General features: G+C 39.3%; 1 protein-coding gene across 4 annotated transcripts; it reads left to right on the top strand.

The window, feature by feature from the left end:
• The first annotated feature begins 33,590 nt into the window (after positions 1–33,590).
• On the top strand, positions 33,591–119,730 carry CHRM2 (cholinergic receptor muscarinic 2). 4 transcript variants are annotated; one of them, XM_056482360.1, is made up of 3 exons: positions 33,591–33,905; positions 92,618–92,884; positions 114,556–119,730. In XM_056482360.1, exon 3 carries the CDS (start codon positions 114,595–114,597, stop codon positions 115,990–115,992), a length of 1,398 nt encoding a protein of 465 aa, XP_056338335.1. In that variant the 5' UTR covers positions 33,591–33,905; positions 92,618–92,884; positions 114,556–114,594; the 3' UTR covers positions 115,993–119,730. The 4 variants fall into 4 exon arrangements, with proteins under 4 accessions (XP_056338335.1, XP_056338330.1, XP_056338331.1 ...); XM_056482356.1 differs by lacking the exon at positions 92,618–92,884 and adding an exon at positions 35,179–35,410 and having other exon boundaries at positions 33,795–33,905; positions 114,556–116,228; XM_056482355.1 differs by lacking the exon at positions 92,618–92,884 and having other exon boundaries at positions 114,556–116,228.
• The last annotated feature ends 24,449 nt before the right edge of the window (positions 119,731–144,179 follow it).

The following is a 144,179-nucleotide window of genomic DNA, read 5'->3' as shown; positions in this document are numbered from 1 at the left end:
CTTGTGTTTTCTGTATAGTGAAGTATCTTAACTGTGGAGCCAGACCTCTTAATCTTCAGACCAAGAGGTAATCTGTTCAAGTGAGCTGAAAAAATAGAAGCCTAAGTCATGTTAGACAGAGAGTGACTGGTTGAAATAAATGCAAGCATATAAATGCCATATCAAACAAAGCAAAATGCACAAGTACAGAAAGGCACAGTTATATTAATTTGGAAATACTGAGGCTTGAAAGAGACATCATAGGCTTGAATGTTACCTCAGTCTACTGGATAAGGAAACTCTGCTTTGACAGGATTCTGGTAACAACTCCTGCATCTGCTTTGGACAACACTGCAGAGACAGGGCAGCTGCAAGATCCTATTGTATGCTGCTAAAGGGAATGCCTAATGAGGGTCCTGAAGAAGCCTTCCTAGTTCCAATTGGGGATGTTTAAAAAAAAACATAAATAAAAAGAAAAAAAAAAAATAGAAGAAAAAGAAAAAAAATATTAACCTATTCTGTAAGTAAGAAAAAAGAAAAAACCAAACAAAAACCAAAAAGAAAACCAAAAGAAAAATCAAACACAGGACTGAAAACTTTTAAACCTCTTATGATGAACTGTCAAAAAACAGTTTCTCAAGGGGTCTGCTTCATCTGTTACCTAGTTCAGCTTTCTAAGTACCGGTTCTATTGTAAGAGTCAATCTATGTTGTTGGTGGAAGGAAAAAAACAACACTGTTATTACCAATTCTTGATAACCAATTGCTGGAAATTTCCTTCTTGCAGTAAGTTGTATCTAGTCTTATTCAAAAAGAAGCTAAGATTTAGATGTAACAGGGTATCACTTAAGAGCACCATGTGCTGCTCTTGTGTTATTATTCCACAGACAAAGGTGTAATTTTCTGACTCATCTTTGAAAAAGCTTCCTCCACCTCCATATACATTACACCAATGCCTGCCTACCCACAGAGATCCTAAAATATAGTTTCAAAGGGAATTGTTTGGTCCTGTCACCTCAAAGGCAGTTCATCCCTCAGGCTATCCCCCATCTCACATCAGTAGAGAGCTCAATGTGGGGCATTGAGTTGAGAAAGGACAACCAGCTCCCCAGTCAGAATTTCTGGGATTTCCCTTCCTGCCAGTGTGCTTCTCTAACAAGAAAAAGAATGGAAAGGTCTCCAGCTATGATTTGGATTATCACAAAATCATTCAGATTGAAAAAACCTTTAAGATCCTGAAGTCCACCTGTAGTGCTGCAGGGGTTGTTGAGGTCACAGTGCAGCACCCAGAACCTCATCTGTCCTAGATCTGATCCTAATATGGCCAGATTTCATCTACTTCCAGTACAGTAGAACTGCATAACCTTACAATGAGGCACCACAGTTTCAGGACTAAACAGCCATCTGAGAATACAGCTGCTGAACAAGGACTGGAGAAGCCAAAGAGAAGGCAAAATAACACCCTGCAGATGTGTTCATCATCCTGCTTGCCTCTCTCAAGATCCCCTTCTGAACACATGTGCTCATGTAGTCAGGCAGATTAATTTTTCATTAGTCATAGACCTAGTGCTTTAATAAAAGACAATATTCATTATGTGAGTGTTATAAACTTGGAGGATGCTTCATTTTTTGCTCGCCTTCAAAACAGGCAATCAGCCTGTCTCAGGTGGCTCTGTGCCAGGCCCAGCAGGTCGTTGGATTTATTACCCACAATCACCACTTTTGTCCAGATTTGTCACATCTCACTGTGACCATTAGCACCCTTGATTACCTCTTCATCTTCATGGTTTTGAATCACGACTTTGATGTATAATAACTCCTCAAGCAAGGACATTTCCCCTTCAACAGCAATTCTGAATGAACACAAACAACTGAAAATATCCCATTAGCCTTTTCAGGTACAGAGAGTTTGCTACAAGCTTTTATTTTTAAGAATATCAGAGATCTTTTTTTTTTTCTGATGATTATTCCATTCCATCTAGTAGTCATTGTGGTATGCCTGTGTAATCCAGATCCAGGACAATCATCTTAAGTAATAAACACTAAAGGGAGTTGAAACTTGTCTGGAAATCACAGGAACTCCTAATTGATTCTTCAGACAAAAATCTCCTTCCTTATGATCACCTGTGCTTCATCAGACCTACCTGGAAATAGCTGCAAACTTTCCTGCAAATGTCTATTATCTTTCAAGTGGCCAACAGGACAAAACAAACTGACTCTGGCATACTGGTCAGTTTTTTCCACTGATACAAGGCTGTTGCAGTTTTCCCTTGTTCTTCTTTTTCATCCTAAATTCAGCTTTTGTCTCTTGCTGCAGGCTACAAAACTGCTTGGAGCAGGGATTAGGTGGGCTTGCCCTATACTTAGAAAACTTCCATTAATAATTCATGCTAGACCACAGTTTTGAATCTAATGATAGTGGTACAATGAAAATTCCTCTAAAGTGTACTTCAGAAATAAAGATTTTTTTTTTGCGGAGTTTGTTTTCTCCCCCAGGTGAAGCATATTTTTAAAGTAGGTAGCAAACTTCATGGGAAAGACTGAGGGATGAAGTGCTCCTACTTCTGTCTGGCATTGATGACCAGTAAGGTGTTTAGTAGCAGGCTTTGTGTTTGAGTATATCTCTCCTTGAGAGATGTGAGTCATAGCAATTTTGCCCAGGAAAAAGCAATTATGGACAATTATGACTGTTCTTGCTTCTTGGGCCCAGAGTACAGGGGCAACAAGTGAACTCAATCACATTTCCGCAAAAGGCTTATCCACCTGCCTGGCACATCAAAACTCCCCAAACCTGTGCTTGCTGACCTGGCTGTGGGCACAGCGACATGCAGGCACAGTGCTCGCAGCAGTGAGGCTCTGCAGATGTCACATTTCCCACCACAGAATGCAGTGCTAACGCAGTGGGTATGAGTCCAGCAAATTCACCTCTGACAAGAAGTAAAACTGTAAGAAATATCACAGTATGGCATCGAATGGATTTCCTTCCCTCTGCCAACTTTAACTACCTACTCTTCTTTTTGAGCTGTAGAATTCCCTGCCTCTTTGCTGCATTAGTGGGGCCCACAGGTTAAAAAATTCTACACTTTATCTCCAGCATCTCAAATAATTTGTCATTCTAAACACCTCTTCTGCTTTCGTTCCATTCCTTCTTTCCTAGCCTGGCAAATACTTAAGGATGTGTCTTCTGGATTACTAGAAACAGCCTCACAGAGGAAATCTGTAATGGCAACTGCCCTGTCAGATGGAACAAATATTAAAATCGATGGATAAGGAAGAGGTTCAAACAAAAATTGTAGTAATGAGTCTACCCAGTAGCCTGCATTTTTAGTTCCCTTTCTACTTGGATCCTAACAGCCACCAGACCATCTGTTTTCTGTCACTGCAACTCAGCTGTTGTTCACAAATTTCAAATATTTGTGCCAGTAATTAAATTGTGCCAACAAACCACTATTAAATTTAGTTATTGCAGAAAGGACCTAAAATAATTTATCAGATCTGAGTGGATCATCAATTTGCTTTTGAATTTAATGAAAATGAGAATTGGGTCAGCATGAGGAAGAGGAGACATCTATTAAAAAATATATCTACACTGGAGTCTCAAAAGTCATTAACATTGATTTCAATCCAGGACACAGGACCTGGCTTGCAAAAAGCATTGAAGAAAAATTAAAGAGGCTTTTTTTTTTTTTTTTTTTTCCTGTGGCTAGAGCACAATAACAGAGCTTCAAGAAGTGGAAGTAAATAGGATGTAATCACTCTAGAGAGCTAAAAAGGGCTATGAGAAACTTTAATGCTAGTGCTTTTTTTGGTCTCCCTTCATCTTTATTTTCTTTTTAAATGTTGAATATTTGCTTTTAATGGACAGGAATGTGGGACTGGAACTGGAATTCTTTCTGCTCCTTCAAGCTGTTCTTGTCACAGGCTCATCACTGAGCTGAAGCATTGTGAGAGCTGCTGCTGCTGAAGGTGATACAGTCAGACAGATTCCTCACAACTGAATCCTGTTCAGGTAGGGGTGGTAGCACAGAATGACTTGGTTTAACTGTATTTTGATGTTTGTAGTATCCCCACCATAAATAAAGTAACTATTCCATTCTTGAGTCAAAAATGTGTCACTTCTGAGTCAGCCAAATCATGGGAAGACTATGGATGACTTATGAACTTTCCTCTTCCTTCTCTTTATTTTCAGGCCAATATGGTCTACTCTGAATGACCCAAGCAGGATTGACTTTTTATTAAAAAGTAAATCATAGAGCTGGTATATGGCCATAAGAACTTTGTTGCAGACTGGATCCAAGAAGATCTTTGGGTCTGCTAGCAACAACTCTTCTGCATCTGTCCTTGAAGTATTTTCAATACTGCAGCTACACAACTACCATGGTCAGTGTTTTTTTCAGTGAGGTTTATGAATAAGAGAAGCTACATGATAAAGAATTAAACTAAAATTCAACACCCATAAAAATGGAAAACTATTATGTCTTCTCCTCTCATTTATTCTTGAATAGATGGCTATAATACTGTGTTAGCATCTCTGGTAGACCTTTTTCATCTAATTCAACCCACAAATCCTGCAGAAAATTTTCCAGGCTCAAATGTTTTTCTTGTCAGTTTGCAAGGGTTTTTCTCTTTCTTCAGGTAATGAGTTGACCACTCACACAGTGGTGCAATAAGTGCCAAGCTTCCTTAAAGTGAGAAATGGGGAAGAGAAGCAGAACAATCTAGAGGCTGGAGTAATCCCTAAGAAATAGCATATGAATCACCTGTTTTGTTTGTACTCTACTTTAAGAGCCATTAATTGATATTTCTAGACTGTCATTCACAAGGAAGGAAGGTAGGTTTGTATTCTTCTTAAACTTAATGCTCTCAGGCTGGAAGAATTCTGTATGGGCTTGGTTGGTATATTATTAGCCCCAATTCCACTAATTAGTGGAAAACAGCTGTTCAAAGGTTGAGTACTCTGTTCTTTGCACCAGACAATACTTGAAAACCTTCCAGTGCTATAGCAGGCACACAGGTTAGCTCGTTTATGTGTGCCAAATCAACTACCAGAACCCCAATAGCTTTCTTTTCTGAAAAACATGATTTACTTCATTCAGACACAAATGTATTTTAATTAATGTATATTTATGTTTGAAATATATCAGAAAACTGACAACATCTTGATCAGAAATCTTGTTGGTCTAAAACTTCAGAGTTTTACTTTACTTTACTTTCTCCAATTGACTGTGACAAACCAAGCCAAATGGTATGGAATCCTGAAAAACTCATAACTCTTGCCAGGTTACTGTCTGCAGGTATGAAAATTTGAGCTTCTTGTTATCTGGAGTCACTGTCCCTGGAAGTGTTTAAGTAAAGACTGGCTGTGGCACTCAGTGCCATGGTCTGGTTGACAAGGCAGTGTTAGACCATAGGTTGGGCTCGATGATCTCAAAGGTATTTCCCAACCTAGTTAATTCTGTGATTCTGTGATTTATGTGACTAATTATTTCGTATGAGCAGTGTAGCTAAAAAGTACGCATATCCTGAGATGTACATTCAAGTCATTAAAAAAAAAACCAACAATTGAAGCAGTTGAAGTTTTGCAAACATTCTCTGACATCTGTCTGTTGGATACATTTGCACCTTTAGAGTAAATAAAAAGTTTCCCTGTACATGAAGGAATTCTGTATCAGATGACCACTCTATCAAGTTGCCTTAAAAAAAAAATTGAAAAAAGTCACCTAAGCTATTAGGTATCTTTTCAGATATTTTTTCTTTTTTTCTTACATAAAATCAATTGATATCACTACTGTCTTCATTAAATTGCAGCTCAGTCAGTGACACATTACATGTAACTTTTAGATATTTTGGGAAACAAAATTGATTGCCCAAAGTATGGACAATGGTAGCATGAACAGAGGAAGGTGGAAGATAGGGCTACAGACCTTGAAGAAAATGTTACACTTTGGCCATAATTTCAAAAATTTATTTTACTGGAGTATGACTACAATTGTTAGCAAAATTACTTGACAAATAGACAGCTCAGCAATTCCTGTTTTATGTTTTTAGCTAAAATCTCATTAAAATTAACTTCTCTTGGAAAAAAAGAAGTATTTTTGGGCAGATTATCTCTACCTAATATCATGGGTGCTTCTGCACATCTGTTGGAATTCAGCTTCTTTTGTTTACTTGCATCTGCTTTCAGCACATTTTGGCACAATTCCTTATCTTGCATTTACTTGTGTCTGAGGACACAAGTGATCTCTGAAACCTCTGGAGGAAAACAAATATGTTGATTAGTTAGTCTTGTTTTGTTTTGCTGTCTGAAATTTTGGGAAGATCAAAGGAGTGTTTTATTAACAATTTCCAAGGTCTTTAATAGATTTTTTTCTCCTTTGAGCAAAATCAGAGGCTTAGAGCCAGTTGGTTAAATATTAATGATGTTTATAGAGCATCAAACTGGTTCACAAAACAGCTGTTGGAGAAGTCATTCTATTTCTGAAAATATTTGGTTAGATAAATAAATTAACTTTTTAACTCTTCTCAAGTTGTTTTTTTTTTTTTTTTTTTTGCACAAAAATGACATCATATGGAATTTGGGAGTAATTCCAGAATGAAGGAAGTGACATAGAAATATTTGCCTTTCACTACTTCTGGAAAAAAAAAACCTCATAAGGCCTCGGGCTCAAAGGTATACCTTTTGATCACAGCAGTAAAATATCCTTCAGTTTTCAGATATAACCCCATTGTGACCTTTAGAACCATGGTCAAAATCAAATGTCCAACAGCCAGTGTTAGAAGACAAAACATAGTTTTAGGGATTATGGGTAGTCAGGGATGGAAAATAAAACTGCAAAACTCCTAATATTCCCTAATTTTACAAAGAGAGAACCTAACACTGAACAAATTTTTAAGGATCCCAATCATATTTGTGACCACAAGTCTCAAGTGCGCAGCTAAATTTGTATGTTTAGCATGTTTGTGCTTAAAAATGCAGATGTTAAAATGGAGCCATTTCTAGAACATTTCCATAATATCAAATTTGTTGTTGCCTAGCGAGGATGTTCTCATAGAGAAACCATTGGTAGAGGTAGATCAGAGGCACAGCCAGTGTAGCAAGCGAATTTGAAAAGCCTCCTCTGGGTGGGCTTCTAGATCTGAGGGAAATTTATTATCACTTGTCCCCCTTCCCTATGTAAACCGCACTTGGACTTAATAAATAAATTATATCTGAAGACAGACTATTTTAATTTATTCTTCCCCACCACCTTTTTTCTTCTTTAAAGAAACTGTAAAATTCCAAGTTTCTTTGCCTTGATGACACAGCCTGTCCCAGGCTTTTTTTTTTTTTGCATCTTGGCAGCAAGCAAAATACTGTCCACTATCGTGTAGTTGCCATATCAAAACCAGCAGTTCATAACCCCTCCATTTCCAAGGAAATGCCTGAGCATCCCATTCATCTCAGGCACTGGCTGCAAAATGCCTGCCCTGTTAGTGCACTTCCAGGCCTTTCATTTGTCAATCCTCCTTCTTCCTCCACTGGTTTAACTCCAGATTCCTCTGGCCCTCTGCACAGTCTCTTGCCATCTGCAACAGCCTTCCAGTATCTCTCTGCCTCATCAACTCTCCATCCATTATCAGATCTCTTCTGAAAACCTCTCCTCATTTCCCTGTCTGCACCTCTTAATTTTTTCCACTCTCTTCTGTCTGTTATTGGCCTTTGTCTCTCTTTAATATGCTCTACAGGCAGTGCCTTTCTGCCTCTGTTGGTCTGTAATTTATACAGTGTAATATGAATGGTCTTGTATTATTTATTTTGCAAAGCATTTTAGGAGAAGAGTTCACCTGAAAGGAGCAATGAAAACTAAGCTTACATTGAATAATTGACAGTCTGTTAAGATGAGCTTGTACTATTGTAATCTCTTTTGTTATTTTTTTCTTTCTGTCTTTTCACTTCCCTTCCCAAAAAGCCCCAGAAATTTTATTTAAGTCTGAAGTATGCACCTCTTGCTAACTGAACAGTGATAACTTCACAGAGTTAAATGTGGTGATTGGCAGGGTCTGGAAGCAATGCTGTCCAGGACACCTCAAAGAAAGAATGAAACTTTGAAACAGAGTCCACCAAAAGAAAATTGAAAAAATATTTAATGTAATTCTCCGGGTTTTATGGACTTTATGGATAATCAATGTGCATAGTCACACTCCTGGAGACAGAGAAAGAAAAAAGCAGCAGGAGACTCTGCAGTGAGATCTGTTAACCTGCAGATACACCAGCATCACAGACCTAATAAGTACTGAGGAAATATGAGGAGCGCAAATCTCTTCCATCTTTCTAAGACCATGTTCGAGGAGCATGGTGGAGGTGTAGTGTCTCCAGAACACAAAAACCACCTAGCAGATTTTATGTCCAGAGTATTAGCTAAAAATTGTGGACTACCATTATTGGCCACAGCAGTGTCAGGCCTTTAATATTCTGGCAAAAGGTTTTACAGAAAGGAAGGAGGTGCCAAGTGGGAATGAAACTTGGGAATGAATCTTGTCATTCTGGTCAACTGAACAACCCAGCTGGATAATTACAAAGCAACAGCAAAGGTAGTCAGGCAGAATAACTTTTATACATATCTTAAATTTATTCTTTAAACTTCCTTTTCAATTCTTTTTTCATGAATCACGGAGATATGAATATCAGTCATCAGTTAAAGTAGATCTTGAAAGTTTTCATAAAATTATTTCTCAAAGTTTCCATTTTCATTTTTGCCTTATTTATATGTTCAATATATTATTTACTTTACAATTACAGGTACATTCTCACACTCTGGTAATTATCTCTGGAGCAGGATATGACTGGAGTTCTCTCCTTTCCCTGAGAAATAACAAAGTGTTGGGGGTTGGGTTTTTTTCCCTTTTTCTCTCTGTAGAATTTTCCCCATTGTGATGCTAAGAAAACTTGTTGGCTACACCCTAGCTCACCGACGGCTAGCGACCAAGTGGAGGAAAAACACCGTGAGACTGCTGCCTTCCCCCTCCAGCCTGCTACCTATGAGCATCCAGCCAGGCGCCGCAACCCGCACGATGAGCAGGAGAGTTCCTCCTCCATCCCTTCTCCCACCTGCCACGCTGTCAACATCATCCCAGCCCTCCGCAGCTGCGCGGGACCTGCTCTACCCCCACCACCGGTACTGAGTGCAGGAAAACGGTGTCTGCAGCCGAAAAGGACTGGAACTGAGTTACTGTTCTCTTTTGTTGGTAATTGTCATAGCTGTTGTTTTTGTTTGTCTGGTTGGATATATTAGTAAGGAGCTGTTATTCCTATCCCCATATCTCTGCCTGAGAGCCCCTGATTCCAATCAAGAGGAAAGGGGATCTGCATTCTCCATCTCAGTGAGAAGCTCCTGCAAATACCTGTCTTTCAAACCAAGACACAAAGTTTTACTCAAAGATTCACAATAAAAGGAGGAAGGTCATCTTAGTCTATGGCCTAGTTGTTGTTGTAGGTTATAATTCAGGTCCTTAGCTGAGGCAAGTCATTGCAACTTTGGGTTACTGGAAGAGAATGAAAGTGTCTGAAGCTCTGCTCCCTATTTCTTATGTACTGCCTTTCCTGCACTTAACATTGCAGAACATTTTATGGCCAATTATTTTTCTGCAGGTAAATGGGATGTTATGAGATGCTCAGGGAAAGAAAAAACTAAAAAAGAAAATAAAATAATTCTCTCATCAAGGTAACATTTCTAGAAAGGAGAGTGTAGGAGTAAAACATGAAAAGATTAAATTGCAGCCAAAGAGAGTATCTGAGCAAAACATGCTCTGAGATTTATTGTATTAATGTAAAGTTGGTTAAGAGCTACCCACTATGAAATTTGTGCCTACAGCCAAGGGGTGGAGAAAACAGCCCCATTAACTATATCTGGTGCTGTTAGGGAGGCAGCAGGTAGTGAAATAGAAGGGAAAGGAAGACTGATGTAAAGGAATTTAGGACTTTTAGGTCAAATACAAGATCAGCCAAAGTAAGTGAGAGACATACCAATGTCTTAGCCAGTTCTGAATTCTGGTGTGGCTGAGCTGCCCCATTTGTTACAGGTGACAGGTGTCCTCACTCTACTCAGTGCTGGACTGCTGCAAAGGAGGAGCTAAATTCAATTTAATTTTAGGAGAACTGCCTTCAATAATATCTGGTGGGATTTCTTTCACCAATGGGTTAATAGATGTAATTTATAAAAGAGCAGTAAGGGCACTGATTTGCATAAAATAAATCAAGATATTTCCTTGCCTTTATCTCCAAACAAGGCACAGCCTAATCAGCACTACATCTTCGAAATTTGCATTTGAGGACAAAGATTAAAGATTTTTTTAACAGTTATGTAGCAGAAATTGTGATGCAACAGATTAGAAATAGGGCTACACAATGGCCTATTAGAGATGAACTGTTGTGAGGACAAATTATTAGATGACATTTAACCTATGCTGGCATTTTTGTCTGCCCTTAGAACGTCACCTAATTAAATGTGGATTTATTCTGGCAAGCCAGATGGTCCTCTGGTTACTGCAAGGAGTCATGATATGCCAGATCTATTCCTGGCTCTGCCACTTATCTGTCCTGTGACCTTTGCAAATCACTTAACCTCTTTACACCTCCAAATTCCATTTATGATTCCAAAAGAAAAATGTGATTTTTTTACTGTGTAAAGGCATAGCATAGTCCAGTGAATTAAGATCACTAGCTGTTCCACTGTTAATGAGAGGACAACAGATTTAAGTTTTTGGAGCTACATGATGAGCTGACATTAACTGCTCTGTCTCCCCTGACTTGAATGGACTCTGACTAATTCCTGTTCTCTCAAAATTTGCCTCATTTTGTGTTCTCATTTAATTTGCAATCAGGATATTTCATTTGCTGTATTTTACCATTAAGGTCCCATTCTCTTATATTGTATTTAATAAGCTATTAAACTTATTCAAGGGTAATAAATCCTAATGAAGTCATACAAATCAATGACTTGCTCTTATTGTTGTTAATAGGTACCTAGAATTTCAGCCATGTGTGCTTCCAAGATGTTTTATTAAAAGTAGTTATTGCTATGTCAATTTAAATTTTTAAATTAGGAGTAATTTTAATCTCTTCTCAGAATTCAGGTTTTTTAGGAAATACTTCTATGCCTTTGAAACTTAAGAGGTTCTTTTCCCTTCAAATTGGGACATTTATCAAAACCAAGAAAACATCAAAACCTACTCTTACACTTTTCTCAGGCTTTCCAAGAAATACCAAAGTTATTAAAAAAATATGACTGCTTTGCAGAAAGGAAATCTGGAGAAAAAGGTGTAGTTGTCACAAAACAGAGAGAGCATTTGATTTAAAGATTCTCTCTATTCCTTCATACTTTGCTTTCCCTGAAAATTTGAGCTCAGTGATGCTCGTTTGTATTGGACTAAATAGTACAAGTGTTTCGAAAGGAGCTGATAGTTGTGTCCTTCCTCACTCTTCTTATCTTTACCTACTAGTTTTCTAAAATTTTTACACACTTAGCATTTTCATGTGCATTTACAGAAGACTTTTTTGATACACAGCATCACTCAGCAGTAAAGAATATGTTAATTTTCAAAGTATGTTAATTTCTTTGCAGCCCTTCCAGTAAAGCTGCATAGACTGCAAAGCAGAGACAATTACCTTTTTCCCCCTGTTTTGCTTAAGCTGGAACTTTGATTTTTCAGTTTTAAACTAATAATTTGCATATTCAATTATTTCCTTCTATAAATTCAACTTTCAATGCCGTTGTGCCTACATTTGGAATATGAGGCCTCTGAGGCATGTGATTAATTACTAACAGATTTCTCTTAAACATTTTTTCTGTTGACTCATTTACTTGTTAAAAGATGAAGGTGATATGGATGTGTCTTTTGTATACCAAATAGCAATAGTAAAGCTGACTAGTTCTGCAAACGCTTTCTGCCTTCCTGATGCCATGGATCCTTGCTTCAACCTCTTCAATAACAGAGGCAATTTTAAAAAATAAAGTGTGAGAAAAATGCATTATGGCAACACTGATGTGTCTAAGATACCTGCAAGAATGTGATTCATTGGATTGTAACTGGTTAGAGGAACTTAAACTAGATAGAAACTGGCAGGATCAGTACTAGATGAGATGTTTCTATCAGAAATCTCAGTGATTCATCAAGTAGACCTATGGTTATATTTCTTCAGGAGCCCAAGATGTATAATGGAGTTTTAGTAATATCCCCAAGAATCCAGTTTTAACAGCTCTTGGTAGGGAGCATTTCCATTGGAACTACTGGGCTTTCAGCCAGTATGCTCATACCTCCAGAAAGCCTTCATTTACCCTGGACATGCTACTAGTGAGTCACCACTACATCTCTGGCACTGAGCCCAGACAGGAGCATTTGGCTCTAGAACCAAATTTGCCTTAGGATGATGGACATGTAGATCTGGGGTTTTGACTCGGACTCCTACTTGAAATAGTATTCCTTCTTAGCTCTCATCTTAGATTTAAAATCATTAAAATATGGAAATCCCATGGCCTTCATTAACTATGTGATAGCACACGATTCCAACAACACTCAGGTACTCCTTGCATGTGACTTCTCTAAGCTGACCCTCAAAAGGACTCTCCCATCAATTCAGCAGTATTGGTGTTATTCCACCTTAAAATTTTCCACAGCATTTTCCTGGCCTCTCAAAAACATTTCTCAGTGTCTTGGATGCTGCTTCATTAAAATGACCATGTGCTTCTCTTCCCCCCCAACAGTGGCAACAAACACACTTTTCCCATGGAAAGCTCTGATACTTGTGAAAAGGATGTGCTTTAAGTGACCCCAGTTTCAACAAGCACAGAATGGAATGCTCTTTCTAGAGCTCTCAGCTCAGTTTTGCTATTCTGTGCAGCTGTGTGTTATAACTGGCTGTAGGCTGTCTAATCAACATCCAAATTATTCAAACAATTTATTAGAAATAAAGTGTTCAGTCATGTTTGCCCATCTTGTCCTTGGTGCATTTCATGTTGACACTTAAGGCCCAGTTGTGCATCACTTAAATACCCATCTTTTGGGGATTGGGTTTTGTTTTACTGTCCCAGTTTAAAGAATTGTTCCCATTATTATGCTAAGGGAGCGTGCCGGATTATGCCCAGGCTCTTTTCAGGACTCTAGACGAAGGGGTAGGCAGGGGCTGGCTTCCGGGGGGCGACTCGCTCGCCGGCGAGCCCGGAGGGGAAGGACTGCCCCTGTCTCCAGCCCACGCGGTCCGAGCGCGGGGGAGCGAGGTTCTCTGCAGTCGGACTGCCCTGCATCTGCTCCGCTCCAGCCTCCTGCCTCTAAGACCAGAGCTGAGCACCAGGACTCAGACGGTGAGCGGGGAGCTGCCCCTCCACCCTGAGACACAGTGCGGCCGCTGCCGCCTCCTCCGCTCCGCTCCCGCCTGCCACCTCCGCAGCTGTGCGGGCCCTGCCCCGCCTGCACCACCGGTACCGAGCACAGGCAGAGTGTCTGTGGCTGAAGAAAGGACTGGAACTGAGTTATTTGCTCTGTTTTGTTGTTAATTTTCATAGCTGCTGTTGTTTCTGTTTGTCCGGTTAGATATATTAGTAAAGAGCTGTTATTCCTACCCCCCAAAATCTCTGCCTGAGAGTTCCTAATTCAAAAATTATAATACTCAGGAGAGAGGGGGCTTACATTCTCAATTTCAAAGAGGAGCTTCTGCCTTTATTGGCAGTCACCTGTCCTTCAAACCAGGACACCATCTAAACAGGAGAACTGACATCTTTCTGTGCAAACAAAAGCATTCACCCTCTAATTTCTGATATACTTCACGTTATTTTCTGCGTATAAAATGTCCACTAATTCAACTGGGGATCAGAAACCTTATCGTGTGATGTAACTATTCAGCCCCTGTGAGCAACAAAAAATATGTAAAGGCAACTATGTGCAGAGCTGCCATATGCTGAAGTTTACTGCTAGAAACCATGCGATGAGAGCTGTGACTAGCAGACACTTGCTGTTTGTCTCCCAGACAGATCCAGGGGTTACATCTGTGCAATGAATATTAGTGACCAGTTTTTCTCAGAATATGCATGAGTGTAAAATAATATTTTCTATGGAAAGTCTCTCTTGAAATCTCAACTATGATTTAAAGTAAAAAATTCTAAGTCCCAGCATGATGCTATCTTTTGTATTCAGCTACTTTTCTGGGTAGGTTTATTGCTCTGAAAATATCAGTAAAATTCCATGAAAAGTTTGCATTTTTTTGGATAAAGACTGAACACAGGGAAACTTTCTGAAACTTTCTGAACATACTTACCATGTGTTTGGAGCAAAAACTGAAAGTAATCCTTTCCTGCAAACCTTTCAAAAACTCAAGTGTCTGTTCCATGACACTCTTTGAGAATAAGACTCTATATAAATCAATTATTGTAAAATTGTACTTTTGCAAGTCACATTGACAGAGGCAGGACTTGGCCCTCTGACCACAGAGTCATGAAAAGTTATTACAAGCTTGTCATATTATTGCTGTATGGTAAATTTCCTGCTTACCTGCAAAACACAAACATAGAGAAAGGAGACAAGGGTAAAAAATATTATTTTTAGTTACCTTTTGCCAAAGCATGTTTTCTTTTTTTGCCTTTTTTTCTCTGAATAGAATACACCATTTCTTCAGATAAATTTTTGGGTATGTTTTGAAGCGAGCAGGAACCACTTCTTTTGCAAATGACTTTCTGCACTGTGTGAAACATACAAAGTAATGATATTTGATCAAGTACAAGTAGGAGTTTGTCCTCTGTTCCCTGGCACAGTGCAAATATCTCTACCTGATAACATTTGAAGATGATACTGGAATATCTTCATCTGTATATGTATTTTCATTTTTAAATAAATCTTTAAACATCTGTTCTTCTGAGTTTTAATTACTTTGAAGTCTGCATGATCGTTATTTTCATGAGCCCTCATAAAGGTATTTGGGTTTGCAAAAAAATCTTCTTGCAAATTGAAGTAACCAGAATGAGTTAAGAAAAAGCTAAAATGGAACCAGATGTAGCTTGAGAATTTGTTTGAACCTACACAAAATATTGTCTTTGGGAAATATTCAGTGTTTAATTGCAATCTTCTCAGACCACAGGCCATGGTTATCCTTATATTTATATCAGTACTAAATGAGAATAATTACCTAGAAATACATGTTGTCCTGGCACAAAGCTAGTGTAATTGGCAGAGAAATCATGCTTCATAGATTTATGTTCATTCCCTTATAATAAAATTGCTTGATCTTATTTTAATTCTGATTCTGTTTTCAAAGGTAGAAGAAAATGAACCAAAGTGTTTTCTCAGACATACAGCTACAAGCTTCTTAAACTGACCTTTACTTCAGCACAAGCTGCAGAAGCATCACATTCACTCAGTAGAGAATTCCCAATGAGGCCTTGGGAACATTTAGTATCTGCTTCCAACAAATTAATCCCTCAGGAGATAAGTATCCAACATCTTAGAAGGAATGAAAACCTTTTGCAAGTGAATGCTTTTATTGTCTATTACAGTCCTCATATGAGTTTACTCAACATAGTTGCCAAGAGACCACTGACAATTTGCATTTTCTGCAGGTCCTTATGTGTTTTCTGGAATACACAGGAAACTGCTGTGAATTTATAGAACTTTTTTTTTCTGGTGCATCCTAGTCACAGTTGTGTGCATTCATGTCATGAATAATTAGGCTCATTTTAACAAACAGCCTCTTTTCAAATTCCCTCCTGTTGTTTCCTCAAGAGGTGGCATGGAAATTTCTGCTAGCCCATCTAATTAAGTAAAGCAGAGATTAGTTAAGACCCCTCTAACTCCATGAAATTTAAATACATTGTCCTAGTTTGAAGGACAGGTGTCTGCAATAAAGGCAGAAGCTTCTCTTTGAAATAGAGAATTTAAACTCCCTTTCTCCAAATTATTATTATAATTTTGAAATTAAGGGGCTCTCAGGCAAAGATAGGGAATTAGGGATAACAATTCTTTACTAGGAAAATTAAAATAGAAATAGAGTATCACAAAAAAAAAAACAATTTCAATCTTGACAGAGTCAGAATACAACCTGACACCCCGTCAGTCAGGGTGTTGGTAGCAGTCTCATTAAATGGTGGCTGCAGTCCTCCTGCAGTGGCAGGTGTGGTTCAGCTGAAGCAGTGCTCCTGTAGAAAGGTGCACTTTTCCTCCGAAGGTCCACAGATGATGTGGAAAGGTCCGGTGTTCCTCTGGAATCCAGTGGAAAGATGGATAACTTGCTGTCCAAAATCTCAGTTTTTTTATCTAAGTAGGAAAGGCTTGGCTCCTCCCCCTGGCTGGAGCATCTCTCACTGGGATGATGTAATTTTATCAGTCATACAGTGGGACTTAATGGCTCACCGGCAGATGATATCTTCCTGGAGGGAGAATGGGTTGTGGAAAAGATAAAGATGATTGCCCCATCTTGTCTTAAAGATGGACCATTAGCATTTAGCATGTGCCACGGAGATAAGGAATCACTGCCCCACTAAGCTTTCAACAGATGGTGATAGAATAAATACACATTTCTGGCCACATCAACCCAACACACACATTCCTCCTAGGAAAGAGACCATAGTAAGTTTTTCTGCAACGGGTCATGATGCAACTCCTGAGTCCTAGAAAGCTCCTGAGAGCCTCTGGTCTGTGTGTGCAAAAGAAAAAAGTGCTGGACTGGTGTGAGCTGGTGAGGGTCAAACCCTCATATTGTGTTTCTTGATACAATTTTCTCAAGTACTGCCAAAAAAGGGTTTAACAGCATGGGTTTCAGGTGTATACTAGCTGGAGCCCTCACTTTTCAAACCAAGTCTGTTGTACCTACTCCAAGGCCTACGGGATCATTCTTCTCTTAGCAAATTAGAACCCATTCACCCTTGCCAGTGGCAGTCCATCCACCCAGATATGCAGTGGGAGCTGCAGTCCTCCAAAACTTGTAGCTGATTAAAGACCAGGTCTCTGAACCTCAGAAATCACTGTTCATAATTCAGCATTTCTAAAGCACCTGCTAAAAGAGAGGAAGAAGGCAGTAGATCAAGCTGCTCTGTTTTAATGTCACATTTTCAGCTTTAGCAGAGGAAGAGAAATGAAAGCAAAGAGGATACCTGAGATGTGGAAACACTTTCTTCTTCTGTAACCCAATGCTTGATGATTTTTGGCTCAGAGATCAAAACCTTTTGTTTTTAGCTAGAAGCGAGAAAAGAGTTAGTACTTACTAGATACAAGCAAGCACTCTTTTGGCCTAGACACTCAAGAATGAGTGTTCCATAGAATATGATTTTTTTCCTTTTTTTTTCTTCTCTTACTTCTTTGCAGTCAATGAGAGATAAGCAATAAGTAATCTAAAGCAATCCAAATCCATAACCATTCCAATGAGTGAGGTCTTTCTACCAGATAAAGATGGGTTTCCCTAGGTACTTCTGAGCTGCCTAATAACATCAGTGGGGAGGACCCTGCTGGCAGATGAAGGAACAATATTGTTAGGAATGGATTTTAATCTCTCTCCTTCACTCACCCAAGTTGTCACAGTAACTGAAGTGTAAAGCAGTAAGTTTTTAGCATATTTGAATATAACACAAAGAAAATTAATCTGGAAGGATCTAGCACACCTGGAGTGATGGTTACAGGCAGGGAGAGCTACTGGTTTATATGAAAAAGACTATAGAGAACCTGAGGACATAAAATTAATTTATTATTACAACCCAAAACAACCTATCCTTTCTCACACAGACAACTAAACATAAATATGTATGTGCATATATAGAGATCCCACAAGGATTTCATCTAAGGAGCCCTTAATGCATACATTTGCCTTTCTAAAGACAATATTTTAAAAGCCTGAAATTATTTATCTAAATTTTATTACAGGTATAAACAAAAATTGAGTCTGTATAAAAATCTATTTTTTAAATTTCTACTGAGTTTTAGATATATTAAGTCTTTAAGTCTGAACTCTCTCTGAAAAAACCAATGTGATACTTTTTATATTCAGACATATGCTGAAATAGGAACAATAAGCACAGTCTTTTCCGTAAATCTATTCCACCATGGCAAAAAGGCATTTTCTGAGGGTGGCATAATTATTGAATTATTTCTCAGCTACTATTGTCACTGATATTCTATTGAGTAATGTAAATTTGAAATATATAAATGAAAAAATATTATATGCAATATTGATCAACCGGTGCTGATCTTAAAACCATTTAAAACACTGTGCACTTATTTGTGCAACATCCACTGCATATTCTGAACAAATAATTAAAAAGGACAGTATAGTTTTGCTAAAAGAGCTGAGTCTCAAGGCTACCCTGTGCTCTTCATATAAAGAAGAATTTGGTATATTGTTATTATATATTGTCTACCTTGGGACACTGAAATCTACTTCTGCCAGATTAAAAAAGACCTGTTATATTTCTTTATCTTAAAATACTGTGTCTCTCTCCTTTTGTTGTCTGTCAGAGTTCATCAACTCTCTCCCACTGATTATGTCTTGCTAGCACATTGCTACATCCATGCTGTAGAGGAGCTTTTTTTTCAAACCCCAAAACTCTGCAAGGAACACCTGAAATTTTGCTTGACTCTAACCTCAAGGAACACGAAACTCACCTTTTATATCTCTGTTTTCCAGTGGTTTGTCTACAACCCCCTGGAGGTACTTTGGCTGTTTCTAGTGAAGACAGGAAATATAGCTAACAAAAATAAATCTGTACTCACTAGTCTTATATTTGCTGCTCCATTAGGATTTTTTTTTCAGGATACTTTTGTTCTAGGATCTTACAGTCTAGACATTAGGCACCCAACAGTATATGGAAAAAAGACAAGTAACAAGGAAACTGGGGGAAAAGGATGCAACAGAAATTTACAGAAAGTGTAGACAGGGAAGAATTATTATTAATATTATTGTTTTGTTGTTTTTACTATTGCTCTTGATGTTGTTATTAATAACCTAAAAAGCAAACTGTAACACTCGAGCATAAAAGCAACAGTGCAGGGGAAATGTTCCATATGCCTGTGGATAAATAGATCTGGTAGACAACATAACAATAGCTCTGCTGCAGCTCTCTCAGAGCTGTGTTGAACCTGATAAAAACAACGGGTGATTGTTTCTTGCTGCTTTCCCTGTAGATGAGAGGGAGCCATTGTATGGGACTGCCTATTAGCGAGGATGTAACTCAGTGAGGCAAACAGTAATTATACAACAGGAACAACAGGCTGGATAAGTTTGACATGTCCTCAAATTGGATGTCTCTGTTAGAAAGCAGTGGCAAGTTCTGCCTCTGCCCCCTAAACATCTACAAGAAAGAACAAACTGCTTAATCACTGCAAGTGTTGCCCTGTGCTGTGGGTTAATCCCAGAATAATCAGTTTCCGTGAGTCGTGTCTGCAGGAAACACATAGAGCCACAGAATCACAGACAGTCTGCATTGGAAGGGACCTGAAAGGTCATCTAAATCCAATTCCCCTGTCATGGGCAGGGATACCTTCCACTAGGCCAATGTGCTCAAAGTCCCACTCAGCCTGGCCTGGGACATTTACAGAGATGAAGCATCTTCAGATTCACTGGGAAACCTATACCAGAGACTCACAACGCTCACAGGGAATAATTTCCGTCTGATATCTAATATAAACCTACCTCTGTTGGTTTGAAGCCATCAATCCCTATCCTATCACTACATGACTTTGCAAAACATCCCTCTCCTGCTTCCCTTTAGGGCCCCTTTATGTGTTGTAAGGTACTCTAAGATCTCCCTGGACCCCTCCCTTCTCCAGGTTGCACAATCCCAGCTGTCAGCCTGCCAGCATAGGAGAGGTGCTTCAGCTTTCTGACCATCTTCATGGCTCTTCTCTGGACTCCAACAGGTCCACATGCTTCTGATGTTGGGGGCATCCCACATCCCTGCTCACCACACAGTATAAGAGGAGCTGAACCTGTTCCGTGATGTGAGAACCAAAATAACTCAAAAGACACGAATAAGCAGATCACTGTAAAATAAAGAAGGCAACTGCACTTTACATTCAGTTTGAGTAGTGGGTATTTTCTTTAGGAAAGAAATTATATCAAGATAGAAACTGCTCTTTAGCTTTTTGTTGTATATTTTTCCTTCTCCTTTGTCTGTGTGTGTCTGTGTTTTGGGCATTCATTTCCTATATCCTAGGAGTCATTAGCAAAGATATATATATTCATTTGTGGTAGTGAATTTGATTACAACATTCAAGGGAACATGCAATGGGCAGTATTGTATGATTTAGTGAAGACAAATATTTGTCTTCCGCAGGGGTGTTATGGCTAAGCAGATCACACTTCATTACAAAAGTCACATCTGGGAACACCATCTTGATTTATTGTCTGTGGCAGAATTGGAGTGCCAGCTCTGACCTACACTTTCTTACATGTCAAATTCTGAAGTACTAATACATCTAATTCTTTTTCATATATCTGAGGGTAGATAATGATAATAATTATTAAAACTCATCAGTTCTTCAACCTTTATTTGCAATCTTCTTATTATTAATTGACAGAATCTACCATTTAGATGTAATGGAAATGTTGTAGGAAGAATATTTCTTTTTCTATTTTATTGAAACATTGTATTGAATTTTATTTGTTGGTGTTGGTTGTTTTATTTGAGGTAGATTGTTTTGGCAATAGAAATCTCCTTGTTTGTACCACATTAACTTGCAGACTCCAGAGCTTGGACCTAGGCCCTTGAGTCTTCCTGTAGAAGTTTAAGACTTTGGATTCGTACAAGATAGTTCAGTCAGCAGGCAAGTGCAGCAACTGACTAGTAAGAGTCCAGGCAAAGAATGACCCTTGGTGCTCAATCTTTCTGCTTCTCTATATACCACTAGATTAAGTTTCATCCTCTGTGTGTGTCTGTGGGCAAGGAGATTTGGGATTTCTTGCTGACCAGTTTCTGCCCACATAAACATGATATTAGTAGCCACTAATTATGAAGAAAAACCGTTCCCCTGCCCTCCTCCTCTAAGGCTGACTTCATAGAGTCACAACCTAATGTTCTGACACTTCTCTCAGAATAAAAATCTTTTTCCAGTGTTCTCCTCTTCATAGGGAAGAGCAACAACAAATTGTGAAACATTGATGGTTATCACAAAATAAAATTGACCTTCTCCAGCCAGTTGCAACTTCCACAGTAAAAGCACACACAACTTCCTTAGTCCTGTGTGAATTCTTCTACCTGAGGCTCCCTATGTAGCCATTATTCCATGAGCTGCAATACACAGTTAGGGCAATCTCAAATGGTATCTATTATATATACATTCAAACATTTTCTCAAAGGAAGTAAAAACCTGTAGTCCACATTACTTTTTAAATCAGAAATCTTGGATGAGCACCATATCTTATAATAAACTTAGTTTTGCCAGATTTTAGAAAAAAACTCTATTAAAAAAAAAAAAGGAAAAAGAAAAAAAGTCAACAAATGTGAATTTTTGAATGCAGCACATTTCCTCTTAATTGTCCCTTCTATTGAAAAATAAATAAAACAATTGTCCAAAGTCTAGACAATCTGAGCTCCGTGGTCTAAAATGCATTTGTAGACACCTAGAGCTTGGGATTTCTGCATCACATTGTGAAAACTATGGTTGGCCAGTGCTGTGATTTTATCCTGGCAGTCAGTTTAGCGCCACAGAGCCACTACCTCCTTCTTCCCAACCAACAAAAAACGAAACCAAACCAAACCAAACCAAAAAAAAACAAAAAAAAAACAAAAAAAAAAAAAAAAAAAAACAAAAAACCAAAACAAAACAAAAACAACCAGCCAAACTTAACACTATAAGCAACTGGTACAAAAAACTCCAATTGCTTACCACCAGCCACTACGTGTTCAGTCTGGCCCCAGGCAATGTCAATACTGGCAAACTTCCTCTGCCACTGTATTTTATTACTCTGCACACCACCACATAATATGGAATATCTTTTATTAATTGGGGTCCACTGTCCAGGCTGTGTTCTCTCCCAAATTCTTGCTTAGAAATAAAAGAGTAGAAAAGACCTGGAAGCTCTGTCAGGACTGCTCAGCAATAACTAAATCATTCACTTGTTATCAACGCTGCTGCCATCACAAATCCAGAACACAGCGCTATACAATCTACTATAAAGGAAAACCAGCTTTATCACAGACAAAGCCAATACAACTGGCTGCCAATATTATGATTATGTGAGCAGAAACTGGTCAGCAAGAAGTCCCAAATCTCCTTGCCAGACACACACAGAGGATGAAACTTAATCTAGTGGTATATAGAGAGGCAGAAAGATTGAGCACCAAGGGTCATTCTTTGCCTGGACTCTTACTAGTCAGTTGCTGCACTTGCCTGCTGACTGAACTATCTTGTACGAATCCAAAGTCTTAAACTTCTACAGGAAGACTCAAGGGCCTAGGTCCAAGCTCTGGAGCCTGCAAGTTAATGTTGTACAAGCTAGTTTATTTTGCAGCAGTCGATCTAGTTGCTTATGCTTCAGAGACCCAGAGGATGGTTTGGGATGATGAAAGAGAGTTTTTGTACTGTTTCCCTGTATATTAGTATTACCTGGAACTGAAAAGATTTTTGGTCCTTGTTCTCCAGAGTGCTTTGCTTGGTCTCAGCTCAGGTAACAACTTGTACAAAAAAAACTGGGGTTGATATAGGGAATTTTTTTCTGGTAGTGCCATTTTCTTTCTATAAAGTCATGCTCACTGTAGATCAGAGGTGGAAATCTCTGACAGAAAGGACATAACAACAGGCATTCTGTAAAATATGTTGAAAAAAAATGAATAAAAGAATCCCAAACTACCATAGTTAACAGATTAAAAAAAAAAAAAAAGACATTTTATGATGCATTTATCTTTCATTTTAAAGAACTATATAAACCACATGATCTATTTCTGCTTACTGCTTCAGTGAATGGATCCTGCATCAATGAAACAGCTTGACAGATGTGATGTTAATTGTGAACATGAATCTCATGCTATTTTATGAGTATTTGGGCATGTAAATTTTAACTTTGTTGAACCATAGCCATGAGTAAGAGGAAGGAATAAGCCACCTATTACACAAAATACATATGTGCCTCTCTGCTCCTCTTTTAATAATTTGTGGTGCAGCATCTTTGCCACGTGTCCTTTTCCACATGTGAAAAACTTCAGTTAGAAATGCCTCACAACACTCCTTTGAGGGGGATAATCACTGTAATGAATTCTCAAATGAGAAAAGAAGTCCAAGACAGATTGTAGCCTCTATTTTTACTAAGTTCTTCAGTTTTAAACAACTAACTTGACAAAGCAAAGATTTTCAGTAACAGCTGCTCTGCTCAGATACAGTAGATATTCACAGTTCTGTCTGAACAGCCTTGTGTTTGGAGCACAAGTGCTGTATAACCTGCACTTAAAGGAACTGTTTTGAAAACTGGCATGCAAGTGAGTATTAAAGTAAAAACTCTGACTCCTGAGCTTGTTCTTTACTCCCTGAGGTCTAGGTGAGAACATAACATCCGCATTCAGGTCCTTTTAACCAACACTTTTGTGCTGAACACTTACTTAGGCATTCTCATAAACTATTTTCATGAACTATCAGGATAATAATTCTGATTACACCATTTTACAAAATATATTAATATCTAAGTTTATCTTTCATATGGAAATAGGCATGAAAAAGTCTCTCTAATGATTTACAGAGGTAGTCTTTTTGCTTGGGCCAGTTTCTGTGCACAAATGTAGCTGTAATGCTAACTATCTTAAAAAATACACTACACTGAGTTTGGCAGTTCAGGTACTCAGGAATATCTTTCCTTGAAGAGACATATCAGGAACAGAATATTAACAGTCTCAGCAGCTTATTAAGTTTGCACCAGAGAGTGACTTCTTCTAAAGGTTCTAAAAAACACTGGCATGCTAATATTCCAAGTAGCAACTAACTTTACTCAGTATGTTTGTCATTAATGTTAAAAAGTGTCTATTTACTCTGAAAGACAACATACTTTCTTCTTCTTGAAAGGCATATACAGAGTTTTCCTACATCACCTGTTGTCTCTGCAAGTGATGCAAGAAGGAACTTGCACTTAATAAATGCTATTCAGATGATGAAATGTGTGGTACAGTGAGGAAGAGGAAAAATTAAAATAATTTGGTACTTCTGGTAGAAAAGATTGTTTGATTCAAGTCCTGTTTGCTTAAATAGTCTTTGACCTAGCAGAATTCCACACTTGGATAACTTGGAATGTGAAAAATGCATATGAAAGAAAGAGGATTTTTAGCTGTTTCTCATTCTAAGGATTCACAAGGGAATCAGACAGCCATGGATACAAATCTCTGTTTCTGTGTAAGATTGTCAAATGCTGTGATCTACAGTCTTGCTGGATCACCTAACATTAAAATAAACCTTCTAAAAAAGCTCCAAAACTACTTTAGTTTGCTAGTTGAACTTGACCCCACAAGATTCATTGCTCTTAATAATCACTGCAGCAATGTAGAACTTCATCTGAGAGCTTTCTCCTTCTAATTTAAAAGCTTATTAGAAAGGCTGCTTATACTTGGTTTAACACCAGCTTGAGCTACAAAACTATTGTCATGTCTTTCCTCATAGAGTCTTTTCCTTCTAATGCAAATAAATTCAACCAAAAACTTAAAGCAGAGGAATGTGAAAACAGGTAATTTTAAGCAATACAGAGGGTCTATAAATGTTATATTTTTTGAGTCAAACTGAATCAGAAAATTTTGTTACTGTTTTTATTAGTATTGTCGCAATTAAATATATCCTATTGACAAGAAATAACCTAAAATCATAGAAAAAGGCAAAGAATGTCTTCTTATTGTCATGTTTCATATGCACATTTCACCCTTTCTAGGTGGAAGAAGTTTTCAGCCAAATACACAAGTAAATTCTCCAGGATGCTTAGGAATACAGTGAAGTTCTTTCTGTGTTGATAATGAAGGTGAGGAGATAAAAAACATGGTAGGATTTTAAACTTTTATGGAAAGATAATATTGGCTACAGTTCAAAGTTGCACAAGAGAAAAAAGTATTTAAGAGTAAAGAATTATGGTATATGCGATGGTAACTGTTACCAATCTTATCTTGACTTGCAAGCTGAAGGTTGAGGAGCTGTAGGTACACAGATAATGGTGAATCAATACAACTTCAGTGCAACTGCTAGAAGTAGAAAGGAGGGGAAGTCTAAGCAACTCCATTTGGTGAAGTTTTATTCTCTTTCAAAGAATAAGCAGATAAGATAGGAATGATGTAATAAAGGAAGGAAGAGCAGGAATTTAGCACTCAAACATTAGTAATAAATGAGTTTGCAAATTGGTTCTGACAAACAGACTCCTGTAGCAGTTCAGAAGAGTGCAGTGAATTCAGAAAGGGTTTTGTACAGGGCTGGAAGTAATAGGAAAAAGTGAAGAAAATTGAATGTATTTTAAAAATGTGGTGGCTGAACGACAGCACAGTTAACAAAGTTCCATGTTGAGAAATACAAAGCAGTAAGTGCTGAAGAAGAAAAAAATATGTGCTGTGTATTTTGTTGACGTTTTTCTGTAAAACATACCAGTGACACAAGTATAAATCAGAACAGATTAGTAAAGATGTGTTCAGGGCTTAACTAAATAAATAAGGCAAAAGGATGTTAAGCAACAAGGTTTATGCTGATTTATAAAATAATATTGGGCAATCATTTTAGAACATTATACAGATGTTATATGGATCATCTAAGTGGTATGGTTTCATCTAGAATAGTATCTGCAATAAAATAAACTTGTCTCAAGAAAGATGCTGTAAAAGGAAAGCAGAAAGGGGGAAAATAATTGTCATGAAGAAAGAAAAAACAAAGACACTTGGCAGAACAGAGGATGAAGAAAAAATATTGAATTCTTACCCTTTGAGAGTAGGAGCATAAGAAAAAATATAGAAAAAGTAAAGATACAATGAATAATTCCAATATGGGCATTTGCTTTTACAATGTGGGAAATCACTGATTTTGCCACTTCAGACAAAACCAAAACATCGTGGAAACATCAGTTGAGTTACTAGGTATCAACTTCAAAACTCCTATCAAAAATACTTTTTTTCACAGACTTTTGAAGTGTAGAACATATTCTCAAAGACAAGGATGACTTTAGGTCTGAAAACTTCCCAAGGTTCAAAGAACAGGGCATTTCTAGACATATCAGCAATATCCTAAATTACAGAATTCAGTGCTAAGATAAGCAGGAGAAGAGATAACAAAAAACATGTGGGAGAATTTATGCAATCATAATTCTCCATGATTCAGAGGAGCCTTCTAGGAGAAGGCAGATTTTGTTATGTTTAAGGGTTAAACTGCTTGGCTCTTTCTACAGAAATACCTGAATCTGGCCATCTCTGAAGAAAGGCTACTAAATTTGTCAGCCTACAGATTGGAAATTCTTTCCTTTCCTCGTACTGTGAGCCTGAGACAAAGATAAAAACCTTCAAGAGAAATTCAAGCTGTGAAGCAGAAGAAATGAAAAATGTAGAAAAAAATGAACCTCAAGATCAGGTTAAAGAGTAAAGTAAGCCAATGAAAGATGTATTTTAAAGACTATATCTACAGAGGACACTGGAGTGTAATGGTTCAAAAAACAGAGTATGTACAACAACATGGAGCTTTATCTGAGCCCATAAGCCCTGATCCATAGAAGAGATACTTAAAAAATACTGTGCCTCATTGCAGAAACACCTCTGACACCTCAGGACTCCTGGCACTGTGTGGTGCAATCCCTTTGGTGAGTGTGTCACTCTCATCACTACCAGTGGGAGAAAGGAAAAGGATAAAATGTTGTCCTATTATTCCTGAGCATGATGAGTGATGTCTGCTCCATAACACAGTACAAATAGAACTAGTTTCACTCAGATTCAAATCAGCAACTCACTGGAATTAAGGAGAAGGCGCTATCCAGCACTGTTCATAAAATATTGTTGTTAATGCTTGGTGTTAATGAAGTGGCTGTTGGTTTTGCTATTATTGCCTACATTCTCATCCTAGTTGAGTCTGTGTCACCCATATGAGGTTAAACCATTTAATCAGGCAATGTGTTTCTTCTGCAAGCATCAGTGCTCCAGTAAGTGACAAAAGGCACAAAACACAGCATTTACAGGAGAAGAAAACAAGAATCTCATAGAAAAATATTCTCCTGGAGCCTAGAAGGTATAGTTTCCTGTAGGCTGCTAGGGGGATCCGTGGAGGAGCTCCAATGTTTCCAGTGCTCTGACCTGGAAAGCCTTCAACCTTCCCAGAGGGAGGGTTCCAGAAGGGACTGCCTGTTAAGGGGGTCTTCTGGCAGGTCTCCTAGCCGCCGGATAAACCTCAGCAATCTGTGACCTATGGCCACATGTGATAAGCTCTCAGTGAGATCAGCTCAGTGATTTCAGCTCTGCTTGTGAGGGTATCCCAGGCTGAGTCAGGGACAGAGAGAAAGAAGTGTCGTATGGCAGTTCCACAGAGATTCCTTTATTATCCAGCAGATCTGTGAAGGGGGCCAGGGATGACATCTCCATGGAGAACTGGGGAAAAAACAGGGGTTTTTATGGGGGAAAACAAGGGTGGTACCAAGGGGGAAAGACCAATGGGTTACAAATGGGTTACCATGGGTACTAAGGCATGGTGGGATCACTGAAGCCTTTTGGGAATAGCTCACCATGATAAGGGAAGGTGTGCCAACTTAAGGAGCATCTTTCCAGGAGGGTTGAGATAAGCTAATCACAGCCCATTCAAGGGACATCCCTCCAGGGCAGGGCTACAGGCAGAGCTGTGGCAGGCCCATCAGCCTCCACAGTTTCCAACACTCTCTCCCTGAAAGAAACTGAATTTGTTTTCCTCTCTGTATTTCTTTTTTAGGATGGATCTAAACTGCTTGCTGAAGTAGCTTACTAAAAGACTTCTCAGGACCTCCTATTCCGAGAATTTTGTTTCTGGATTTATGTGCTTCATATAGGCTTCAGGTAACCATTCATTCCTTGTGTGTGCTTGGGTGAGCAGTATCAGTATCAGATTTTGCATAAACCCTGTGGCGGAGTCAAAAATTCAAAGGGGATGTATCTCCAGAGTTACACTGCAGGAGAGTTTTGTATGCGAGCTTGGGTGCTTAAAGAGCAGACAGAACCCTTGATCTCATGCCCAAGGAAGATGAACTATTGAGTCTGTTTGTAAAGTAATATTTGGGGGAAAATATTTTCCCCTGAACCATGACCTTCTTTAAATCTTTTCGTCAAACAAACAGTCCTTGGTGCCTCTATGGAGCACATAAGGCTGCCAACAGTCTGGCTGCTCTGAGAAAAAAATGTTTTTGAAACACCTCTCGGTCTTTTTCCCAGCTAATTAAAATTAAAAGAAGTGTGTGACCTGCCTGACACCTGCTTTCCCATGTCCACACATCATCCTTGTGTACAACATGAGTGAAGTGGGCAGGTTTCCAGTAATTGAGGCTCTCTGCACTAAAATTCCTCTTTTGTAATAGCACAACTTCCTACTTAAGCCTGTACTGAAAGGAGTTTTCCTAGTGCTGAGTTTCAGGCTACTGTGTTCTTGTCTGCGTTTAAACATCTTCTCTTGAAATATTCAGAAACCATCTGAATGCAATCCTGACTAACGTGCTGGGGCACTGGGAAGTTGGACTAGGTGTCCTCTGGTGGTTCCTTCCAACCCTCCCCATCCCAAATTCCTTCCAGAATTCTGTGATTCTTTGACACTCTCAATGGTACAATGAATTCTTCGTCATTTCTAGCCACTGACTTCAGCTCATGGGTGTGTGAAATGCACAGAAACACCCTTCTCCAGCTTCCTGCAGGGAGTCATCTTCCAAGCAGTGTGGGATCCATAATTGGAGACGTGACTTCAAGGGACGTGTAGCTGATTGTTGGCTTGTTGGCCTTAACAGCTGCGAGGACAAATACGAACAAGAGGCATGTGTGCAAAGGGGGATGTGTCTGTGTGTGTCTGTATCTCTGTGTATGCGCAGGCACACAGAATCAGGGACATAGGGAATCAGAGCACGGCTGCGGGCATGCTGCTCTCCAGGGTGCTGCAGGCGGAGGCTCCGAACTCCGACGACTACTCCGTCCATTTCAGGATTTTCCCATTTTCTCCCCAGGAGCGACACTTCAGGATATGAACACCTGAGATTCAGGTCGGGGGGGGGGGTCTATTGTTCTGTGGTCAGCTTCAAGTAAAGCTTTTGCAGGGCAGATAATCCACTCCAAACACCTGTACACAATTTAGAGAGAATTTTGTTTAACTCTTTGCCCTTTAAGAGCTTTGTGTCACAGCTGTAAAACATACCATGTTAAATACAAAACCATATCCCTGTTTGTTCCCTCGTTAATGTTTTTTAACTCCTATATCACATGAATTGAGGCAAAATACTTCTTCCTTGTTTTCTTTTTCCTGAAACAAACTCTTCTGTCTGTACTCTGAAGTATGTCTGACAACCTTGAACATATGCTATATGGTGATTACCAGTCACTGTCTACCCAAATCTGGACAAAGCTGACACTGTATTCTCAGTGGATGTATTTTGCAGATTGTACTGCAACTCATTTTAGATCTTCCCACCTGGGACATTGCAGCATTTGCAAGGAATAATTATTCTTACAGAAAACAAACAAGAAAACAACAAACAAAACCCCCCACCAAACCAACAAAAACTGCAGTGAAGATCTGCGGTTGATAGAGGCTTATTGCTAGGATGATAACTACATGCATTCTTACATTAAAAAGTGCTCCATCAGTTTTGCTGTGCCTAGCAGAGTGCTCTCCAGATACTGTGCTTATCCTTAATAAAACAGTAGATTTGATTTTCAGTTCGCCACCTAGCTGCTCCATAAGAGAGAGGATCAGTTTGGCTCTTAGAATTAGATCCTGAGCCCCATCTAAGCCTGGAGGCAATTTCCATTGCACCCATTTTCATCTGATTTGAATAATTCCCAGTATATTGGGCTTTGAGACTCAAAGGGGATACAAAAAATGAGTATGAGTGGTAGGTGGGCATGAGAACCTCTGGCAGTAAGAGGGAAGTCACAGCCTGCCTGTGGCTCCGGCAGCTACACATGCCCTTTCCCCATTCCCTTCTAACACTAATCCTGTGGCAATAGGATGAAGCAGGAGTGGAGGGACTCTGAGACAGGGGAAATAAGAGCCGTGGGAGTATGGGGACCATCCGCCCAGCCCCTTGGCAGCCTTGAGGAACTTTGAGTTTCTGCAGATATCTCTGTGACCCCCAGGTGCAGATGAGAGCTGAATTCGAAAGGGAGCTCACTCTTATGAAGTGGCTCCAAGAGACCGTTCCTTCCTCTCCACCCAATAAATCCACGGGGACAGGGGACTTGTCCTGCCGGAGCAAATCCCAACGAGGCAGCTCCACGCCGAGAGAAGGAGCCATTTAGGAGATGTGTAGCCAAAAACAAGGGGAGCCCCCAGCAAAGTCTCACTAGAGATCACTCGGCATCTCTGGATGGGGAGGCGGTTTTCTTAAGTAATAGCCTCACTGAAAGTTGCTGTCTTCGCCTGCGCTCCCCGGGGAGCGACTCCCCGTCCCTCTGAAGGAGGGGAAGTTCAGCATGAGCAAACACTCGCTTCCTCACAAGCCTCTTTTTTTTTTTTTGCTCCCGGCCAAGGGCTCCCTCACCCTCCCTCTTTTTGGACGAGGAGAGTTGGGGGGTCGGAGCGGGGACCGGGGTGGTGGAGGTGTTTTAAATGTTTTAAACTCAGAAGGGGCATTTTTTTTCCCCCTTAGGAGGCGTGTCAAGCACGTAGATCTATAAAGAGGAGAGCCGGTAATGACGGATGCTCTGTCAAACTTAAAAGGCGCCAATTACCACCTTCCACCGGGTGCCATCAAGATATATCTGCCGAGATTGATTAAGAGCTGGGCTCAGGAAGGCAGCGCTGCTCACTCGCGTGTCCGTGGGGGGATCTCTGCTCTCCCCGGGCAGGCTGCAGACGAGGCACGGAGGAGGTGAGGGTCACACCAGGTGTTTTCGGGAGCAGGCTTTTTTTTATGGGAGATCACGACGGGGAGGCAGCGCTTGAGGGAAAGTGAGATGCTCCACGCTTGGGCGAGGTTGGCACGGCGGAGGATGTCCCTCCAGCGGTCCGTGACCACCACAAGGCGCTGAGCAGCGTGGCACTGGGGAGCCCCCTGCAGCTCGGAGCTACCTCCTGCCTCCACTCCAGCCGTGCTGCTGGAAGCGATCCCTGGATCTCTGCAGACCTTTCTGCAATGGAGGGAGGGAGGCTGGGGAGTCCCCAAGACTGCCATGTGCTGCCGGGGTCATCCCAGGGCAGGGACGCCACCCACTCCCTGCTCGCCGCTGTGGGAAGGGCTGACTCATGCTCGCAGTGACCGAACTCTAATTAAATCTCCATAAATCAACGTGCACAATCAAACCCTCGCTGGGAGGGAAAAAATAACAATAATGATGATAATAATAAGGGGAAGAAGAGGCAAGCGTTGTGACTTTTGAGGCTGCTTGATCTTCCTGATTAGTGAATGTGTGAAGTACCAAGGTCTGAGAGACAACCCGTGAGAGGTGCCGAGGGCAGCCAGGGCTGAGGATTTGTCTGGCAAAGGAAGTGGCACTCAGACTGTGGGGGTGGATGTCTCCTGCCCTGGCACTTGAGGTGGAACAGTCCCGTGGGTCTGCAGTGTGCTTATGGCATGCTTCCAACCTCCCGGTACCAAATACCATCTGAGTTGCCTGGATAGCTGTCTTCCAACTCTGCTGTGAAGTCCAGGCAAAATTTTATGTGAAAGCTGAGATACCAAGAGGCAGAAGTCAGGTCCCAGGTACCTTGATGCTCCTGAAGAGCTACAAATATTCTGGCCCTTAAATAATGTGGAAATGCTTTCAGGTAGAGAAATACAGCTGTGTATAACACTGAAGGACAAGAACCTCCAAAATTCAGTCCCCATCTCCAAATTAGCCAGTAGTAAGGAACATAAAAGATCATTCAATTCCAACCCCAATGCCATGGGCAGGGACGTCTTCTACTAGATGAGGTTGCTCAAAGCCTCATCCAGCCTGGCCTTGAGCCCTTCCAGGCAGCAGCCTCACCCTGAAGGTACACCACCCTTTGGGGTAAATCCACCCCTAAGACCCTTCCAGGAGCAACAGCTATATGGATGTGAGTAGTGCAGACAGCTTTCTTCCTGGAGCAATCTCAGGCCAAGAAATACTTGGACGAGTAGTGGTTGAAGTGGAGAGGAGTGGAGTGGTTGGGCTGTGGCTGCGGCTCCTTCAGCCTTTCAAGACAAGAGATGGGGCAGGGGAGCCAGCAGCCAAAAGCTTGGATTGCCATCATAAAGTCCAGTTCTCTTCTCTGCACTTACCACTTTCCCCCTGCTATTCTTTGGACAATAGATGAGATGAGTTCCGCTGACTGCTTTGCACTCCAACAGCCCCTATCCCAAGGGGATAAAAGCAAACTTCAGACCACAAATCAGTTCTGGTCCAGGAGAGAGGTAAATAAGAACAAAGAAAACTTGGAGATTTTTATATCTATATTATGTCCAATAGAACTAGCAGGTTTGCTTAAGTAAATTAGACACTTCTTAGCCTAATGACTATTAGTTAAAGAGGAATTCTTTACACCCTATGAGAACTAACTCTTATTCTCAGAATGCATCTATTTTCCCTAATTTAATTGTCATCGTGTGAAGGAAGCCTCTCCCCATGAAATTTTCGAAACAATAATCAGTTTAAGAAACTGACCTGGATTTAGTGCAACAACATTTTTCCACAATGTATGGAGTCTCCGATGACTGCAATAAACTAAAAGCAAGATCTCTTGCTTTCTCCTCCCATACACTGCTTTAGACTTATAGTTTTCAAGGAGCCGCAAAAAAAAAAAAAACCCACAAAACAAAAAAACAAACAAACAAAAAAAAAACAGAAGTAATGAAGACAGTATTGCAGGGAAAGATGGGGACGAGGTAATTGAAAAAAAAACAAAGAAAAAAATGTGGTTCTGATGTGAAAATTGTAGATAAAGACTTGTGATGAGAAAGAAGGGAGTGCCTGGTAAGGAAGACGTGAGAGTGTGTTGAGAGATAACAAGAACAAGTAATTTCTATTCAGCAAAGCCACCAAATCAGAGAGCAGTGCGATCTTATTGGAGGAAAGCCTTCAACAGCAACTAATCCTGTCATATTGAAAGAAAATTGTAAATGTTCTCTGCAGAAATTGCCTTCCAATTGCAGCTAATCGAGCCCACTTGGCGCTCACACACATCACACAACCCCGCACACCCCTCCGGGCGGTCAGCAAGCGGATCCACAGCTGCAGCACCCTGCAAGGACATTCACCCGAGATGCTCACCTAGACACCTCGCTTCCCTCGCTCGCCACCAGCCCAGCGAGGAGGGCAGCTTTTACCCTCATTTCCCCACAAGCTCCGGGGGAAGTAGGAATTATTACCGGCTCACTCATGAGTCCCGGCTTCACCTGTTTTTAATTACTCCAGTTTTGTCTAAACCTTTAAGCCGGGTTTGATAGCACTATTGCTCTAGTTTTTTTTTTTTTTTTTTTTAAGCTCTTGTTGGCTGAACTGAAGCAGCGACTCCCGAGGGTTAGCGATATCGAGGGTGTGTGTATATGTGTGTGCCTGTGGGTGTGGGAGGGCGAGAGAGAGCGAGAGACAAAAACTCCATCAGCCCGGACAATGCTGGTTTAAAGCTTCCAACCTGTTATTCTTTCCCCCCACTATCACGGTACCAAGTGATCTGTATTTCCCCCAGCCCAACCCCCTTCCCTCCTCGTGGAAGATATGGAAGAGGAAGATAAAGCTGCTGGCTGCTGGCGCTGACGGCGCGCAGCCCGCATGCCTCTGCTGCCACAGCCGGGGCCGCTCCGCAGCCACTGCTCCAGCGAGCCGCTTGCAGCGGGATGAGATGCAACTTCTGTTAATTGGATCACAGGTAGGAAAGCTTTGCTTTTTACTGACGTTTCCTCTCTCTCTCTCTGTCTCTCTCTTTCTCCTTTTTCTTTCCTTTTATTTTTTTTTTTCTTTTTGTTTTTCTCTTGGCTTTTCTTTCAAGTCCTCTACCCTCCACCCCTTCTTCGCCGCACCTAGAATTTCAATGCTGCTGTCATAGGAAAGCTCCCGCCAAGGAAATAATGTCTAAGAAAAGAGCTTTTGCTTCCTGGCAGAGGAAGCAGAACAGACCATAGGGAAACTTTTGCTCAATGGGTCACAGCTGAGCGGGCCACTGGTGAAAACAGCGAGAGGAGATTAGGCAAAGCGATTGTTCCTAGCACAGAGCCATTCTCTGTCGAGTTTCAGTTGCGATATTAATCCCAGAACCGAGCCTAGCGCACGGCATATGGTACAGCGGGAGAGACACAGTAGCTTGATATAGAGAAACCTCCACGTTTTTCAAGCGCCATACACAGGGAGTTTTATTACAAATTCTACATTCCGACACAGGTTCATCAGCCGGGCTACCGTTCCCAAAGCCCGCTGTGGTATGTTTGTCGACGATTCCTGCTAAAGGTCACCGAGAGCGGGGAGCGGAGCCGTCCTCGGGAAGCGGAGCCTGGCCGCGGTGCGCGCTCGCTGCCGGGCGGGCAGGAAGGGATGGGGGGGAGGGATCCCTGCCCTGCGGGACCGGGAGGAATGCGGGGTACGGGGGAGGGGGGCTGCTGCTGTGCCGGCGCTGTTCCTCGCCCCCAGAATCCCTGCTCTGCCCGAGAGCAGCTCCCGCTGCCTCATCTCTCATGTCCTTCCTCGGGGAGTTTGGGCTCGGAGTGACGCCGGAGGTGGGAAGGATCTTGGCTTTCCCGGTTCATTTCCAGCCCTGCTTCCCCGCATCCTTGCCCCTGGGGTTCGCCCCGGAGAAGAAAGCAGGGTGCTGCGGGAGAGGATGCTCCAGCGCTGGGTCCGGCTTCCCGCTCTGCCCCGGTCCGGCTGAGATTCCGGCAGGGCGATGTCGGTCCCCGCCGTGCCTCCGGGCTCCCTTTCCTTTCGCCTGTGCCGCTGCCACGGGTGCTTGGGGCCAGAAGGAGCGAGCTGATACTTTAAGAGGGAGCTCAGATCAAGCTGTGGGAGAAAAATTGCCTCCCAGAAACAGCCCTGGGACATCGAGGTCCTGGTGCAGCCCCACAGTAAGGCTGTATCGGGGGCTCTGAAGGGACGAAGTGCTTTCTGCTTCTTCTCGGGCAAAAGCCGATTCTGGCCATCTCTCTATCAAGGGCACATCTCCTGGCTTGCGCCTTCCCACCAGTCTGCCCCGTGCCATGCTTGGCGGCTGCCCCGGCACCCGGGTGATGGAGATAGGCAGGCTCGGAGCTCCTCTGCTCGTCCCTCTGCACAGCTGCCAAGCCGGAGAGCCCTGATGCCAGGTACTCCTGGAAAATGGCTGTGCCCGCTGCCAGCTCCGAGTGGAGTCTGTCAGGGCTTGACCTCATCCCCACTGGCTCATGGGTGAGTCCTTACCCCTTCACTGGGTGAAGCACAAGAGACGCTTTTCCCCACCCATGTAAGATTGTTTATTCCTTCTATTTTCACTCACTAAATTTCCTTTTAGGGCAAGGAGAGGGCTTTATTTGCAACTAGAAATTATTGCTGCAAATCTTGCCAGAATGACATCTATTCCCATTATTATGTATCAACCAGTGTGTTGGCACACACTGGCTTGTCCTTGTCCCTTAAGGAAGATATTTTCTTTACAGAAGGAAAAAGGCAAGAAAGGATCTAACCTCTGCTTGACAGCCTTTTCTTGCAGCTATTTGGGGTATATACCAAATCCACAAACTATAAAAAAACAATAAGGAAGGTCAATATGGGAGACCAGAAGTATGCATGCTCTCTGCTTGTATAGCATAGCATCACTAGCAATCACAGCCCCTGTCTGAATGCACACCAGCTTTGATTGTGTGGTTTATGACACCAGCTGCTCTTGGTGACTCACCTATAAACCTCTATAAGCTACACAGAATAAATTCCTCTTTCCTTTAGGATCTCTTCGAGAATAAGTTTTGTTGAACTTCCCCTCTGCAGGACCTCTCCTGCTTTTGCACCAGGGGAGTGAGAAGTGCAGTAATCTCACTGCTTTGTTGAGCACACACCCCACCAAGCTGCCCTCTCCGTTCCTTCCCTCAGCATTCTATGATTTCTGCACTGCAGTCCACTTGGGAAAAAGGCACTATATATGGGGAGTGGGGGGGGTCTAGAATGTCCCCAGCTAGCTTGAGATGGAAGGCAGAATTATAAAAAGGAGATGTCATGCTTTTCCGGCATCCAAACCCAGGATTTCTTGTAGTATCCTCTACCCAAATGTTTGTAACTCTGCATCTGGGAAGAGCTCAGGGGAACCTGGACCATGTGTGATCAAAAATGTCCTGAGGAGATGGAAGGAACAGCAGTCTGGCTGAGTTCTGTTGTCATCCAGGATGGAGACCCAGACACCGAAAGGAGAAAACTGAGACAATCAGTTAAAACAGAATCTATAAACAAAAGTTTTTTGGTTTTTTTTTCCTCCTAGGTGTTCAGCCCAGTGCCCACCATCATTTTGTTTGTCACCTCTGGGCTGAAACCCTGTGTGTGTGTGTCATGGTTCTCAGCTACTCAAAATGCTTGGCTCTTTCAGCCTGTTTGATGTCTCATTTAGAAGTCTTTTGAGGAACACCTGCTATGAAATCCCTCACTATTGTTAGTATAATCCTAGGAGGTTACTCTGTCCCACTTCACTCCTGTAACCTACTCACCCGTTCACCCAGCTTTCCCTTCTCCACTAATATCATTACCTACATGCAAAAGACGTATTTTCTGGTCTTGTTTCCATAGCAGTGCAGCGTAGGGAACTCAGACAAGCCAGTAATAGTGAAGCCAATTCCCTTTCTGTGAAATCAAGACCTCTTTGGAAGTTGAGTTCAGTTTAAGGCGAAGGAAAAAGCCGCGGAGAGCTGAATTTCCAGCCCGAAGCCCATATCTCTGCGCCCTCTAGTGCCAGAGGCAGGCGAGGAAGAGCATTCCCGGGCACAAGGAATGTGAGGCTTCATAGCCAGCTACAGCAGAGGAAGAGAAGCAAGTGGTATGAGAAAAGGACGTTCTTCTTTTCTTCCCGGGGTCTGTTGCCATTCAGATCTTCCCTCTTCTAAATCCCAAACGGAAAAAAAAAGGCAGATGGTGTTCAGCTGATTCAGCTGATCCTGGTTTGGTCACTTGGAGATTATGGCTTGTGTGGGTTAAACTGTGGAGTAAAACGTGGGAAGAAATTAGTCTGGACTTCCCAGCTCCACGTCTGACCATTTTTTTGGAAACTTTGGATCTCTCTGGCTTTGAGCTTTGCAGCTTGAAGCAACTTTCAGCTAATTTTGAGAGAATTGAAGGCACAGAAGAGGATTACTCACTTGTAAAAGTGCTGCCCTGACCTTTTACTGGCTGTTTGGGTGGGTGGATGGGATAGGCAACAGTAATCAGGCTAAGGAAAGCTGAAGGGGCTAAGATCCAGCTCATATGAATGACAGGAATAATTTTTCACAAATACTTGTAGTCTTAAATCTTAAATAAACTTAAATTGTATGCTGGTATTTAATGTGTGGTAGCATTAAATTGTGTGGTAGCATTTCAAGCCCTGTTAAACCCATCTTAGAGATTCCCATCTCTGAGAACCAGGCTGCAAAAAAAGCCGAGCACTGAAAACTCCTGTAGCTAAATGAGACTTCATGCACACAACCTACCCATCTTTTCCAGCTTCTATATTTTGGCAAAGGTATCTTGCAGATTTGCCAGGGTCTCCACATCTTTTCCTGTGTCAGAGCTGCCCAAAAAATACAGTTCCCTACTTGCTTGTCCACATCCCACCAGCTGATTGCCAAACACCTGTGCCTAGCAGATTGCATTCCCTAGCTCTCCATATTGAATCTAGGAGGGATCCCTTGCTGACTTATCCCACCTACACTTCCCTGATTGAAGTGGGCAAAATTAAAAGTTGAGACCATTCCTGAAGTTGCATTAAAGGGCTGCCTCCTTTTCCCCTACACCCTGAGCTTGCTTTTCTGTAAAAATGCTTTAGGCACTTTGGATTGCCTGTCCTACCTTATAAACTATATTATTACCTATGTCTAACACCATCTATTCCCCATAGAGAAGGTTATATATCAGCAGGTCTTCCAAACAATATCTTTCATGTAATTTGAAGTCAGGATAGGGATAGGGATAGGGATAGGGATAGGGATAGGGATAGGGATAGGGATAGGGATAGGGATAGGGATAGGGATAGGGATAGGGATAGGGATAGGGATAGGATAAAGTGAGTTTCATCTCGTTTCCATCAAGCTCTTCTTAAAGAATGCTGGCCAATGCCACTAAGATGTACAATGGGATTTCATGTGCTTCATGTACTCATTTTTAAGGCTATGATATAGATTAAATGAAACAGACCACATTTAGGGCCAGCTGCTCTGCTGAGAGTCTTCTGCATGTTTTCTGTTTGACAAGATGATTCTCTGATTCTGCCATTCCAGTATTTCTTGAGACTCCATGGGCTAGATTCTGATCTTAATTACGTTCTTTCAAATCAGGGGTGCCTCCAGTGATTTTAATTGCGTCTGGTTTATTTTGGCAACTGAGCTCAGAATTTGACTTTCACAGAAACATAGTAAGTGTTATAATTAGAATATGCCAGTGTTTTGACAACTGTTCATGGAACAGCTCTGTTTCATCAGACTCTGCTGAAAGGGAAATGCAATGTGATAATGGGCATTGGGAATAACACGGGGCACCTCTGGCAGTGATGGCAATAAAGATCTCTGTGAGCAGCCACAACATAAATAGGTGAGAAATTATGTAAGTCAACATTTCCCAGGTTGAGTTACCCTCAAGCTCTTAGAAAAGCTTTGAGTAAACTGTAGGCATGTGTGGGTTTTCATAGTTATTTTGTTGCTTGTGTTTTATGGTTTAGTGTTTGGTTCTGTTTGGGGTTTTTTGGCTTTTAATGCGAGGGGTGTAATGAGACAAAAATATCTCCATAGGTCTTTCTTCTGAATCATTGTCAAAATTAGTGTTGGAAACCAAGGTGATAAAATAAACCTAGTAATTTAAAAAAAAAATTATTGCTTAGTGATTCCTTTGGCCCAGGATTTTCAGGTAGCCTGAATATATACAGATCTCTTTATTTCTATGCAGATAGGATGATCTTCAAACATGAAGATTAGATCCTTCTCTTTTGTAATACATGTTTCTCTGTGTGAGAAATAAAAATTAGCTAAAACTATACATGGAGAAAAATTAGGTTTCTGATATAGCCCCACTTTCATAGATTCCTGAGAAATTTTCACTCAGCTTTGTAATGAATTACCGATGCGTATTTTAAACTCATCTATCTCATGTTCAGTCAATTAGAAAGCAGAGCAGTCATATATTGAAAATTGTTCATAACTTTGTTCATGAGTTATGGCATCAAGCTTATTCCGCTATTATTTCTGAAATCTTTAAACCAAGTCAATGACCAATGATTTATTCATGAAAATATTCACACATTTCGAAAGTTTCATGAATGTTAGCATGAATAATTAACAGAATTTGTTTTATTTGTTCTCATTGCTCATTATTTCCCTATTCAAAAAGGCCTCAGTCATCTACTTACAGAGCATTAGAACATAATGATTATAGCACTGGATCAGACAGGTGTTTTGCCTCATCCTGTAGAGTGTTTCTATCTATGTTGGTTACCAAAAAGGCAGGTGTAGCAAATGCTGCCCTAGATATCTGCACTGTCTTCAGATAAAAAGTTTTTATACCCACCAGCTTGGGTTTGCTCACTACCCAGAGTGGAAATGGAAACCTCTAGCAATTTTAGATAAGCTGCAGATGTACACTCTAGCTAGATGAGCAACTAATTCAGTATTGTCTTCTAGTAAGTTCAGTACCTTATCATGTAGCATGTAGCAGGGAACTCAGTAGGTGAATTAAATATTTTCTTTGGAAAATCATACTTCAGAGAACCTTTGATTTACTTAAATTAGTTGTCTTTTGGTGTTATTGATACTTCTCTGTTATATGACATAAAAAGGCCAACTGGAACAGCCATATCAGAATATCACATATCAGAACATGGTATAAGTGTCATTCATTTACTCCACCACGAGAAAATAACAATAAAATAATTTCCATTTCAACTCCTCTTACTCCTCCCATGCTAATGAAAGTTTTGTTTGTCTGTTTGGTTTAGGCTTCTTTTTCTGACGGCTGCTGTAATAGAGCAGAATAGGGTTGTTCACTGTAATGCCATAATGAGTGGCCACAGCTGGCTTAGAACTCAGAAAGGCTTCCAAATATTTCACTCCACCTGTGTTTGTTCTGCCTCACCCAATGTGAATTTCCATTAGTAATTCAAATGTTAAGTTCTCACAACTTAATTAACATATCATGAAGTGCTTCAATCCTTATTCTCTTTTTCTAGGAGCAATAATTTCAGTAAAGAAGTTATTGGAAGACCCAAGTGTTAATCTTTTACTGTGAAAAACGATCATTCATGTGTAGCTTCTGTTTTCTCTTTCTTAACTAGCTTCCAGCTTGTAACAATAATCTACCTATTCTACTACAACTTAAATTTGTCAAATAATTTAATACAATATATGAATATCTATATATGCAGACTTTTCAGGTTGCTTTTCTTGGTCTTTTAGCTTGATGCTTCAAAGAATATATATCAGACAACAATTTTTTATAAAAAAAGTTATGATTCTTTTTTATCCTCTCCTATATGTAAATCTAGTTTTTGTTAGTTTCAATCAATTAAGGTGGAAGTGAAACAAGACTTTTTAGTATAGAATACCTAATATTAATTCTGTGCCTGTCCTAAATATAGGTATGCTTGTTGCTACCCTCCTGTCCTTCTGCAGTGTATCTGACTTCAGTGACAACTTGCATATTTTTGCTATCAGCACAGACATTTCAATTTCAAATGCATTCCAAACCCTTGCATATATAACCATGAGGTCCTTTTGATATGCTGTTGTTTAGTTTACCAGTTTGTTCCACTGTTTCCCCTTTCAGAGTTTCACGTTCTGACAGCTCATGTGCTTTCTTGTCTTGAAAAAACAATAGGTCTAACATGTATATTGACACACCACCAATTGCAAAGGAGATTTAACAAAAAAAAAAAAAAAATTCAGAACCTCTGCAAAGTCCTTTTCCTCATTAATTATTCCAAATAGTCCCTTGATGTGCAGCAGATACCACCAGTTCTCTCCTAAACTGGGTGAATTTCAGACCTTTGAGAAATATCCTGCAGATTCCCCCTCTGCGCACACCCCCACTAGCTCTTGTCAGGCTGTGCATCCTTGGCCCCCTTCATTTACCACTGACATTTTGTTTGTGTTTTATTTTAATTCCCTCCCTTAGCCATGGGCTTCACCAGACATGAAGTGTCATTTCCTCAAACCTGGTTGTTTGGCTCAACTTATTGGACCTTTACGTTTCACAATAACTTTATTCCTATCTTGCCTTCCAGTTTGCTTTCCGCATGACTTCACTGAGTCAGAAACTGTCTGTTGAAATACCTGTTGTTTTGAATCCATGGATTATACTTCCTTTCTCTTTCATTTTTTGGGGGGGTTTATTATTTTTAATTTATTTTATTTCTGCCTTCAGCACTTTTTAAGCAGTTCACTAATTATAATAAGTTTGTCTCACGCTCTTAATGCAGTAATAAGTTTATTATTTTTCAGTGTTTGGACTATATAATGTCTTCAGCTATTTAGTTAAGAGCACCTACTCTTATGTTCTCCACTTATTCTAGAAATCACTTAGGAATTGATGGAGTTTTTAAATCTGTTTGTACCAGTTAGTTTACCAACACACAGATGGGTGAATTCACCAATGGTTACCATTTTATTGGACTTTCATACCTCTTTGATCTCTCTCCATAATAACCCATTGAATATCCCAGATATTTGCTGGACTAAGGGTGCTAGTGCTTTGTGCAAGCATCAGGGGTGAATTAGAGAGGATATTTTTCTCACTTAGCTCACTGGACCGAGACCAAGTTGATCACAGATAAGCCCCTAATCATGCCACTAACCTGCTGTCTGATTTTTAACACATTCCTATGGCCTGACAGAAAGTCTGCTGAGGTCAGAGAGCAACTCTTGTTACATTGAGTGGGTTTTGGCTTGGCATCCTGAGGCAGGGACAAAAATTCTTCCTGGTCCCATGACAGTGTTGTAGGGATTTGCTTCCCACAGATGGTTAGATAGTGAAGGCCAGCTGTGGTGCTGCCAAATGAAAAAAAGGAGCAGACAGACTAGATCCACAGGGTTTTTCTTTGCACTGGAGTGTTGAAAAATTGAGCCTTTAGGAGATACTTACTGGGAAAGTTTCTGTTCAGAAAAGGAGGATAAGATAAAATGTTCAGTATCCCTCAAACAAAAAGGTATTGAAGCAGCAAGTGCTTCAGATCTTGGTGAGAAGTAAAACAGAGATGTTTTCTCTGCTGTTGCTTTTCCATGCTTAGGCTAAGCTCAGATTGATCCCTTTATCCCTTACTGGCATCTTTCACTCACATTAATTTCACTTTTCTAGCAGTGTATATTCAGCTCATGAAAGTTGTCAGAGCACAAGTGGCATGAAAGGAGAGGCCATCATCAAAGAAAGTGCTATATTTAACCTGGCAATGTCATGCTTCTCAGTGTGACCTTGAGCCTTGCAGTGAGAATTTAAAAAGGGCATCTTAGTTGTGAAGTTTCTTCCTTTAGCCAAACATAGAAAGATCTTAAATATGAGGAAAAGCAGGAAGGAAGGGAGGTAAAATAAGTTATCCTTCTGCTTTTGGCATTTATGATAGCCAGCACACTTAACTGCCACTAAAAGGAAAGAATACATGGAGAGCTCACTGTTAAATTCTCATTAAAAATGTCTGTTTGATATCTGCTAGTCATTCCCACAATCTGATCCACTGGGAGTAAGTGTAGGGATTTTTACTGGAAGGTTTTGACATTAGAAGCAGTTTCCTGCAAGGCATATCCTCCTGTTATCAATTATTTTGCTATGTGCTTCAGTAAAGGGGGAAAAACCCGGAAGTATACAATAATGAAAAAAGTAAGGAAAGTAAAAAAGAAAGCAGATGAACAAAAGCATTTGTTATGTTTTATCTGAAGAAAGCCTGTAACTATCTCTCTTTCTTTCTTTAGCAAAGAATGAGATTGTTTATCTCCTTTGAAGCATAGGGAATGCAAAATATCAGGTTTTAAAAAGCCCAGATAAGTCAAGCACTGCCATCCTTTCTGGAGGACAGATTTGATAATTAATATTCCACATTGTTGTCTTTAATTCTTCTTAAAAATCAAAGCAGGGGTTGGAAATGAGACATAGCTAAAAAGACGAGGAGTAATTTTCTTGTTAATGCTTTCAGAAAGTAGTGACACAGGCTGAATTCCTGGTTTCACCATAGGTTGCTGACATGGCCTTGGACAAACTCAGTAACCTCCTGTACCTCAGCATCTAACATGGAAATAGTGTAAAATTGCTTTTTCATTCTCACAAGTTTTGTCTGCTCTTCCTGTTTAAAGTGCTTGGCAGCATTTCTGGAACAGTCAGCACTAAACTTACCCTTAACCTAAATTCGGGCATCCGTAGAAAGAAATGAACAATATATTATCTTTCAAATATTCACTTGCTTTTTATTCCATGTGCAAATTACCATAGCATGGGCCTTTGGAGAGTAAGAGCCTTTCCACTGACCCATGGTGTGCAGGGATGAATATCACTGTGTGCTTGTTCCCTTTGCCTGCTCACTGCTGTCACACACTCCTGAGAGAGATAAGTGGAAACTCTGGCTTAGGGAGACTTGCTTTTGCACTCAGAGTCATCAAGTGAACCCTCTTCCTTGGAAAATGCTCAGCCTGCTTTACTTTTTCTGCTCACCAGAAGTTTTCATTTTTCTTGGCTAGGCTTCTTACTAAAACTAATACTACTACAAGACACTTTGGAAAGTTGCCCTGAGGGAAAGGCAGGTACAAAGCTGCAGAGAGAAAGCACTTAGCCTCACAAATCAGTGACAGCAGTATTTACCCAGTTTGGGGAGATGTGACAAGGCGATATATTGGCAGCCTAGAAATCAAATGTGCTGCTCTTCAGGGAGAGTCATTGCATCTGACTGCTCTGGGCAAAAGGTGCAGTTTCTAAAGACTCAGTCCCACTGAAGACTGTCTGAATCACCTTTTTCTGGGGAACAGGTAGACTGGTCATTCTCTCTCAAAGTGGATCTTCTGGCAATCAGCACGCTCTATAATGCTCTGACTTGAATGAGAATGAGCCCCTTGACCTCGCTACTTCTTTTCTCCACCGTTTAAGAGTTGAAACATCAAGTTTCCCCAGTGCAGGTCAGTAGACAAGACCAGCTGAAGGTGCCTTGATTTTGTGCTAAGGATGACAGCGTAGCAAATGCCTACAGCATAACAGCAAAGGAAAAATGCATCCTCTGCATTTTCTGACATTCTTTGTATGCTATGTTCAGGTTGAGTCAGCTGGGCTGGGAGGCTCAGAGACTTCTGATTGCACATCTTAGCAGGTGAAAAGCTCTCAATTTAACTTTTTTTTTTGAAATTTTTTGCAACTGTACATAGAGAGAAGAGATGATAACTAAATAAAGAGGAATCATTTGCTTATTTTGAAGGCTTACTAAGACCTCATTGTTAGGGTTGATACCAACAGTTTTTTCTGTGCTAACAAATATCCTCATCTCTTCAACCACCCATACTCTGCCATGAAGTCAATTCCTGCACTGCAGCATGAAGGAGTAATTATGACTCTTTTCTGTGTAATGATTAGTTACTTTACAGGCCACCTAAAGCCTTCTGTGGTCATCATGCCAACTCTCTTCACCACTCTTCTTTAACTTGCTCTTCTTTGCTGCAATAGTCAGCCACAGGTGAGGCTGGGGTGGCATTCGGGCAGTGCACAGACCGTCCTGATTTCACGGCATCCTGGCCACCTAAAGGGCACACAGGATCACTGAGTGAGTACAGACACAGGGATTTTAAAGGCTGTTTTCTCTTGCTCAGCCTCCGTTCCCTGCCGTGATGTGAGAGGATTAGTGTGTGTGCTGAGTGCCAGACCTCTTGCTGCTCTGAAGTGAACCACTCTGGGTGCTAAAAGTGCAGCCTCAGAAGGAACCTAATGCAGGTCTTGTTAGCTGGCAGCACTTTTTCTTTACCACCAGGATTTGACAAGCTGGGACTTGATGGGTGTTTATGAGGCAGGCATGAAAGAAGAAGAGATGTTAAAAAGAAGACAGCACCTCCAAGAACTCAGATGCACTTCTTTGCTCTGGTAGGAGCCAAGGTTTGTTTCCAGTTACCCCTCAGTGCTGCTGCTGTTAATATGTCAGTCCTTTTTTTGTGGTGGAATCGATTAGCTAGAAGCTGAAAGCATCACTCTTTGCTTTAAAGTGGTGGGTACATCCCACCAGGGAAAAGGCAGAAGGACTGCATGTTGTCTGATCTCCCACCATTCCTTAAACTGTGAACTGAATTGCACAGTGAGGAAAATGAGAGCTGATCTTTGCTTAGATAAGCATTCTCAAGCAAATTAACAAAACAATGACACAGCTATTTGTGTTCTTATAGAAAATTATGTATGTGCCATCCCAGCTAGGTCGAATGTTGGAGGAGCAGAACCAGTCCCATCAGCTCAGGAATGCCTGGGATTTGGTTCAATACCTTTGTTTGTTTTTTTCTCTTGCTGCTTGTTGAAATTACTACTTACAGTCCCTCAAGGGCAAAAGAAATAAAGTTCTGAAAAAAACCCTCCATATTCTCCACAGAAGAGTACGTGCAGTTGCTCTTATCACTATTTATACATAGATGGTTATGCTGTCATCCACACAGTGAGGAATGAAAGGATTACCTGGAGACATAATCTGAAAATCAAATACTTCTTTCATTGATGTTTTTTAAAAGGACAGATTTTGCCAAAGCTGTCCCATGTTTATTTATTTATTTTTTAAAATAACCTATTATTACTCTAATTAAACATCTAACTGAAGAGAGCAACTTTTTTATAAAAACAAATTAAAGATTTATTATTATATGGAAAGCAGTGCTCTGTTTTTGACTGGAAGAAGAGAGAGGGAACTTTCTCTCTTTGGTCTGCATCCAGCAGATTGAAAGCAAAGAGCTCTTCAATTCAGTTTCCTTTTTACTCCTCCACCTTCCATATTCTTCTTCCTTCTACCATGGACTTCTTATCACTTTTTTCAAAGACACAGCCATGTCCGTCACAAAATGACTTAATCTGCTGTTTGAGGCTTTTGAGTCAATGAGTTATGATCACCTATCCAGCCCCATTCACACATAGAAAGGCTGATTTTCTTGGTTTTTCACATTCATTGCAGGAGCACATTGCTGTTTTGAGCAGTTTGCAGTCTGTCACTTATGTAGGGTTTTCTGGATGTTATCTCTGCCTCTCAGCCTAAGGAAGAGAGGGCAGGACACAAAAAGTTGTTAGGCTTGTGAGACAAATTTTGTCTTCCCAATAGCCTCAAAGAGGGTTGTGTGAAGATGGGGTTTTCTGAGAACAGACATACCCTCAGTCCTTGGTCTCATAAGTCACTGGTTTCATCTGACAGCTGACACATTATTTTGCTTTCAGATCACTGAAAATAAAATGACCTATACTGAACAATCTGTTAATTGTCATTAATTTGTCGACTGGATATTTCCCCCCTACATTTTAAATTGTACATCTGCAAGTGTGCTGGCTAAGTTTCACAGTCTGATTAATAGTTTTGATTATGTCATTATGTCAAGGCCAAATGATTCTTTTAAGCTTTTCACATTCAGTATTGAAAACTTGGTACTTTTTGTGTGTTCACTCAACACATGTGAACCAGCTTCCCACCTCTATTAATGGCCTGATTAATGGCACTCCAAAAGTGCAAATCTGGTTGGCTGTGTGTCCCAAGGGAAAATGTGTGATTTTAAGATAGACTTGGCTTCCCTGGGGAGTTTATTTCTGCCTCACAGTCTCCTTTGCTTCAGCATTGGCTGCTCCATCATCCCCTTTCTTGAAAACTTTGCAAAAACTTGCAAAGCAAGCAAAGGGATTCCTTTCTTTCTTATGACTTTGCTGCTGATTTAGCACTGCCTTTGTTTTTCTCTTCAGCTCACTTTAGGATTGAGATAACTGCTCTTTTATTCACTTTGGGTAGTATTTCACTGAAAAAACATCCTAGAAATGTTTGTCACAACAACTGCTTCATATTGTGAGTGATAGTCCCTAGATCTAGCACAAAATACTAAAGGAATGAAATAGTATATAGTCTGAGCAAGGTCTACAAAAATCTTTCATTAGTTTTTCACCCGTATTTGTTAGCATCTCCTCTTTTACACAAAAACCTTGTTCACACGTTGAAAATACAGAGCAGCACACGCGAAAGTGTTTGCAGGGTGTATTTTAATCAGTGACTTTCTTACTGTTAGGAGGCAGAATACAGACAGTTGCTGAACTAAGAAATATCATGCATTTTTAAGAAGTATTGGTCAATCATGTGGAAATAGACATCACTCTCAAGTATGATTAAAAGTACTAGTAGTATCAGCCTTTATGTACCTGGTTTCTCTTTGATTTCTGAGCTCAGAGAGCTATCCTTCCATTCAATAAAAGGCTGCTGATTATCTAGTAAAGTGCATGATTTTCAAATAATTAAATATAAATTATTACTGTATTGTTTTAGTACAGTATTATTTATTTAATACACAATTTATTATAATTACTGTATTATTACATATATTAAATAATTATTATATGTCAGCTTATGATTTCTGTACTCTTGAATAGGGGCATCATTGCTGTCTGCCTACTTGGGGATTCATATGCTTCAAATATATCTCAGAGCCATTAAAGGATGACCAAAAAGAGCATGGGAGACTCACAGAGCCCCAGAGATCCTGTAAATATACAGACAAGTGTGACAACTGGCAGGGTTAGATAATTTCTATTTGAGACGTCACTTCCAAAGAGTCTGTTCTTCATTTGCACTGTTGCACTTTGTTAGCAAAGCAGATCTTCTAGAAATCTGTTTCAAAGCATCAGAGTAAACAAAAGCAGCAGAATAAATGTGTTCTGTCTAGTCTCATGCTAATGCCAAGGAGCCAGAATCCAGATGTCCTGACCCTGAGTTCAGTACCATGCTCTTATTATTGGTCTATAATTTTATATGGAGCTTTCTTTCTTTTTCTTTTATTTTTTCTCCCCATGGTTTTGGGGAGTGGTGGTACATTGTACTTATTCACATCAGCTAAGACTGAAGAAAAAATATTATGTATAATTACAGAGCAAGGCAGGCTCATACATCACCCATCAGCATTGTCTAATAGCTGGTATTATTCTCCGTTCTTACTCACCCTCATGTCACTGCTGCCTCTCTTTCCACCTCAAAGGCTTAACTCCTCCTTCCTCTGAAAGGATGTACAATAGCCAGAGCAGTACAAATCAAAGCCTAGAATCAGGAGAATTAGAACAGATTGGAAGTGCCAGTTCTTCAAGAAGGAAAAGAATGAAACAAGACGACAGGAGATCAGAAGAGTGATTGCAGCTTCATTACAAGGGCTGTTCTACCATCGCTACAAGTTATTGCCTGTCACAAACTGTTTTTATTTTCCAGCTCCTGACTGGTGAAGATCTTGATCTGAAATAAATGCCAGCTATCCACTTACTTTATAAATCTCCTTTCTGTGCTCACATTTAATATTTACTTGCCGTCATGTTTTTCAAGTAAAATCTGATTTCATACTTTTGGTATCTTTATTGTCAAGCAGCAGAGAGGTTGAGAATTACAGAGGTGCTCTTACAGGTCCATGCTGCAGTGGGACTGAGAGGGAATGAACGTAGGCAGATAAAAAGGCAGGATAAACTGTGATGGGCCTTCCATGCAGTGCACTCAACATAAACTTCTTCCTCAATCTGGTCTGGACAATAATCATATAAGTAGTCAAAATACCGCAATACTGAATTTTTAAAGCTTTCCTTCATTAATTTATTTATCAGTAAAAAACAAAAACAAAAACAAACCAAAACCAAAACAAAACAAAAAAACCCACAAAAACTCCAAAAAACCACAAAAAAACCCACCAAAAAACCCCCAAACCATCCAAAAAAAGATCTCACTACCAGAAATTCTGTAACACCAGGTTGAAACCTAAGGGTTTCAACAGCATGTTGAGTTTCAGATTTCAAGAGAGCAGTGAAAAATAGCCTGGAGAAGAAAGAGGTAAAGACAGTGTCTGCCTGAATGCTGGATTTTTCTTTGCTAAGAGTTTTTCTTAAGAGCAGATCTCCATACTGACTTTTCCATGGGGAGATGGAATCATCTCAGCAGCGTGCAAGGTGTATGTGAAGAAACCAAACACAATGACAGATCTAATTAGTGGAGAAAAGGAGAATGAGGAGATATAAGCCTTAGGAGATATTAGTAATTTTATAAAAAATTATGCTTTTTACTACAATGATATAGTCCACTACATGATAAGTTTGTGACCTAAAAATTTGTTATTTTTCTATAGGAGAGTAGAATATGTATTTGATTGGCTTGGATCAATTTAAAATTGGAATTTTTTTTTTTGGTTGGCTGGTTGGTTTGGGTTTATTTCTTTGTTTTTGTTTTTCTTTTTTGTGACTAGCTACCAGGAGAATTTCTTAGAAGAGGTTTAATTTGCTACTTTGAACAGAAGCACTTCTTTGTGTGACCTCTTCATGTATTTGGGCAAAGTAGGCAGGTATGAGTTTGAAGGTAATCCTTGTTCCGTATTTTCCTGTTGAAAGTCCTGGCTCAGTGCTTGTTTAGGATGAAATATGATCACAGCTGTCTGTGACTGCCTGACTGTGGCAGGGTTTTGATTACCAGGTAATTTCTTCAAATTATCACCTGATTCAATTTCTTTTACCACATGAAGACTTGGAGAGTCTTGCGTGGGCAATTCATGAACAGAACAGACCTGGAGGGAATAATGCTGAGGAAACACATTTTTGGCTAGACATATAAAAGAAATTCTACCTCAGTAAAATTATCTACCTTACAAAAGTTTTTAAACATGATTCCAAACCAATTATGCCTCTCTGTTCTGAGCCAAAGTGAGTGCTGATATGTGTCTTTATTTTATGGAAAATGTACAGGAAAATAAATAAAAACACCACAATACTTCCCAGTATCTGCCTCATGGAGAATGTAATTTAAAGATGAAGGAATGGATTTAGAAGACAATTTGAGATAACCACTGTACCCTTGCAGCAAAACACAGATAGATCAGCTGGCTGAGAAATGAACGATGCTAGCAAATGAAGATAGTTGTTTTAGATAAATAGGATAGGGATGGATACATCCCATGTTTTAAGCCAAACTCCTGTTTGTCTCTTAAACTCTGTTTAGCTGTCAGTCATTTCTTCTCCAGCTGTCCTCCTTCTTACCTGTTTCATTTAAATTAGATTACATTTTTGGCTGGGGTTCACAAGGAGTTTGATTATGTTACCTAATTCACTAGTTTTGTGGGTTTTTTTCTTGTTTTTTATCCTCTGGGGGGTTGTCCTTTTTTTCTTTCTTTGTTTTTTTGTTATATTTCTGATGTATGATCCCTTTCCATTCTTCCTTCTCATGTTTCAGGAACTTGTTTCAATACTCACAGACAGGTATTTCCTTTTTTTTTCCTGCCTCTGCTTTCTCTTTTCCACCTCCCTACCTGATATCTAATTCCCTATATGTTCATTTGTAGAGATTTTTTGCAGAGTAAATGAGATGGCAAAATTATATCCTCTGATATTTTACAGGCTCTGAGCATCATAGAGGGAATTCTAAAACCATGTAAAGTAGCTATAATTTGGTTGACAAATGTGGGACTTTTATTTTACTTTTAATGCATTCTGGAATAATGGAAGAGCAGTGCAAACTTAATTTTCATTTTCTTCCTCTCCTTTTTTTCTACCAGCAGGGAGGGGTTTGGTATTCCAGCTCCTGTCACACAGGGTGATTGAAAGAGACTTATCCCAGGATAATTTACAACTTGCTTGCCAGGAAAGCTGCACCAGCTTGGTGCATTTTACGGTGGCCTTCCAGCATGTCCACAGGCAGACTCTGGCAAGGAGGGTCCAGCCTCCACTCCACCGGTATTTCTCACCTCCACCGTGCTTGGAGTAGGCTCACCCCAGTCATGCTGCTGTGTCAGCTACTGTCAAAGCCCTTGCGTTTGTATGTCTTTTAAAAATATCTGGATACAAGAAGAGGGTAAAAGCAAAGTCTCCTTCATGCTGTCAGCAATAGTAACAGCAATTATTTCAGAAGCATTACATAAATAGAAGACAAACAGCCTTTGTCTGCTCCCAGCACGCTCACACCTGCAGTGTTACTTACCAGCAGTGTCCCCAAATGCAATAATATGGAACACTAAATTAAGAGAGACTGGCAATTGAAGGCCAGAGAGACTTCAAAGGCCTCCTACATTAATAACTTAATAATGAGCCCTGATGGGCAGCCTGTGCCTGGAGCAGAAATGAGAGCATACATGTGTCTGCTTCATTCATGTGCCATGTTACTTTAGCAGAGCTTTAGAGCCCAGGGTGTTTCCAGACTCCCCAGACTGACTAGATATAAAACACACACTTGATGCTGCCTCTCTGAGCATGTCTGTATTAGTCCGGTTATGTCAATGACCTGACTGCTCAGAATGTACCCCAGCAGAGCTGGCACAGGGTGGTTTTTGTCTCAGTCACAGTCCCCTGAGATGAAAAGAAGCATCTTTCAGCTGTAAAGATGGAAGAGAAATAATTCTCAAAGCCCAGGCTGCTCTGGAAATTAAAAAAAAGAAGACAGTTCTGTCTTTATAATTTTAGCAATTGTAATTTTCCCTTTTTTCAACAATAGAAGATAACTTATAGACAGATTTATAAGCAAAACCAATAAAAAATGCACAAAACCCCCATCTTATTCTTTTTTCTTTCTCCTTATTACTACTATTATTATTCTCTTCTTTTCATTCTACATGTCTGTGTGGATTTCCTTGAAGTGTTACTGAAAAAGATCCTGAAAGGCTTAGGAGAAGTAAACACTTAATCAGAAAGCCCTTCTTACTCATTCAACTCAGTAGCAATCTTCAGAAAGAGACTTTTACTTGTTAATGCTACTGTTTGACTAGAAATCTTTTTGCATTCTATGGCTGTTCGCAACTGTCATCCTTTTATCCTGGAGTAGTGGGAGCAAGTCTTACACTTTACCCTGAAACTGTTTAGGAGGTAGTTAGGTCTTTTAATTGGAGAAGGAAAATAGTTCACAAGAAAACTGGAGTTTTTGGGCAACATGAAATCCCACGTAGAATAACACGAAGCCTTCTGCTGAGGAGAACAGCTTAGAGTTATGTGGGGAAATTATCTGACAGCTTGTAAATATTGCTTCTATATGACACATTGTTCTGCTTTTATTAAGGCAAGAAGTCTGGAAAATTACTTAAAGCCTGGGATAGTAAAAAGGCCCACAAAAGCAAGGATAAGCAAAATACTTTAAAGAGGTTTTTTTTTCCCCAGGGTATTACCATGAGGATGCTGACTGTCAATTATTACCTGCTTTCTGATGAGATGTAAAATATTTCTTGGTACTCCTTAACTAATTCTGTGCAGTGCATCTGCTCTGGTTTTTATGTTGGTACACACTGACTAGAGTTGAATTCAAAATTTTTTCCTGATTTTGTGTACTTTATTAGGTTGTTCTATCCAGTTACCTCTGATATGCATAGCAGCCTGTTCCAAAAATACCATATTCCTTCTGAACTTCAGTAATAAGAGAGAAAATCTGGTTTTATTCTATTTACCTGGGAAAAATCAGTTCTTCTAAGACAATGTTTCAACTGGTCAAAAAAGCAATCATCATTTTCTGAAGGAGAAAAGTAATAAGCCCCTCATCTTCCAGGATTTTGCTCTGCTGGTGGTGGTTTTTTTTTCCTTTTTGTCCTGCAACACATCACAGACCTTTAATGTAATTTTGTTTTCTTCATTTTAATCATTTTATCCTTTAGCTACAAGATTTCTCTGTCTGCCTGCTTTTTCTTTTAGCTTTTAGACAAAATTATTGCGAAGTAGGAAAACCAAAAGAAAAATAGACCAAACCAAAAAGTTGGATTTCCAGTTAAGTCTCTAAACAGGACCATCTTAGAATGAGAACATCCTGCTGGAGATATTTCTGTTTTGAAAGAGCAACTTTCCTTTAAGATAAATGTCCAGGTTTTTGTCTAGTTGCGTCTGTGTGATTGGTAAGAGAAGAGATCATCATATACTCTATATATCCATATTTCATGTAATGCATTGTGTAGTAAGCAGCATTTGAGTTTTTTTGGGTAATACTGCTGCCCCTTAGATTGTTCTTTCTTTTTAGCGAGTGTTCTTTCCCTTTGTGACCTGTCCTGAGTGATGTGTAGCAGACTTATAGAATTTAGGAGCTTTCAGATGCTGGCAAAGCAGAGAGTCTCCCTGAAAATTAACCTAATTTTCAGAGCTTGGCATTACAGCAGAAACACAAGGCTGGGACACAAGAGAATCAGTAGAGCTCCCTTACCTTTTGCTCTCATCAGTTTCTTTCTGGCATCATGAGTTTTGTACAAACACATAAACCTGCACAAACCTGTTACACAAACAAATAAATGAACACCAAAAGTAACGTCAGAAATAAAACGCCAAAGCTTTGTTAAAGCTACTTACGCTTCAGGCAATATGTAGCTTTCTATTAAAGCTTGTCCTCAGTTTTTTATAGATTAGAGCCCTTGTAAAAATACTGGGTTTTTTGGCTCCAGAGTTACACTCTTGTGAAAAAATTGTCCTCTATTTGTTAATTAATTAATTAATTAGTGTATTAATGCCTTATCTGAAGATTAGTTATAAAACAGCATTATGAAAAAGGACTGCTTTTGCCAGGATAATTTTTTTAATACTGTAGAAGATAGAGTGCAATTTGTTTAAATGCCACATGACTATCTTGAAGTTCAGCCTTTTAGTGCAAGAAATGGCTTGTGATGTGCTTGAGATTTTTTAGTACTTAGATGGCTCATTCTTTAGCATTAAGCAAATGACTAGCACACTGAGGAGTGAGCTGGCAAGGAGTTAAAAATCTAAATGTGAAAGATAATCCCTTTTGAAAATGCCAGGGACATCAAGGTGTTGCTTGTCCTATTTGATGAAGATTAAACACCCCATGTTCCTCACAGCAGAAGCTAAACTCATCAAAGAGACAAGGTTTTGTAGGCAATGCTCAGCAGGCTATTTGTTTTCAATGCATACCGGTACAGCTAGTAGGAGTCTTTTTCAAGGAGTTGTCTGATTTAAATCACTGATGGGAATGACCACCCATGGATTGGGGTAAGATTGTCTCTTAGGTGAAAAAAATGGTGATCTCTTAATTTTCAAGCAAATTTCTCTAATGACTATAGCCTCTGATATTCCTGTGGATAATTTTGGTAATATTTTAGCATACTGTCCTATGCAGCACTCTTCAGGACTCAAATTCTCTTCTCCCTTTTTATGAATACATCTCATGAGCAAGTGTTCCAAAATGATGGTCTTTTAATTGCATACCTTGGAGTAGATGAAATTTTTTCAGACTTGTGTGCTTTCTCTTGGCTTCTGCTACAGTGTTATCATAGAGTCACAGAAAATCCTTGAGTTGGAAGGGACCCACAAGGGCTGTCAAAGTTCAACTCTTGGCCCTCCACAGGACACTCCAAGAATCACTCCATGTGCCTGAGGGCATTGTCCAAAGAACTCTTGAACTCTTGCTGTGGCCACATTTCTGGGGAGCCTGTTCAAGTACTAACCACCCTCTGGGTGAAGAATCTTTTTCTAATGTCTGACTTAAGCCTCTGGCACAACTTCAGGCTGTTCCCTTGTGTCTGTCAGTGTCACCACAGAGCAGGTATCAGTCTCTGCCCCTCCTCTTCCCCTCACAAGAAGTTGTAACTGCAGTGAGGTCTCCCCTCAGTCTCCTCCAGGCTGAGCACACCAAGACACCTTAGCTGCTCCTCATAAAGCTTCACCTCAATGCCCTTCATCATCTTCGTTGCTGTCATTTGGATGCTCTTGAACATCTTTATATCTTTTATTATGGCACCCAAAACTGTGCATAGGACTCGAGGCTGCACAGCCTGGAGTAAAGAAGGACAATCACCTCCTGTACTTATCAGAGAGCTGCTCAGTTTTATTAGACAATTAAAGCAATTCTAGTAAACCATTCATCATTTCAGTATTGATTGTAACCCTTGGATGGAAGAGGGCATGTGGCAGTATTTGGGGGCAGGCAGTTTGCATGGCCAGTTGCTAAGATATTGGATAATGTCAAAATAATGTCCAAAATGATGGATTGTTCAGTCCCTTATGAAGACTTTAGTTGGTCTTTATCTGTCTTCAGAAAAATGCTGGCCCTTAGAAAAATAATTTCATTTTTGACATGCTGCAAAAACTATGTGACTCAGCAGAGTGAAATGCCCTGCAGATACCATATCCATCAGTGACTATTCGTTAGTTCAATAGTACACAATACACAGTTCGCATCAAATTAATTCTGCCCATTAGGTAGAAATCTAGAAATCTCAGCTCACAAAGAGCTGGATTTGGAGAAATCTTGTTTTCACAGGGGTCAAAGTAGATCTTCTTTCTTTCCTAGTTGTCACAAAATTTCATCTTATACCTTTGTGGCAAGGTCATATTGGACAACATCTACTCTAAATTAAAATGAAGAAACACAGACACACTTCCCCAGAGATCCTAAGGGATATGATTTTTTTTTAATCTTGTGAGAAGCCTGCAACTTTATGAAACAGGTATCTGTCTTGATCAAGTCCTCCACAGAAATTAGTGGAAATTTTTGACTGAAATTTGCTTTGAAAAGATTTTACCCTGATATAAATTTATATAAACACTAATCAATTTATTTGACACATCCCTTGGACTAGTAACTTTGCATAGGTAGGAAAAGCCTTGACTTGGCAGGACTTTCATCTTATAACTTCTATCCAGGAACTTTCACTTCTATGATGATTATAAAAATTACTATCCAGAACTTTCATTTTGTCTCTGCTGCATACTCTCACGTTACTAGCATAATTACAGGAAAGTCTTTAGCATTTTAGGGAAGTCCAAGAGGCTGATTTACTGAGATTTTGGGAATCTTTGCTTTCATAGTCTTCAGCTGGAGGTGTTAGACCTCAACACTAACAAAAATCATGCTAGATTCTCCATAATCAAATGCCACTGGAAATAGTTTGCATTTTCATGTTGTCTATCACCTTAAGGGAATAATAAAATATATTACCAACTAATTTAGCTCCAGTACACTAAAAACTCTCCACTACATCATATTCAGCACATTTCTGGGCTGAAACATGCCAGCTGCTTAAGAGTATTTAGAAGAATTACACCTTATCAAAGGGTAGGAAATAGAGTATGGTATCCCATTGCAACACTAGATAGAATTTTACATATTGGAATTTAATTACCCAAGTTATATTAGGGTAGCAGTCCTCTATCTGCTTTAATTCAGCTCACTATAATGTCAGAGAATAGCACAATTGCTGGTAATTTACTGCTGGTGATACCAGTGGTCTCTAGAGGTAGTTTTATCCAGTCCTTGTAATGTTAAAAGAGAAAAGCCCCAAACCAGAATTGTTTAAAGGAAAAAGTGAGGAATAAAAAAAAAAAATCTACTTTGAAGAATGCCTTTCACATGCCTTTAAACCAATCACTGAAAGATTTTGCAAAAACATAGAGATCTATGAGAGATCTATAGAGATCTAGCTCAGATCTAATATATTACATATTTTACATTAATAATATTTTAATATGATTTTTTAGTATTATAACAACAAATTTGAACTCCAAACCGAAAAATCTCTAGTAGTATTCATGGCTTTTGGAACTAATTGACTCTCTTAAAACTCCCTTTTGTTTTCTGTGGACAGAGGAAATCACAGAGATGAGGTCATCTTTTGAGACCTGCAAAAGAGATTTGTCCCTTTCTCCATTGCATCAAATTCTGCTTGGGATCTGGACAGTGATCAGTCAGTCAGCAGGTACTATGTATAACCAGGCATGTTAAAGAAACCTTGGAGCAGATCCCCAGCCAGGAAATTTGATAGAAGTAGAAACAAAATCTAAATATTTTCTGTCCCAAGAAAGAACATTTCAAACTCTCTTTTTTTTGTTTTTGTTTTTGCTTTTTTTTGACACCCTTATCAGTCTGCTCTGCTGTTGACAGTCAGGAAGATCTTAAGGAACTGTCTCTGGTGGTGCAGTGAAATTTGCTGTTATAGTGATAATATCATAAGGGAGACTGACAGAATGCAACATCAATTATCCTTCCACAGTACATTGGCATCATGGCTGACAGTCATCACTGCAGCATATTTGAAGAATAGGCTTACAGTTTTACCTGAGTAGGGAAGGAAGCCGGAGAGGTAAGCGAAAATGAAAAGAACACTGGAAGATCAGACTAAAAATTTCATTTGTCTTTCACCTTCTGTAGTATCTTTTGGCAGCCCCCCATCCCACTCTTCAAAGATTTTCTCATTACAATTGCTTTAGAAAAACTTATTCAGATTCTTATCTGATGGAAATGAAACAGGAAACAACAAATCTACAGTGACATTACACAGCAAAGTGATCAAAGGCCTGCTGATAAGCTGTAGAAAACTTACTGAAACACAATCTTGTAATTTCTGTCTCTTTTACTCAGTCTGTAGATTCTCTGTCTTTTACTTACTTCTTCCTTACAGCTAGATCTTGAAACATTATTTCATTCTGGGAAGAGCTAGTTTTCCTATCAGTCTTGCACATTTCTGTGGTTTTACTCAGAAGCAGCTCATGTATTCCAGCTGAGCTATTTGAAGAATAATGTCTTACTAAGCAGGAATCCATGTATTTCCTCACCGCAACTCAGGGAATAATGTACTATTCACTGTAAACTAAGTATATGTCATCAGCATAATTTGAATTACTGTGCATATATTTACTTGAAATTACTGTTGGCAAGGGCGTGAAAGCAGACTAAGATTTCATTTGTCCTTTCTGCTTTTACTCTTAATTTGCCCCTGCTGTGACATCAGCAGCATCTCTGCTGCAACTAAAGTTAATGGCACAAACAGCGTTGTAATTTCAGATAAAGCAGTAAGAACAGATGCACATCCCTAAAACCCCTCAGCTCTAGCACATGTATTTTGATTCCGAGCAAAAAATCATGCCAATACATTGTAGAAGAAGATAAACACCAACCACATCCATTGTAGAAACAAAAAAATTCTTTAACCCAAATGCTATCACAACTGCTATGTGAGACATCTTTATAGGGATGACCTGCGAGATGAAGCAATAATTTCTTCGCCTTAAATAGTACTTCCTTGATACAGTGTAGTTTTCAAAAGTGAAATTGACTGAATTGCCATTGGCATCTCTTTATATGCTTTTTAAATGCATCATATATATCAGTACTAAATCTCAGATCTGCTTTTTTGTTCCTTTTCTACAGTTCTAGAAAAAGAGAAGATTAGAGAGTAACTTTTACTGTGCTGTTGAACAGCAGCCTAAATGTGTGTGAGGTCTCCTCATATGCTTTTCCTGGGTTAGGCAGGCTTTTACAGAGTGAGGTGGCTGTGTGTGCTTCTTCCCTGTGAAAGGTGGTGGGGCATGCATGTGTCTTCTCTAGCCAGGAATTGCTGTCATGTATTGTCACTGTATATCAGCAGTAAATAATTATAGCCTCTTCCCCCTGAAAAGAAAAAAAAAAAAAAAACAGTTTGGGTGGCAGAAAAATGAATGGCAAACCTACCTGCAAACTTAAAAGTATCGAGGTTTTCTCATTTCTGCTTTTCCATGAAAACTAGGACAGATGAGGTCCAAAACAGATGCCTACTTGTTCAAAATGTCCTGCTATCACTCCACAGTGAAGCAAGCTAAAGACTCTTGTCAAAAATACATCACTCCACAATTTAATCACCACACTGGTCAGCTGTTTATATAAAATAATAATGTGGCATTTAGTCTTTCTGTGAACCTCAGCATACCTATCTGTAAAATGCACAGCATGTTGTAGAACTCATGTAATACCTTGGAGGAGTTTTGTAAGGCTTGGCTAATTAATATCAAGCAGACAGCTGAAATTTGCTCTTTGAGCAAAATTAATTTATCTAAACCTTCACAGAAAGAAGATTTCTTAATACTTTTCCCTGAAGGTCCTGGTCATGATGCTGACCATTTATTATTTATACATCAAACCCAAAGTAAAGGAGAATAATGGGCAGGCGAGAAAGCTTGAAAATAATAGGTTGCAAGTGAGGTCTCATTAGAGACACCAAAGTGAAGTACAGTCAGTGGAGCTAAAGAAAAGTTACTGACACTGCACGCACATTCACACTGTGCTTAGAAAAATTTCTAAGATCACCATATTAATCACCATTATCACCATGGCACATACTCTTCCTTGGACATCAGCATATGATTGGAGGCTGCTCAACAGTTTCTGCTCATCTTTGAGAAATACTGAGTAATCTCCTTTTATAAATCTTTCTTGGCCAACCAGGATATATTTCTCACATTACTACTCACTTCAGCATTGCTGCATACTCACAAAACTTGTTCAGAGATGATAAGGACATGAAAGGAGTCACAGATTTTGTAATTCCTGATGGAGGTCTCCACCTTGATACTCTAATTGATCCAGAAGGTACTGAGTATGGAAGGTGTGGAGTGACTGCCATTTACCAAATACTGAAAGGAAAGCCATGTGTGACCTCTTATACCTGTATATTAAAATGTACTATGGTGGAAAAGGGGTAATAAAAAGGAGCAAAGGAACTTGCCTGTCACAGAAGAAATAGTAGAGGATTCAGCAATTCCCAGTTCGACGCACTGAGGATGAAGAGGAACACTGGAAGCGGTGCTGCCTTCATAAGTTCATGGTTCGACACCATGGATCTCCAGGTGGGTCAAGATTATAGAGATACACCAACCTGGAGGACTCCATGCTGTTGAGCTGTTCATAAGCAGCGGAAGTCAGTAAACTCCTCTCAACTACCAGGTTATTTTGCCTGCCTGCCTCTGGAGCTCTTCTGACTGCACTGTTTGCGCTCACTTTGGATGAAATTACCCATGGAGAAAACCCAAAACCTTCCACAACTGATGAGACAGAGCAAACCATCTGTCTGTTGGGGAATAAAGCACAATCAATACTGATACAGAGCTGAGGAGATTTCCAGGTTGTTACCAAGCTAATGCATGTGCGTGCACATGTCTGAGGTGCATTTTCTCCCATCTTGCTGTGAATGTTGCAAACTTCAATTCTTTGTCACAGGGAGAGGTGAATGGGCAGATGATGTTCTCTGTGAAACCCTTAAAATAGTAAGCCAGTAACTATCAAAAGAAAATAAATCAGGCACGTTCTGAAGGGTTATGCCTACATTGTCAAAAAATTATGGGTATGAGGCCATTCTCCAACATGTGTGGATTTCTCAGTGAATCTCCGCAGTGGTGGTAGCAGTTTTGAATTCAGGTTATTTATGATTCTTCTGAGAGAGGACAGCCTGAACTTGTTCCCAAGCTCTGCATGAACCCAGATCTTAAGTGTTCTAGGCAGAACAGGCTGTGGCCAGGCAGAGCATGTTATTCTCCCACTTCATCAGCACATATGTGAGGGACAGCTTTTTCCTTTTTCCTGGAAATTTGAGCTATAAATACCAGTGTGGATTGAAAGCTTTGAGGTCACGGGGAATGGCACTTTTACATCTATTTTTGAGCCCACTTTACATCTGGAAGTGTAGACATACCTATAGATATGTCTACATATATATACATATATATGTATGATAGTATGTGTTTATGTATATTGATGTAATTCAATATTGAATCCTCTGTGGTTCACTTGGGTAAAGGCAAGCCTTGTCATTTTTTAAGAGAGGAATTACCTTGAAGCAGAAGACAGCTGTTCTGGTTGATGACCTTGTGGCTTTTAGGTCACTTACTTTTTGCCTCTGTGAACACCAAGGCTCTTTAAGGATATTGACAAAGAATTGTTACAAACCAGGAATTTTTGCTCTCAGGAACAGTCAATGGTAAAGCTTAGGCCATTGCTTACTGGTCTTATATTTTGTGTTTACTAAACAGTATTTCTAATTGAGGGTAGAATAGGAGGTTGGAGAGAATAGACAAGAGCAAGAGCTCTGTAAAGCGGGATGCATCCTTATGCATGCTTCACTGAACTGTGATTTACATATATCTGGTCTGCCACTGATGAGCAATCTGAAAGTGACAGGATTTTCAGAGAGCTCTTTTGCTTTCCAGAAGGTATTTAAAAGAGATTAAGAGAGTGAAAGAGTTCTTTGGGAGACATAATTACCTTCGGAGACAAACAATGCACCTGTATTATACAGTATTGATTGTAACATGGCTGTGAGTTACATGGAATTATGAGCTCCCTTGCTCTCTGTTTCACCAGGGCTGTTTCATGTGTGGAAATTGATACAGGACCCATAGCTGAGGGGCTGTTCGTTTCACTCTTTTACCTGAGCCCTTATAACTGCCGGTAATGACTGGGAAAAGGGGGGAACCAATAACCAGGAAGAATGGAGGCAGTGTGTTACTAATTTCCAGTGCCCTATTATCACACTGCTGAGCTGACTCGGGGTAACAGACCCGCCAAAGCAATCTGCAGTAGTGTCATTTGCCTCCAGCAGACAGAGAGCAAAAAAGCACATGGGGTGTGACTTTTGTGCTGGTTATTTAATATAATGAGAAAACTTTCTGGACTCCAAAGTGGACAGGAGTCACCAGATATTGTTACTAAGCAAAACAGTTTGAATAAGGAACAAATGAATGCTCCCGCTTATTCAAAAGGGTTCTGTGATGCAGGATCTTAAATTTTGGCTGTGAGAGTGGATTATACTCAAGCAGATCACGGATGTTTTTGAAAACAATTGTCACCCAGTAATGCATTTTTGATTGTCCTCAAACAACTCCTGGAGTAGATTGGGACCTTGCTGAGGCCGAGGGGCTCTGAACTGTCTATACTGATCTATCTGGACATGCCCTTAGAGAGTAAGGTATAGTCATTGTCCCTGTTTTTCCTGTGTCTTCTGAAAAAGAAAATATGATCCTATTCCCTCAGGTTCCCTTAAGAAACTCTGTGCCATTTTTTATGGGTTTAGGGCTTTTATCCCTATGTTTATGGCTCTTATTTTTAGAGTGTGATTGGTGCTGAATTACAATACCCCATGACAACTGTTTATTCACATGTTTGTAACTGTAGCTTTGACTTCAGTTGCTCTCTGTGTCATTGCAAAATCTCTTAAAAATGCAAACACATTGAAAAAGTAGATTATATTTTGAATCAAAGTGAAAAATATAATTTTTTTCTTTGTTTATGAAATTTCACAGCATATGGATGTTTGCTAGCAGTGTAACTAGTCCCAGCTGGTGTGTTTAGTTTGTAAAGTGTAAAGTGTACTGCAGACTGGTTAATGAACTTGTCCTTTTCAACCTGCTGACTTCATAAGAGTTATAAATCCATCCTTCCTATTCCAGTGTGGCTGGATAAACAATGTAACAGCTATTTGAATCTGGGTACCACAAGCTGCAAAAACGATCCATCAGACTAATCCAGTTTAATATTGCACCAGGCGGACCTTCTAAAGCCGTTCAGCAAAGTGCACCTCAATATGAGTTCGAATCTGCTTTTTCCTTTCCCTTCTTTGATCATTCACACCTGGAAAGAAAAAGGAGTAGAGACAAGTGAAGGAATTCTCAGCTCCTAGCACATAAGCTAAGAGAGTGTATGTTTTAAGTTGAGCCACCCTCAGCACAGCAAGGGTTTCTGTCTTTCTCACTGGTAGCACAAGCCACCTCATATATAGGACACTAGACAGCAACAATCTTTATTTTACGTTTAGGGTTTCATTTGGCTCCTTTATGATTTCTTTCTACAAACAATAGATATGAAACCACCTTCACCTCAACCCTGTAAATCTCCCCATATCAGTCTCACAGAAGATCATTCCTCAACAACTACCTTTTAAAACAAAACATTTGGGTTGTTCTGAATTCCTTCCAGATGTTGGAATATGTTGAGGGCTGTAAACTTACTTTCTTTTAAAATTTAAAATATCATAACCTGATTCACAGAACTGGAATTTTAATGGAGAAAAACAAAATTTAAAAACCCAAACATATGAGGCATTAAAATTACAGGATCTGGAAGATTTTCCATCATGCTTGTACCTTCTTACCCCTAATTAAAATATCTGTGTCAGAGATTCTTTCTTTGAGGGCTAGGTGCCAGAAGAGATCCTGCATTAAATTCCCAGCTAATATCATATTGCTTGTGTCAACACTGCTTTCCACCCTCTTGAAGGCAACAAGGGATGAGCTTTCTTGTTCTCTGCATCAAAGATCTTCATTAGAAGGCACTCCTCAGTGGGTGTGTTTGATGGGCTGTGATGGAACAATGCCACTAATGGTGTCGTGAAGGAACAGCAGAGCACAAATCTACACAGTTAAGGTAGCCTCAGTCTGAAGTGTGAAAAAGACACTTCTTGATGCACATTATTGTCATGGTGTGACTTGGGTTTGCCAATTTTAATATATTTAGTTTCCTTTAGAGATAGGATTCAGGAGCAGAGGCAAGGCAAGCTTAAAATTTAAAAGGGTATAAGAAGAAATTTATTAATAACATAAAAAGAATTCAGAATAAGATTTCTAGATTATTCCCTCCTCCCCCTTCCTTCATTCCACATTTCTTAACAACAACATACAGAAAACACTTCAGTCAGTTATCTACTTAAATAATCATTTCAGTTCACTCGAGAGAGAAAAAGTCCCTTTTTTGGTTTAGGCTTAGGGGGTGTCTTCACCTTCACAATCTACATCCACCTGGGAAAATATTGCAGATTATGACTCTCCTCCCATCTCCACAGTCCTTCCAGAGCTGTGCTATGGGTTATGTTACACACTTGGGGTACGACTTTTAAAGGCAAGCTGCTGAAAAAAACAAAATTCTCTTAATCTCTTTTTCTATTAAATGTCTCTGTCCATATTTCCAGTCCCAAAACAGAGAGCCCCATTTCCTCAAAGCAAAAAGGTCTTCTTTTCAAGCACTTAAACCTCCCCAAGTATATTTCACAGTTTAAAGGAATTTTAGTGTAGTCACAGTCCCCTTATAGCCCCACAAAAATGGTTTTCAGCTACTCATCAGTTGCATTTTTTCAATCTCTTCCCATCAGGAACTTTATCTTCATTCCGCTGACTTCTGTAGACTCCATGCTTTATTTCTTCTCATTCAGGGGAGCTCAGGAGATTGAGAATCTTCTCCAGGCATTAAAAGACTTAAAATTGCATCCAGGACGTGAAGAAGCTAGGCCAGGCTGTTGCTGGAAAAACTCTGAGCCACGTGGATCATCTGGGGCCTCTCTTCTCAGAATGGGGGTGGGGGGGGAAGGGAGAGCCTTTGGTGGCTCACTCATCCCCCCACTCAGCCATGCCATGTGGAGAGGGGAGCCGAGTCGAGCAGAGCAGAGCAGAGCAGAGCCGGGAGCCGCGCCGGGGCCGGGCCAGAGGCTCCCTGCAGAGCCGGTGCCAGGCTGGGGTGCCGGGCTGGGGCCCCCGCTGAGCCAGGGCCAGGGTGCCGGGACTGAGGCTGAGGCCGAGCCCAGAGCCAGGGCCCCGGCCAGAGGCCAGTGCACCTCCAGGGAGGCTGGAAGCTGAAAGAGAGCGGCCCACCCCTCAGCAATGTGATTTATGAAAACGAAACAACTCTCTCATTGGCCACCTGGGATGCCAACCACCAAATCAGCCCTCCGACTGGTCCCTGCATCCCAAAGGGGAAGCTCCCAGAGTGGGGACAGCCCCCCCGTTCCCCCCCGCAGCTCTGCCCCCCACCCTTCCACATTCAACCAGCACAATTATGTATGCGTCCTTGAAGATTTCTGCTTAGTTTACTGACCAAGATTTTCTATTGTTAGTACAATGCACAGCCATTACAGTCTGGAAGAGTGAGCTGGGCTCTCATCTGATGAGTGCACCATCAGCAGGATCGTCAGCTCTGCCTTAGTCACTGCACTTTTATTGTAGGAGGTTTTAGGCTGGGTTTGCAGGCCTTTTAGAAACTCAGATTGACCTTTTATTTATGCACTGGGCTAATATGACAGAGAAATCTACATAAGGTAGTAAACCTGAACTAGAACCCTACTTGGTACTTTCACAGTTTGGCTTTTGTGGTAAATACCAATATTCGCAGTGAGGGTAAAAAAAATCCCATTATTATTCTGCTTTGTTTTCAGAACTCCCTTCCAGCTCATTTCCACTAACTCTGAGTTCTGTCTCTCACACATAATGGAAAGAAGGAAATAATATCTTTAGCTTGAAAGCCTTCTAATCACAGGCTAGAGGACTGACAGTATACCTAAGAATAGCCAAAGAAATCTGTGTGCTTTAGGAGCCCTTTTTAATGCCAAGGAGAAGGAATAATAGCTTTACTACTTAGTGAGCACTGAGAATTCCTTAACACAGTTGTGAGGATGTGCCTTTTCATGTAGTGGGAAGCTTCACAAGTGAAATTTACTCTGTTCAGTGAGGAGCTCCAGTTCAGTACTGGAGGTGGGATTCTTCCCAGTTAGGTTTCAAAATCCAGTTACAAGCTGGCATTCTAGCCTACCAGGTCTGACTAGTGTTCCTGTGTAGCAAAATATCCACTGGTGGGACGTAATTCCATTCTACCGTGGGAATAAGGAAGACGGGGCAGATTCTCTGATGTTCTTTGCTGTAGAAGGACCCTAGATAGCTTTGTTAAGGTACCAAACTTTCAGAACACTAAAATCTTTGCGCAAACAGTATGCCATGGAAGAAGGAAAATCTTCTGAAGCCTGTTTTGCTTGTTACTTACTCTTTGTAGCTTCAAAACCCAATGAAAATTTGTTTGAACCAGAAAGGGGTACCTTCCTATAGCCCTTGATATAAAGCTTCTGATTAAATGTGAAGAACAAGAAACAAAGTATAAAATACCCCAGGGACAGAGACCTGGTGCCTCTTTCCCTTAGTACTTCAAAGAGATTTTTGCTTGTTCTTCTCCCTTGCCACCTACATTGTTGAGACTTCAAATTTTTCTGTGGAAGTACTTGGGAGCAGATCCATTGATTTCAGCAGGATTTTTATCAGCAGGTGTGGTAGTGAACTTGTTATTCATCTGCACAGTGTCAATCATTTCAGTAGCCTCTGCTTTTGAAGAAGATGTCTGTCATCTGGGACCCTGATCCTGGAATATACCCTAACCCCCAGCACAATATTTGTAATGCTCTGCCTTAGCTGTAAGATACAGAGCAAGTTACTTCTATAGATTAGAGATTTTTCTTACCAATAATGGTATGCCTACGGTTGCCATACCTAATTGCCATTTAATTAATTGTGCCACCAGAGGAGGCTTCAAAGCTCCCACAAAAATTCCCCTTGTACTAGATACTGAATAAGCAGTGAGTTCTGACTCAGCTCCAGACGGCTTGATTCTTGAAGTTTCATAAATAAATTATTTTTAGAAAAAAAGTAGATAACCAATTCTCCACAAAGTTACTTCTATCCATGATCTTAGATGTCCTTTCCAAATTTATATTCTTTGTGTCTCTGCAATATTTAATATAAAAACTCAGCTTCTGGGGTGGAAAAAAATATTGTGATGTTTTTGTTGTTGTTCTTGTTGCTTTGTGGGATTTGTTTGTTTGTTTGGGTTTTTTTATTTTTTTTCAAACTCATTACTTTCTAAAACTACAACATGCTGCTCTGTTTATCAATTACTATTATATTTACCTATGTATAAAACTCTGATGTGTCAAACAATTTCTTTTTCCAGTAGAGAAATTTAATTCCAAATTACTAAATCCCATATAAAAATTTTACTTTGGTCGAATATTAATTTTAAAAAATCCATCCAAGCAAGATTTCAGGCAATGAAATTTGGATTTCTAGCTCTTTTTAAATTTTTTTTTTCTGATGCCATGCAACACAACCTGTTGTGTGTTGGAAGTGAATAATGCTCTCCCTTTTGTAGGGTAAAGTTTTCAAAATACCATGGTGTAGTTTCCTTTTCATCTATCCATTTCCTTGAATCAGCCACAACTTGCAAAAATGTTAAGATTTTAGATTGCTCTTTCTCTATGTGGTTTTAGGTTATCTCAAAATTAAATTGCTGTTATATAAAGAACTGCAGAGTCACTAAAGCCTACAAAATTAGTTCTTCTGCATACCCTAGAACAGATGAGTTGCATGTTACAGAGCCAGATTTTAAATTATAGTGTACTTAAATTCCATGTACTTTCCTAATGTACATACACTGAGAATTACTGGGGCTAATACCTTCTGTCCTGTTGTAAAGGATTGCTTTAAACTTCTAATTATCCTGATAGCCTTTCCAAATCTACATATACTTGAAAGTAATGCCCAAATGAATATGTTTTCAGATGTTCTGTCAACAAAGAACTGAAACCTAAAAAATGAAAGTAGTGTGGGGGTTTGTTTTACTCTGAGGTCGCTCACTTTTATTGCCCTGCCCTGTAGCACTTTATAAGTATTGGAACCTGATTTCAGATTAGAAAGATCTGTGCAGGAAGTTTTAAACAATTTTTTTTTTTTTAACCCATTTAATTCTTTATTTGATCTTGGCAGAATTATTAACGGAGCCCAGTAGAAGTATGAAGTGACTTGCTTTAGAAAACATACATAGATAAATGTTTGTATTTTTAGATTGTATATAAAGACAAATGACTGTAAATAGAAATCATATTAAGTCAAAAGGCATTTTATCTTTGGTAACTCTAATGTCAGCATCTCAGCAACTGTTACATGACACAGCTTCATTACAGTCAACAGAAGGATAATTTTGTACAGCCATAATATTTCCAGCAGCTCAGAAACTATAGGGAGCCCTGTGCAGAGGATTCTTTTCCCATTTGAATACAAGTCATTTAGCTCACCATTTAGGTGGTGTATGCAAGTAACTTCCTCAAATTGTGTCAATATGGATAAAAAGTTTGATTGTACCCTCACAGGAATATGTTTTTTCCCTCTCTCCTTACTTTTACAGCCAGCACCACCACCACCACATCTGAGGGTCTTTCACTGGTTGTTCCAATTTATTCTTTCTGAGCTCATTCCAGAATTTTCAAGAAAGAGAGGTGTATGCAGATTGTGTTACACAGCTACACTGAAATTATGAAATAGATCTCTTTGCTTCTTCCCATAAGTTCAGGCGTTGTATGAGAGAACCCCTCTTTCATACAGAATTACTATTTTTTTATATAACTTAGCCCCCTCTGATATATAATGGTACTGCTGTTCTGTGCACTCAGACATTCCCTTCACTAAAATCATATGTGACTTTGCTAGTTGTCCTTCAGAATGCCAAACAAGCTCAATAAGATAAAGATGAAAACCAAGCAAGTAAAAATGGAAAAGAGTTATCAAACCACTCACTGGTGTATTCCCCCTCTTCAGGATTTTCCTGCAAGCCTTGTAATGGTGTCATGATTAGACATTTTAAAAATTATACCAGAAAGTTCTAGAAGGGGGCCTGTGATGCTTTCACCCTTACTCCATGGAAGCACTACTGAGGATATCTTGATTATCCTTCATAGGTGTCTGTATACCCTGATATTAAAGACCTCCATGGATGGAGATGCTACAAAAGTCTGTTGGTACACTAATCCAGAAACTAATTCTCTTTTTAGCTAGAACCTTTACCTAATTAGGAACAAAAATCTCTTTTTCTGCAGGTCAAAGTAATTATTCCTTGTGCCATGGCTTATGAGTGTAGAGAACAATTTCTTATCCTTTGAAACAGCCTTCTGAAATTGAAACTTCTCTTGAATGAAAAAAACCCAATCCTCCCAATTTTCAGTCTATTTCAGGATTTCTTGACTTCTGATCAGTTGAATTCTACTGCCCTGGACCCCATATAATACATTTGGGATTTCCTGAAAGCAGCATGCTAAATAGAATGTAGAATTTCAGCTGAATACATTATTGTAAGATGCCAAAATAATTATTTTCCTTAACTTGAAGATTTGCATATTCCATAATTATGTTTATATTTTCATAGCAACACTGCATATTGGATCTTACTGATATGAAGATCTTTTCCACAAGAACAAGAGTCTCCATTTTGTGTTTGTCTATCTAATTTCCACTTCCTTCCAAGACTTTGTTCTTGCCTTTATCAAATTTTAATTTCTAATTTAATTTTTTTCCAATGTACTGGATCACTTGAGATTCTCATTCTTATGATAGTTGCTTATCATTCATACCCATATATTAACATTGGCAAAATTGGTGGGTGATCAGGATTTTTTTGGGGAAAGATTATCAGCTTTGACGAACCCCCTGTAGTTTTCTTCACCTGGCCTCTTGAGGGAAATATGTTCATCCATGTTGTGATATCAGCATAGTGGTGTGGGAGGCCAGCTGCTATTTTTTGGTTGGAAAATCGACTTTCTAAAGAAAGTTTTAATTAATACTCTTCCTTGATATCCATCTTTTAGTGTCTTACACTGCCTAATCATTTTTCCTTATTGCTCAAACTTCTCTAAATATATTAATTTTTCTCACTTTCATAGTAAATAAATACTCTGACAATTTTTCTGCAAATGTCACAATCGAGAGAGCTTTACTCCTGCCCTGGTTCCATATCCCCTGAGCACTCAATTCACAAAAATATCTCCTTGAACAAAAAGTTCAAGACTAATCAGGAGTTTCAATTCAAAATTGCAGCATCATATTTCACAACTAAGGGGAAAAATCTCTTCCCCTCCTCTCATTCCTGCACTCATGAGGACATATGACAAAAAGAGGTGTCACTGTGCCATGTCTCCCATCAACATTCTGGCCACCAGTAATACGGACATATTCTTAAAATTTGATACTTCATTCTAAGAATTTTCCAGAGTAAGTGCCTGCTTGTTTCCCCAAGTCAGACCTCAAGCTAATTTGTATTATTCTCCATCTGTTCCATTATTTCTTATAATATATTCATATTGTTTCATTTTTAAGCTGTTTATGTTCTTGAATTAATGAATATGTTAAATAAAATTAAATCAAACAGCTCTCTCAGCAGCCACATTAGAGGATATCACTCCCCAGATCAGACATCACAGAACTGTTATCTTTATTTGCAGTCTTTTTTTCTTAGTTCACAGACAGTAGCATTCCTATTTAAGTCAGATGGGGTTTCTGGGGATAGCAACATTTCATGGAAATCTACATTATGTAGTTTAATATAATATTACATCATTTTAGAAAATTATATGATATTCTGTCTCCTAGAGCAAAATTAATATGCAGATAGAGCATATGATAAGGATGCAAATTTAAACATCTATTACACATTTATTTTTCAGTACCTATAGTTCTTGAACTGAGTTCTCTGGCACTCATCAAACACACTGTGAAACTACAGGATGTTGATACACATAATTCAGAGCTGGGTTAAAGCTTCTGAGCTGTGACCAAATCTTGCTACCTCTAGCATAGAGGCAGGAGAAGGTGGAGCAAACAGGAATAAGGAGGGAGCCAGAGGGTGAAAGCCTGGGGAAAGCAGTCAGCAGCTGCTGGTTTTGTCAGGAGCCATTGCTGCAGCAGTGCCTGCTCTGAGGTGCCTGGTGACAACACAGGGGCTATTGTCAGGGCTGTGGTGCTGGAAAAAGCAAGGCAGCAATACCTGACCAGGGTCACTGCTCTACTCATCTGACACTACCCACAGTGGGTGGTTCTGCCCATTACAGGACTGGGCCCCAAAACCACAGTGACCAAATGCTTGTTAGATCTTTACTGATCAGGTTAAAACGATTCCACTATTTTGTGTTAACAAGGTGACACCCAGATTCCAGCAGAGGAAACATCCGACTTTTTATGCAGGTGGCAAAGCACAGGCCCATGGTGGCACTGCTGTGATGTGCTCTGGCATGCTGGGTATATGCAGTCAACCCCATTTCATTGCCAGCACCAGACACCACCCCTCAGCTCAGGCTGTAAAGGTGATAAGGCCCTGTACCACGTCTATTTATAACTGCAACCTTTAGAGAGTTTATTTTCAGGGCCCAGCTCAACAATGTGATAACACTGTGGGGCTGCATTTCACTGTGGTGGTGGTGTAACATGGTAACCTGGAATAATGCAGTGTTTCTGTGCCATGTACTGGCTCAGATAACTTACAGCCAGACAACACTGCTAAATGCTCTGGAGGCAGCACCCAGTCTTCTCTTATGAGCTACTATCTGATATTCATACAGTAATACAGTCAGTTTTGCTTAAAAACATTAGGATGAGCAGAAGCATCCTAAAGCACAGTGAGAAAGCAGGTTTTTAATGGTATTTCAGGCTTCCCTCAATATCCTCTATCAAGGTTGAAGGTATACCTTCCCTAAGGTAGAATTTATGGTCAATTGATGAAAGTAGATAGATGACAGAGCTCTGGTATTTAATGATGTGCCTGCAATATCAATTTTTTTTGTCTTTAATTTTTGTTGGCTTGAAAAAAGTCTAAAAAAAATTCATGGGTCTTTATCAAAAGGCTCAAACTTTCCTTAATACACATGAGCATAACAAGGATATCCACTAGTCTAGGCTGCTTCCAACTATTGTGTGTCCAGAAATGAACTGAAACTTCTGAAGCTTCAAACAAGGGGTAATTATACCATTCTGCACCAGCTACAACCCCTGTATACATCCTGCAGGGAAGACCTGTGCCATTTCTGTAAAAGCCTCAGAACATCTCATTTGCCTTTTCTTATGCCTTTCATTTTCTCACCTTTCATTCTCCCCATTTTTCTCCTTTTTCCCTTGGTGTTCCTTCTGCTGCCCTTCCTTTTTACTCCTCTATCTTCAGACATTTTCCATTGCCTTCAATCTTTCCTGCCAAGGTTTCAATCCTGTGCTATTGATGGATCAGATGCTCCCACAGAAGGTTCTACATACAGATTAGAAATACCCCCCATGCTGTATGGGAGAATCTCTCAACCAATGTTCAGCCAAGACTAGGAAACTACTCACTGAAATTCAATTCTGAGACCCCAGAGACTCCCAGAGACTTCATTTGCTATCCCTAATGGGCACCCAGCAAGGTACAAGTCAGGGACTCCAGGATATTGATGTGGGATTTTGGTAATTGATAAACATAGAAACCTCCAGGGATGTAAATATAAAGTTCCACTTTCTGCAGGAGAGCAAACATGTATTCAAACCCACTGCAGAGGCTTTCAAGAGGAGTGTTTTTACTTTGCAAGGAAATTTGTATTCATTAGGTAGTCTCTAAGACCAGTGGTCCACTCTAATAGGTGTGCTGATAAAAGAGGTTGTGTCCCCAAAAGATGTCTGACATGACATTTCTCCTGCAAAAGATGATTACAATAGTCAGAAACTGATTGTCTTCTAACATCCATAAGGTGAAAATCTTTTTTTTAAAAAAGCTAAAGAAATTACACTTCTCCTTCAAGATTGTTCAGGACTGATGAAAGTTTTTGGACTGATGACTTTGAGAAACAAAGTCCTCTGTTTCACAGCATAGGCATTACCAGTGCAAGAAAATTTCTCCTGAAATGTAGCAGCACTACATGGCCAGCAGGGTTCAAACCTGCATACAGGGCCAATCCTCAAAGTCAAGGATAATTCCAATTGTCCTATTCCACCTGGGATTGGAACCAATACCAGATAAACTGCATATGCTTCGGTCTGTAACTTCCTTACAGCCCTTTGGGCAGGGCATGACCAATGGAACAGATAACCCAGCCTGATTTAGTCCTAAGAAGTTCCAGAAATGGGCACGGAGTAAGCTGAGAGACACTTATTATTATTTCTGGGAAGTATTATTTCTGGGAGCCTCCCCTTCGTTGCACCGTGTCCTCATGTCACCAGAGTGGAAGGGACCCTCTCTTCCCCTGCCTAGATGTTGTGGATGTCACGCGCTTGAGACATAGGCCCAAGTACAAAGCTGGTGCATGAGCAGGGTGCCCATGCTATGGGTCTCAGGAGGAAAGGCCAGGGCAGCCAGACCTCACATGCTTTTGCTCAAGGCTGCGGCACCTCCACACTGCCTTCACAAGATGCAAAAACCTTATACAAATATGTTATACATCTGTGCCCTTGGAAATAATGAGACCAAATGTGGAATGTGAGTGTTATTAAGAGAGTTGGGAAAAGGTCTAGAAAGCAGAGGAGAAAAGTTCTTTACTGATTCTTCCACAGAAGACTGAGCTCAGTAGAACACAGCCCACCAGAAAATACCATCCAACTGCTTATTTGAGCCATGCACTATAATGTCAAAATTTGATTACTTAAAGCCCCAAAAGACAATATTTTCCTTGGTTTGTGGGATTTTTTAGGTATTTGTTTTTATTTTGTTGGGTTTTTTTTTTTTCTTTCTCATTTCCACTGTCCAGGAAAGTTTTCATTATTGAGTTTTCAGGAATGTGATAGGATGAACTAATTCATCTCACAGTGCAATTATGAAGTGTTCAGATAACAGTGACATGAAGCCTGTGCAAAACATAGACACACATCTTTCTTCTGCTTCTCCCTTCTCATTTGTGCCTTTCTCCCATTCCCAGTTAATGATCTTTTCAGTTTTGGAAACCTAAATTCTGATTTACCTTCTGTTCAGTCTCTGGGTTTTGATTTGTTTTTTAATTTGTTTTTGTACTCCTTCCAAATCTAGATGTTTTTTACTGCACCATTCTACCAGTGCAAATAACAGAGACAATTTAAAGTCTGATGGTCTATAGAATCATTTTCCTTTCATTTTTCTTCAGTGATGTTTTTATTTCTTTCCTATTACTGTATCATTTTGGAACATTTCTGGACATTAACCTGTAACTAAATTCTATGCTTCAACATGTGTGGACCTTCTGAAAGGGTTTCTTTCTCAGACCTGCCACTTTTCTGTTCTGAAGAGATGCAATTCACAGTTCAGTTAATAATAGTTAGCATTTCCTTCCCCCTCTTTCTCGAAAGACTTGTGCAATTTCATGAAACTGGAAGTATTGTCCCTTTTGGTTTTGCTCCCAAATTTCAAATATCTGCTTATTTATCTACTCCTACTAGGTTTGACTGGACAAAAGATATTGAATTCCATCTAAAATAAATACACTCTTTCTAGTGCTGCAGTTCGATAACTGTCCTCATCTTGAGCACACCTCAGCAATTGCAATTACATTTATTTATAACTGGGCATTACCAAGATTTCTGCTCATATAACTGATGGATTTTCCCAGCTGCACAGTGGAATTTTGACAACAGACTTGGCAGAGAGTAATGTTACCACAATTGGTAGGGAAATCATAATGGAATTTAACAGAATTTAATTGTATTTATGGTTAGACAGGACAGGAGAAGAAAAATGGCCAACTGCAATATCACTCACAGTCTCTCAAATAGAAACATAAACTTTTTTTAAGAAATTCAGTTTCTCAGCATAGCACTATTCAAATTTTGCAATCAACTGTTCCTTAGTGACCTTTTTTCTTGAATTTATGCAGCCTTGAAACACTGGCATTGCTGGTGCAGATAGTTTACAACACGCTTGTCACTGCCAAGATATTTTGTCCCCTGTGCTTCCATATTAGAGGCTCAGCCTCTCTCTCTTGATTCTTAAACCAGAATCAGCAGTCATGTTGTCACTCACATCACATTTACCTGACTCTGGCAAAAAGAAAGGAGCAATGTTTTCTTTGAAAAATTTCAACCGCAGCGTTACCAAATCTTAATTGCTGGGACAGGCATCTTTCATTTGCTTAAACAAATGAGATTTCTAATGTCAGGTCAGGGCATACAGATTAGGGATAGGTTTTTAATCACACCAGTTTCCAGAGGAAGGGGTCTGTAACCAGAAAAACTAAGCTCAGTTATGATTGGGCACCACACAACCTCTTAGGGCATGGCTAAGAGCTGCCTTTTCCAGGCATCACTGCTTATTGAAAAGGAAATTCTTTGCCTTCTTTAGAGCTGGTGTTGGTTGCAGCCACATTTTCTTTGATGACTTTTGGGGACACATAAAAGGATTAAAGAATTAACAGTTTGTTCATAACGAAGCCTATCTCTATAAGGTCATTTCGTCAGCTATAAAAAGTATGACCCTGGTGTTCAAATACTGCTGTCTCAGCACAGGGCCAGGCTTTTGGCAGAGGTGGTCATCAGGCTCAGGTGTGAAGGTAGCAGGGTTCCACATTTTTGAGGAAGCCCCTGTGTATAAAATTCATACAGAAGGAAAAAGCCGAAGTTATGCTAGAGATTTCAAGCAGAAACATGCCTGAAGTCTGCCAACCCTGCTACCCACCCTGATTTTAGGGAAAAACTGGCAGCTGAGAGGATTGCACAAAGGCAAAGTGTGTGGGACTAGCCCTCCACTGCTAGAAATGTATTAAACAGGGTTCAGATATGTCTCCATCTGTGTATTACATAGTCAAGGACCCCTAACCATTAAATGTCCCCAGGTTAATCTATTCTATATCATCCTTGGTAGCAAAAGGCTGAAAAAACAAATCATTCCCAAGTGTTTCTTTAGTGTGTGTAGCTTCTCCCTGCTTAACCAGCCCATGTGTTTTTAAGGTATAACAGCTGAGAATAATTTCTATTGGAAAAAAGGCACAGGGACTCCACAGAGAACATGGTTTTCCACAGGTGAGATGTTTCTTCCTCACAGTTCTCTTTCACCGTGGTATTGCCTGGAAGGGGACTTCAAATATGCAGGCCAACACGATAAGCAAACTCCATAATTTGTATTATCAAAATCCTAAATTCTGCATCTTGGTGAAGATTTCAAAAGTAAGAGAAAGAGGTATTTTTGTCCAAACTTTGGTTTGTATGGTCATATGTTTTTCAAATATATTTTAAAACAAAAATGTACTTTTTGCCTTTGTAAACAAGAAATTGTTATTAATTTTTTAAAAATCCTTATCTATGTCTAGAACATTAAAATAAACCTTCTGATAACTCTTATTTTAAAACTACTTCAAAATACTTTCTGAATTTATACAATAAATCTGTTATAGCAATATCCAAGGTCTTTGTCCCTTCTTGCATTCCTCTGTTCTTCATGACCAATGAATATTTCAAAAGCAGCTGGTTATTGAAAGATAACATTTCTTATACTGTGAATATCAATTATGCAGAAATGTGACTAATATGATTATTTTTTCTGAAGACAAGATAACCTGCAAAATACGCCTTAACAGTTGCAGACACTTAATAAATTATAAAAATGCTTAAGCCTTCATAAACCAGGACTGAATTTGACAATTGCTATAAACAATGGAATTAACATGTATGCCTCTGTGAAATTGGCTGAATCAGTCTTCTGTTTCCTTAACACTGTCTAGAATCCAGCTAATATATTTTCCCTTCTTGACCAGATGGAATCTCTGGCATTGTACTGAATTTTATTATTCAAGAAACTTTTGAAAGTGTTTATTGTATTTTCCCTGACGAACATGAAACCAGCCATAAAGAATTATGTCAAATAGTCTTAAAGAAATCAAACAGTCTGGAAGAGCAATTCAATCTTTTGCATCTTTAATAAGCAGTGAAATCATGCAGAAACACTTTTGACTTATAAAACATCTCTTAGTTAGGTTCTACAAATTTTCTTACATATAAAGACATGCCCTAGGGTGTTTTAAAATGCAAACTCCATGTAGGAGATGGTGTTCTGTTCTGCTTATGCTCTGTTAACTTCGTGGTTTCATTAGTGACATGTGGCAATGTAAAATAATATATTTTTGTATTGAATATATGATACAGAGGGTTTGATCTTTCATTCTTCCTCTGTGATTACACTCTATAGTTTCTCTGTTCTAAAGATCAGATAGAAGTCTACACAGGGAGTGTTTGCTATGGACAAGTCATGCAAGTGATTAACCTTGGCACTGTCCCATGCCTCTCAGTGTAAAATCTTTACTGAGCAGATTCAAAGTAAATCATCCAGCCCACTTCACTCAATAATCTCTCTTTAACATGCTCTGCAATTATATAATTTGTGCTGTTGAGCTTGGCCATTTTCCTTCTCAACTATTCACTTTCCCCCAAGAAATGGCAGTTTAGCAGGCATTTCCAGTGACATAAGTGGTTGAATGAGGCAAGGAGTTATCTTACTGACCACATGATTTCTCTCTCACGGCAACCACTGCAGTCAGGTGTCACATTTGTTTCAGTAAGAATTCTTCTTCCATCACAGACCACCTGGGAAGACTGGTAAAGCTGGTCCCTTCCCTGCAAATACAAAACAGAAGGCTGGACAGAGAGTTCCATGTGTTGTGGTCCATAATATGGTTCCTCTGGTGTATCCACTCAGCCTCCAGAGAGCCCAGCAGCAATAGTGCCCAGCAGCTGGCAGAAGGAACCAGAGGGATGCCTCAGCTTATCCAGGAGTATCAGCCATCCATGGCTGCCCCACTGGTTGTACAATTTCCAAATCCCTGATAACACATTGCAGAGAATGCTACAAGTCCAAACCTCAGTATTTGCAAGTTTCCTACACATTTTGATGAACACATTCTCTTTCCTTCCTGCAGTGGGAACTGTCAGCATGAGGTGGAACAAAAAACTATTCGTGATTCACTCCATTCTGATTCAGACCCAGCTCCTGTAAACCTAAGATCACCGGCAGGGTCATGGTATTTTATGCTTAGCTGGTGTTGCTTTTCTGTGGGAAAGAGGCTTTCCTTCCCATCCTGCTCTTTTCTTTCTCTCTTTTGCTCTTTTAGATGGTGTGGTCATTTTAAAAGTGAGTTTCTTATCCAGCAGGAGTGTTCAAGCAGCTGTGACACTCTGGAACCACTAACACCTGACTTTGGGTTACTTAATTGCTGATTCATTTTTTGCAATGAACAGATTCAAAATGTATGGAATTTTACTGCAATTCATAGCAAGATAAAGTACCTTCTTAGACAAGGAGTAGTGGCAAGGATGTTACCAATATTTTCTATATAAACAGCAGTGGGGTGTTTTGGTAGGATGGTTTTCATACCAGATCACACTTGAAAATGAGTAATACCTTGTGATTCACCATGTTTCTTCTCTGTGACTTCACAGAGTCGCATAATAGTTCCATAATGTCAGCAGCTAGGCTCATAGAGGGAAAATAGTTAATATACTTAGTAGGGTTCAAGGCATCCTGGTCTGTCAATAACTTTTTGATAGTTTCACTTCTGTAGGAACATTTGAAGTTTTAACACAGAATAAAAAACAGTAGAAAGATTATCAAAGCTGCCCTTAAACAGAACGGCTTCCTTCCGAAAAGTGGAATATATCATGCCAGATAGAGACCCTGTATAAGAAATGGATGCAAGTGGACTGAAATTCAGGAATTTTAATCCCCTTTAGGATGGTTTTCTATCTTTTAAGCACACGATTAAGTGCAGAATCAAGTACAAGAAGTATGAAGTCAAAATGCAACTTGGTTTTAGGGAGGCATTTCAGATGGCTGTAAAGAATGCCTTTATCAGTGCATAAAGTAACCTCTGATAACACAGTCAATGGCTGGAATTAGAAGGTAAAAAGGAAGTCAAGAGGAAATTTAATAGAGTTTAAGTATAAGCAGATATAAGCAAACAAAAAGATCAGTAGGAAGAGGTATGGAGTAGAGATCAAAATTTATTTTCCTGCTGTCTAAATCAAATGGAAGAATATTAGGGTACAAATACAGTAGTGCCTAAGAAATCTCCAAATGTGTCCTAGGATTATTCTTGTAACAAAGAGATTGGCAGGGTATTCCGTTAACCAGAAATAAAACAGAAGAAATGAAATATGTAGAGAGGACAATTTCATGAAAAGTAAAGCTACAAACATGTTCAAACCTGGGTTCCGAACTCTACTCTGTCATGGGCGTCCTAGGCTTTCCTTTGGAAAAAGTTATGAGCAAAATTTTCTTGGTTTTTTTTTTATTTTAATTCACACCACTTGTGAAAAAGTTTATACTCAAAGGGAGTTTCTCAATGCAATTTAACGTCATAGAAGTCTGTATCTGTCACCTTTCTTCTCCTCTTCAAGGAGGAAGCAGAGACAAGAAATCTCTTTTATACCATCCTTCCAGCCATGGAAAGTCCTCTGAGGGGACACCAAACAATAGTGCTATTCTAAGACACTACTTGTCCGTGGTTGACCATGCAAATTAAAATGCTGCAGCCTTCAGTAAGGCTCTGATGTCTTCCCTTACTCTGCTGCAGAGATTTCTTGGTGAGAAAGAAAATGTAGCGCTCTATGATTTTATCCCTTAATTACTTGCCTATAATAAATTAAGTTTTAATTCAGACAGTAATATTTCCTTTCTTCTAGCCTATCTATCTAGTTGATAAAGTCATTGAGAGGAAAGGGCTTCCTTCTTCAACTATTTAAGGGCAAGATGCTCAGGGGCTGACATAATTGAATTAAAGCCACGATGCAGTTATACTGCTTTTTCTGAGTTGGTGACTTTGCCCTGAAAACTTTAAAGGAACACACTCCAGTACGGTGGGGTCCTGATCCCAATGTTCTGTCCTGAAACAGATTTTAAAAGTGCTGCCAACAGTTCAGACAAGCAGAGTGTTGAAAACTTTACACTCTTCTGGTCTTTCACGTGTTTAATATAATTTTCTACAGGCACCCTCTACTCATGTTTTTGCTTCCCATTAGGTTCTGAAGTGTTAATAATACTGTCAGGATAATCGTGAAGTTTTCAGGCAGGGTGAGTTTCTGTGCCTTTTCCCTGTGTCATGTTTAGAGCAGGTGTGCTGTCTACATACATGGGAGACAGATTATTCTCTCTATTACAATTACTCTTCAGCCATGAACTCTGGCACCTGAAAGTAATTGAAACTCTAAGAAAGTTGTGGTTGTGAATTCAGAAGAACACTACTGAACTACAACTCCTTCTCAATAACTTAAGCTCAACTTGCAATTTTGAAAAGGTTGGGTTCATGTGGGATTTTTTCCTTTTGTTATTATCCATACTTGAAAATACCAAGACAGCAACATAAAGATTATTCTAATCAAATTAGTTCAGAAACAGAAGAAATAGGAACTCTTAGAAATATCAAATAAAGATGTGATCAATGGTTTAAAGAACGAAGCCACCTACTTTTCAAATTCTGGTAAACAACTGAGGATCTATCCAGTAAATTAATTTCTATTCCATTTTATTTCAGTGTGACAAAATGAGTGATTATCATGAGATTTTTCAGTAGGATTTGTTTACTAAATTTCAGAGAAATTAAATTTATCTTCAGTGAGAATTTTGAGCTCTTAGATGCTTATCTAAATTCAATTAAGCACTTGGAGGGTCACTTGCTGCAAACGGAACTAAAAAGCATCAAATCAAAAGTTTATTAAAGGTGCACAAAGGTCACATGTTCTAAATTATTCCTCTTGAGTTGGAGGGTAGACAAGATGACTTCGAGAGGTCCCTTCCCACCTCAACCATTCTGTGATTCTATGATTGATTTTTAAAATTTTGTTATTCTAATGTCAGTTTGGTCTTTTAAAAAAATGTACTATTTACTCTCTCTCTTTTTTTTTTTTTTTTTTTTTTTTTTTATTCAATTGTCAGCAATGAAAACCAAAGAGATGTAATTCAGTAGTCTGGCACCTTCACTGGTGATGCATTACTGTGCGCCATGATTTTGAAGGTTAAGTATGTGCTGGTATGTGCTTACTGTGTGTTCACAGAGTTTGAGTGCAGCTTTATTCACCAGTAGAGTTGGAAAAATGTCCAAGGCACGGCAGCAGTGAATGGCTGAAAAACAGAATTCATGCTATCCCTTGGTACAGCTTCAAAAAATATGCCATGTCTGATGTAACTCTTCAACTGCATTTTCTGTCACAGATCTCAATAGCCAAAGCTCAGAAGATAAAATATATCTCAGATGGGTCTAAGCAGGTGTGAAACAAGGCACAGTAGATGTTATTGATAATTGCAATATAAAGCCCATTTCTCTGGTGATATAGGAAAATAGAGCACTGAGTTTGGATATTAGGTGATCTTCTGCAATACCAATTAGAATGGTGTGGCCGACTCCATTCTCATCCCTGCTTCTCATAAGGCGATGCAGAAGTGTCTGAATTCCCTTGTGTGGCTGTACCAGCTGCAATTGTGCAACTTTTCACTCCAAGACAACTGAAAACATCAGCTAATTAAAACAAAGACAAATATATTTATTTATATTTATATTTATATTTATATTTATATTTATATTTATATTTATATTTATATTTATATTTATATTTATATTTATATTTATATTTATATTTATATTTATATTTATATTTATATTTATAACTGACAGTCTTTAGTGCTCCCACTATGCTCTTATTTTAAGAGTTCCTTGAAACTGTTGTGTTATGAACCAAATGCCTCTAATCTTAAACCAGAAGGAAATGTGGGGGAAAGGCTTATAGGCCTAACTCAAAAAAGTAGATGCACAGGAGAATCACTAATATTTGTGTTTTGTGATAAGAGTGTCCTAAATTTACCTAATTGAATATTCAGAAGAGTATCTGAACATCTGTGTTCTGAGTCAAATGCACAGGCATACAGATGATTGACACTACGTGCCATGAGAGCACTCCTGGCACTGGCAGGTACCAAGAGCCCAGAGCAGAGCAGCAGTCGCTGCTGGGATGGTGGAATCACTGTAGTCACAGGCTGTAGAAGATGGGAGCAGCAGACATTTATTTCCAGTATGGTCTCGAAAAAACACAGTTCAACTGTTGAAGTGTGCTGCTTTGAAGAAAAGGATCCGAATTGGTCTCTTAATCAGCACGTTGAGGAAGGAAGTACTTCTTCAGGGACTCCAGTTTCCCTACCATTTACACAACTGAAAACTCCAGAGCTGAACAGCAAAGAATTTCTAACTGCTTAATCTGAATAACCACTGAAGAGAAACTGAAGTAATAGAGAATAGAGTTGCTGACAGGAAAATGAAAACATCTTAAAAGAGAAGCCCTAGGAGCAGAAAAACAGCTTTGGTGGGAACTATGTTGCAAAGGTCAGCCCTCCCCTTGAGAGGTTTTTGTAATACAATTAGGAGCCTTTACAGGTTTAGTAGCTGATCGTTAAACACACAGCTTCAACCTACAGTGCCTACTGTTTTCACGCAATATCTGGTTCTGTATGTTCAGGATTTCTCTGTGACTCAGAGGGCAAGTGAACCTAAAGCTCTCACATCTGCTGAAGAGAATTCAGGATTTTGAAACTGAAGCAATGACAAGCCATGGAGAGACACAATGGACACCCATATTGTCTTGGTTTAACTTAGGTTTGTCAATTTTAATATATTCAATTTTTATTGTGAGGTAGGATTAGGAGCAAAAACAAGGCAGGCCTAAAACTTAAAAAGGTAAAAAGAAGAACTTTATTAACAACACAGAGAAAATAAGAAATTCAGAATAAGATTTCAGACCACTCCCTCTTCCCCCCCACCTCCCACATCTCTCCAACAACCACGTATAAAGACACTTCAGTCAGTCTTTTACTTAAGTTTGTTTCAGTTTACTTCAGGGAGAGGAGTTATTTCTTGTTTGGCTTTAGGGATTTTTTCCTAGAGGAAAAATAAAGTTCTCTTGTGTCTTTCACGATTCACATTTGCCCAGGAAATCTACAAAATCAAGAAACTCCTCTCATCTTCACAGGCTTCCGAGAGCTGTGTTTGCGGGCCATGTCAAACTCATGGAGTATTACTTTTAAGAGTAAGCTGTTTAAAAGCAAAAGGTTTTTTTATCTCTTTTTCCTCAATTTTTTTCCTGTTCATACCTCATTTTTAAGAACAGAGATCCCCCTTTCCTTCCAGACAAAGGATCTTTTTCTTAAAGATTTCAACTCTTCCATGTTTTCTCCATGATTTATAGGAATCTTCAGTGCAGCACAGTCTAGCCCATAGCTTACAAAAAGATTTCTCAACTAACTTTCATGGCATCTCCTCAATCTTTTCCCATCTGGAAACTTTGCTCTTACTTTGCTGACTTTAGTGTATTTCTTTTTTCTCTATTACTTCTTACTTAAAGGAGGAGGATAGAAGGGGTGGGCCAGGCCATGCCGGAGCTGTGCCAGGATCACAGGCCGCGCAGGCCATGCTGGGGGAAGCTGGATGAAACTGCAAAGCTCAGCAAGCAGATGCGTGGGGGGCTCTGCTGAAACGGAGCCCAGCTGCCTTCCCCCAAGCCGTGTGGGCAGCTGGGGGGCTTCGCTCCCCATGGCTGCTCTGAGATGGCAGCAGGGCCCCGTCAAGCTGTGGCCATGCTGAGGTGGGAGAGCTAGGATTTTAGCAAAAGGCTTTTCCTCCCCTCTGGTCATCAGGGCCCCTGGCTTTTTGAGGTTTCCCTGCTTTTACCAATGTGATTCATAGAGACAAAGTAACTTCTCTAATTGGTTTCTCAGTTATCAATTATTAAATCACCATCCAATTAGTTCCATGAACTCACAGAGGAAGTTCTTATAGAGAAAAGCCTCTGTGTGTGCATGTGTGTGCCCTCTTCCTAGATGACTTCCAGAACCCAGCACACATAGCTAGCCCCAGTATGGGAGAGGAGAAGGAAAACAAACCTGCATGGGAATTAGTACCAAAGGGACTTGCTCTTGAAGGAGAATCTGTCTCCTTAGGGCATATTATTGGGTTTCTGGGGTAAGGTTTCAGAGATGCTCTTTTAGCCTTTGAAATGTGCTGCACCAAATAGCAGGAAGGCAAGTGAGAAAGAGACTATGAGGGCCTCTTAGTCTGGGAACGATGTGGTCGTCTAATCCAACAGACGGACAATTTACAATGTTTTCTTCAAGTAAGTTCCCACAGAGGAGAATTTAGCTTGAGTTTGAACCATAAGTGAAAGAGTTAAGTGAATTCAGCTCTGATTTAAGGGAGAAGGAACATTACTGGTCTTCATCTCATGAGTCTGGCATAATAAGCATCTATAGATTTTAATTAATTCTGATAAAACTTACATTCCTCAAGTGGCAAAGCATCCAGATATGGTTGCTTTTCACATAGAGACAGCAAGAAGTGAAGTACCAGGACTTGAACTGTGAAAGTGTTAGGTTTGCAGTTGTAATCTTTGGCAGACCTCTTCCTTTCTATTTCTCATTGTTTTAATTTAAAATGTAACAGCTAAATATCTCAGAAAATTTTCACTGAAAAGTCTAGTTGGCTTGAAAAATGCTCCATATTTCCCAAAACAAAATATGAGTAGGAATCATGCATTGAATATGTTTTGAAATATGAAGTTGTGTTGCTTGGGTAGAGCTTAGCAGAGAACTATTTACAGTACAGTTGTTGAAATTCCTCTAACACATTATGGGTTACCATAGCCTTCACCAGCTTCCTTAGCTTGACTGAAAAAGCAATTTATACCCATCTACCCCATGCAGTTTCAGAAGAGCTTTCAAAATTGATATTTATGATAGGCCATTGTATATGAGTGATTTTCTAAACTGCAATATATTGCAATATTCCACAGTGTTGTCAGTGTGAACAACTAAAACCAAACCACAGAAGTGCAGTTGTAGTGACTTTTTCCAGTTACCCAGCCAATGAAGAGGGATGGAAGCAAGGCAGATGAACACTTGTAATATGAAGTTGGGTAACCCAAGGGGATTGAAAAGTGAATGGAAATTTAATGTTAATTTAAAATATAAAATGTCTTCTTGATGTTATTTCTCTGTGCAGTTCAGGAACTTCTGAAAGTAAAGTAGCTCCAGCCTGAACCTGGAGTAAATCAAAAACAAAATATTAATTGTAGCTTACTCTGTAGCCGCATTCTTCAGTGTCTTGGTTTGAAGGACAGGTGTCTGCCAATAAAGGCAGAAGTTTTCCTTTGAAATAGAGACCTTAATTCCACTCCCCCCAAGTATTATAATTGTTTGGATCAAGGACTCTGAGGCAGAGATAAGGGAGTAGGAATAACAGCTCTTTTACTAATATGTCTAACTGTACAAGCAGAAACAACAGCAGTTGTTAAAATTACCAACAAAACAGAACAGATAACTCAGTTCCAGTCTTTTCTTTAGCTGCAGGCACGCTCTCTCTGCGCTCAGTCCCGGTGCTGCAGACAGAACAAAGCCCAACAGCTGCAGAGAGCAGGAGGGAGCGGAGGTGGGAGGGGGCGGCAGCTGCCACGCTGGTCTCGGGTGGGAACGGGATGGAGAGGGCAGCTCCTCGCTCACCGTTTGTGTCCGGGTGATTAGCTGTGTCCGCAGAGGCAGGAGGCTGTAGTGGGGCAGGTGCAGGGCAGGTGATCGCAGAGGGTCTGGCTCTCCTGCCTTCGGCCACGTGGCTGCAGACGGGGGGGTCCTCCTCCGAGCTCCCAGAAACAGGAGTCCCTCCGGAAGCACGAGTGCCCCTCCTGAAGCCCAGCTCCCACCTACTCCTTTTGTCTAGAGTCGTCAAGGGTCCTGGGTGTAACCCGGCCAGCTCCAGTGGCATGATAATAGGAAAAATTCTTTAAATTGACACAGTAATAGAAAAACACTCAACCCCCAACATTCAGTCACTGGTGATCTACTTTCCCTGATCTGATATCCTTGTGTTTAATCAGTAAAAATGCAAAATCCATTTCCACTGTCTCAGATGGTTCTGTTGTAGGGCAGCACTGTGGTACCTATATTCCCGTGCTACATCTGATCACAGTACCACTATTATCAGCACAAACTTGCCAATTCCAGTAGAAAATTACCTTGCGGCATGAAGCAATGAAGCAATTCAGGGGTTCATGCAGGCTAAATTTAGGGAGAAAAAAAATATTGAGGTGGAGATAAAAAATTGAGGTGGAGGTAAAAAAAGTTTATTTAAAATATTAAAATTTTGTCATATGCAAAAGGTCAGTATGATTCAATGAGAATCTGTAAATGCATAGATACATAGCCTCTTCCTAATGACTCCTGTGAGCCAAGCCTGCAGTGAGGATGAGAACACCTGCCTGTGGTGGCAGGGATGACATGGAGCCCTCATGAAATCTGAAAGATGGCATGCATTTTGCCACAGAGCTCTCTCATCCAATTAAGCCAAGGTAATTCAAATAAAACAAGGTAGCTTGAACATTTAGTTTAATCAAATTTCTCTTTTGGTGGCAATTGTGGAAAAAAAAAAAAAAAAAAAAAAAAGAAGAAGAAGAAAAAAAAAAGGTATTCCAGTGCCACAGATGCTTACTTGAAATCAAAGCCATGATTTTCCTTCTATTAGGTTTTAGGCTCCATTTCCACACTGAAACAAGCTTTTCTCCTCTGTTTCCTCCCATAGTGTATTAACAACTACATCAAAGAAAGAGAGCACATAATTTATCAAAAATGTTTTAATGAAAATGAAAACTAGAAACCATTAAGAAAATGTGTTAGCCAGCATGTCAGAAACAATCCATGGCCCAAAATAATCAAATGAGAATAACTGAATTTATGAGTTAATGCAGAAATATATGGTGTCGAAAACCTTTTGAATTTAACTTTTCCTTAAAAATCTAGAATATAAAAAATAAAAACAAACCACCACCACAAAAGAAAACAGGATTTTCTCCCTGTAATATTAGTTAGAGAATATTTCAGATAGAACACTTAAAAAACCCATTTCAATGGAAAAAAAACCCTACAACACTAATGTATCCATTGGTCAGAAGTATTGTAAAAATTTTTGAATGCCAAATACATCAGCCTTTTGAGATTAATAATCTTTGGTCAAGAAAGAAAATATTTTGCAGCCAAATGTTTCCACACTGAGATTGTTTCCCACTGTCTTTTACGTGCAAATAGTTGAGATGTCAAAATTTCATCAGTGTGGGCTGGAAACAAATTAGTAATATTTCCTACACGGAGACAATTCAATTTTCCGCATTTCTCTGACTGAGAAGCTATTCAGACCAATGTGTGTTTTTATATCATGTGGGCTTTGTAGACCCATGAATATGCTCACCTGAATACCCTCAAGTCCTATTTAGGCCTTGGTTTATGTTCTTTACGACTCTTCACCTCCATCCTTCAGCTCTCCTCAGAGCCCACACACTCAAAAAAAAAAGCTTTCCCAAAGAGAGAGTAAGGACAGAAATAATAACTGTCAAACCTCAGTATAAGATTGAGCACATAAATGGACTACAGTCTGCAGTAGTTATTCTTAATTAGCTGCAATTATTCCCACCCTAATGAAGTCAATAGGCTAAAGGGAAATATAGAGTTGGCAAAATTAGCTGACGGAAGTGGTTAGGTTAGCCAAGATAGAATATGTAAGGTTCTAATGTACTCCTAAATAATTGCATTGCATACAAAGTTGATAAATGTAATGGGAATTCTCAGATGAATCCATGTACAAACATCAGCTTTGAAATCAAAGTAAGCTTTTTAGGGAAAGAAAAAAAAAACCAGTGAAGGGCCTCTAGTTAATGTGAAACATAAAACTGAAGAGGGAGAAAATAAATAAAATGAAGAGTTAAGTGTCTCATCCACAGTGGTTTCAGCCCTCTTGTCTTTTGTTTCAATTATCTTGCCTTTAAGAAAGGAAAAATGTGAAGTCTAAAGAACTGAGGGAACATCTTCCCTCCTCCCACTGAGGGAGATATCTTAGATCATTCAGGTTCGGTGTAAGAAGGAATTGAAGACACTAGGAAATTTTTTTGGCAAAGAAAATAGTTATATCAATCATGAAAGAGTTATAAAAATTAAATTAATTGCATTGAGAAAGCTAGATAGAGCTAAATAGAGATGTCTGTCTACCTTGGGTTGAATAGCACAAGATGCATTAATAGTCAGCAAATGTACAGCAGGAGAAAAGGAATAGTTTCATGCAACATTGAGCTGTTGTTTCTCATGGCAGGGAAATTTTATTGACGCTAAAAGCTTGGCAAGATTTACAAAAAGTTTGTGTTTGTAAGAATTACATGTTGGATACATGCCTATGTTTTGGAGTTACTGTCAAACAAGATATATGACTGGAAAGCTGGGGCTTGATCCCATTACCTTGATAGTATGTGTAGAGTTTGTAGGATGGGAAGAATTTCAATTCCCTGTCCTGCTACTCCTCACCACTATGACTGTCAAGAGTACTTTGTTATTCACTTTAAATGGTAGCAGAATAGAGAAAATTCTAGAAATCTTACTTCTTGGAAATCCTTTCTTTAGATCTTACTCAGAGACATTCAAGTGGCAACCAAGGTGACAGAAAAACTTTTCACCACTTTCCACATTAACTGAAGGCCAGGTAAATACTTTAAGTCTTATCTTTAGTCCTTCAATACAATCTGCACTCACTATGGGGACTCTGTAGCCTATGATGCTATGATAACACTGACAAGAAAGAAAATAGAATTGTTTAGATGGTTTACCCTATTTTGTTATCTTTTATTCTCTCATGTATTTCCTACCATGTCATATTGTTAGAAGATAAGCCACCAGTAACATAACATCAGTCACACATAAAAGCAATACTACATTCACACAGGAGACAAAATAATTTTGACAACCTTTATCAAATGCTGTTTCATACAACATAAAAATAATAATACCCACATAAGCAGAAGCTGAGCAGTATAATGATCAATAACCCTGTTTTGTGTTGTGGTGTTTCACAGGGGCTCAATCCAAAAAATTTGACGCATAGTAGAAAATTTTCCCTCTGGCTTAGTAAGCTTGGATCCAGCTCCAGAAAAAAAATTATGACATAACTTTTATATTTGATCAGAAAGCAGGTTCTCTATGCCCCTTATCAACTCCAGATACCATTCATTTACAGTCTAGATACTTATTCTTTATAAATATAGTTTGGGAAGGTGGGGAGAAATGCCTGGAGAACACATACTATGCTGGAGAACATCTACCAAAGGGAAGATTTTCTGCCGTGAGTTGACGCTGCTGATTTGTGTCCAGTGGTACTCTGCTGTATTAAACTTGCAAAAAGTAAAGAGTTAATGAAACATGAGATTTGTCTTATCCTTTTTTCTGTACTACTTGTTGTTTTCTAGGAAGTTGTTTTTTTTCTATTCCAAGCCTGGCCTCAAGTAAGAAGTTGCTCTCCTATGTGGACACTGCTGAAGGCCTAGGCAAAAGCTGTCAGGCCTTTTTCTCAAGTTCTAAGTATTTTTCTCAGACCATGAAACTTTCTAAGCCTCAGCTAGGATTTTTCCCAAGCTAGAGACTTTTTCTTTACTGTAAACATAAAAGAAAGAATCATAACAGAGATAAACACCTGCAAGGTCCCTGAGAAAGCCTGGGACAAGAGGTGTCTCTTTCTCTGACCAATGAACTGTCTGTATTTTGTTTTGCACAAGCTGCCTTATTTAAGGCAATGGTTTCTTTCAATAAATTGCTCTTTCTTGCTTTCCTGCACCAAGCAAGAGAGTGTCTTGTTTCTGTGTTTTCTCGCTGCTCCGTAATCTTTCTCCACGGCAACACTCATAAGTTCTGTAGTGTTCTGCTACTTTTTGTTCTTGTCTCACTTTCTTCTTGCCTTCTGGAAATACAGCGTCTGAACCCAAGTGCAATTAATAGCAAATAAATTTAGACTTAGAAAAATTCCCCAAATGAAACTGGTGAAAGAAGAGCACTCTTATCTCCTGTGATATACTTCTGATAAAATATAATTAAAATATTTTCATGCTGGCTTGCCTGCTCTGTCTGCCTTTCAAGAACGATGAAGTCTATCAAGCTATTACTTGTCTACACATTGTGTGAAGAAGGATTAAACCACTGAAGTGTTCAATATCAGTATATGATCTGGAACTCCATAAAAGCATCAATTATTATGCAGTTAAAGACATTTCAGAGGTTCTCTCAGGAAGCTGGTGTTTTGTCTTCATTCCTCTGGTGATGGAGTGTGAGGATGACTGTCTCCAGAGACAGAGCACATACAACTAAAATGTAAGGTAAAGGACTGTGCAGAAAGGAGGGGATTTTCTCGGTTATTATTAGGATGTACTTGCTTGTATCTCAGGAAAAATGGGCTCCTCTGCCTAAGCCCTTCCATTTTGGGCTGACACAATGCAATGGTACCATGTCCTGAGGTCACAAACCTTTGAGGATTTTGGTGAAGCAATCAAAAAGACTGTAATTAATTGGAATGTATTGGTATCTGGCCAAGTGGTAGGCAGCCTGGAAACCTACTGACTAGGAAACAGATCCCTGCTCAAAGCCACATTATCACCTGTTTTGTTTTTATTTTTAGTAGTAAGGCTCTGCTAACTTCAATGGAGCTGTGTCAATTTAGAGCCAAAGAGGATCTGAAATATCAAGCAGGCACCATTCTCAAAGTCTTTCCCTTAAGGAAAAAAAGTTTGAATTGAAGCAAATAATGTATTTGCAGTGTAGAGATTGCATATAATCCTCAATGAAATTATGATGTAAAAAAAAAATACTGCTGGTGACCTTAAATTACACAACAAAATGACAGAGGACATTGAAAAATTAATTCTAACTCATTAAATGCATTGCTCACTTAATGAATGATTCATGATTCACATTGCTCAAGTTGCCAAACATCACCTCAAATCATAGATTGGGTGCATCCTGTCAGCAGTATTAATAATTGCAATTATGTCAGTGTAAGTACCTTCAGATACAAAAGCCAATACATTTTCTTCTTCAAGCCTTCCTGCTTCACCCTCAGAGCAGGACTAAGCTAAGGTCCCTGGAGCACGTAAGAGCAGGGAGAGGAAGCATATTTTTTTTCAAAAACCACCATACTTGGGAGATCTAAAGGTCTAACAAAGGCTGAAAAATGCATGGTCAGGGTTGATCTCAGCACACGTTGTGATAGCCAAATAGTGTTGCACCATGAGAACACAAGACTTGCCCAGTGAGTTTCAAATTCTCCCTCTGCTTATGTCCATTAATGTTTCAAATCTTATCAGCTATTTAGGAAGCTGCTAAACAAAAAGCAAGTAGGGAAAAAAAAAAAAAAAAAAAAAAAAAAAAAAAAAAGGTCTAAGTTGTACTGCTTAGAAATTGTCCTAGAAATCCAGCCACAGTTGGGTGAGAACTAGAATGCCATCTCCCTGTGCATATGGTCTTGCAGACCTGTATTATGAACATTTTGCATGTCTTTTTTGTGAGTTCCCGAATTCAGTCCTGTTTAAATGATGGTCAGACCACAAACCACTCTTGTGGCAGTGAGCTCTGCAGCCATATGTGCAGCATGTGAAAATCCAGCTTCTTGTACCAGATTCACATCTGTGGACTTTCAAATTTCTCTAAAGTCCCCTATTTGAAAGGAATGGGTCAAAATAAGCATTGAGCTCAACCTCTGTCTGACACAGAGTGCATTTCATATGATCACTGCATCCTCTCCTTTTTCTCTTCCGGCTAGACAGGGGAAGTCTTTGATGTCTCAGTAGGTCAGCTAAATTAATTTTAGTAGAAACAGAAGAGGTAGAAGACCTTTCTATCTGAAATGTTCAGAGAGAAGAATCTTAACCCAGGGGAGTCATTATACAGCTTGGAACCAGTTGCTTAGAGTACTTTGTGGCAAATGCAGGAATGAAGCTCTTCTTTCCCTTGCAGTTAAATTGGTTATTTAATTATCTACTTCTTGGACAGTACAGAGCATTTAAGGTAACTTTTGAACTAGGATATGAAAAGCTGAATGTAAATTGGTTTTGGATCTTTTATAGCAGGGGGATTTTTTATGACTCAACAGAAAAACAAGAGGCAGGAAATCCATTTCTATAGTGAAGCACAAAAAGTTTCTGCCTGCTGTAGTGACAGAATTAGAAGATGTAAATATTGTGGAGTTGTCAAAGCATCTGCTTTAGGATTTCAGATTAACTAGATGGTTTGACTGGAGTTTCTAAAATATGTTAACCAAAAAGGTTTATTGAACTTTCTAGAGCTGGATATTATTTACTTCCTTTAAGTGCAAAAAAAATCAAGGCAATCTTTCTTCATGTTGAAAGACTGCAGAGGGCAAAGTCACTTTGCTACTTACTGAAGAAAATACTGAACTGCCACCACTGTGTGCACTGACCTTTTGTCTCAAATTGACTCAGGGTGAGACATTGAGCAGCCGCTTTCATATAAATCACCACTATAGTCTTCTACAACAACATGCTTGAATTTTTCTTTTTTCTTTGTTTCCCCCCACCTCATAAAACAACTTTTTCCTTCCTCAGTGAGTGTTACTACACTAGAGGAGTACCAGAAAATTTAAACTGCTTGGTTTACTCATAGGTAAACTCCATTTCCATGTATCTTCCCTCAATTATAGTGCCACTACACATTGCTTAAATTGTACCATATTTCTCATTCTCTGCCCCAAATCCCTCTGATATTGCCCTGGCATCTCAAATAAATGATGTCTAACTATCTGACATATGCCAAAGAAGGTATTTGTGGATTGTCCAGTTGCAATCATCTATTCCATAGCAACGATACAAAAAGTCAAGCGAAAAATTATGGGGGAAACCTTGTATTTTTATGAGACAGTTTATTTGCTGTGAGTGGGCCACAGCTGGATCTCTCCAGCCCTAAGAGAACATGAGTGTAGGCAGGTTTGACTTGTAACTGAGCACAAGATGAATGGGCAGCATTAGGGGAATGACAGAACATCAGAACACAATAAAAAGCAACTCATGAGGGAGACTGGCTGGTTAGCTTTATTGCCATGCTGTTTACTCCACTCATTGCAACGTATTTATAACATCCTTGTTTGACTGTCATTTTCTCCACATCAGGTTGCACAATAATTTGTGGGGGAGAGATGAGACAAAGATGAGATATTGAAAGACTCCCTAAGAATAAACTGGATAACAGAGACAAAATGGCACAATTCCATCTTTGGCATGATGGAGGCTCATGCTCCACTCAGCTGCAGCTGATATGCTTGGGTTAGAAGCCTAAGAAAGAGCAGAGAGAAAGATTTTGGATTCCTAATTCAGAGGTCTGAAAAGCCAAATGACTGTGAAAGAACCTCACCATCCTCATTCACTGAAGAGCTGAAGGTGAGTCTTCTAACTTAGGTACCACTGCTATAGGTATAAAACCACTCTCCTTCACTCTCTATTTGTTCTGTAGTAATTGGTCAGTAAATCTGTAACCACTGCAAGAAGCCAGGTATTGAACTGCACACTAACACATAACTAGGCTCCTGATACCTGCATGGCTTTTATTCCTATCCAGTGGTATTACCAGTAATCAAAATATTCTTTGCAGAAAACTACTCAGGTTTCTATTGGATATTATAAGATATGCAAGAAAACAAAACAATAACAATTAAAAAGTATACCCCTCTGGGCACCCCTCTTTTGACTTCTTTCACAGGATTTAAAATAGTTATCATAATGTACAATTTCTTGCAAGGCATGTGATAACTGTGACTTTCTTAAAAGCTGTGAGCTTCTCCATTTCAAGTGTACTTTAAAGCAGTGTTTCAAATATCTATAATGTTGTGAAGGAATGAAATCATCTAAGTGTCATAAAAAAGATTTTTTTCTGGATTCAGACAGCCTTTAGTAAGTTTGCATGAGTGTTTTCAGAAGGAACAGCCAATCGTAGGGGACTTGCTCTGAATCCAAAGAAGGGTAACCCTCTGACAAGACCTTTCTTCAACACCTTTTAAGCACCACATCCCTTCAGGTCACAGAACTGGCACTTTTATTTCCTGAATGTCTACAACAGTGGAGATAAAGATTAGCAGGAAAAGAAAATACCAGGAAGAATATTTTTCAGAAGTTTGTTCAAGAAGGAAAGACGCTTCCTCCAAGTAGAAAAAAATTGGCCAGAAAAAAAAAAATGCCACTTTGAAAGCAGCCCTGCAGAGTTGAGTAACTTATCTTTGTTAATCTCCTGGGAGCATGGCAAAAGACAGAACAGTGAGAGAGAAAAGGTGCACAGATTAGTGGATACAAATGATGGAAAACACTGTGATATGCATCAAACAAACTACAGGGAAGAAAATGTATTTGGAATATTTTCAGCACTTTAATTTCAAATGGCATCAGAGAGCCAGTTAGGGAAAAGTATGAATTAATGAGTCAAAATGTATAGGAGTTTTTTTGTTACTGGATTCACTGAAAGAACTTCTAAAGCCAAAGAGAGGTGACTATGATGATGCAATCTATCTGGTATCCATTAGGCAATAATATATAAAATTGGCAATAAATCATGTTTTTCTAGTATAGTTTAATATATAAAGAACTTGATGACAGTTGGAGATGGTGGGCTTTTTGTTTTGTTCTTGCTATTTTTGGTGAAACTGCTGAAAACCTTTCAGGCCTTTGCCAGGTTTTATCATTACAGCTGGAGCTGTAATAATACTGATAAGTTGCTTATTTATAGTTTCACTGAATGTAGGAATGGAGTAAGGATTCACTTACCTTCAGCACACAAAGATGAAAGAGAGGGGGAATTATAAGCATGAGTCACTTATTTAGTAGTCTCATTTAGGGCAGTTCTACTAGGCTTCCACCAACTTCATGGTATCATTTCAAGGCTTTGATCCAGGTTTTAACTCCGCTCAACTGCATTTAAATGAATCCTCTTATTTTCCCTTTTTCCTTTCTTAGACCCTGCTTTCTCCTTTCTCTTTGAGCATTGTTGTAGCTGTCTCTTAGCAAAAGCTCTGTGTGTTTACATGGAAATGCCTGCCATCAGTGATGTGCTCCAAAATCCAACCACTTCCCAGGAAGCACAGGCTCTGTATAAAAATGTGCTAAAAAAAACACCTCAGCTTGTTTCATTGCCTGTAAACAGACAAGAAAATTAAAAGGTGCACAAACCTCCAGGTCTCCTCCATGCCTTGAACTGTGGCAAGCCATGAAGGTAAAGACCAGCGCTAGTGTCTTGGCCTGCCGTTTGTGTCCAGCATTGCCCTGAGGTGAGTGAGACATTACCCATGCCCTGTAGATCTTTGAGCTCTGAGATCCTTGAGCAAGATAAACTTGGAGCAGGAAAACGAGAAAAAAAATGGACAGGCAGGAGACTGAAATGGATAAATAGACTACCATAAGCATTAGCACTTCTGGGTGCCAGACATGGCTTTGATGTCAGGGATGATGTGCTGTGCCCACATTTTTTAGGGGCAGACACTGATTGCAGAAATGTTCAATCTAAGTAATTGTTTTTACGCCAAAACCCTGTTCCTTCAAAAGCTCTGTGTTATCAAGTGCAATATCATCATCACTTCTAGTGTAACAGTTCTGCCACAACATATCTTTCCACTTTTATATTTCATACCCAAGTATTTTGCAAAGTATATTGCTGATATTATAATGGCAATCAAAAAACTGAGAATGCTTATCTGGCTGGGTTGTAATTAGAGGTGGACTAATTATAGAGGTAACTCTTCACAGACCATCAGTGAACTGACTATTCCTTAAATGGACTGAATCTCTATAACCTCATTCTCTTCAACAATGGATGAACAACAGAACCTCCTAGTTAACAGCAGAAATTATAACCCAAAGAGTCTGGCTACCTTCCTACAAGTCTTTGTATTTGAACTGTATGTAGTTGGCACTCTTGATGCTTCTGTGCTGAGGCTTTACACTGGAAAATGAATCTCAGTTGCATCATTGCAGACGCCATTCATATCAGGGCTATTATGCTCAGAGAGGAAGCAGCTGCTCCTTCCAGACCTGCATGCTTGGGATCAGAGATGGACAGCTGTCACTGTTGCCAGTAAAAGCAATTGGGACGGGAGAGAAAAGATACATATAATGCAATGGAGATGTAAAGGCTTACTGCTCTGTGATTCTGTTCACTACTGTTCTACAGTTCTGCCAGGGTCTGCTAGAACAGGCATTCCTCTTGCTTATGCACAAGGTAGCACTTGTTTGGCAGAGAGTGCAGACCTTGGGATCTTATGCGATTCATTACAACAGCTATGTGAACTTGTGAACAAGAACAGAAATAAGGGTTAAGGGCAAACTTGGAGACTGATTCACTTGTGCTTAAAGGCGTTTTGCTTTGGAATGAGCTAAGGTATGCACCTGAGGAGTTGCTCTTGTAGTGAAATTTTGCCAGCTTTGCTCACATTGAACCTTTCTACAGGAAAATGCTGTAATCAGAGCAGAACTAAAAGAGTCTGATCTTTATTCCTTAAGCTGATCTCTATGGGCTCTTCCATCCATTCTCAAGGTCTCTTTCAGATTGACTGCAAAGAATACCTAGTGGTCAACAACAGGTCAGAGCTGTGGAAATCAGGTCTTTCAGATTACCTGGGTCGTCTCAGCTTCAGCTCCTGGGAAGCAGCAGATTGCACACTGCAGGCAGGTGACTCCTCTTGGACAAACTTTGGGGCAGTTACTTCTGGTGCAGATCAGATGCTGACTTACTCTGAGTAAGAAGCCAAGGATCTGCATGATGCTCTTTCCTTTTTCTCTCCAATGTGCTTTTCTCACAGACTTCTTTCTGCACAATCACATGGGTTGCTTTCAACATGTCTGACTCAATGTGAAACAAAGATATTTGTGTTCCTGCTTTCCTGACCCAGAGTACCTGCAAACTTCATGGCATATGCTAGAATCACAGAAACATAGAATAATTTGTGTGGAAACAGCCTCGGGAAGTCTCCATTCCAATTTCATATTAAAAGTACGGTCAGTGTTGAGCTCAGACAAGGTTGTTCAGGGTTTTATCTGCTGTGGCTTGAAAAACTTCCAAGGATGGAGCCTGTACACAAATCTGTGTGTACAGATACTGCTTTGTTGGCCTCATAGTGATTTTTTTTTCCCTTCAATGTCATCAAAACCTTTTGTCTTATTTCTTTCATCCTTCCACTACACACCACTATAAAAAGACTGGCTCCATTTTCTCACTAGATTCCCTGTAGGTACTGGCAGGCTTCTACCACAGCCATCTCTTCTTCAGGCTAAACACTCTCCCTGCCCTCAGTCTTCCCTCACAGGTCCCATGCTTCACTTCATCTGAGAGTATATCCTTTGTCATTGATCTTGGACATATGGTCTGCTCTCAAACTACTTTCCAAGATGCCTCAGTTATTGGACAAAAGCATTTCTTTAAAAATTAGAAATCTCTATATTAGAGATACTTATGATGTGCTAGACACAGTTGACCCCAGACATATCCTCTGTTTCATGGCTGTTGGAAAATAAGGAGATATCCAAAGCTGGTGGATGAAAGCCACTGCCACTGAAGTGGTAAAACTTGTATAAGAATCAGGGCAGAAAGCAATGTGAGTAGAAGGAGGAAACACCATGTTTATCCCAGTGATGATTCTTATCCCCAGCCTTGCAGGCAGAGTCCAGGTGCCTTAGGGAATATTGCATCACTTTGGCCACTCCATGTGGGATCTGTGACTGAACTGAAAGAACCAAACTTCCAACAGTTCTCCAAGAAATTTTCTGTAGTCTCCATTGATTTTTTCTGAGAGGGAGACATATATATAGCTTAGCTTTTTGCTTCCCTTTTACCCAGAGAGAGCTTTAATTGGTGGCCTTTGTGTTAAATTGTCAGATGTGGCCACCCGTGGTATCTTGAGGTTATTCACATTTGTAAATGTTTTTAAATGTTGGGTCTAAGCCACCCAGAGATTTTACAGCAGGGGGAAAATATTAGGTTGCCTGGAAGCTTTTACATTACCTTACACCACAGGAGTGGCATACAGGAGCTACAGAAAAGTCTTTCTTGTTTCTACTACAGGAAACTTTTTTTTTTTTTTGAATAGGGAGGGCAAATGTGGGTGAGTTCAATTTGTTTTGCTGTTATTTATTTGTTCCTATGTCTTATTCGCTTTAAGGACAAGACCTGAATAAAAACGTTGATGACTTACGTCTATTTTATTTTGTTCAGACAAAAAACTTGTCCCTGGCAGTCTTGTAATTTCCTTCCTTTCCTCCTGTTTGTGCTATGATGACCTTGTCTTTGTCAGGGCTTCCTCCAGCTCTTCCCATCCAATTACATCCCTGTACCTCTTCTCCCTCAGAGTTTTAATTTCCAATTTATAAAGGAAACCTATTAGTAACATTTCCTCCATAGAATAGGCGAATTAAAAAGATGATATTTTATTCCTCAGTTGTTCTGCTGATTATCACAATCTTCATAGGACAGTTACTATGCTCATTTTTATTGTGATTCTGCTAGTCTCTGCCATTTACAAAGTCCTTTTATAACTTAAGGTTCCATGCTACTTTATGAACTTATTATAATAAGTCATATATGTGGGGATCCATTTGGACATAAACAGATGGGTGAACTGCAGCTGATGCTTAAAAGTAGGGAAGCACTGTCCAATAAATACATTTGGAGAACCAGCCTGTAAAGCAGAGTGTATCTAAAGCTCCAGAATATCAGAAGCATATTAGGTTCCAAACCTGAACCCAACGTTATACTTTGCAGATACATATTTTTTTTTTTCAGAATATATATGCCAATAACCTGGTAACAATCAAAGCTGCAGGTAGTTTTGCATGACTGTGTACTAAGGAGAGAAAAGAGAAATACTGTCCTTCAGAAAGAGGAAATGCTTGGTTGTGCGCTCCTAATGTTACAAATGGGTACTGAAGACAGAGTTTTCTCCTAAGTGATGAATAGCAAGGATGATCCCAGGACAGTTTACAGCAGGGAAGAGCAGAATATGATTCTGGATCTAATAAACAATGAACTAGGATTAGTCCCCAGACACCAGTCCTGTTTTTTCCCTATTCCATAGAGAAGTCATGAGCCTACCAAATGCAACAGAAATTTTGCCATTGACATGCATAAGGCTTTTGACCTATTGATCATTTTTCAGAGCAATTTACTGTGAGATTTCAGGCTCGGAAACTGGAGTGTGGATGAGTAATGTGGCTTATACATTGGAGCCCTGCTCTCGGCACTCTCGGAAGTCAGGCTTCTAGCGCCAATGCTGATGTGTGGAATTTCACAACTCAATCCATGAACACTCTCTAATATCCTGTCTCTAATATCCTCCCAGTGATTGCTGTTTTCATGAGCAGCCTGATATTTAATTAATTTTAAACCTGTACAAAAGTAGCGTGTTTGCAGAGCAGATGAAGTGAATCTAGCACAAGCAAATAATATCTGTGTATTTTTTGTCGTTGATAGTTCTGTTAGCTACAGAGGGAGCTGAGATTAATTCTGTGAATCTCAAACTCAAACAATATAGAGATATAAACACACAATACATTCATTGGGTGTGCACTTTCTGACAGAAACACTGGCTATTGTTTTGATAATATTGGATTTATTTTTCTTTGTCTAATATTCACAGTTCTGTCCAAACCCCTTGTGTACACGATGACAAGAAAAACAGATAAAGAGGAAAAAATGCAATGCAGATAAATCATATTGAGAAATATCTTAGTAAAGAATAGAAAATAATAAAAATAATAGAAATAATAAAACTACAATAGAGCATCAATATGTATTCTATACATACATATATGGAGAAAGAGAGATTATGCTTTGAAGGCTTATGAGCTTTTGATTTTCTGTCTGTTGCAGAACCAACTCATTTTAAGGAAGCAGGTAAAATTATTATTTGAATTGTGATTAGCTCTAACAGATTTCTGTGTTTGCTGGAGTAGTTGTTGTCACTCTTGGTGATATAACACCTCAAATAAAAATAGGAGGACATAAGGAAAAAAATTATCTAAGGTGAAGCACTAAATTACTTGACATTCCCCATCATTAATAGTACTATCTTTGTCAGTTTGCTTATAAGTCTCAAAACAACTTCATGAACTTTCTTTTCAGACAGAGAAAAATCTCAGATGTCTCTTGTTACTTCTTGCATAGAGCCTTGAAAAACCAAAAGTGCTGGCTCACTTATCCAAATTCAGTACATAAGCTTTATTTTTATCCTTACAAACACAGGGAGAATGAACCAATTCCTGACCACAGAAGCACAATGTGCATCACAAGATTTAGAAAGAGAAGCTAGGAAATAAATGTATGATATTTTTTTCTCTTTTTGCTACATTATCTTTATTCTCAGCCAGATACCAGAACAAGCTGCATCAGCATTTACTTACTCTCAAACATTACCCTGTTTCCCAGTACTGAAAGAACAGATAGCATCACAAGTTATGTGCTGCATAGTCATGACAAATTTGCTATAATGCTTGAAACACAAATTTCTGTTTGTGTATGAAGTCCATATTTACATGGGAGTTGAGGTCATATTGACTCTGCTCAGCACAAGACAAATTGCATCAGATTCTCACTACCTGATGTGGAGCAACAACCACCCTTCACCTGTGAAGATCATAAGGCAGCAAGAAGAGATTCTTCCAGAGAAAGTGTAAGAGTTTAGCTCTCTTAATCTCTCTGCCATACCTGTATTTGAAAAGAGCTATGAACTGTGTTCTTATGTTCAGTTATAAACAGGTTCTGCAGAGGTATGGGGTACTAATTTAGTAAATCACAAGATCCAGCAGGAGTAGATAGAAAAGACATTTTTCTTATTACCAGATTTAATTATATTATTTGTGAATGTCATCTTTTGGATGCTTGATCCTCTTTGCAAATGTCATGCGATGCAAATGTGCTATCATTGAAATGGTTTTGGTGGGGCTAAGGAGAAAGCACACTATCCTTTAATTACAAGGTCTGAGATCTCCAAACTTTTCACAATCAGGAAGACAAAAAAATTCCTATGTCAGTGGCATGGTGGGTTGGATAGCATTTGTTTAGGATGACCAGAATCATTATGAGTGGATACAAAACTATGAAAGATCTCTATAAAGAAAAATTACATTTTTAAATGCTCACTTGCAAAGTAGTAAATATATAGAAGCAGATAATTAAACTTAAAGGGTGTTTTCCAACCATAAAATTAGAAAGATTAAGAGGTAAACACTAACTTGACTGTAAATCCGTCCACTATATCTTTCTACAAATAAGAGTGTCTGCATTTTAATTATTTGGTGTTGTTCAGTGCCTCGAACGTTCAATGGGATTGTCCTGCATATCACAAAAGATCAAGAGCAGAGCAACAAACAGATCCAAACTAATTAAAAACTTATTAAAATACTAATCCTACTTTAATATAGTTTTGTACATACTAAAAAATAAAAACAAAAAAAACCCCAAATCCAAACCGAACAAGCACTTTAGAAATTTAATGAAAGACATTCAGGACTTTATATATGTGGATATATATTGATTTTATAGATAACATGTTTAAAGCCTTAAAAAGTATTGAATTTAGAACTGAACCTCATTTACACTAAGAAGCAAGAAAATTTAATATTACTGATTTGCCTACAGCCTGAAAGGGCACCACCAACTTCAAGGATTTTTGTGTTTAATCTGTGACTGGATTTACAGCGGGAGCAGTAGTGCTTCAGCATGTGCTACTGCTGAAAGACCTAAAATAAAAAACTGAGGGTCACTATCTTGGACATCAGTCCAGCTTGACCCAAGGAGCCTGTTTAGAGAACAGAAAGTGATTTGCCTGCTCTTTGACAAGCCCACTCTAAGATGAAAGCATCTGGATTGGGATCACACAGCTGTTTTCTTCCTCACTGCCAGGGTTTTTTTTTGTGGTTTCTGTAAAGTAAGAAGGGGAAAAAAACCCTCTGAGAAGCAGTTATACCAAAACATCTTAAGCCTGTTATATCATGAATAGAAAAAAAGGGACAAGTAGAAAATCTTTTTCTTTTTCTTTTTCCTTTTTTTGTCTGCAAACATTTCCTTTCAGCTGTCCCTTTGAAGTCACAGGCTTATAGCCTGAGTGGCTGAGAGCAAGGAGCTGTGAAATGCGCCTTTTGAGCCACAGATTTCTCAAAGAATGTCACAAGGCATGTAGGGCTGGGGAGCACAACATCTGCAAATCAGCATGGTGCTACTGAGGCTGTGTCCAGCCTCAGACTCTGAGAGCTGCAGAGAGCCACAAATTTCAGCAGGGGAAAATTGCCTCCCAGCTTCATTCCACCTTCCCTCCTGGGTTATCTCACTTCCACTCTGGGCAGTGACGCTGTTGTTGTTTGCCAGCTTATGAGGAAATAATTCAGGAAATAATACTCATATATCCTGTGTATAATAGAATTGTTTATTATATACACATAAATTAGGTAATGTTACCATCTTCTCTTCCCCTTAGTTCTGCTGTTGCTCTGTGACTGGATACTTTCTCATTGTTAAAATGCTGTTGTAAGGTTGCCCCTTAAAACTACCTTCACCATAGATTGCTCTTAATGCTTTCTGAAAACAATCCCTGCTCAGAGGGGTGTGATTCCCTTCATGGCCTAACACACAGATTGGCAGAATACTCAAGTATTCATTAATTATGTCTCCTGATTCTCCAGTCACAAGTTGCCTGCCTTTCTCATCCAAAACAATTTACATCACTTTTCCTACAAAAATATACTCTGCCTCACTGATAATTCTTAAAGAGGGAGCAAAATTGTCTCTCCTGATTTTGGAACAGTCAGTAATGATGTGCCAGTTTCTTACAAACTTCAGAGCAAAGCTCTGTTGAATGTTAGCACTACTTCTGCAGGTTATCTGCTAAAGACAGTGATCAACCTCACCCAATATTTGTTTTCAGTGGGAGGGCAGAACCAGAGTGTGCCATCACAGCATTGCTTCCTGCTACACTCCTTAGGAGGTTTATTTGAGACTGCAGGTATCTCTTTTGTCCTTCTGCAGTTTAAAGTGATCAGAGTGAGCAATTCCAACAAAACCAGTATCTGTTAGACCAGAAGATGAGAAAAGAAACCCAGCGGTAGCCTAAGGAGAAATGATAGCCAGAAGATGGATGTGACCAGCAGAGAGCTGATGAACAAAATAAGAGGGACCAGAGAGGCTGAAGGAGAGCGGGTGTTGCATTAGACAGTGAGGAAAAATAAAAAGGGAGATGGATGAATGAGAAGAGTGACGTAGGTCTGTCCCAGACCTATAGGCTGCAGCTCAAGTCCTGCAAATATCTGAGGAGAAAGTGTCACTGCTAAGGAAAGGAGATAATGAGGCAGCACTTAGTAATACAACCAAAAGCAGGGGGGAAAACCCACCAAAACAACTGAAATTCCCAAGATGTCACCTCACGGGGAGCTGTGGCTGTACCACAGCACTGAGCTGTGCCTTTGCCTGTTCAGCTGACACAGAAGGGATGATCTAGTGCACTGGACACCCCACTCCAGGGGTCCCCCAAGTTCAGTCAGTTTCCCTTTTCTGTTCACTTTATGTAATTTCTTTCCATTGTGTTTTTGAACATTTTACTCATCCTCAGAGATGACAGGCAGAAATACAGAAACCTTTTGATAACTGCCAGTTTTACCTAGAAATAAAAATCTGAAACCCACTTGTTCATCAGAATCTCATAGAGGCAGACCATTTGTGGAAATGATTCTTTATGATCCAATGATCATTAAGCCAAAAACGGCTTTGCAGTTGAACTAGCAAGAAAATAATGATAGGAAAAGGAAGAAATAGGTTCCTGTTCCCAACCCAGATAATAGCCCACAATACAACAAAAGCAATATACTGGATAAAAAATTATCTCTATGCAAATATTTAATACACTGGAAATTCTGATTATTAAAGAAGATTATAACTTTTTAAAAATATTTTCTATCCTCTTCCTTGAAGAGGTTACAGAGGCCAAGTCTCAGTGAATGGCAGTGGATTTAAGAACTTAAATGTTTGAATGACAATTGAGGTGAGGTTTCAGAACTTCAAGTCTCTTCAGTTTCCACAATACTGTTCAAAGTGCAAGGCTTGAAGAAATGTTACCCCATGTCTGTCATAGGATAATACAGACAGGTACTGAAACTAGGGTCAGTGAGGAATTTGTACTGAAAACAGGCATTAAGGGGTGACGATTTGAAGAGCCCATGTGAATGCTCTTGCAGAACTGTTTCCCTTGCAGTCACAATTTCTTGCTTTCTTCTAATCAACTTCTTTTTTATTCATGTCCCAGTCTTGTTCCTATTTTTCTCTCTCACATTAACCCCATTTATTATTTTCTCTTGCCCCACACATCCTTGTATGCCTTTCTCTAGGTATGTTCTGTTCTTGTGCTCTTCAAATAGGTTTGTGCTGTGTGGAGACATGTTTCAATGCAGCAATCACTGCTGAGTGGTTCCGCTGCTGCTGCATGACACAGTGGGAGGGATTTAATCTCCAACATGGCACTTCAGGGACACAGCAGATTGATGGAGGAGATTGTTCCCTAGGTACACTGCTAGATACTATTCCTATCTAGATTTTATTTCCCATAAGTTTTCTTTACCATGAAGTCATGTAAAGATGGATTTAGGTTCAGAGAAGTGGACCACTGCAGAAGAATAGGGAAAAGTGAGAAGTCAGAAAAAGAAACAGATTAGTCAGTAGTCTTTTTGTCCTTTGACACGTTTGCAGTGGAAAAGTGGTCTTAGATGTAGAAGCAGAAACAGGAAACTTGTAAACAGTAGCAGATGGGTCTGTCAAGGAAAGGCAGAGAGTAGTGCACAGCATAATTGTGGAATTTCAGGACTGTGACAAAAAGAATTTGAGATCCTTGACACCCCAAATGGGAGAGGAACTGACTTAATCAACAAGTCATTATACCAAAAGTTGTGCTGAAGCTGACGTGGTGCTTCTGCCGCAATGTAAAAGAGGTTCCCACGTGGTAAAATACAATGGCATAGTTTCTGAATTTCAAAATCAACCTCTTTCTCTCTTTTAATTATAAACTCATCTTTGACGTAGAATGGAATGTGCAAGGGGCATCAAATATATTCATCACCATCACTCTGTGAAAATTTTGTATCACACAGATTTCATTGCTAAAGTAGCAAGGTAAATTTGTGTAATTTGCAGACCTGTGCACACAGTAATAGCCTCCTCTTCTCCATCCTGTGCTAGTTAATGCCCCTCGGCTTTAATGTTTTTTGCTTCAGATAATTCAATTTATTCCTTCTTAAACCCTACATTTCAAATGTTCCCATTATTTTATTTTGGTCAATATTCAGGAGTGGTCAGAATCTGATGTGAACAGACTTTACAGTGTCTCTTTAAAAACCAAAATGTGCAGAGAGCTTGAGAGTGTTTACTTATGAATTTTAGTCTTCCTGGCCTAGTGATGATGAATATAATTTTTACAGAAGGTATACGGTCAGAGGCAAGTCCCTAAGTTTCCTGTTATTAAGTTAAGCTTGCTAAACAATATGTTATTTTATAATAGAGGCTTTTGTTAAAGGCATGGTGAATTAATGCAAAGTTAAGGTACTTTACCTTGCTAAGAGTAGCTGCAACATGTTAGGATCAATATCTGGACCTATGCATCAGAGCCAGATTTAGACAGATTTGTTAAAACTGTAATGTAGTCAAAAGGCTATAGTCTATGTAATTAAAGTTGGAAGCAGTCATATAGTGAAACACAGCACAGTCAGAGCCTTAGGGAACCTATTCTAATGCAGTAGCTATGAAAAGCTGGTAAACTCTCCTTTCTTTGGCAATGACTATGTAATCTTTGAGGTTCTCTGTTCACAAAAGGGGAGATGATCATCCAGACCTACAGTAAGCAATCATGATTGTGATCAACATATTTATAATTAGTTGTAGCAAACATTTCATTTCAGATTTTTAAATGTTTTTATATGTATTTTGTTAGGCATTGCCTCTCCCTCTTTAGCAAACTTTTCTCAGACTGCAGAATGAGTTTGGAAATATAGATTTTGCTTTGGAAATTTAGATATCACTGCTTTCTGGTAAGGTAAGAACCTAATTAAGTTCCTTCAGTATTTCACTATCACTGCTTTGAATGCAGCCTACAGTAATACAGGCATAAAAAAGATTTAGCTGTCCTCTCAGAAACAAGATTGAACTTTTGTTCAATATATGCTTAAACACTTGAAAAAATTTTGAGCCATTCTCTGTTATGTCTAAGTCAGCATTCTTCTCTGTTCTTCTAAATTACATCTTAGGTAAGCTGTTAAGGAAGATGGAAGGTGTGTAAAAATCCTCAGAATTTATGGACACTGAAAACAGACTATACTTTCAAGATCTTGAAAATTTCATGTAAGACTGATCATGATGATGTTTAAAAGAATTTTAAAAGCATTTGCAGAGTAAATAAATAAGGTACTTTCCAAAGCAGATTTGAGGGTAGATCTCAGTGAGTGAATAAGAAAATCCCATACAAAAGCCAGGTGCTTACACCATTTACAACCTTAGGAAAAGGAAAGATTATTTTTTAGCCTCAGTAACAGTCACTTTGGGCTTTCATGTTAATATTCCCATCAGAAGCCCTTCTCTGACTCTGAAGAACAGAGTGAGAGTCTTCATGGCTTTATTATGATCCCAAAAGGACTTTTATGACTTGGAGGGGTTTGCAGACATTCACAGGAATATCAAAGAATCTTTTCTGGACTCACTAGCTGTCTGATCCATGGGTTAATCTATGGTTCCTTGAGAGACCTGTACTGTGTTGCAGTTCTCTGGGATATTTTCATGACCAATATTCCTACAGGCTCTTGTTAAAAAAAAAAAAAGAAAAATAAATAAATAAATAAATAAATAAATAAATCACAAAAACAAAAAACATAAAACAACCTAGGAAAACGAGGAAAGACTGAGGTTTGGGTTTTTATTTTTATTATTTTGTTTAGTCTGGGGGGGTTGGTTGGTTGTTGGTTTGATTTGGGGGGGATTTTTTTTTTAGGTCTGCTTGTTTGTTTTTTAAAAGAGATACATTCCTCTTATGCATTAGCTTTGGGTAAGAATAAGTTCTAAAGTGGTTTCAGTCAGCTTTCTGATCCCTCTACTCTTTCACCAGCTTCACCATTTGTCACTCAAGGACTTTGACTAGCTCTTACAAGGTTTTTGCATTTTACAGCACAGGTGTGATAGGTGATCTAGGGATTATGAAGTACTATGCCTCCTGTTTGTGCTGGGCTGCAGAGAGACTACTAAACTCTCACCACAATCTTCCTTCAGAAGTTATATGCTTGAACCTAATGATCTTCAATTCAATCTGAACAGAAACTTAACTCTTCTACTGAGGCAACCTTTCTCATGGCTGAGGATAGGTATAATTTTAGTCTGAGTTCTAGCATGAAAATTTTAACTAAAGTTCTTGAAGAAGGTGGTTATAGTTAGACAAAACTTGTTGATGGATGTGAGGAGCTTCAGTCAACTTCCAACAACAGTGGTGCAGCACAAGGTGGAAAGGAGAAATGATTTCCTGAAATCTGTCACTTTAATGTATCTTTTCTATATCTCCTATAACCTCTGCCAGTAGAAATCAGGATAGATGCACTGATGAAATGTGTATATGGTATGAGCTAGTCCCTAGATTTTACCTTTTGATGACATCATTCACTCTTCCAGACCATTAATGCCCTTCTGTGAAACAGCACTTTAAGTTGGGTCATGCCCAAACTTATGACTAAATGATGGTGGTTGCAGTGAATAAACTCAGGCCTAAACATGTGTTTCTGTGTAGTAGCTGCTCCAGTCTAACTAGATTACAGAATATTCTGATTTGGAAGAACCCCCAAAGATGACCAAGTCCAGATCTTAAGTGAAGACTCATCCAGGGATCAATACCACAGCCATAGTGTTATTAGAACCCTCTTCTGACTGATTGAACTTATCCCAGGTCATATACCTCTTCATCCAGACAGCTTGCTCCGGAATATTTAACTGTAATGGTTTCAGGTTTTCATGAAATTATATCTCTGCTCATTAATTATAATAAAATTTAAACTACAATAAAATGCAGGTCTCCTCTGCCTGAAAGGTAAGTAAGTTTTTTAAATATTTTTAAGCCATTCTACTACTGGAAATGACTGATTTATGTGGCAGCTGCTTATCTTTACCTCTAGATGGAGATCTTATCCATTTAACTCAGCCCACTAGAGAAAGCATCCTGTGAGACACTTCATTTTTGGCTTTCGTACTCCAAAGACTAAATTTTTCTTTTTTCTCTGATTTCTGGATTGTAAATTTATTTTAATCTCAGCAAACAGATTTATTTTGCAACTTACCTGAAAAAAAAGCAAACCCATAAAAAATGCTCTTCGCTTCTAGCTTTCAAGAGCATCCCTAAGTATTTGCCTGAAATGCAATGCTGAAACCCTCTGCTTTAAAATTGTCATTCTTAAAATTCCCTCTACTGTGTGCGCACCTCTGACAAGGTGAGGTGCGCAGGAATGCAGATGGGACTCAGAAGGGATGGTACGGATCATTGCATTCAGTCACTTTCATCACATGTATAAATTTCATGGTTCCAAAGAACAGAGAGGAAAATCTTCCATAACTTCACCAAGACAACTGGTTATTTTCTCACTAGTTTGGACCAAGAATTTTTATGATAATCCTAGCAAGAATAAGGAGGCATGTGAATGAAAGTATTTTCTCTAATCTAGGAGGTAAAAAAGCTTTTTGTGCATCAAAACCAGTTAGATTGAACCATGCCTATTAAGCATATTTTTCAGGTTTGCCCAATGCAGTAGGATGCAGAGTTTAGCTTGTAATCATATCAGCTGCCCAAAGACAGAATGCAAATTCTCTCTTGATTACACAGGTCCTGAAAAACAAAAACATGTCTGCAGCCAAGCCTAAACTGACAGAAAGACAGTATTTCATGCACCTTAGTACCAATGGGTGACAATCATAACAACAGCAATAGTAATAACAATACCAATATATTAGAAATACTTTGTTATCTAGATCTTTGTGGAAAAAATACCTTTTTTTTTTTTTTTTGTTATTAATTTCCTGAAAATAGAGATATTATTCTTTGGTTGTTGGGTTTTTTTTTTTACTATACTGTACTTCTACTTGTGTGATATTTAATACTAACAAGTTGGGCTCATGACACTATTTTACTTCTATATGATTTTTCTGTGCTTCCTTCTATACAGTTTTAGACTGCAAGAGCAGCAGTGTGCAAATGTAGTTAACAGCTTTACAAATCCTCAGATCCTAAAGTGCCCTGGGGCAGTAGTTTTGGTGCCAGTGTTGACACTTACTCATGTACTGTCCCCTGCTGCTTTTGGGGGAATGTTTTCATTTCTGCTTTGTTTCAATTGCTGTTTGTGGCACATTGTTGGTTTGCTTTTTTTTAATATTTTTTTACTCTGATCTACTTGTTGTTTCAAGATCTGTGCAGAAATTTTTAATTTTGCTCTTAGTTATCCTTCACAATTAGATGGAAAAAAGTAGATCCAAGCAGGCCCACAGGATATCTTTTTTTGTAAGACATGTATTGATTGAGATAAACAAAAGGGCATGAAATTAAAAAAAAAAAACAGACCACACCAAGACTTATCAAAGATGTTTCTAGTTTCAAAAGGATGGCAGAAGCTACTCCATGTGGGGAAGATTTTAGTCTTCAGGTGTTTGAGTATTTTCTGAAATGTATCAAGACTATATCTATATTCTCTCTTAAAGTCTACAATAAATTCTGGGTAACAGGCCTAGGATGTTTATCACAGATGAATGGATTTTGTTTCTCTCTTTTTGTTTTCACACTGTGAGTTTAAAATGGTACCAGGAAGAAATTTAGAATCAAAATAAATTCAGCTCAGGATAAAAATCAGTTCCAGAAAAAAACATTTCATTATTGCTACAGCAAATATCAAATCCACTTTAAATGGGTTTGGGCTGAATAGGAGCTAGATCCAAAAAAGGAAGTTAAAGAAGTGTGTTTCCTTCTGCTTGAGACATGCTTAGACGTGCACGCAGAATGGCAATGCAGATACATTCTTGGGTAATCCTTTTTAAATCACAAATATAACTTTCAGGTGCTGATCATTTGTTACCTTCTTCCTGTCTTGACCTTTAGGTGGTTTCAGAGAATTCAAAGACATTAAATCCTTACCAAATTGAACTTGTCAATATGTACAATATAGAAGAAGGGTTTGTCTAAACTTTGGCAGACATGATGTATTAGCCATTTTTTTCAATGCACCAAACATTTCTGTAGTCTTTTTTGTGACAGATGTTGGAGATACATTTGAAATTTAAAATTGCAATGTTTGCTACGAGATTTTCCTGCATCAAAAGTGGAAAGCACAACTCAGCAGGATGCAATGCTTAAGCATGCCCCACCTCTGCCCTAAACTGTTGCCCAGTCAACAGAAGGGAATGATTTTCAGTACTATGAGTTCTTTAGAGGGAAAAGCTACTGCACTGGGAACATTTCCCAAGTACATATCAAATATCAAATAATTAATTATTTCATATGTGGCTTTCTTGTCTTTGGACATTTTCTGTGCAGTGATTATGGTGTTTCCACTCCAAAAAGTCATATATGTTTTGAAATATATTTCAGAAAATTAACTTGGGTGATTTTCAGGTCACAAGAGGCATTCCTTTCCTTGTATGGGTATTCTCTGTTTAGCAAGAATGCACTCAGCATAGAAAGATAAATTATGGTAGCCCATGGGAGTCAGTGCCATATTGTGCAACTCACACAAATACCCATGGGCTTGCAGGGGAGAGCTCTGTTTGTTCAAGAATAAGATCTGGTATTTCTCACACAGGAGGTCATATTACCTTAAAATGTCTATGCCCCGTAGGTCTGCCTGATGAATAACATCTGCTCCCATAACAGCTGCCTCTCTAACAGGAGAGATGAGCTTTGTGGCAAGACAAAAACAAAAGTAGTCCACAGGCAGTCCTGGACTGAGGCAGCAAGTGGCCATGATGAGAAACAGAAGCCTCTCTGTGCACCTGATTCCACCCCTCCTGGAGCCAACAGGAAGGAGCCCAGAAGATTACAGGGGCTCTTGGATTAGGAAACGGGCACACCTCTGCTTCTGCATGTATAAATTTAGTACTCTGAGCAGTGACAATACATGTCAGTGGAAATCAGATGTGTCTCTCCAGCCCTACACCCTCTCATCAACTTAGACAGCTATCGGGGTTTTGGTTTAACCAGGTAATTTAGTGTAGTGGTTTTAGTTCGCTAATTTGAAATTTTCTTGTTGTGAGATAGGATTAGGAGGAGGCAAAACAGGCCGAACTTTAAATGGTACAAAGGAAAACGTTATTACTAGAAACTATAAGAAAAAAAGAATAAAGTAGAATAACAGTTTTTGAATAGTCCTCCTCCCCCCACACATTTCTTTTCTTTCACACTGACAACATACAGAAAACCAGTCAGTTTACCATCTTTTCAAAAAGTCAAAGAGTCTTTTATTAATTCGCTTGGGAGAGGAGGCTTCTCTTTTCAGTCTATGGAGATGTCTCCACAAGAAAATTTTCTCGTGGCTTGATTTTACACTAATCAGCTGCCCAAGAGAATGGAAACTTGTTTACTATGAAAAAATGCCTTCCTTGACTAACAGTTTCACTACAACCATTATTGAGGATCATAATATCAACTTATGGCGTGCATGTGAAGGATTATAATTATAAAGTTTAAACAAAAGCTTTTCTCTTCTTTGAAAAACAGACATTTTCCTCCTTCTTCTTCTTCTTCTTCTTCTTCTTCCCCTTCTCCTTCTCCTTCTCTTCCTTCTCCTCCTTCTCCTCCTTCTCCTCCTCCTCCTCCTCCTCCTTCTCCTTCTCCTTCTCTTTCTCCTTCTCTTCCTTCTCCTCCTTCTCCTCCTTCTCCTCCTCCTTCTCCTTCTCCTTCTCCTTCTCCTTCTCCTTCTCCTTCTCCTTCTCCTTCTCCTTCTCCTTCTCCTTCTCCTTCTCCTTCTCCTTCTCCTTCTCCTTCTCCTTCTCCTTCTCCTTCTCCTTCTCCTTCTCCTTCCCTGAGGAACAGCAGGAGTTTTTATCTTTACATGTGTTTCAAAAAGATGCATAAACTTTCTCATCAGTGTAACAATGTGTAAATATTAAAAATCCTTGTCAGGTACAAGGGAGGCTGCCCAGGTCTCAGCAGATAAAAAATTCAGGAAATCTTTACAAACCACCACAACAGTAAAATATGCTTCACTTTACAGTCACACAGATGCAGGCAAAGGGAAGTTTTTACTGGAACTGGTGACTGCAGATATTTCCCTGTACCTCAGAAAGCTGCAAGTGCCCATGTGATTTGCAATCCTGAGCTACCTTCCTAAGGGCTGGAAAGTTTTGTGCAAAAGGAGACCACTGGTAAAAGGGACTCCTTTGTTTCCTTCACAATGAAATCCTATTCCTAGCAAGCAAGATTGGCTTTTTACTTTCATCCATCTCCTTGCATCCTATAGATTCCCATGAAATGAGGGGAATTATTACTGAGTTACCAATATTTCCAGTGAAAATGGGTAAAAATTTTACTTGAAAAGACCCAGGAATAAAGTTAGCTGGGAGATGGTAATTTGGTTTCACAAGTTTCAAGTTTTAAAACTAATTTTGTTTCTCAATGGAAGGAAAACAGAATTTCTGAACAGTTTTTCAAAAATATATTTTAGTGAAACATTTGTTTCCTTATAACAAAGCACATTTTTTTCATCTCTGATCCACTCTCACTCATATCCATTTTGGTCCCCCAATCAATTTCTGTCACTAGAGGCAGCTGCAGAGCCCAGGCTCAAAAGCCTCTTCTGCTGATCTTTTTTTTTTTTTTTAATTCTGCTTTTTTTTTTTTTTAAAGCAATACATCTCTATGCATGATTTTGTCTCTTCATTAAGAATCCATTCTGTTAAGAATGTTCATAAACAACTTTGCTTGGGAGAATTTCTTTGCTTGTCCAAAAAATTGGTGTCTTACATCTAACTGGATGTCTTACATCTAACTGGGTAACCAGCTGCTCAGCTGTGAAGCTTTGGGAGAAAATTAGACTGGGATTTGCTGAAATGACAGTCCTATATATTAAAGCTGTCCCATCGATATTTTTGCACAGAGTAGAAATTTTGCTACATTCCACACAGCCTATTCTGACTGCATGAACCACACACTTAACTAAAGCTTTCCTCTTCCCGATTTTGTTATCTTGAACCTGATCCCAAGGATTTTAGTGATGTACCTCTAAATAGATAGCAAGAAAAATATGTCTTTTGAGCCTTATGGTCCTGTATTTATTCATGTGTTTACTTCAACATAGAATTGGTAAATAAATTTTAGTTGTTTTTGACAGCAAAGGCAAATGCATGAGCCCCATCCTAGGCCAGTTGTATTTCTTTAAGTACAAACTGCAAGTTGCCTCAGACAGAAAACCTTTTACCCCGGTACAGCATTTTGACTATTCCTTGGAGACAGACTTGCTTATTTTTCTGAGAGGTCAGAAGGGGTTTTGCTGTTATGCTGACATTTTGCATTATCTTCTTTCTTTTGCATCTGGAAAAAAAAAAAAGACATAGTTCTGAAATGACAGTAAAAATGCATTGCTCCTCTGAAGTGACATGGACTGCATATGTCAGTGCATCAGCAGGTTAGTCAGAGGGACCAGAGGAGAATTCTCTAATCCCTGGTGTATAGAGGAGCCATACATAGATAATTTTTTATGTTCCTTTGATTGCACCACCATGTTTAGAGACTCTTTCTTAAAGAAGTGTTGCCTTATGTGTGGGGGAACAAAAAGCAGAATATTGAAATTAGAAAAAAACATAACCTCTCTGTCACATCTGGCCTTCATGCTTCAATAATCCCTTGAGTGCAGCTCATAAATAACGAGCACTCAGAGATGGGCTATAAAATTCTAGTGCATTCTATTGACTTTCAGGGGATTCACAAAAAGATAGAATATATCCTGAAGGCAAAAGCATGCACCGTTTTTGTAATCTTCTGTCAAATATGTATCACAAGCAATTTAATTTCTATTTATTGAGCACTGTCAGTAAGGTAGATGGGGCACAAAAATAATTGCTCTGTGGAAACAGAATTGATTCTTATCTGTTTCTTTATTTAGAATTACCCTGCTATCCATTTCAGACCTTTTGTTGTAGCTTAATGTGATACAGATTAAAAATATTGTGATGAGAAAAATAATGTGGAAAGTACAATCAAGCAAGCATCAAAAGATAATATTATGTTTTAAAAAAAAATCCCGAACAAACAATGCCTTATCCAGGTACAAATACTCAAAAGTAAGAAAAAAATAACTTTAATCTTACTGAAATTGAAAAAAATAGAAATAAAATATGTATGCATCTAACTAGATAGACAAATGCTCAACTGAAATGAGTTTACTGTTAACTTCAATAGACCCACTTTCTTTTGTTTACTGACAGACTAATTAGTTTGATTCAGTGCCAAAATATTTGTATGTTTTGCCTAAAAAACAGAACTGCAGGGTAAGAAAATTGGGGGGGAGATATGATAAACCCCTTTCCATAAGCCTCACAGAAGCATGCCCAGGTGGAAAATGAAAGAAAGACAAAAACAGAGATCCCATTCCCATGACCTGCTTCTCAGTAGATTACAGCTTCTCTTCAGGTTATAAAACTGTTACACCCTTCAGTCTGGACTTTTTATTTGGAATAGGGTTTGAAATGACCAAAGTGAACTATTTTGTTAGCAAGAAAGAAAACAATATGCAGGTTCAGTTCCAAAATATTCAAGTCAATATTAGTTTTAAAAAATAACAAAGAGAAAAATGCATCTGAGAACTTAACATTTTAGTTTTGGGTCCAAATGTGTGCCTTTCTCACATGTTTAGAGCTAGCCTATTGTTCTGCTTTTCCTAAACTGTACACTGTAAGGTGTTTCCTTCAGCCAAAGATGACTGTTTTTTCCTGAATACATCTTCTAGCTTTAAACTTCTGCCAAACTGGTTTTTTTGGGATCCATTCCTTAAAGACAAAGGGACTACCTGATGGTATCTGTGTTCTTTTCTTTCCTCTGCAGGTTTAAGTTGTAACTGGGCATCTTGTTATCAGAAGCAAAATGAATAACTCAACGTACATAAACTCTTCCACTGAAAACGTGATGGCCTTGGAAAGCCCCTATAAAGCTGTTGAGGTTGTGTTCATTGTCCTGGTGGCAGGGTCTCTCAGTCTAGTCACCATAATTGGGAACATCTTGGTCATGGTGTCAATCAAAGTCAACAGGCACCTCCAGACTGTCAACAATTATTTCCTGTTCAGCCTGGCCTGCGCTGACTTGATCATTGGCATCTTTTCCATGAATCTGTACACCCTCTACACTGTGATAGGCTACTGGCCCTTGGGGCCTGTGGTTTGTGACCTCTGGCTGGCTCTTGACTATGTGGTCAGCAATGCCTCTGTAATGAACTTGCTCATTATCAGCTTTGACAGGTACTTTTGTGTCACCAAGCCTCTGACGTACCCTGTGAAGCGGACCACAAAGATGGCCGGCATGATGATCGCAGTCGCCTGGGTGCTGTCCTTCATCCTCTGGGCCCCTGCAATTCTCTTCTGGCAATTCATTGTGGGAGGAAGGACTGTCCCAGATGGGGATTGCTACATCCAGTTTTTTTCCAACCCTGCTGTCACTTTTGGCACTGCCATTGCAGCCTTCTATTTGCCTGTTATCATCATGACTGTCCTTTACTGGCAAATCTCTCGAGCCAGTAAGAGTCGGATAAAGAAAGGAAAAAAAGAAGCTGCCCAAAACCAAGAAACAGTTTCCTCCAACCTTGTCCAAGGTAAAATAGTGAAACCAAACAATAACAATATCCCGACCAGTGGAGATGGGTTGGAGCACAGCAAAATTCAGAATGGAAAAGCCAGTGAAGAGACTGTAACCAATAACTATGTCCAAGGGGAAAAAGAGAGCTCAAATGATTCCACCTCCATCAGTGTGGTTGCTTCCAACTTGAAAGAGAATGAAGCTACCAAAGATGCCAGACAGGCTTCTGCCTCCCAAGACCATGTTAAAACAGAGAACTCCAAGCTGACATGCATCAGGATAGTCACCATGTCCCAAAAGGGGGACTGCTCGGCCCCTACCAATACTACTGTGGAGATTGTGGGCACAAACGGAGAGGAGAAGCAGAGCAGCGTAGCCCGGAAAATCATCAAGATGACAAAGCAGCCAGCCAAAAAGAAACCACCCCCTTCTAGGGAGAAAAAAGTGACAAGGACAATTTTGGCCATCCTCCTGGCCTTCATCATCACCTGGACCCCATACAATGTGATGGTGCTCATCAACAGCTTCTGCACATCCTGCATCCCTACCACTGTATGGACCATAGGTTACTGGCTCTGTTACATCAACAGTACCATTAACCCTGCCTGCTACGCACTCTGCAATGCCACTTTCAAGAAGACCTTTAAGCACCTTCTTATGTGTCATTACAAGAATATAGGAACTACAAGGTAAAAAAAAAAAATGAAAGTAATTATGGAAAGGGTGAAGAAGTTCCAAATTAAATTTAAAAAACCCTTGATGCACTTTATGCTCTTCTATGGAGTGTGCAATCCAGGATGTTAGTGGAAATATTGATAGGAGGCATCAGCTGTACCCCTGAGGACACACTTTAAAACATTTTTTTAATAAATCAAATTAAATCTTTAGTACGACACAGGGATGTTTGAGAAATCATTCAAGTATGTGGACTGGAGGCACAGTTTCTTACTTTCTGAGAGTACTCTGCAGAAGGGCTTTAAAGTCTATTATTTTTGGTCATTCTGTGTAAAATACTCATCCTTTCATTCTCTTTTTCTTGTTTTCTTTTTCCTGTGTGTGTTTATTACATTTTCATCTAGGTTAAAAAGAAACAAAACAAATTTTAATAACTGTGTGGAAGAGGCATAGGAGTTTGGAAGGTCATTGCATAATCCAAATCAATCATGGCAGAAATTTTCTAAAGCTCAAAGTTCTCTAAAGCTGTTTTGCCACTGTCATGTAAGAAGCTTAATGTTAGGTAAATCATGATGGAAGTTTTTTATGTTGTTTATGACACCACCATTTCCAAAACCATATTAGTTCTGAAAGTTTACTTATGAGCAATACGTAACCATTGTGTGCTGTTCCAAGTCTGCTGTTTGCCCCCTCCCAGGGGCTTTTGTTCTGTGACTACTTCATCATGACAAGATGAAAGTTAAAAGATGTGGTCTCGTGCAGACTGCTACATGCCAAGATTTCTTCAGCATCCACGTAAACCTAAGATTTTGAGACAATTTTGTTCACTTTGTTCGTCACATAACATCAACCTGTGGATTTGTCTTTTACCTTCATCAGCCTTTTCTTCCTTTCTGTACCTTACTTGCCCAGGGTAAGACTGAGTGTCAAAAGAAGCTGTAAATTTAAAAGTCTCATCCAGTCAGCCACCATGGTGGCCAATCAAAGGGTCTCAGCTGAAGAATATAAATGAGATTATTACAAGGAAAACTAAAGGCTACATCCACTTAAAGTTGAATGCACAGATGAAGAGGTATGTTGAGGCTTCACAGAATGAATAGTTAATATTAGATGACCATGCTCTTGAATCATCAAAAGATGATTCTGTGGTTAATTTATTGAGGAAAAGAATGAGATAGGCTGACATACCCACCTGGATCAAGCTCTGCTAAGCCTCTAGTATGAAACTGGTGTCCTTTCTGGCTGAATCCTGGACAAGATGTTTACTTTCTGGAAAAGATAATGGTCACATTGCCTTGTACTACCTGAGAGCCATATTTTGCCTGTAAGCCAAGAGGTAACATTGATGAAAAGGCAGAGAGAAAAACTGTGATTATAGAAAACCAGATACTGAAATAGTCTGGATGGGAGTCTGGAAACGGTTAAGTTCAAATATTTTTTGCTACTCTACACTAGGTGAAATTTAGATTATTTCTGTCTGACAAAGGATTTAGTATTCCAATATTTGATATTTCCTGTAGCAAAACTAAACATTTTGTGGACAGGGTATCAGATTACTGAAAACAGAGATTGTCTGTGACTTATGCATATTTTGTTTACCTCCTTCTTAGAACCTCTAATTTCCAGGTCCTAACAATGGTACATTTATATATTTTGTTACCCAAAAAGAGCATAGACAGTGTTCCTGAGAGTCTCTTTTCTTGAGTGAATGCCCCCCACCAAATAGGACAAAAATTCATTTTGTTATTTCATGTTACAACATTAGAGCATTCCAAAATGCACCTCAAAATAGCAGCCTCTGAGATTACAGAGACATTAATCTTGTAGAATTAAGTTTTACATTCAAATGCTTGTTTGAACAGTGTCAAAGTGCTTAGGTATCATGACAATTTTCATGTTTTGTAATACAAGTTCCCAGCAGAAAGTGAAAATGAGGAGGATTAAACTGCAGTAAATTAAAGCCACATTAACTCCAGATTAATGTGTCTTAATATGAAGCCAAGGAACTTCTACCCCTAGTGATTTCATCCTAGCATAACTGTCTCTATACAGCCAAGGATCTAATTTTGCAACCCTCACTTGCTTGAGTCATATCTACTATCACTGTTCCCATCTTCCTGCTTGTAAGGAAGAATAACTCAATGACAAAGCTAGCCAAACTGAGCACTTCTTGCCTTTTAAAACTTCATTCACTAGGTTTATCTTGACAGGTCAAAGGAAGGACTTACACATTCCTAGGTTGTTCATTCTATTATACTGTTAAAATAATCAGATAAAATTCCAAGATAAAACAAAATCAAATATGTTCAATTTCTAAATCTGACCTTTTTAGAAAAGTTTCATAAAAGAAACATACCTGCTTCTTTTTTTCAGCAAGTGCTGTAGGTATCAATAGAACAGGTTTTCTAAACTGGGAAATAATGGTTTTGCACAGCCATACTTAATCTTTTAATTCTGGTTTTCTGGCAGGTGTGCAAATTCTTTATTTTCACATTTGAAGCTATCACTTTTTCATAATGAATTAATCTAACAACTAAGGACACTCCTACAGGTTAAAAAGGCAACAGATAGATTTCAATTATACTCCGTCATCACATGATATGATGACACTGAAAATACCACAGGAAGAAAAGTATTTTGAGGCCAACTTTCATGAAAAAAACAAGCAAAGGAAAAATATCAGTTTGAAGTTTTCTAGCACTTTTCCCTAACACCACCCTCACTTTTGATCTTAAAAGACAAGGTGCTCTGATTTGTGCTATAGTATATTTAAAAGACTGGCAAGACACACAGTTCTCTGTGTTTCCAACCTGTAACAGTTCCATGGTACATTTACATTTGCAGAAAATTAACAAGCGTAAACGTGACACAGTGCACCTATGTATGGATCCACAGGCATGCAAACACACAGCCCTACATGGTTTATACACATGAAAAATAACCAACTAATATTCAAGCTATTGAATGGAATCTTGTCTTGTGTGCATTGCCAGCTGCTGGGAGGTGCAGAGCCAACAGTTATTGCACTGTCTAGCCCCTCCTGGAGGCAGAGAAGAGGCAGAATGTGCTCTCAGATACTGCGAATCTCTTGGGTGTTCAGCTGATTGTGGCTCAGTAAGACAAAAATGTGGTAATAGTTCAGAGCTGCAAGTAATTTGTTCTTGAGTAGCCTTTGAGCTTTCATATCTTTCCTTTGTGTTCAAAACCACATTCACCAGGTTTCATTTCCTTCTGAGTGATAGCTCTGCAGGATCTAGGTGTCAGTCTTGAAGAACAGCTCTCCCCCTTAACTTCAGCTTCCCTGGCTGTCACCTGCACCCTGTAGTCCCCAAGACCCCAGGTGGCCCCGCTGCTGGAGCTGCTTCATCTTCACCTTGGGCTTGGCCAGAGGATCCCAGCTGCACATCCACACCACGTGCTGCACTGGCCACTTCTGTTTCACGCAGAAATCAAGCACACTGTGCAGGTAACTCATGAGAACAAAAAGAAAAAAAATCCCAAAACCAATAACCAACAAAAATATTGCAGCTAGAACTTCTTGCCTCCTCTTTTTCTTCCTCTTTCATTATTTCTAGAAAGAGGCAGCCCACGGGCAGTGATTTGCATTGTCATGGGACAGCCCTACCTTCACGCTCCTGGAAGAGAACAGCAACTTGGAGATGCATCAATCCAGTGGGCAACTTTTCTGCATATTAAAGATGTCTGTGGTCAAAGAGAAGGGAAGAAAGGAAGAAAGAAAAAGAAAGAAAATAAAAAAAAAAATTAAAAAAGAGAAAAAGAGAAAGAGAAAGAGAAAGAGAAAGAGAAAGAGAAAGAGAAAGAGAAAGAGAAAGAGAAAGAGAAAGAGAAAGAGAAAGAGAAAGAGAAAGAGAAAGAGAAAGAGAAAGAGAAAGAGAAAGAGAAAGAGAAAGAGAAAGAGAAAGAGAAAGAGAAAGAGATATCTGAAGCTCTCTGTTTTCCAGTAAGAACAAAATCTAAGAATAGCTTGTCAGCCTTCTTTCTGTTTGAGATTTTAATTTGATTTATTAGAAATCCCAGGATCTTTTCAAAGACAGCAAAGTATTTAAATGTTGGCTGATGAAAGACAGTCCAAAAACAACAAACACATAGGTCAGATTGCTTTTTCTTTCTTTCTTTCTTTTATTGTTTTTTTTTGTTTTGTTTTTTTTTAATGCCATAAAAAAGCTCACGGGGATGAGAAAGTAGACCCCAGAGATCTGTTGTTTGGCATTCACAAAGCATGAGGGGGAAAAAAGCAAGTGCTAAATCTATCAGGCCTCTGCTTTATACTCTTCTGGTGGAGGAAAACATACTGACAAGAAGAGGTGCCTTCAAAAAGTGTGGCTATGGTGAAAACAGCCCACACACTACTGAAGAAATCCTTGAAGTGCCCCAGCAGCTCCTGGCCTCCCATCCAAGGCTAGGAGCAGAAGGGCAGAGGCTTTTTTTTTAATCCCCTTATGGATTTGAATGTGTCCATGTGTCTGTTAGAGTTACTAGCAAACTCATTGTCCTCTTCTCCAGTTTTGACTGGTTTTGATCTTTGTTCTTCATTCCTGTGATTGAGAGATTCCTATGGATGAGTGAATGTTGCCTCAGGACACAGCTCCCAGTTTCTCTTGTGGTGCTGGTGTGGCACACTTTGAATTTTTCACTCCTGCTCACAGTACCCCTATACCACTTTTGTACCCCCAAATTAATCATGGCAGTGGCCTAGCAGGATTGAATAGGTAAAAAGCATTCTAACAGCAAAACTCTCGCAAACCTGACATGAATATATCTTGAGGGCAGAAGAGTGAGTGGAGAAGAGTGATGCTGATGTTTTTTCTCCTTCCCCTTAAAATACTTCACAAAAATCTTTATATTTTGACTAATTTTGGTGTTTCTAGGGGAAACAATCTAAAGTTTTACAAAAGAAGGGGCAGGTAAACAAACTCTGGCCCTGTGCATGGGGGTCATTTGCTGACAGTGAGTTTGGAGCTTAAAAGTCCCAGATGGCAACAGTGCAAGTGGTAGAAATTGAGAAGCTTAAAAGAAGTTAGCTTTTCTTTCACTACAGACATTTACAAGGATATGATTTCTATACAGGATTGCTTTTTCAGTTCCTGTATGTCACTAAATGCTCTAGACTTTTGGGAATCTTTCTTTTATAAATTTATAGAAAATCTTGCCTTGAAGGAACTTCAGAGATGGTCTTTAATTTGCTGTGGCCTCTCTTAACTGTTTTTCTTCTTTTGCCACAGTTTTACCAAAAAGCTTTCCTCCTTCCTCACTTTAACAAGTGTCACCTGCAAGCTACAGGCTTGCAGTTTCACTTGCCTTTCAGGCACTGAATGCTGATATCCAACCTCTTCAACCCCACCCAAAAACTGCCTTCCCTAGCATGCAACATCCTACTCCGCTGAAGCTCAAGCTACGGTGTGGAGTGACAAGTTCCATAAATCCTTTTTGCACGGGTTTTAAATTGGAAGTAAAACACATGAAACAAGGCCAAATCAGTTCTCCTGATCCCCAGTTTTGTTATCTCTGTATTAGGCATAACAGTGGATAATGTCAAAGAATGAAAGTGCCTGTAGTGGAATATCATGCTGCCACATGCACGGATTAATTTTCTGCTCTGAGTAACAGAAAGGCAGCCCTGCTTTTCCTCAAATCCCCTTTCATTCATTAGCTTACTAGCGAGTATTCACTGAGAGTCCAAACCTAAGAATGTAATTATAGCAAGGCTGAGTTGAACATGAATCATTTACCAAAACCAATGCAATTACTTCTCCCATATTTTTACTTCCCTCCTTTTGCAATGGCCTCTTTTGCTACACTGTGGGGCTAGTGGGTTACATAAGCATATCAGTCCTCCCAGTCCTCATATTTCAGGGCACTGGGTATTATTTGTAAAACACATTTCATTCCAGTAATAACCAAATAAAAGAAAATAAATTCTGATGCCTTTTTGCCTTCCAAAGTTCTGCATTACCTCAAAAGTGCCATTCAGTAAGTACACTTTTTTCACTTTTTTGTCTTTCCACTGTCAGTTGGGGTGGTTTTTTTTTGGTTTTTTTTTTGTTTTGTTTTTTTTTGTTTTGTTTTGTTTTGTTTTGTTTTGTTTTGTTTTGTTTTGTTTTTTGTGGGAGGGGAGTTGTTTTTTTGGTTTTGGTTTTTTTTGGGTTTTTTTTTTTTTGGGTTTGGCTTTGGTTTTTTTTATCATACTTCCCAAGAAGCACATAGAAACCGTTTTCTGAGACATATGCCAAAGTGCTCTGACTCTGGCAGAAGCAGCTCTGTGTGGTATATGAGGCAGTGTGATCACAGCCCGTGTTACAGTGCCATTAGAAGGAAGAGTTTCACTGAGTGGTTAATATCTGGACTGACTCACCTGACAGCACTGGAGAAAGCACAGGGGGACAAGACTGGTGTGTTTTTACTTGCAAAGGGACAAGCAAATCACAGTTGGATTGCTTTTCTGCTTTCCCCAGCTCATGTTGGCTTCAGGGAAGAAGTAGGGATTTCTGCCCCCACTGGAGACTCTGTCTCTCTACTCGACTCCAAAGATAGCCTTCCCTGAAGCACATCATGGTAGTAGTGGCCATAATAATAATAACAACACTGGTGGAAGCACCATGACTGCCAATCAACAGACATTCTTCTATCCTCTCCCTTATTTCTGGTGCCACTTAGCTGAGGTGGTTAGTAAGTTGGAGACTAGCAATTTGTAAATATCTTTAGATAGTGTGTTTTAACATGTCCAACACCATATCTTGACTGTGTAAATAATAGTACATGACGTGTAATACTATTTAGATAAGCTTATAATGTAAATATATCTACAATGAATGTCAAATTATACTTCAAACTCTATGTACGAGGAAGAACCTCATCTCTTCTTGAGGTGTATATATATATATATATACATACATATATATATGTGTGTGTATATATATATATATGTATGTGCATATATATGTGTGTGTATATATGTATAAATCTATACATATATATATATATATATATATAATCTGCATTCTTTTCTTCAAAAGAAAATACTACTGCAAGAAAGAAGGGAATGCATTACCTGTATGTGATATCCAAAATAATGTGGTAAAACCAGGAACTGAGTATCTTACAAGTAGGGGACTGGTCAAATTATTAATGCCATATATTTGATCTCGTATAAATAAGATAAGCACAAGTTTATAGTTAGCTGTGTAAAGCTGACTCACTTGACTATATGTATATTATAGATATATATATTTATATATGCTGTATAGATATACATATATTACACACAGCATTCATACGGTGAAAGCAAAGTTTGATAAAGTTATATTAACTGGGAATTTGGATGTAATGTTGTTTTCCATTTGGAGGAAAAATGTATGTTATTCAGCAGCATTCTAATTTGTTATACAAGATGAAGAAAGAAGGTATTTCATCAAAACAAGCCATGAAGGAATAAGATGATGAGGGCTTGAAACACTTTGAAGAGACAACTAAAATTACATGCAATATATGTGTATGTACTTCTGCTGAATTGTATTCCTAGTTAAAACATTGCATTAAACAGAGAATTATAATAGTAAAACTGTTTGTATGTGTATCTCTGTTTATTTAATCTTCCTACTGACTGAACTACTCTGTGAAATGTAATGGTGATAGATGGAGAAAAATGGTTTTCCCACAGTAGCCACAGGCTGTAAGAATGTCTGTAGTAACTAGAAAAAAAATTCTATCCTTCTTTTCCCAGACTTCCTTGACAAGTGGGAAGTTCAAGAGAGGTCTGAAGTACCTGTGTTTGTTTTGTCAACATCCACCTTCAGAAAAGGTCACTTTTAACAATGTCCCTTGATCATTCTGATAAGGGCCTCCAGTAAAACATTCCTCCAGATATTTCTGTCATCCAAGTATTGAAAGGGTATAGGTAAGATTCTTTTGTAGCTGTGCTGTTATATCCAGGCAAAGTAAATTTTTAACTTTGAGGGGAGATAGTACCACTAACAAACACATGTTGTGCTCCCTTTGCCTTATGAAAGCAAGCCTATCTGCATGGTACGCTCAGAAAGCATCCAGGAGTAGAGATAAATAAGGTGTATATTCAGCTTCTCAGATTTTTGGACACCGTTTCACCCCCACTTCAGAAGCAGACAAGGCTCAGAAGCAGCAAGGGGAGCCAGTGGTGGTGACCATGGCTGCCCAGGTAAATCTAGCTGTTGGAGCACAGTCAGTCTATCAGTTTGACAAGTGATTGAAGGGGAGTGTCTCTTGTTCATGGTGGGTGCATCAGCCCTGTCAGGATCAGGACAGTTTTGTTCAACCACTCCAAAATGAGGAAAAGCTGTTTTAATGAAGTGGTCTATGTTGGCTTCCTTCACTTCCTTCACCTAATTTTTCCTTTCTAAAATTTGAGGACTTTTTCAGTTTCAGCCTTTGAAGGACTTTATACCTGTCTCAGACTCTCTGCCAAAGACTTTCTGCTTCTGCTCTACTGTTTCTTCACCCAAGCTCACCTTCAGGCATTTCACCACCCCTCTTAACTTTCACCTTCTCACAATGAAAGTGAGAAAAGCCAGTTTTTCACCTGCCTTTGTGTCAGAGAAATCAGATAAATTCATGTGTTTGAATACATTTATTTACTTGATATATATATTTACTTGAATATATTTATTTACTTGAACATTTTATTTATTTGCATTTATTTATTTACTTATATCTAAGCCCCCTTGCATCATGCAGAGCAGGGACTACTGATAGGCCAAAGGGTGGGAAAATTTTAAGGGGTAGACCCTGATGGTCAAAAGACTTTTGTAAGAATCACAACAGAGATACAAACAGGTACCTGAAATCTGTTTTCCCAAGGCACAACTATTTTCGCCATGCACATTTCTTATTTACATATCTATTTATGGTCCACATTGCAGAAACATACAGCTAAGGCTACTTGTAAATTCAGAACACTGATGCTAAACTTCTGTTTGTCCTCCCACATATATTTTGAAATATACTTTTTTTTTTAATACTTTTGTGAAATAAACTTTTTTTCCAGTGCTGTTTCTACACAGTAGAAATGATACACGGATATGCCAGATTACCTGCCTGAGCCATTCACTCAGACTCACAGTTTCACCACCAGGCTGTGAACAAAGTTACCTTTCTCTTTAAAAAAGTAGAATCACACTTAACACAATAAAAATTACCACCTCAATCTTCAAGTACGGCCAGTAATATTTGAAGTTAATGTAATACCTAATAATGTACATCATCTCCCCTCTGGATAGACATCTTGAGACAATGGCCAGCAGGCCAGAAATGCCTTTATTAAAGAATAAGATAAAGTGTAGCTACCTACTTCATCCTGAGTTCGGGGAGCGCCCTAAGAAAATCAATGCAGAGAAATGCTGCTATTTAGTAAATCCATTAGCACTGTTTCTGGTCTTTTGCCAAGCATTGCATGCACCGTCTAGACGTGGGAACCTACTTGGCAGCACTAGAAGATTGACACCTTCTTCTCCATGGAGCTTGCCAACTTCACTTCTGCCAACACACAGAATGAGGTAAAAGAATAAAATCAGCAAGAATAATATCGAATAATGGGGGAGACAAAAATATCCCTTTCCTTTTGTTCAATCTTTGTTCTGTCTTGCCACCCTCTCCTTCCTTATTTTTCTCCTTCCTCCCTCTCCCTGTCTCTTTCCCTCACCTGTCACTGACAAATCTTGTCTACCTCTCCAGGTTTCTCTCTCTAATTAACAGTTTGCTAAAGGTGCTGAATCACTACAAAATCAAAGCCTTTGGCTTAAAAATGCAGAGCAATGTAAGAGGGAAAGAGATAAGAAGGAATGCCACAAAAATTCTAGAGTTTAATTCATCTAGTTTAGGGACCAAAGGTTTTCCCTGACTCCCCCAATAATCACTGCTTAGCCCTGTTTATAAGTGTATTTCATTTCACCTGCAGTTGAAAAGCACTTATAAACAGGGCTGAATAGAGATTATTAAATCCATATGGCACAGGAGCAGTATTCCTAAACAAAATCATTGCCAATGGCAGCTGCACCAAATAATTTTCTGGAGCTATAGACACAATGCATCTGTGATTTTGCAAAATTCATCCTACTGAAATGCAGCCTTATAAAAGAATAGGGAAGAAGGTCAAAGCAGTTAAATCACTCCAGCACAGATCTACCTTTGTTACCGTTACAGATGGGAAGACTAAGCAGTGCCAGGGGCCCAAAGGAGCAAGAACTCTGTAAAAGCCACATTCCTTGGGAGAAATTAAGATACTTTTGGGTTTGTCTGGCCAGGTTGTCATTTTTGGTAGGAAGAGCTAAGCTACAGCTAATGTTGCACGTCTCTCAACATGAGGGTTAGGCTACAGCATTCCTGCCGGCAGCCAAGAGACAAGGATGAGGGCAGAATTCAGTGTAGACAGGCTTAGTGATTAAAACAGTGGCTGTTCAGGATGTTCTACAGAAAATATAAACATGACATATCAAATATGAAAAGTAAATACCAAATTTTGTTATGCTGTCTTTCTAAAAAAAACACAAATAAACCAAAAGTTTCCAAGTGTTTAAATTGGTATGTTTTCCATTACATGGAATATAATTTTCTTGTATGGAAAAAAGGGCACCATAATTTTATAGAATGGAGAGTTGAAGTCTGCTACTGATGCTGAGAAGAACAAGACAACTGCAAAATAATGGATTTGGTTGGAAAATTTCTAGTGAAACTTTTCCTGCTAAAAAATGCTGATTTTTAATTTTTTTGCGGGGGGGCAGGGGGAGGTGTGGAGTGGGTAAAGCAAGAAGAGACTGAGGGGAGACCTCACTGCAGTTACAACTTCCTCATAAGGGGAAGAGGAGCAGCAGACACTGATCTCTGCTCTGTAGTGACTAGTGACAGGACCCAAAGGAATGGTATGAAATTGTGTCAGAGGAAGTTTAGGTTGGATATCAGGAAAATATTATTTATCCAGAGTGTGATTGGGCACTGGGAGAGACTCCCCAGGGCAGTGGACACAGCACCAGCCCCATAGAGTTCAAGAAGCATTTGAACAATACTCTTGGGCATATAGTGTGACTCTGGGGGATAGTGCTGTGCAAGGTCAAGTTGGACCCAATGATCCTTGAAGGTCCCTTGCAACCCAAATTATTCTGTGAATCTGTTATTTCAAAGGAATTCCTGATTTTGAAGTGTTCTAGGAAAAAAGAGGGATAAGTTTCATGGCTTATGCACAGCCTTTAGCAGTGTCCAACCAGAGATATGCACCAGGTCTGAACAAGACTAAGCAGGTTTCCATAGCATTTCACAGAGAGCAAGAATGACCACGATTTTGCTCTGCACATGCTTGGGTCATAATCCAGAGCATGCAATCAACATGATTATGCTTTTATGAGCACTTATAGAGATGCTCCTCTAATATTTGGGACCCTGCAAAGAGGAATAAAAGGAAGGAATGTATACTGTAAAAGGTACATGCTAAAATATGTGTTAATCCCTTGGCAGACACATTTCAGGGTGGGAAGGGCCAAAAAGTGAAAGTCAATGGTGTTTGCAAAGAACTGTGAAGCCACAGCAAGAAATGAAAATGAGGCATGTCACGCCTCATCTGTCAAAAGTAGGACACCCTCCTAGGTGCAATGTAGAAACATAATTTTCCCTTCTTTAAGGAACCTTATTTAAATGGGTTGAAGGCCTCTTTGGATACAATTTTTTCTACCTATACTGATGATGGGGAGAGCCATGGGGACAGGCTCAGATGATACTCTTTTGACCAGGTACAGTTACACGAGGCGCTTCTCAGTCCATGTGTGCACAGCCCCAGGGTTTTGTAAATGCAGCTCTAACAATAATTATAATAACTGCTGTTAGGCAGGGAAAAAATGAGACAAGAAGTAGAGAAGCAAGGAAGGAGGGAAATCCATTATGCAAAGCTGAAAACTGTATGAGGAGAAAATAAAGCTGATTGGTTCTTTTGCCTTTGCTCTGTGTTCAGGAGTGTCTTTTGTTCTGGGAGAGCATTTGGTCCTTACAGCAGCAACTACTATGTCTAGTTTTGCATGCCCTTGATTGCAGTAGAGCCACCTTTGAGATAAGTTTCCTGAGGGCACAGGAGATCAGCCCTTCTTTCCTTGCCCTGGATGCAATGGTCATGGCTGGCATGGGCCTGCCCCTCTCATCTCTCACAAAGGCTCTTTATGAGAAGTGAACAAAGCAATAAGGCAGAGAGCTCCAGCCTGATGCAGTGCAAGCTGGAAAGGGCAGAGCAGGAATGCTCTGTTAACAGGGTCTTACATTCCCCATCACATTTTCTCCTCTACATCACCCCCAATTAGAATGCACCCCACCAAAGGTGCCAGGAAAGCCACTTCACAATAACACCATCCCACATGAAATGAGAGGAGCCTTACAAAGAGAACTGAGAACTTGATTGCAAAGGCCCAATCTGACAATCACCCAAAGGGCAAGGAAGGGACAGGAAGTAGTTTACATGCACTTTTTCCATTTTATCCATCCCTCCCTCTGTAAGTTTGCCTTTTGTACAGAAGGGGACAATAAAATAACAGATTTGGATTCAATTCCATACAAGTTGCTGCTTATCCTGTTACACGGACACAGGTTGTGACTGCAATGGCTAAGCAATAAATATACTGAATAAAAAAAGACACCCTTGGCATTAATTTTCCAGGAGAAGCCTTGAGACTCTGGCTTAAAGTAATTTCCGTTGCACATCCTATCTCCTGCTCTATTGCCTTTTGCCTATTGTTCCAGGATACTTCCTTCAAGGGGCTTTCCTTTTATTAGGTTATGGACCGAATCATGAAACAGTAATTTCTCAGGGGCCCAGACAATGCTGATTATCTTCTAGTGCCCCTCATCTCTAGGTCACTGTCTTGAAACCACCTCTAGTTTCTAGAGTGATCTCAATCTGTTGATAACAAAATATGTTAATGGTGGAGTGTACTTCTGCTCCAAAGGAAAACACTTAAAGGAAGAACTTAAATGAAATGTTGAATTTAGGGAGTGTTATAAGTTTTGTCTTTAATTTCTGCTGGTTTTCATCAAGTCAGTAGCTTATCTGAAAATAAATTCAAAATTAACTTTCAATTCAGACCAAATACAAGCCCAATTATCATTTGTGAATACATCTCACCCACACATTCATCTCTAAATTATTCTAGAGTGAAAGTGGCAAGGTGAGGGAGGGGTGTAGTATTACACCTGCAGTGACATAAGCATCAGAAAAGCAATTCAAAACTAGAAATGAAAAATTCAGCAATATGAAAATTTAATTTAACATAATTCCATTATATATTCTTTGATTATTGTACGCATTTCTCAGTGATGTTGTAATAAATCAATGAAATTCATGTGCCATACAACATAAAATATTGAAAGTTGTTTTCCTGATTTCTCATTTCACAGAAAGTTATAGAAAAAATCTTTTCTTCCAAGCCTAAACAATTAAATTATTAATTTCCTAGTTTTCCGTGAGTTGGAAAATTGTATTACAATGTCCCTACTATTTGTGTGTCTGCCTCATGAGCATATACACAGATGTACAACTGAAAAACCCAAAGGCCAGAATGTTGACATATTAGATATCACAAAAACAGGCACAGAAGCTGAAGTATAAATAACTACTGTCTCCTCAATACAAATAAATTCTTTGATACTTAAAATCTGTGTTCAGTGTAATTCCGCAGTGAGTGTGGTTTGAGCAGAGCAAACGAAAAATCTGCTACTTTAAACCTCAGAAAAACACTAAAAAGCAGTATTTTTTCAAAACCTGGGCAGAGGTGTTTGCTGTCATGTTCAGTTCCTCAGCTGAGAGGAGGTGGTGCAGCGTCAGCACACAGCCTGTGTCTCTCATGCCTGGCACAAACATATCTCTCCAGACACCTGGGAGTGACAGACCCTTGTAAGAGTTCAGGTCAGCTAAGCAAGGGTAAGAAGCACCTCCGTAGACAAGAAGGGAACTCTTCTCTCCCTGCGTAGCCTGGGTGCCAAATTCCCTATGCCCCTGTTTCAGGAGCAGAGCTCTGTGTATTGATCAGCACAACACAGCTGTCCACCCATGTGGTTATTAATGGCTAATAAACAGCTCAAGCACCCACAAGCTGCATTTTTCTTAATGTTATGAACAAAGCAGGGCCAAGTCCTTTATTAAATAGCAGCTCTTTTATTGACGGGGGGTCGCTGGGAAGCCCTATGCCTCCTGCTGCCGACAGTCCAACGCTGGGAGAAGGCACTCCTGGCAGCCCTGTCCAGAAACAAAACCTGGCGCTCCATCCCCACGAGCACACTGATAACTCACTGGTTGCTCATTGGTCTGGGGGAAATTACTCTTTTCAGCTGCTCCTGAGATTGTGGTGACTTAACATCACAAAGGCCACATTGCAGGTGACTTAGCTTATTACTTGAGATGATCTGTGCACTTGGGTTTGGGGTTGGTTGGTACTTTCGTGTATTTTCTATTTAGTAACAAATTCCGGAATTGGTGGTACTGGGAAACTACTGAAGATTTACATATGGGGGTGTTGCTGACTTGACAGGCAGGCAGCAGGCCGGAAACAAGCTAAGAGAAAGGGCGGAAATGGGTAGGGAAAAGGGCGGAAGTGGGTAGGGGAAAGGGCGGAAATGGGAGATAACTGGGATAGGGAAATACAGCAAACTGGGGTTTAAATTACATAAGGACTACACATTTAACTGGGGAAAAGAACATAGCAACTTGATCAAAGAACCAACAAACGAACGAGTGGATAAAATGATAAGGTAAGCAACAACAATCTTTTTAACTCTTTTAGCAACTTTTCAGGTAAGACTTTTTACCACACTTAACACCAGATTGCAATCAATTAAATAACCAGAAGGGCTTCAAGAGGTGTCATCAATTGCAGAAATTATTACACTCTCAGGATGTTTCACTGAAAACTTCCACACAAAGCAATTAGGTGTCAGATGCTGCTATGTATTAATCAAGAGTTTTCAGTGGGGTTGGGGCCCCTCATGAGTACTGCCCGGTGCACAGTGGCTGCTGTACAGAACCCTCAGCTTCCCAGGTCCTCTATGTTCAGCTACCTGGATTGACTGGTCTGTGGTCCTCAGGAGTAAAAGAGGAAATTGGGATAGCTTGAAAGGACCATGGATAACAAAGCACAGAAAAAATTATCTGTGGCTGGCTCCCATTAAGGAGCAAATCGTGTTTGCTTGTCAAAAATCCCCAAAACACTGGGTGCTTTCCAGGGAAAATATGAGTAAACTTGAGTGATTTATCCCATTTTCACTGCTTAATTTAACAGCTTGGTGTTGACGTATGTGAAAAAGGCAATTGTAGCAAACACAAAGCAAATAAACCTGATTTTAAGGCCAGTGGGAAAAAAAAAGAAAAAAAGAAAAAAAAAGAGACAGACATAATATTTATGCTCAGAAAAAAGCAAGATTTCCTTTCCTGGTTGTTTTTCCTAATAATATACAAGTTATTTTACATAGTCTTAGCTATGTTCTGTAGTGTAAAGCAACTTCCATCCTGGCTTTATGACATTTCTCATACTGAGATTGTAGTGAACAAAGCAGAAGGGAAAGGTGACTGACATCAGGTCACTAGACCACAGCAAGGAGAAAAAATGAGCAAACATTTTCAGCAGAAGTCAGCAATACTTAACAGGTCTCATTTCCCATGTGCCCACACTTCTGACATAAGAAACAAATTTTCTAAAAGTTTCAGCAAATGTTATCACGCAGGAAGACTACAAAACCTTCCTTACATACCCAAGCCCCTAGCCATAAGGACACGAAAACAGCCATACAAAATGTCAGAGAAAAACACTTAAATGAGCTAAGAACAACTTACATGGTAGCTGAGTGAGGACTCTGGGTTTGCAAGACTCCCTATGCAACAACGGGAGCAGAGGTAGAGGAGTAAGTAGAGAACTGGTAAGACACCCCTGGTGCCTAAAAACTTGCAGCTGCGTTGCTAGAGCTTCCTCTGCCTGCGGAGTCCTGACCATGGAGGTTCTCTGTTCATCCACAAGATCTGCTGGGATTCAAAAACTCATAAACAAATATTCTTCTGCTTGTCTGACCTGGTTTAAACCAGGACAGAGTTAATACTCTTCTTAGTAGCTGTTACAGTGCTCTGTTTTGGATTTAGTATAAGGCTGTTAACACACTGATGCTTAAGTTTTTGCTAACTAGTGTTTATCCAAACTCAAGGACTTTTCAGAAAGCAGGTGCACAAGAAGCTGCATATCCAGGAGTGCATCCAGGGCAGCTGACCCATAATAACCAAAGGGATATTCCATACCATAGAATGTCAGTATATAAACTAGGGGAAAACTGGCCAGAGGAAAGGCTGGGCATCAGGTGGTTCCTTTCTTGGGTTTTATTTCCCTCTCTCTATTTTTCATTACAATTATTAGCACTGTTATCATTAGAATCATTTGTATCATATTTTGCATTGTTTCAATTATTAATATGTTCTTATCCGTGATTTTTCACTTTTTTCCCAGTTCTTCTCCCAGTCCTGCTGTCAGCAGGGCTTGTCAGCAATGTCTCTTCATATCTCCTGGCTGAACTTTTCCTACTTTTCAAAAACTACAAGTGTGGAACAAAAGAATGACTCCTTACCTGCTGGGTATCTGCTGTTAGGATACTCAGCTGTAGCAAAAGATGCCTGTAGGGGCCTCAGATATCACCAGGAACAACATTCACCACTGACTTTCCTCGTTTTTTTCTCCAGTGCTCTAAGCAGGTTAGATGGTCACTGTTGAGCATTTAAAAAGAAAAAAAAAAAATAGCTGAATCTGTTGCTCTTATGGATTTAAATGGAAATGGATGTTCAAGCCTACTTGGACATGACAGACAGAGATATGAACCAAGGCCTTCTAGTGGTAGACAAGCATTCCTGGGCCACTAAAGTGTAGCTTCAAGCCTTAGAAACTGGCAGCAAGCTGGGAAAAAATTGTACCTAGAAATACAAACTAGAAGAAAGGGTTCAGTCTTCTCAAACCCTCTTTTATTCCTTACTGCCTCCAGTTAGCCAAAAAAACAGCTCCTTCCCAGCAAGAAGCTCTCAGGTCTTCCTCTCCAAGGTGCCCAGCTCCTTACAAAGGGAGTTTCTCAGAGCCCTGTCATTAAAGAGAAGCACCAAAAGGCCTGGCATTGAGTCCCGAGCTTGTATGTGACTCTGAGTTTATTAATAAGGTAGATGATGTTTGGAAGCTCTGCATCTGGAGACATTCTATAAGGTCCACTTCTGTTCAGGACATATATATGGGGAGTAATTCAAACACAACAGCATAATTACAGCAATAGGCTAGAAAAGAAAATTGTCCTTTCATTCAGTGTTTGAGAAGGCAGCATATTCCCCATGGCACACTCATCCTTACAAATCCATTTGCATTTGCTGAAGATGATGGCTGCCTGCTGCTTAATTAGAGGGAAATGCATTACGGTGATAAATCATTCCCATGGAGGATCTTCACAGGCTGGGCACCCCAGGCTGTCACCCACAATGCTCTGCCACTTGTCCAAAGCTCCAGGCTCTTCAAATCAGGATCCAAACAGATTTATTCTCTCTAGCTCTGGAACTGCTCAACACAGTAGCTCACCACTTGCTAACTGGTGCAAGATCCCACTTCCCCAGCCTGGACCAGCCACCCTTCTGGGTAACTCCCCCCAGTTTATATACTGGACATGACATTCCGTGGTATGGAACATCCCTCTGGTCACTTCGGGTCACCTGTCCCAGCTGTGGTCCCTCCCAGCTTCTTTCATGCAGCTCTTCATGGGCAGAGCGTGAGGCAAGGAAAGAAGGTCCTTGATTTAGGATAAAAATGACTTAGCAAAAACCCCAAAACATCAGTGTGTTATCAACACCGTTGTCGTTCAGAATCCAAAACACAGCACTGTAACAAGAGGAAATTAACTCTGCCTTTCTGAAATGAAGGACACATATGCAGTTCTGTAACCTGATCCAACTGCTGACCACTAACACAAAGTTGACTAATTATAATCACACAGAACTAGTCTTGGGAGCTGAGATTATGAATCAGTTCAGGTTTCATCACTCAGCAGTATTTCATGAATAAAAACTGAGCTCTTGATCACACCTAACCCTCCCCAGCCCTGCCCTTCCTCTTTCCTCTCCTTCTGCCTCTGAGCTTTCATCTTCAGGAAAGACCTAGTGGTAACCCTTTGCCTTGTGCTCAGGGCCACAGGCTTTTGAAATCCTGGAGATTCCAGTGGTGATGCTTTCACTGTGCAAGGGGCTGCGTTTGAACATGAGCTTATTTCCTTGTAGGCAGGAATCTTCCTTGAAACTAAGCCTCAGGGGTTATTGGAACCCTGTTCATTTTCAGGACTATCTGATATGAGATGCCAATACAAATGAAAGTGGATTCTGAACCCTTTTCCTCTTCTGAAGTCACAACACACAAGTGTTTGAAAGTAATAAGGTGATTACTACAGTCATCCAGCTGAAAGGAATTTTAGATGTCACAATTTCTTCTAGAAATAAAGCAATTCAAACACACATTCAGACAATCAAAAGCACATACTGAAGCTTCTTCGAAGCTTAATCCATTTGCAAGCTTCTCATTTAACACTAAATGAAGCAGTGCTCAAAGAATTGTATTTTTAACAGTGTGTTGGATTCACCACATGGTAAGAAAGCACGAAGCATGCCACTCCAGAATGCCATCTCTGTGTTTTTAGGTGCACAACTTCTACATTTCCTCATCTATGGCATGCTTAGAAGGAAACAAAGATGAGGATATTTTGAAGACAAATCATCAAATATTTATCGTTAAAATTTTCTCATAACCTTTGCCGTTCATCTCTGTGAAAACATTAATGAGTACAGGGAACTGTCCCTTAAAATAAAATTGTAAAATTCTCACAAGAAAAATAATGAAACTGGGCAGGATAATCTATTTCCTGTGCCAAAATCATTACTAATACTGGTGAAATTCATCATTTGTGCTCCCTTTTAGACAGCGATAACCCTACTTAGCAATGAGGTGGTCTGATACTAACTAGCCTTCATTCAGCTACTTATCTGCCTTTATCCAGGCAATTTGCTACTCTTTACTAAACATAACTACTGAACATCCTTATAAACAAGAATCTACAAATATTTTTCTGTCATCTCTCTAGAACTAAAACTGCTACTTCAAAAATCCTCAAGGGAAAAAAGTTATATGTCAGCCCAGGGCTTGTATGCCCTTCAGTATGGGGAAAGGTACCAGAGTGTGACTTCAGGTTCTTTTCTCAAAATCCTAACATTTGAGCTTAGATGATAAAGCATAGATTCTTTTAGTGGCAGGATAAATAAAATATATATTTGAGTCAAGCAGAGCTATTTGTCAAATGTTTCTCAAAAAATATACATGGGGAAAAAAGAAAGTCAACAATTTAAATTAATAATTGAAATTTTTTCAGGAAAATGTAAAAAAGAAAGGGATATGTTTGAAAAATTGCCTGCATTATAGTTTAGTAAGTGGAAAAATTAAGGAAAGGAAGAGAAAAACAATCCTTGTTTCATTTAAGTAGATTTTAGCTGAATGTCTAATGAGAAAACATTTTGTTTGACCTAGTATTTTTTATCCTTAATTTTAGATTAACTTATGAAGCAGAAAATAATTGCAAAACCTTAACTTCAATAGTCATCCACTCTGACCTCCTGCAGAAGAGGTATAATGAGTTACCATCAACAAATCCCTACAACAAGTTCAGAAATTCCACTTGAATTAAAACTTATTTTATAGAAAAAGTTTCTTCTGAATCTTGAGGCATTTTAAAAATAATCCTGCTTTAGTGACAAGTTTTCTGGCAGGTATAATCCATTTCTCTTAATGATGCTTCAGTGATTGATTAACTTAAACATTTACCATTGATTTCTGTTCTGAATTTGAGTAGCTTCAACTCCCAGTCATGAGAGCCATTTGCAGATTTTTATACTTTCAGAAGGTTAAAATGTTGTCTTCTAGAAAATATTCTCCTCTCATAGGCACTTATCTACCATGAACAGGCACCATTTACCTTTAAAGATAAATGAAAAAGATATTTTACAGTAAAAAATATTTTCAAGGATTTCAGTATTCCTTGTAGCTGTTTTCTAGACCTCTCAGTTTGTCAATATGCTTTTAAAAATGTGAAACAGAGCTGATTGGGAATACTGCTTTATTTGAAACACCTTTTTCAGTGTAAAACAAAGCTTTCCATGGAAATGTGGATTTAAAGGAGATTGCTGAAGTGTCTCAGAATCATACCAAGAAGGTCTAATTTCTGTTTTCTAGGAATATGGCTGATACATGTACAAATCATTCAAATTCTAAGCAGGGATCTCAAATGTTTAATTCTGGTAATCCAAGGTATTGACCTAATCACTAAACCAGCAGGGCTCTGCACTGAATATCTCCAGTTGGAGTGATTGCACTTTTTGTAACTCACTGCAGCTCAGTCGACCTAAACTGAGAACATTGTAGCTCACCATGCATTGCACACAAGCTCTCCTGGCACGATGTACTAGGCTCCAAGGCACCCCCGGAGTTTCGCACACTCAATCCAGGCACTGAATTTAAGTTCACAACGCCCCAGAGGAGTGAAACCACAACTTGCCACAGCCTGCTTTGAATGCCTTTGAGTTCTCTAGCTTTTTCACAACAGATATCAGACAACTTTGGTTTGCAGGGCTGAAAACAATGACTATGCCTTGAAACACCCGACAAAACACAATTCCTGCTTTTCAGATCTGCTTTGCTCATAAAAGCTGTATATAGTCTTGCTGCATATGGTGGTAAGAGTGGCTCTGCTCGTGGTTGACCTTCATTTACACAATCAAGGACTTCTTAGGCTCTTGTCATGCTAATACACCATCCTTAGAGTTCATGTTGCAAAGATTATTCACCTTGATCCTTCACCTTATCCTTCCAGCTGGAGACAAGGTTTCCACAGCTCATGTGGCTGAGAGAACTATGCAAAGGGAAAGGGATCAAGACAAAGACCATGTCAACAGGAAACCCAGGGAGATTTTCCTTTACTTGCATACCAAAAAACATCTCCAAAAATTGCCATAAAAAGATTTCTAGTTCATCATCACCTACCAACATCTTTCCCATTCGGGAAAACCAGGCCTCTGAGAAATGTGGAGCACTCCACATCTTCTAAAGTCCTCTCTTGTTCTGTAATTTAGCATTAACAGCATTCATCCCTCCTGCAACTTCAGTTCCTCACACAGGAAGCTAGTTTTGAAAGCAGTCACAGCCTTCTCCCTCTCTTTGTGACAAGAATAAAAAGCAGTCCAGACAGGAGCTTTTATAAGACAGAAAGGAGGGTCTGCGTATGTTTTCCCGAAATACAGATATAGTTACTGTGCCTCAGCAAAGAGAAAAAGAGGAAGAGGAAGAGGAAAGAGAGAGAGAGAGAGAGAGAAAGAGAGAGAGAGAGAGAGAGAAAGAAAGAGAAAGAGAAAGAGAAAGAGAAAGAGAAAGAGAAAGAGAAAGAGAAAGAGAAAGAGAAAGAGAAAGAGAAAGAGAAAGAGAAAGAGAAAGAGAAAGAGAAAGAGAAAGAGAAAGAGAAAGAGAGAAAGAGGATGTGTACCTATAGGCACATAGTACAGCTTAACTGGTTCCTGTACAATTCTTCTAGGTAAAGGCATTTTTCAGCTGTTGCATGCCCCAAATCACATGAGAGGCAGATTCTTATTTGTCTCAAGCACAGGGTAGCATTTAAGGTTTGGTGCGGATTTTTTCAAATTACTTTCCAACTTGTGCTCTTTATTTCAGTACTTGTTCCAGCCTCCTAATATAAAACAGCTTTCCCAGAAGAACATTAGGAAGCAGTGAAGTGGCTCTATCCCAGGTAACATGGGTGCACAAAGGAATCTCTTCTGTTTGGCGTGTTCTTTATGAAATTCTATTCACAATTTCCTCTCTATACCATTCAGCTTTTCGAGGTTGTGCTTGAGTAGTCTTGTCAGATTACACCTTATGCATGCAAGTTTGTCTGTGGAGTTTTGCTTTTCAGTATACAATCATACTGGCTCAATTGGTCAAAGCATGGTGCTAACCAGGATTGTGAGTTTTGTCCCTGGATGGGCCATTCCCTGCAGTGCTGGGCTTGATGAACCTTGTGGGTCCTTTCAACACAGAATATTCTGTGATTCGATGATACACATAGAACACATGTAATTTGTCATCTTGGAGGACTCCTCTAATCAGTGTCTCTTTTTCCTATTTATCCCTGGATGCACAGGAGAATATTTTCCCAAGAGGCAAATTCCATCTCTCAAGAGAGCAATCCCTGTAATCTTTACTGTGCTGCTGACTTCTGAATTATCCCTCCATTTCAGAAGACAATAACTTTCAGCGTTGGGTTTTTTCTTTTAGATACCCAAAAAGTTTTCCTTAGAAATGCAGCCTTCTGCAAAGTTCATCTTTGCCAGCTAGCAACAAGCTGTGCTTTCTTCTCTGCCTTTTGTTCATCTCCCCAAAGCCAAAGCTAAGCCTAAGCTAAGACTTTCAGGGCTGACAGATCCCAGCCAGAAGGAGTTGATCCATGCATGGAAAAGCATACTGTGATTAAACAAGACAGTGTTTTCAGTATATACAAGGGTTGTGATTACAGGTTAATTCAGGCAACTCCAATCTCCACCAGTAAAATTGTTCACTTTTCATTTAAATATGTTCCTGGTTAGTTTTAGAGATCAAATTTTAAAATGATGATGTTTGGGAATTTTTTTTTAAATCCCACAACTAAAATATTTCTGTTCAAGCCTCCTCAACACTCTTACCCTTTAACTGTAGTGAAAGCTCAATCTCTTGATTTCACAAGTTCCTTAATACATGCAAATAAAATTCCCAGGGAAAACAGACAGCTTTTATGAAAGCAATATTTAAGGAGTGAGCTAACACATCCATAAAATTATATTTCAACAGGAAGATTTTCACTAAATGCAATAGTTTCTTCTAAAAGTGGTAATATGTTCTTGGTCTCACATCCCACTCCACATGCAAAAGGAAAACAGAGAACTGTACCTTCCCTCAGGCAGTAGTCAAAGGAAAGGAATTTGATAAAATGCCTGTAAAAGACACTTAGACAGCTTGTATCAAACAGGAGTGGCTCTCTATCACACATTTCACAACCCCAGCCCTGTAACCCCAGGTCCAGCAGTGAGGGGCCACGGGCTGAGGCAGCTGCTACACAGGCACAACATCATTTCTGGAAAACAATCAGCATCACAGAAAATTAGCATAAACCTCTTTTCTTTCTCAGAGTGGGAAATTTCTTGATTACCATAAGCTGTAACCTCATTAAAAAATCACAAGGAAAATAGTATTTCTGACATTCACAGGGCTTTTGGTTTTTTAATTCACTCATCCTCACCAGGAGCAGTTATGGAGAGTGTGGGAGGACAGCTCTTAACCAGAAGCAGCTTTCAAGGGCAAGCAGCTCTGATCCAGGCTTCTGAGGAAAGGGGAAGAAACAATCCCCAAAGGAAATAAATCTTCAAAGGCTAATATCAAGACTATTCTGGGTAAAAGCAAATTGTGTGTACCACTCAAGTGCAACATTCTTTTTTTCCTCGATTTTCAGCTCCTAAAACAGATAAAAATATAAAATGAGACTTTTTTTCCTCCTTTTTTTTACTGAGATACTGCTTTTGGACAGCATCTTCTCCATGGTGGTCTTTTTTTATTTTTTATTATTTGCATAAGCTTATATCAATAAATACCTTATTTAAGTTGGTAAAATATCAGAGTCCTCTTTTATTTTAATTTAAGCAAATTACAAAATTTTGATGAGCTGCTTTTTGAACAGACTAAACTCTTCTGACTCGTGCCCATAAAGTGTCCCATTTATCTAACTTCCTAATATAATAAGTTATTCTGGTATAAGTGGTCACTATTGTTTCTCATTTATGAAAAATTACTGTTGTCATTTTTACCTTGTTCCATCCATAATGATTTTCACATACTATTTCCTACACTCTCCTATAGAAGGTCTCACATTTGGACTAACCAAAAGGGTTAGTATTGGTTGATGGCTTTACTAATGAACATATTTTCTTGGACCAGAAGTCCATTGTCTGATGTGCCATCTTCACAAATCTTCAGTATACTGCAAGAAAAAAAACAACCCACAAATGAAAATTACTCTGTTCTGAAAGATACATCTCAAATAATATTATTCCTATGTATTTATAAATCATTAAAATAATGTTCTCTATTCTGCTTTAGTGAGGCTTTGAATTTCTAAGCAAAAGTAAAATACAGAAAGAAGTAGCACAAACTTTATAAAACAACTTGCTAACGTAGAGAATGCTTCTAATCAGCAGCTCTGACATTTCACTTGGAATTAGTACAAAGTATCCAAGCCATGTCCCCCTAGGATCCCTCGGGGCTTGTATTGTCCTAAGTTTACACATTCAAAGAACAAAACTGTGTTCTGAAAACTATTTCAGGGACAACATGTGATTTTGCTCTTGGTGCAGAGTGAATTGCTGCATTGATTGTGAAAGAAAAATTAGTCATATTCAAATTCCAAATAGCCCACAGGCCTTGGCTGGTTTTCTTTGGTCCATTCTGTTAAGCAATCATGAAAATTTTAGAAGCTCGGTTTTGCACGATAGCTCATTATTTATTAATGAATTGATAGTGAATCACCAAGGTATATATGTTATCTCTCTGAAAAGGGCATGCATTTACATTGTTGTGGCTGAGATCCCCAGTTAATTCAGTGTGAGGGCAGAGAATGCTTCAGCTTTCAGTTTCCTCCATCACACTGAACAAGGACTCATATCCTGGAAAATAAGGAATTGCTTTTCTCTTTTTTAGATTGAACTTGCACCTAAGTCTATATTAGGTAGATGTAATTACTGCCATGTATTAAAAGGGATATTTTGTGTCTTTTTTGAGCTGCTGGAAACAAATCCTGCTTCAAGACACAAATGTTAAGCCCAAAAAGACACATTTTAGTGGCTGGGTTACGTGGAGTGTGTCATTTTCCACACTGGGGCACCACAAATGACTCCTGCCAGCTAAACTCTGTGGATAGCTCAGCTCCACACAGCTGCTGCCTCGCACCCCAAGTGGGATAGGGAAAAAATAAGAGGAGTAAAAATGAGAAACCTTGTTACTAAGATAAAGAGAGTTCACGTGGTAAAACAGAAGTTGCACACCTAATTTATTTATTGAGGTCTTCATCCACAACTTCCCATTTGCAAGTAGGTATTTAGCAATGTCCAGGAAAGCAGGGCTACTCCACACCGAAGCAGTTAGGGAAGACAAACACCATCACCCTGAATACCCTGCCCCCATTTCTTACCCCGACTTTAATTTCTGAACACAACTTCATATGGTATGGAATATTCTCCCACGGTCAGCTGTCCCCACTGTGATCCTTCCCACCTTTTTGTGACCCCTCGTCAGAAGGCAGTGTGAGAAGCAGAAAAGATCTTTGATTATTTCCCTATGTTCTCAACTCTGTTCTGATCACAAAAACCTTAAAGAAATGTATAAGCCACTATAAAGAAAATTATATTTTTTTCTACATTTTTTCAAGCTTACTAGCTGAAATGGAATGTAGAGGCATTCAAACTTGGATTTGATGGTTTAATTTTACATTGTGGATCCCAGGCATGGTGCCTGATCCTGCTTTGCCTTGCATTTTCTCTCCACACCTGTGAGAGGGAAACCTATAAACTGAGATTATAAACATGAACTATTTTCCATTGGAAACACCGGCACGTTGTAGGAAAGCACTGTGAGCAGATGGCTTTCTTAAGCCAAAGACCACATAGGTGCGAGCTGCTCAGACTGCCCTGCACAATTCCTTTGTCTCAGACCTCTCAACTTTCTCCCCTAGCACAAGACAGAGACTGACAGAAGGGCTTGCCTGGGCTGCTTATGTTACAAGCCATCTACTGTGTCAACAGTAAGGCTGATGTAGACAATAATCCCTTTCCAGGCTTCAATGAGAAAGACTGAACCCACCACCACCTTCTTCCCTACCTTTCTTTTCTCGTTTACTGGTGATAAAAGGGAGAAATCAAATACTGTTCTTTGCATGCAGTCAGTCACTTATTAAATGAAGTCACCTCCCTCTATGTATGTCCACAGTCTTTTAATACATTTAAAAAGTAAGAATAAATATTAGCCCTAGGCAACAGAGGAAAGGAAAACAAAGTTTAACAAAATAAATGCACTTATACTCATGGGTCTCAAAGACTTCTATCTTGTCACAAAATCCAACTAAATCTAATTAAACTTCAAGAGGAATTTAGAAGACAATCATCATGCTGTTACTCTGTGGATAGTGTCAAAAGTATGAAGCTAACAGAGAAGGCACTTGAAAAGAAAATAAAACATCTCTTTTAAATTGAGTGTGCTAAATGTCACAAAGCCAATAGGAGTATCTTATTTCCACTAAATGCGAGAAGGAAAGGAAACACATTTTTTTCTGATTATCCACCCTGATGCTAAAGGAAGTGAGATAATTACAGGTATATTTGTCTTGGGGATGGCACATACCATGGGGGAAATGAAAGACATTCAAAGCTCCCAGCTCATTCACACCTTTCTTCTATATTTCTGGAGATCATAAATTACAGGAACCTACTGGGAAAGGGCTGTCTAAGCTCTTCCTTATTTCTCTCTATCCTTAGAGATAGAAATGTATTATTGCCTTATTGCCAAGACCATACCATACAATGCTATAACCCCTTTTAAATCCTCTCTAAATGTTAACAAGTTGTCCCTAATGACACTGACATGACAAAGTCTAGCACTTGCCTAATTGCTCCTCCCTGTTGGGGTATTAAATTTCAAAGGTGAGAAAGTAGTAAGATTTTATACATTTATGGTTACAGTGAAACAGGGAAAGCTTTGTTTGCTCTTACATAGTGTGTAAGTAGGTGTACATGTGCCTATGTATTGTGTATGTGTGCCTATATGTGTACACAGACTGATCCCTGGGTGAGGGTTTGATTGTGGGTCTCTTTTTGTGGCTTACATTTCCAGCAGGTTGTTCGGTGGCATCTGATAATTTATGAATATTTATTTGTTGTGCACTAAGACTTTCCTTCAAAGACTCCCATGGTCCTGTTGTGGTTGCTGCCATTAGGAATGCTGCAAGGAAAAGGGAGAACTTGTTTCCAGTGTCAATTTACCTGCAATAAAACTGTTTTCACTGTTCCACTAGAGAAATAAATCTGGAACTTGTGGCTACTATACAGGTTCTTATAAAATAGGTCAGTGACACTTTGACAAATGAACTGTATTAATTCTTGCCTTACACTAGAGCTGCAGGGAATTTCAACTTCCCTGAGATATGCAGGTAATAACAAGTGGAATTATTTAAATAATATCAGGTAAAAAACATAGGGTGTGGCTGAAATCAATCTTCACCTTCAGGGTTTCTTTGCATGACATCTAAATTAAGTCAATTCCCAATCTACTGAGACAAGAGTTTTTCTCAGTGCAGGATCTAAGGATCAGTGGGTATCACTCCATCAGGATACAACAAGGATGACATTTCAGAAGCATCTTTGATTTGTTACAGTCTTTCCTCACCAGTACTGGAGTGCAGTTGTTTCAGGACGGGATTTCCTAAAACAGAGGGACAAACAGCATTTAGGATGGTGTGACATACCCCTCTGTGGGAGTCAGCCTGGCCTGTGTTCCAGGCCAGGCAACCATTACGGAAGAAGACCTGTACCCCAACCCTAGGCCTTGGCAGGCATCTGTTTGAATTGTGGCAATCCCAGTTGTTGTACCAAGGAGATATGGGATTACCCATGTTGATGCCTCATAAATATTCCCGACCCTCATTTTCCAGTCGTTATCACCACTCCCAGCCCCTAGAATATTCTTCCTTCTTTGTATCCCCATTGGCCTTCATTTGACACAGTGTCCCACCCAACTTACCCCATTTGACTCTACCTCTCCTCACTCCACCTCTGCACCACTTTCCCCTATACCCATTGGCCCTACCCTCGACTCCACCCCCGTTCCTGCCCCACATTTATACCCTAAACCTCCCTCCATCTTGGTCTTCAGCCTTTGACTCTTACTCTGGTTGCTGTTTGGTGTTTGGTCCTCATCCCACATTTGTTTTCCCTATTATTAAAGTATTTTATGTTGCAAGTCGAGGTCTTCGCACCGCTCTTCTTTTATTTTGCCACCATAGCCCTAATATCAGTAGAACCCTAA

This window comes from Oenanthe melanoleuca, chromosome 1A, assembly GCF_029582105.1.
Source record: "Oenanthe melanoleuca isolate GR-GAL-2019-014 chromosome 1A, OMel1.0, whole genome shotgun sequence".
Taxonomy (NCBI): domain Eukaryota; kingdom Metazoa; phylum Chordata; class Aves; order Passeriformes; family Muscicapidae; genus Oenanthe; species Oenanthe melanoleuca.
This window is presented reverse-complemented; position numbering and strand designations above follow the sequence as displayed.

Coding starts and splice junctions, on each gene's coding strand:
- CHRM2 (XM_056482360.1), top strand. CDS start 114,595: ATGAATAACTCAACGTACATAAACTCTTCCACTGAAAACGTGATGGCC.